Below are 144179 nucleotides of genomic sequence, written 5' to 3' on the forward strand. Positions count from 1 at the left end.
GTGAGATGTAATTTAGCTCTATGCTCTCACTTTCACTAGCGGTCAGGGTATATTCTTCATGATGCATTTGCTCTCTGCCCTCAGCGGCAGGAAAACATGTCAGGGAAACATCCATCCTGACTATGCCATATCATATGTGATCTGATGATATGATCTGCTCTGTTCAGGAAGCCTTGCAAGAAACTAAGTGGAATACTCTTAAATTGCAATTGCTAGTTTTATTCAGCATGTTAATTTGCTGCAGGAAAATTGAGGAATCCAAAAGCAAAGTACTAGTCCAAACGCCTTGGGAAGAATAGGCAGTATCCAATTTTTCACTGAAAAGTAGTTAAGAGCAGTTAGTCACTCATGTTCAGGCATAACGATAAGTAAAATGTTACAGACATCACAAACAGTCTACCATTGGAGTGCAGCAAAGGAATTCTTACTGCTTTTCTGTGCAACTTTAATGCTCCTTGAGCAAAATGTGTAAGTATAGGCAGTATAAAATATGGACCTCTTTTCAAAAAGCATGATTTTTATTGCTTTCTATAATGTGCCAGTTGTTTTTTACCAAGTTCTATATGTCAGAGAAGCTGCAAGTAATTACTAGTCAGTACAGGGAATGGAAGGGCAGTGCTGTAGTGAATTCTCAAGGCTGTTATGTTATACCAGTCACCAAATGCATGCAACAAGTGTGTAGTAGGCAACAGATGCTTGTTAGATAAGGGTTAGTGACTGTGTGTGCAAATTCTTTGGTCAGGTACAGTGGCAAAGTGAAAACCAGTATCTTAGACTAGCCACATGATAGATAGTAAATTGCCTGGGCTTCAGAGTTTGTTTCTTCTACCAACTTTCTGCATTAGTTTGCTCCCCACTTTCTCCTGCTGTATCAGATGAGTAACATGTTCTGTCAGAGTCCTGAGCTCAGTAAGGGAGTTTTAGTTCAACTGCAACACAAACTATGAACAGCACAAGTCTAATCTTACTGTGTGTAAAGGTGTTTTACATTGCCTATACACCAAAAGCTTAAAGGACATTTTGAATATGGGTTGTTTTCAGGTGAGCATTCACAGGAATCTAGTCTGGGTTAAAGTCCTCTTCACCATTCCAGATAAGAAGGGAAATACACTGATGGTCAACAAAGATTTCTGCATTTACTGCGAGTGATGTCATTACTCTTGAAAAGAACATGAACAATCCTTCTACTTCTATGGTGCAAAGAGTTTTTCTTTCTCATGCTCCATACAGCAACTATAAGCTGATCATAGATTACCTGCTTTGGAAGGAATTCTCCAAAAGCATTACATGATCTGGTGCTGAAGGTGCAGTGCTGACAGCAAAGAGTTTTACTTGTCTCAGACAATTTATACTTTAATTCTGGGTACATAGTCCGATCCTCAAGCCCCTTTTCTTCAGTTCCTGTGGAAGAGTCGAACAAATGCCTTTATTCTGCAAGAAAAAGGTATTATTCCTTGGCAGTACACTTGTGTGAGTTTCTACTCGGGACTAAGAATAGGACTGGTAGGAGTGACAACGAGCCTGTGCTAAACCCCGTTTAACCAGTAGATGGCAGAACTTAAATCTTTGTTTTGCTACTGAACCCGAAGTTCAATAAACATTGCTGCAATTCTGTGAGGACTCATTTAAAGAAAGACAATTGAGTAAACCAGTGCTAAGACCACAAGCAAATTATAATATATTTATTAAAATCTGCTGACCACAGAATTTCCTTTAGAGGATGCACAATCATCTGCTTTAAAGTGGGAGATGCAGTAGGCCCTCACTTAGTTGAATAGCCAGAATCCACTCTGGTATTTCTGAGAGGTCTTCTGAGAGCTGTCAAACTCTCTATTTTTAGACTTGTACTCCTGTTGCACATTAGCAATTTGAACAGCTTAAAACAGTCATGACTGACAATGAAAACTCAGCATGAACTCCTTCATGAGCCACCAAACATATTTTCCTGTACTCAGGACAAGCTGTAGGCCATAACCTGCAGGCTACCATCTCACCAGTTCTTCAACTCATTCACAGATGGCTTCCTGGAGTGAAACACTTTTACTGAGTGTTGAACTCATATGAATATATAAATTCATATGCTCTGTAGAGCATAGTATGTTAAATTATGTACCCTTAAGTGCTGCTTATGGGGACACAGCACACCAGAGTAAACCTCACCAGACCTTTTCATTATACTGCAGAGAGCCAGGAAAAGCAGGACACATGCAGACACTTCTTTTTGATGACAGCTCCAAAGCTCTGGGTCCTGTAGGTTGCCAGCTCAAGTTTATTGTCTCCCCATCAGCCCTATCCCAGCCCAGTTTGAGACTGATTGCAGCAATCCTGTGATTGCAGCAATCCTGTGATTGCTGCAATCTCAGTGATCAGCTGAGCCTTCATGGAAGATTACTACAACACTGAAGTCTACTGCTGTATGTTATGGCTTTATTTGCTGTAATAAGCTGAAAGCTGTCTCTTGGGAATTCAAAGTATTTGTAACTTCTTGATAGGATCAGAAAGAGTGAAATATGTTTAGAGACACAATAGTGAAGTCAGATAGGAATTGAACAGATATGATATGCTCCCTTGGCTTCTAGGACATTGGTGAAAAACCTCAAAGAACACTCCAGAAGGAATCTGATGTTAGACCAAGCTTCTTGTAAATGGATTTCAGTAAGACAGAAAGGCCAAAGGTCTGACACATAGTTCCTCATCTGCTGTGAAATAATTTCATGAAAAACCCTAAAAACACTAGGATGCACATGACTGCAATATGAAAGGCATTGTTACTCCTATTTGTATCCATCTTCACTGCAAGAACAGAAAATATATTTTTTTAATCCTGATTTAGCACAATGCGTGATTGTCCAAGAAAACTGTTGGACATCCTTGCAATCTGATCCTAAACCCAAGAACCCATTTCAGTTAACATCTTCCTTACAAACAATGGATCTAATATAGTTCTCACCTCCTGACAGTCTTGGGAGAAAGGCAAACCCACACATTTTCAGTCATCTGCTAAATAAGACACATTATTGTAAACTCGGCCCCACTGAGAAGAATGACAGCCTCAAATACTCAAATGCTGGAAAGACCAGCAATAACGTTCAGACAGCATTGCCATAAACCCTTGAATGAACAGCCTGTCTTCCAATCCCATTATGGCCTCTGTGTCCTTACACAGAACTAGTAGAGACTGAAGCAGTTCTGCCTCTTTTTCTGGGATATAAAATCTTCCCTTCTACCCATCATCTTCAGGGGCCTTCCCTCCCCACAGAACAGAAAATACAAACCCTGAAGATATTTACTGGGAAAAGTCAGAGCTGATGTACGGTTTTCCCATTTCTGTTGCTGACCTGCTGTTTTCACTAGTCTTTGCTTTTTGTCCAAGAGATTTTAGGTCAATCAGATTTTGCAGCAATTGCTTTGGTATCTAGGTATGAAGGATTTTATTCATGATTCAAAACTTAAACTTGCTGATACACATGGGCCTTGGAAGTCTGTTCTGTTAGAAACAACAACAAAATTTAAAGTTTTAGATATTATTTTTAAAGGAAATGACCCAGAGAGTCATTACAGGACTTAATCTCACAAAGAGATTTCAAGAACATACTTGAAATGCTGTTATTACTATTAATTAAACATATACAAAAATAAAACTTCTATCAAATAATGAAACATCTAAAGCTGTAAGGAAAGCACTAAGAGGTTTTAGAAATTCTCTGGGTTTTCCTACCATCAGAGTCATCTACTGTTTTGTGGTGTCATGTAGAAACATGGGCTTCCACCTTCAAGAGCCGAAAGCCAAACTACAGCCATAACTGTGTTCTGCCAAACTCAGTCTTAGGAACCTCTCTGGCCAAAGGTTTGAAAAAGATGTTATGAATTAATGTCCAGTTCCATGTTAACCATTTGTTAAAGCAAATCATATGTTGTAAAAACTAATACCATTCTAAAAGAAGAACTTAGTGCAAGTGAATTACTCCATGTGGTATTTATGCTGAACAGAAAACAGGCCAACATGGAAGTGATTTTGAGCAATAACTCAAAAGTACTGTATGTTGTAGATTGCAGGCTATTTACAGGTATCAGGTTTTACTACAGAGGGGCCCTAGAAGTCTTAACTGTTCCAGTGTAGCAGGTGTGCTAAAGCCAGGATTTCTGTATTTAGTTAAAAAAAAATCCTACTCAATGTATCTTTTTTGCTAGATTTTGGGGTCTTTCGCACTGATTTCTCCTGGTCTGACAGTTCCAGCTGGACAATGTGTGTAGGCAGGAGGATCTGTCAGCACATGTCAGTGTGGAGGTATCCAACCCACAAACAACCAAGTGAGACATCATGGGCATTTTCTATGTTTCATCCTTCTTTACAAGTAGAGCTAAGAACTTCTATTTTCATTCACCTGAGACTTGCTATCTGCAGCAAAGCCAGCAAGTAACTCAGTATGCTCTTAGCCTGAGCTTTCTTCAGGTAAAAACAAAACATTACTGGTCTTGTTTCACTCCACCTCTCAGTGGTTAGTGTGTCCTAGCCAGACAAGACCTTTCCAAGACTTGCAGAATATTTACACTCCTTCCATGCAACTCCTCTTTACTCTGTACACAATTATTTTCCTGGAATTAGATACTTTTTAGTTTACTTAATTGTTAAGGAAAGTTTCCTGTCTGACCATCCCGGAACCACTCTGGCAGGCACACTCAGACCACGTGAGCTGGAACAGAGGTCGTTTTACAATGGGTGGCTCTCCTGAGCTGATGGGTGCCCGGTTTGACTCCCTACTTACTTCACTCTCACCCAGTCAGACCAGGTTTCCTTACAGGCTGGACCCCAGGTTTCTCATGACAGAGTCTCAGACTCTTGGATTCTTACAATTGTTTAATCATGGTGCAGTGACAAAGTAACAGCTCAAACTGGTGTCTCCGAGGAGGGACCCTGAGCAAAGCAAACCCATGCCTTTTATACCCTCACAGCCTAAGTGTGTCAAAGTCGGGGGTCTTCCAGCTGAACCATTGGTTCCTGCTGTGTCTCTCAGTGACTGCTCACCTGGCTGGGCCACAGGGCCCTGTACCCTTTGTTGGGTCAACTTCTGTTGGTCTTACTTCTGGCTCCTGCTATCCAGAGCTCAACCTGCAAGAGCTCCCACGGCAGCTGCACCCTGACTACCAGCACTGAATGTATTCCTCAACATAATTCATGCCCAAACCATATACTGTTCTACCGGGAACCTGCTGGGCACTGATGAACTCTCCACAGCACTCAGCTTTGGGGGTGATGTAAATTATGTCCTCTAGGACGTCCTGTACTCTGATATTGTTCTTTAATATTGACGTCATGATATTGATCTTGACCAGCTTGTAAGCAACAGCTTGTTTCTGCCCACAGCCAGGCCAGTGAGCTCTCCCCCTGCCAAGAGAAACGACAGGAGTTCCCACTCATTGCACTGCCACGAGGATGAGGATGCAGTCCTGTGTGTCAAGTGGTGACCCGAGCGACACCTGTTTGTTTCCGGGCCCCGGCTTCACTGACAGCAGCTCTGGACTCCTCCGAAGCCTGAGCAAGCGCTCGGGCTGGGAGCACGTGGCGCACTTACGGCCGGCACAAGGCACACCACAGCCCACACCCCGCTGCCCATGTCACAGCGCCCCTCTCTCCGATGGCTCTGCCCACAGCAGATCTGGCCTTGACCTCGGTACCATCCTCCTACCCACCCCTCCATACGCACAGCGCTCCCTCTCCTCTTCCCCCACCCAGGGAAAGGGGCTGGTCCAGGAAAGCAGCGGCTCTCTGCGGGGCCAGGGCTGCGGGCAGGAAGGGGAAGCCCGCCCGCCCCGCGCCCCCGCCGCCCGGCTGGCTGGCTTGCTGGCTGGCCGTCCGCTTGCTTGTCCTCCCTCCCCCCGTTCCCGCCTCCCTCTCGGGCGGCTGGCGGCCATCCCGCCGCCGCTCGGCCTTGGAGCGTGGGGCGGAGCCCGCCCGCCACCGCCCCTTCCCTCTCCCTGTGCCCGGCGGCCCCTGACGGCGAGCGGCGGCGGCGGTCTGTGCTCCTCGCTCCCCGGTGAGTGCGAGTACCCGCCGCCCCGCTTCTCTCCCGCCCGGCGCCGGCGGCTCGGGTGCCTGGGAGCCGCTTCCCCGGCCGCGGCGTGCCCATTCCCGGTGGCCGCGGGGAAGGTGGCGGGGTGGAGGGGCGCCCCTCGGAGCAGACCCAGGACGGGTGCGGGCCCGGGCGGAGGGCGGGGACCGGCGGCTGGCGGGGCCCGGTGGCGCGACGGGCGACCCTGCCGTCTCCCGGCCCCGGCTGCCTCGGTTAGGGGCTGGAAAGGGCCGTTGGATGCTGCGGAGGGAAGGCGACTCTGGCGGAGCAGCCCTGGGGAGGCACCATCTCGTAGCAGCGGCGGCGGCGGCAGCAGCGGCGGGCTGTGCGGCCCCCGCCGCAGCTCCGGGCCCCGGCTGGCGAAATCGGGTCTCCAGCTCTCGGCTTGGGGCCGGCTCACAGCGGGTACAGGGGGCGGCTTTTGCAGAGCGGAGAAAGAGGAATGGATTTAGCTCGAGAAGACCGGGCGTGGAAGAGAAGTTAAGCTGCCCTGTCCTCATCTAGGTGAAGCTTTTAACATTAATTTTCCTCCTGGAACTACTCGAGCCTTGTCTATTGGTATTTCAGTAATATCTAAATAGTAGAGGATAGTGCAAGGTGTACATATAGCACACAGCAACTTCTCTGTGCTGCAAAAAAACGTCAGTAGATCTGCAACATAAGTGGGACAAAGAAAGGATGGAAGAAAAGAATTGGAAGGTGATGCCTATAAAGTGTCAGGTTTTAATAATTTTGGGTGACAAAATAATCTGTTTCACGTTCATGGCATAGATAGCAGGTGCAGGTGTTCTATAACAGTCGTGGAGGTTGTAGCACAGATGCAGATAATTGCCTTCTAATTTACCTTGATTTAGGACGGTGGCTGTGGAGATGCCCAGTTTCAGTATCTGGATCAGGTATATGTTTGGATTGGTCCCTGCTTATCTGCTTATGCTCAGCACGTTTCCATGTTTCATAATACCACCACAGTTCCCATTTATTTTTTAACTCGAAGTTGTACTTTGATATTTGGTTTCCAGCTCTAAAGCTAGTGAAGGTGGGGGGAGGGGGATAAAGAGGAAGACGAAGAGGTCTGGACTTCAGTATTTTTTAGTATCAGCAGGAAACTTGGTCTAAACCAGAGGATTCTCTCTCCAAACAACTGGAATTGAATTAATATCTCTGAGCACTCTGTGCTGTTGCTATTGTTCAGACTGGTTTTATCAATTCACAAAACTGAAGTAAAGGAAGACCACCCTAGAGAAATATTAACACTGGAATGTTTATTTAGTAATGCTTTGCTTAAAAGCAATTGTACTTCATCAGAATGTCCTAATAAACTTCTGGGGATTGTTACTGCTTCAAAGAAAGTAAGAGGAGTGTAATGGGCATAGAGTAGGAAGTGCAGCTGAGTCTTGTGCCTTCCAGGATCTATGGTGTGTGTGAAGAGTTATTAGGAAAATTATCAATACTTTACTCGCCTCAGACTTTATAGAGAAGATTCTTGGACGAGCTTTCCACATAAAAAGAAGTCTGATCACTTAGCAGTGCTTTACAGAGTATCTCTGTAGACTATCGCTGAATTGAAAAGACCATAGGGCTTTCTAAGTGCAGGTTTTTGTCATATCACGTTTGTAATTTAGCAGCTTTGTTTCTCTCTGGTTGTCTTTGGCCAGAGGATGAGACACTCCGACTTTGATACTATTTGGTGAAGTTTTTATAGTAATGGTGGAAGAGCCAAAACAACAAATGCAGAAAATTAGAAAAGAAATAATATTTGCACAGTAAGAAATGGAGCAAATCTCTTTCGTAGTGTTTTCCAGGATAGACTCTCACTGCAGAATTTTACCATGTAAGAGCTGGAACTTAGCTCCTTCCTTGGAGTAACAATCCACTTAAGCTAAGCAGAAAGATATGAACTGAAGAGTGGTCCCTTTGTGTCTTGAAATATAGAGACAGTAGAGAGGAGTCTTAATTTCCATTCTGCTCTGTTTGTGTGAAAAGGAGATAAATTTTTTTCAGGATTTTTGCCTTCAGTGCTGCCTTAGGGATTGGTTAATTCAGTAGATTTCCTCTAGGTATTTGGCACTTCTTTGTAAGAATTGGGATTTCTCACAGCTGTAGGATCAGAATTCCAGATGCTTGTGAAAGCAGGTGTTAGTTTCGGTTGTTTGGTGGGTTTTTTTGCCTACCCTTTCTGTGTGAAAGCTGTTATGAAAAAGTTGATTTAAAAATGTTTGGTAGAACTTGATTTGCCTCCCCAGGGAGCTTGGCCAGTAAACTCTGCTAACAGCTAGTTCAAGTTCATGAAATCGCATCAGACACACACTTGTTCTGCTTACAGACTGAAGCTGTGGGTGTTTGAAAGGTGGATTAATCTACATGAGTAGTTGAATAGCTGCTGAGATTATAGGTGGCAGTTATTGGTGTGAGAAAATTATCCTTATTTCAAGACTACAAATTCAGGATTTGTCTTGAAATGGTGTAAAAAGTTAGGATGTACCCCCCACAGTGTCAGATTATTTCACAACAGTAGTAATCCTCTCATGAGTTCTTCATTCTGAAAGGAATCCTTCTACCTACATATCTCTGGTAGCTCTGAAACAGTTCAGATTTCAAGTTGTAGAAAAGGAGTTTTAGAGGTGCAGAGAGAGAAGTTTATAGAGCTCGTATAATAGTAATGGCGTGAGTACAGAGCTGATTCACAATACTCTCATTTTGTTTGCCTTTCCCATGCACCTCTGCTGAGTTTCTTCAGCCTTCACAGGAGCCTTTTGAAACTAACAGACCAGTACCGAGATGTCTTTTAATCCTGCCTTCTGAAATTGAATGAAAATTTTAGACCAAATCTTTGTGCACACTCTCTGTATTCCACACTTCTTGCAGCACTTCCATGTTGGTTTTGGTTTTTTTCTAACACTGAAAGCTAGTTCTTTGTTAAAACTGGTCCAAGCTGCATATTTGTTAATGAACAGTCTAGGAATACAAGCATAGGGTAAAAAAGCAGCAAGTTTGTATAGAGGTAGGAAGTAGGTTAAAGTTCAGAGTTGCTCTTTCATGAGGTGGGAAAAAAATTTCAACACTTCATTTTTCAGTGTTTCATAGTCTCCAGATAAGCTTCCCTTTATTCTCAGGCATAACACTGCTCATTCTCCTGTAGCAAAAAAAGGAAAATTAGTCTCTACTTTTAACTGGGACACTCAGTGGTCAGTGTGCTGACAAAGCATTCCCTTAATGTTTACACCTGCTTAATTATGATCTGGATTTTCTTAAGACTAGATCGCATTTCAGAGGCCGTCCGAGAGCGCACAAGAGCGCACTCTGTATGTGTGCTTGCCGGGGTTACCAGAAGCTGGCGAAATCTATACGAGAGAAGTGTTTTGACAGTCCCTCCAAGCTGTAAGTGCACAATAACTGTGTTGAAGTGAGGGAGGAGGTAGCATTTGGCTTTCTGGAGGGATGACTTGAGGGAGTTTAGTATCTTCATCTTGGAACTGGGCATGCATCTAAACTTTCACCTCATTTGGAGCTGGAGTTACTTTAGGACCTAAATGTTTGATTTCACAAACTTGATCTCTGACCTAAACTTTCAGTTCCAATATGTGCAATACAGCATTGCTAACAAAGTGAAATGGTCAGAATACTTACGACAGTCTGTTAAATACAGAGATTATAGGAATATGCAATTAGTAGCCTATCCAGTGCATTGGTATTTTAGCACATTCTGGATCTGAATAAATAAGTATTTTAGCATTGCAGTCAAAGATTTCTGCCAGCAGGAGAAGGTAGGAAAATCTGCAATTTAAAGCTCTGTTTGTTCTAGTACAGTGTTCCTCTTGAGCATTAAAGTTGAAATGGGGTCCCTGAAACTTTGCCTAGACATTGTTTAAAAACCCCTCAATTTTGTATTACTACGTTTTTTCCAGTGTGGAATACTGGTGTAGTTTATACCATCAGAAGAGTTGCTCAGTCATCAAATTGTTAGTGGACTTCTCTTTAAGGATCTGTATGTAATGATGGACTTTTCTGTGTACTAAAGAAGCACAAAGATTCTTTCTCCAGTCTCTTTAACCCTAAAATCTCCTAGCTGTTAGCAGCAATGCAACAGTGTATGTTTGTTACATAGTGGCCTTATCTGCCACAGGTAGAGTAAGGGTTAAATAATAAGAGCTTCTTTAAATCAAAACAAGAAACCTGTGTTTATTGCAACAGTAATTGCACTCATCTGTTCTTTGTACATCCAAAAGTAATTATAGCATTTTATATTTTTATAAAACAAGACACTGCTTGTTCTACTTCTGGTGTTGAAGGCTGTCCAAATGCTGGGGGCATGTCTGGGCTTGAGGGGTTTTTTTTCTGGTTGGTTGGTTGGGTGGGTTTTTGCCATTTTTTGATGGGTAGGTGGGGTTTTTTGTTGTTGTGTTGCCATGTGTCTGTTCATCTCTATCTGTCCATCCATTTACCCAGGGTAACAAAAACATTTTTCTTAGGCAACTTGGATATTTAAACTAAAAAAATGTATTTTTTAGGATTTTCCTTCTAAACTGGCTTGAATTATGGATGGATTTACTTAGCAAATTTTAAACATCTGACTGATACTGAAGAGGTTGCCTTTCCATATCAAAAATGCAAACTTCTGTCAACGTGCTTAGCATGGGTATTCTCCTTCCTTGGTCTTCAGGCAAGGTAGGCATACACAGAACATGCTGCAATTCCAGTATGGTGGAAGTTCCTACCTGATGGACCTGCTTAGAGATCTTTATTCGTGGCTATGCCATCTATAACTTAGGTAAACTGGAAGCAGTCATCAACATTTCTAGTGAAGGCCCACTGCTGAGTAGAATGTGAAACCATGAGAAGAGCTGTGTAAGTTTTAGAGGCTCAGGGGAATTGAGCAATAGCCCATAATTAAAGAAGTGCTGTTCAGCTATATGTAACTGCTAGTAATGTCACGAAGTGCATGCTCAATATTGTGAAGAAAAATTTATAACTCAGTAGCCTGCCCCTCTGCTGCAGCTCCTGTTAGATTTTTTTAAATTGCTTGCTTTTGCCATTTGGAGGTGCTTGTTGCAAACTTGGCAGCTAAGTACAGGTACATACAATGGCAGTCATTTGAGTGGACGAAACCAAGGGAAGTAACTTGTGGGAGTAGGAGCAATAATTGCAATGGAAAGTGGTAAGATCAGATTCAGCATGGATGGAAAAAGTTGTATTTTTTGAAGAAAGACCATGAATGTTGCCTACGTCCTGCCTTATCACCAGGCAAGGACTTTTATCATGGTCCTGCCAGCTCACCTCTTATTTTCCTAGTTTTCAGTTGGAAGTTTCATCACAGAAACATACTTTGTCATGTTTCTTCACAAATTTTCTGCAAGTACCAGCAAGTCTGAGCCTTCCCCTTTTTCTTGATGACTGATAAAATAGCATCTTTGCTTTGCCTGAGTGTAATATTTTTTAGCATTTCTAGAGTCTGGTAAAATGTTAAAATTAAACTGCTTCTTTGCTGAGTGTGTGCTTCCCAGTGGTGGCCAAGAATTTACCCACATTTCAGGGAAAAGAACATTTACTACTTGAAATCTGTTTTAGTTAAGATACTATGTGTTTAGTTTTATGAAGAGATGTCTAAAATTAACCTCTCAACATTAATAATGTAGGCACCCTTTCATAATTGGAAAGACAGCAGCTAAGAAACGAAAGACAGAATAGAAAAAGCAATTGTGGAAACATGTTCCCTTTCTCCAAGTGGCATTAAATATATATCTGTACTAAAATGCTGAATAACCATGGCTGTTCTGTTCCTACTTTATGGCCTGAAGCTTAGACAGAAATTGTCTCATCCAGGGCCTTTTTTCCTTTCTGCAGGTCAAACAAAATAATCTGTGTCCTTGGTTTGTCCTCAGGTACTTCTTTAATAAATTTGATTATTACTAATCATGAGTCTTTTGTAAACATTTGTGTCATGTACTACAGAAAGAGCATGATTTACTATCAGCATGTATTTTAGTAGAAAGTATTCTGCATGCTACAGTTTTCTCTTTTTCTGGATGGTGAGAAATGAGTGGGATACTCTGATATCCCTAAAAAACCTCAAACCAATAAATAGTGTTGATAGTATGGATCTGTTTACAACCAATGAGTGTAAGTGCAGCTGTGCTATTTAAAAATAATCTCTTTTATTTGTGATGTGAAAGAGATTGCTGCTTTTAGTCTGACTAGCTCTATTCTATTTCACTGTCAACTCTAAAGAGAGTAGAATAGTATGTTATAAAGTGATGTCTAGAACAGTTTTCAGACTTTTTCTCAGGTATAGCAAGAAACTAAATATAGTTTTTCCTCTCTATCATCTTCGTGAGATAATTTCTGCAAATGAAAGATTATGAGATATATTATGATGTTTTCTCAATTCCATTAATTTCAATAAAATTTATTTGTTGTCGTTGTTCCAAGTTACTCAACTGCTTTTAAAGGGACCTGAAGTATATTCAAGGAGTCACTGTCAGTCAAGAATGTACTTTAAACTGAGCGAAGTCCTTTTCCAGTCAATGTTGTTGTGATGTGGCTAGTACTGTGTTTATGTTAGATACTCAGAAAAGTTATAACGGGTGAAGATTTGAAGGCATACGTGCAACATACGTTGAAGTCTCCTGTGAATGTTCTTTTTTTAAAGAAATAAAAGGTTTTAAGATTTTAAGTTACTTACTTAAATCCTTTTTGTGGAGATCCACATGAGACTTTAATATTCTTTGAATGTATCTGACTTAGTTGATTAACTAATAAGAGAAGGCAAGGAAAGAGGATGGACAGACACGTTTTTCCTTCTGTCCCCTTGGACTTGTGCATGTTTCTTATGTCGTGATCATCTAAAGGCATGGCCTTCAGGACACCACAGAGATCCCCACAGACACTATAGCCTGTAGGCATCTTTGCAGTGATCTTTTGGTGCTAGTTAACATCTGAGATCTCATGGTAAAAGCTGAGTTTGCTGGCACACTCAATATAGATGAAGTGAGGAATGTTGTTGTACTAAGATTTTGTTTGTTCAAAAGCTTTTTTAGAGCATCACAATGTAAAACTTGCGTTTCCAGAGAAATTTGAACTGTCCTGTGTCATATATAGGGCTACAAACAGCAAGAGACAGCTATTGTGGCCAAGGGTTCATTCTCTACTCTAAAGGGCAAGATGTTGCATTTGCAAAAAAACAGCTTTCTTTTTTTATATTTGGAAAGTTATGGCCTTGTCCAGATAAATTTGCCCTACCTGGTATTCATGGTTATAATCTTTCTGCACTTCTACTTCTCTGGGGGAGAGAGAAAAAGTAGAAATCAGACTTTCTGTGGTGAGCTGATGTGCAGTCTGGGTGAATTGAGGTGTATTCTAACAAGAGATTGAGTGTGGTGGCACAGCGATAAGCTACTGCATTGATCTAACAAGGGGAGTGGAAAGCAGTATTGATTGTTACAGAGTTCAGATTTAAAGATGATCAGCATAAGTGTCGGCCAACTTGTGGATGTTCTCAGAATTTTAATAGTAGACACTAAGGAGGGGCTAAAATAAAGCTATTGTTTGTCTGGTACACTTCATACAAGTCATGCAACCCTTTAAGAAGGTTCCAGTACCCTGAGATTAGCTCCCTTGGTCAGAGCGTGGTGCTAAAAATGCCAAGGTTGTGGGTTAGAGCCCCATATGGGCCATTCACTTGGACTTGGTGATCCTTGTGGGTCCCTTCCAACTCATAATATTCTCTGGGTCTGTGTCAGTAATAAGATGCTCCTTTTTAAATCCTATTCTGCATTTTTAGGTTTGAATAATCCACAATTTCTTACATAATCTCCACACAAACAGTTCTAAAGTTGTTGGGTTGATCAAGTGCTTGTTTTGGTATGTCTGAGCAGGTATTGATGTGGCCATGGTCAACGCGTGTGACCCTGCGTGCAGCACCAGTTCCAGGCAGACAGATGTCTGCTCCCCCGTGTTGCGTATTTACGTTTCAGTGCCTGCAAAACATGAATAAATATTCTGTGCTGCAATCACAAGTTAACCTGTGTCACGTTAATCAAAAAGTTAACCTGTATCTATCACAAGGATTACTTAAAAAATTTTGGTATACTCAGTGTGCAGAGCATTGCCCCCAGACATCTTTTTGGCAAATTACTGGTTTAGAGTTCTGTGCTGTGTTCACTCAGTTTATAATTTACTATGTGGAAATAGTAGTTGGTATGACTGAGGGCTTTCTTGGCTCTGTGAAATTTGCTATAGCAATGCTGCTAGTTCTTACTCTTTTCTAGAGATTTTACCTCTTTTCAGGTATTTCTGAATGGCTTCTAGGTTTGTAACAGAGTTCTTCGTATCAGTGTGACCAGGCAGATGTAAATAACTTGTGATTAGACCTTGGTCAGCCCACAGTTTGGCTTATTTGTGTAACTCACCGATGAGAGGAGACTAGTACTGAAGCATCTCATACTGTGAACTAAAAAACTTCTGTTCAGGGAAGAGGGTGATGTCTGGTAAAGTAATGTTAATATGTAGATAATGTGTCATAACATCTTGAATTGCTGCTGTGATTTGCCAAGACATGGACTTAGATGGAAAACATTCGAGCTGCAATTTATACTTGGATGAGAATATGTGAACTGAGTACAGTGGACGCATGGTCATATCAAATTAATGATCTGCTTTATCTGTCAGGGGATATCCGAATATTTTCTATGTACAGCTACTCTTAGACTTTCCCATGAGAAATGGTTATGCATAAAATAAAGTTCTCACAATGGAATGCAAAAAAGTGAATCTCAACAGGAGGGTAGCTGGCAAGAAGAGGAAGGAAGAAATTTGTTTTGATCATGCTCAGTCATAGAAGCACAGAGTTTGCTTAGGGGAGTATCTAGTAGTTCATGGTGTTTAAAGATGATTACACCTAAAACTTTAGGGGCTTGTGTACAGGATGAGTATGTGCAAAGATGGGAAGAGGAGTTTCAGAAAATAACTTATTGATGGGAATGTGAGAGGTGATACGTGTGTGTGCTTGCAGTCTGTTCATTTGCCAGCCTTCTATCTTCCCTGGGCATTCAGCTTTTTATCTAGAAATATCCATTTTTTTTTTCTTTGAAAGAATTCTGGACATTTTTCTGTCTTTTATGCTATTTTGCTGCTTTATACCCTGGACCTTCTTTTGTCACCATTTCTGCTATTTCCCCTTTGCTGTCTTCAATATACATGAACTTTAAATTTTGAAAATACTGGAGTACTTTAAAAATCCCCCATAAATGTATTCCACGTAGTAGTATTTCCTGAATGTTCAATGAAACTGGCAGGTGAGATAAATTGATGAATTCTTTGGCCTTTGTCTGTGTTTAACAAATACTGGACTTTGTGCATTCCTTTGCATTAGTTTCCAAGGCCTGTCATGTGTATCTCATGCTTTGTTGTGAGTTTTCTTGTTTGCAAAACTGGAGCAAGAGAAAATAATGTTACTTGAATGAAGACAGGAACAGTGCTCTGGGAAAACATTAACAGATCTGAAAATGAGGCCTGTGATTATCTCTCTTCTAAAGAAATTTTAATCGTGACTGGGAATGTTGCCAGGCACTGCAAGAGAATTGTTCTCACTGTTAAATTGTTAGCTTGATCCTTGGCATGTGTTGGCCTAAGCCAATTCTTCCATGAGAGATTTGGGCAGAGTTCAGGTCTTCAGTGTGGCCTAGGAAGTGTTCCTTAGGTAGTTTGCATACAGTTAACCTTTTCTGGAGATAGATACTTCTACAGTATGATTTTAATTTATTTTCTGTAGTGGAATTTATTAAGAGATGTTGGTATTCTGGAATTTAGGCCCCTCTCGCTAGCTGGCCTTGATATGGGGAATATCTCAGGGTCCCTTAACTTCTGTATGTGAACCCTAAAAGTCCTAGGTCCCAGAGGAATGCTTTATCCAGCAAACCATTACACCACAAAACCCAGTAAATCAATAAGCAACAACAAAAAAAGAAAATATCTCAAACTAAAATGGTGTTTCAAATAGAGCCTATGTAAATTTTCTTTTTGGTGGTGATCCTAACAAATCTTTCTGAAATTAGGAGGGTTCTTTTTGTCTCTGGTAGCATTTGTAATCTTAGTCTATAATACTTTCTGTCTCAAAACAATAGCGTTTTCTGGTTTGGATAATTGTTTTTAATTTTGAATGCAAATGTCTATCTGTTTAGCTTTAGATCAGTGCCACTTCTGCTGGTTTTGGTGGAATACAGTGAATTTTGTTCCTAATAGCTAGTATGGGGCCTGTGGTTTTGATTTGTGCTGGAAACAGGGTTGATAACACGGGGATATTTTCATTACTGCTGAGCAGGGCTTACACGGAGCCAAGGCTCCTCACCCACCCCACCAGTGAGGAGGCTTGGGGGTATGCAAGGAGCTGGGAGGAGGCGCAGCTGGGACAGCTGACCCAAGGGATATCCCACAGCATATGGCATTATGCTCAGCATATAGAGCTGTGAGGAGAAGGAAGAGGGAGGTGTTTAGAGTTATGGTGTTTGTATTCCCAAGTCACTGTGAGGCATGATGGGGCATTGCTGTCCTGGAGATGGCTGAACACCTGCCTACCCATGGAAGAGGTGGATGAATTCCTTGTTTTGCTTTGCTTGCAGGTCCAGGTTTAGCTTTAACTATCAAACCATCTCAACCCATGAGTTTTTTCAAATTTGCTGCTCTGATTGTCTTCCTGATCCCAGAGCACAATGGCTGTCTGAATCACAGAGGCACAAATGGCTGTCTAGAGACAGCATAAAGAAGAGAATAATGAAGACATTGAACTTCCTTACTGAGATTGTGTCCAGAGAAGGGCAGCCAAGATGGTGAAGTAGCTGGAGCACAGGTTCTGTGAGGAGTGGCTGAGGGAGCTGGGATTGTTTACCCTGGAGCCTCCTTTCAGAGGCTCAGGGGAGACGGTATCACTCTGTACAGCTCCCGGAAAGGAGGTTGTAGCCAGGTGGGGTCAGTCTCTTCTCCCAGGCAGCTCGCGACAGGATGAGGGGACATGTTCTCAAGCTGCACCAGGGGAGGTTTATATTTGATAGTAGGAAAAATTTATTCCAGTCACTGGAATAGGCTGCCCAGGGAAGTGATAGATGCATCATCAAAAGGTGTGTGGATGTGGCACTTGAGGACACGGTTTAGTGATGGATATGGTGGTGCTCAGTTAACATCTGGACTCGATGATCTTGGAGGTTGTTTCCGACTTTTAAGATTCTATGATTCTAAACCATGTGGTGTATCCATATTTTTCGCAATACTCTTGTGTTTCACAATACTCCTTCAGACCTTTTATCTCTGAGGATGTGTTACAATTAGATTTGTGGTGAAAAGGGAATTACTGGCAGTACCTTTTTCTCTGGTACAGGCCTTTGTGTGTGGGACAGATACATTGTAGACTGTGGGAACATGTACTTCGTATACAGGACAGATGTCATGAAAATATCTTTGATTTTTCTTTTGTTTTAGGGACACTAGGTGTCTTCAACAACCATGAGCAACCCTTTTGTACGGATTGTGGAGCCACTGGACCCGAAACAGCCTCTGAAGAAATTCTTTAATCTGGGCAAATTGGAAGATGTGAGATATGGTATGTTGACAACATAAGGGAAGAATTTTGTTAATATTGATGAACAGAACCTGAACAGACTTTGACACATTGGATGATACTTGATCTCTGGAGAGAACTGTGAATTCAAAAGAGGGATCTTGAAAATAAAATTTTAGCAAAATTTAATTCTTGAAATTTAAAGCTACAGAAATATTGGCAAGATCACAGTAGTATTTTCTCAGCATACTGTGCACACAGCAGTCTTATTTTTCCTGAGCGGGTGAGTAGAGCTAGGCAAAACCAAGAGCACAAATTTTCTTATAAACTGCTAAGCTATCTTGAAAGGCTGGAAAGGCTCTAACACTGATATATGTATGATTGAACCAATCAGAAATATTTTTCAGCTTTAAAAACAGTAGTGGCTAGAGAATTCTTTCTGAGGAGGCATTTTCCTAGTTCCTCTGACATTTCCCAAATCTTTCAGTGATACTGGTAAAAATCTTAGTGTCTGTGCCATTGACTTAGAAAGTGAGTATCTATAGCTTAGAATTGCCTATGGTGGGTGGTGTTGGTGTTTCAAAACGTAAACCAGTGTTTAAGGAGAATTGAGGGAACAAGAGGAGGAACATTCTCTCTGAATGTTGGTAGCGCGTATGAATGTTGGCAGCACATATCCCTTACAGGCTCTGATAAGTGAAAAGTCAATTAATGTCAGTCTTCGTGGGTGAAAAGCAGAGAAGAGTCTTGAGGAATAGACAAATACACATACGGTGTTACCAGTTGATCCATTCCAGGATTCCAAGAGTGATAACCTCCAGATTCTTTAAAGAAAAAAGGATGCCAATTCTCCCTATCCAGCATGAAAAGAGAGTAGCTTACCAGGGAAGGGCAGAAGATTCTAAAAAAACCCAAACCAACAGTAACAATTACCCCCAAAACCCCCAAACAATCAAAATCCCCCAGAACAAAACCCCCAACAACAACCAACCCAAATTGTTCTGAATTACTATGTCCTGAAAAATAGATGGGCTTTTTTTTTACAATACCACTAATGAGATCTCACTGTGATTAAGTGACTTATATGTCTTGAGGGGCAACCCTGTGTAGACAGTTGGAACAAACGTCTCAAAAAATTTTAAAATTTATATATTCTGACAGGCAATCAAACAACTGTTATTAAAATGGAGGAAGGACTGAGACATATTTGGGTTTTTTTCTTCACACCCATTGCTTGTAGTAGACCTGTCAGGACTGCTTCAATAGTATTTTGTGTCGTCTTCTTTAAATATTTCTAATTTGAAGTGAAAGAAGATTATTAGATGCACAGTCTGACTTTCATTCAGTTTCATTTTCAATCTCTTGAGATGAAGAGACTGCATAAGCCACTAAAGCTGTGTCTTCCAACATATTAGTAGAAAACTGTTTTTCTAGTACATTTGTATGTCTGTGTTCAGTGACAAGAGTGAGAGCAAACTGCAGAAAAACAAGGTGAGCACAGCATGTTTTCAGGGTAGCCTTGCTATGGAGGATGGGAAAGCTGTGGAAAAGTCCCTCAGCAAAGATGTCTACTGTGTCACAGGAGCTAAGATAATAAACCTGCTCAAAGGATCAAGTGGAACAGGTCAGTTAGCATTGGCTTCCTGGCAAAGCTGGAGGCTGGAAAAGGGGCTTTGATAATTTGGGATAAAGCCTTGTGAGAGTATGGGGGCAGCACTTGAGGACCTGTCTGCCCCAGGCATGGAACTCTGCGCTTGCTGACATATGCTCTAAGGTAAAAACTGAGTTTGTTTCTTGCCTCTTACCCATGCAGCTCGCCTGCCATTTTCCATTCGAATCCTCCTGGAAGCAGCAATCCGTAACTGCGATGAGTTCCTAGTGAAGAAAGGAGATGTTGAGAATATTCTCAACTGGAAAGTGATGCAACACAAGAGTGTTGAAGTGCCATTTAAGCCTGCAAGAGTTATTCTGCAAGACTTCACGTGAGTCTGATGCTCTCTAAAGCAAGGAAGAGGGGCTTTTGAGAGTGCAGCAATGCTCAGCTTGAGGTGGAGGGGTGAGCTAAGGGGAAGGATAGCAGTGATATATTAACAAAAGCCTTTTTCAACTTTTCTGGATGTCATGCTACAGGCAACACTTGAAGAGCCAAACACTCAGAATAAGAGCATTGAAAGAAACTCTTCTGGGATGGAGAAGGAAATATCTTCATAAAACTTCAAAACAGGGAAAGAAAATGTGATTGATAAATTGCATCCAAATTAGGAAGTTTGGGGTTTAGAAGTTATTCTTTGAAGGGGTGGTATTGTCTAGTCTCTCCTTTTTTTGTTGTTTGTTTGGTTTGGGTTTTTGTTTGGGTTTGTTTGGTTTTGGTTTTGTTCCCCAGGGGCTCTTGCTTTCAGTTTTTTTACCTATTTCAGTTCTCATTTATAACCCACATCATTACTTTGTCTTCTAAACCAGTATTAGTATAAATATATTCTTAAAGATTTCTCTGCTATTGAAAAAATGGACATATTTTTCCCAGAAATGCAAATTGAGATTCCTTCCTAATGGACTCTGAAAATTGGGCCTTGTTATTGCAGTGAGTCCTCAGGTGTCTGTAGTAATCATGTAATAGTTCCTGTTCCTGTGGAAAGTCAATCTTCAGGTGGAACAATAGCATCTAACTGTTTTAATACAGCATTTGTCTTGCAAGTCCACTCACTGTTCTTTTTATCTTTGTCCTGTGTCTTTATAAAACGTTTTAGTACATCCAGTGCTGCTACGTTGCCAGTTGATTTTCTTCCTCACCAGTAAAGTGTCTTAGCTGTCATGTCCTCTGTTTTGCATTTTCACAAAGGTTGTCCAAGTGCTAGAGACCCAGTACAGCTCTACTTTTAAAGACAATGGAAAAAATTGGCAAAACCTCGAATGAAAGAAGTACTGATTTCCTAGCTATTTTTCATCCACTGGCTGTTGTTAATGTTTTGAAAAACTGGAGCAGAGAGGCAGCTGAATTTTCAAGCTAACATTGTTCCTTCTCTTGCTGTTCTTCTTTCTTGCCCCCTACTTCTACTGAGTTTTAAAAATGTGTGTATAAGTCTGCAGAGCAACTGCATTCCTGAAAAATGAGCTCTTGGACAGGCCTTTTCAGAAGGGCAGCTTTGGCAACTTTCCAAAAGCCATACAACAATTACATTCAGATTGTTCTGGTTTAGAATTATTTAATTTTGTAGTTAGGATTATTCTGTAATTATCCTGAGTTGTTCTAAGGTGGTAGAAGGATATCGTATCCATTCCATATCAATTGCACATTCATAAGCAAACATTCATAAGCATGGCAAAATAACTCTTCTGCTACATTCCTCCTACCCCCCTGCCTCAAATTCCCCTTGGTAGCATAACATAGAATTTCCTATTTTTCTTGTAAAAAACTTATCCTGGGATATCAAACTGCTGCAAGCTGCTGAACATCAATTAATTGTGTCCATGTTAGATAATGTGGATCCTTTTTTCTGTTTGTTTTTGGTAAACATTCAGGATTTTCAAGGTAAAATTCAATAGGAACTACAAAGCCTTTTACTGCTTTTGTTGTTGCTCTTGGTTTCTGATATTTTTAAAAATTGATAGCTTCCTTATGGTCAGAGTTGAAAACAGAAACTCTTACTGCTTTGGGCTGCTCTTACAAAAATGTGGTTTTTTCAGTGGGTTGCTCACTGATGCCAGATCCCTATGAGCATATCAGAGAACTCTTTTTGTCTCAGCAGCCAGCAAAATCAGATAGGCAAGTAAGAGGGTTTTCCAAGCTAGTTGAAGATATCATGGTAGGACATACCTCAGAAGAAGCTGAGAATGTGTGTGCAGAGAAGTGTCAGAAGCTTTGTTAAAAAAATACAGAAATGTATATGATCTCTTAGATAAGTCAAGTATTGAAATGCCAGAAGTTCTGGTTACTACTCATTATTTGCTTGCATTGAAAGTGGAGGAGTGTAGTTTGCTTTGCATGTGACAGTAGCTGTCTGTTCTGCATCTCAGGATTGGGTTTTGGGGTTTCTTTCTCTTTTCCAAGTTGTTTCACCATGCCTATTTTGTTTCTGTTGTAGTGGGGTGCCTGCTGTGGTTGATTTTGCTGCAATGCGTGATGCTGTGAAGAGACTTGGTGGGGACCCTGAAAAAATCAATCCTATCTGTCCTGCTGATCTCGTGGTAGATCACTCCATCCAGGTTGATTTTAACAGGCAGTAAGAATTGAAAAACACTCTTTTGTTCTTAATGGTAGTAAGTAAACTGAATCCAGTTACTGATCATCAAGTCAGTTCTGCTGGTGATACTGTTAGCATTTGTACTACAACATCCCAGACATTAAGAAATTTTTAAGTTAGACTGTTGTATCAGCTGCGGTGAGTTAGAGGGAGAATTTTACTCTCTCTGGGGTGCATCTCTCAGCAGCACAAGCCTGGACTAAATGCTGATAGAAACAGACTCAATCCACGCTTGTGGTTATTGTACTTTTTTTTAATAATGCTTCATTACTATTAATTGCTCAGAAATAGCTTTTTTCCCACATACACTTTTTTGACCCATAGAGTTTTTGGAAAGGACAAATGAGAATATTTCCTTTCTTCCTCACTTCTCTAAGAATAGAGATGATCTACACTAGGCTCAGCTCTGAGGAACTGCTTTCTGCTTCAGTGCCTCCAAGCAGAAGAGCACAAGACACTGCTTGCTATGGCCCCTATGAGTCCAGGAAAAAAACATGAGGCTACTCAGTCCTCAGCGTGCTACAAAGACTCAATAGCTTTCACTAGACCCACAGTGAAATACAGGATCTCTGTATAGAGGTCCTTCTACCCTCTAAGATACATAAATACGGGCCTACTGAACTAGTCTTCCAAACAGATCCTGCAATGACATGTTTTATGGTGGTTTCCTTCTATATTCTAGAAGTTTTTTGGTCTGCAGTTACTAATAATTATTTTTTGTCACAGCCTTATTTTATTTCTATTAGGCTCGTGAACATATGTAAGAAAGTAGAGATTTTCTCTTGCATAGAGAACATTGGCCAGATCTATGCTTCAGTTCTTTCAGGTTCTGAAGACCTAAGTTAGGCACCTTATTGAGATGAAAAATTTGTTAACACTATCTACTTTGAAACACAGAGGCTTCAGGCAGCACTGTATCATAGCGACAGACTTTTTAACTGAAGTTGCGAGATAGTTGTGTTACAGTTTTCTTTACTGCCTTGCTGATTACTTCTGATTTAGGTGTTGGAAAAGTCACATTTCTGTAACATGCAGTGTTGCTTTCCTCAGGCTACAACTTTTAGGCCTGGCAAATGCAGATTAGTATTCACATTTGAAGCAGGTTTCGGGTATTATCTCTTAAGATTTCTTAAGTCAGTTTCATTGGTTGCCTATAGTGGTGTTAAAAAGGTGCAATGGATCAGCATTCACATTAGCTCAGAAATCTACTTTCCTTTCAACCTTTGGGTATATTTGACTAGATATAAAATTTAGGTGGATATTTTTAGTTCTGACAGCTGATTATTTTCACTTGCAGGTCAGACAGCTTACAAAAAAATCAGGACCTGGAATTTGAAAGGAACAAAGAAAGATTTGAATTCTTAAAGGTACTGAAAAAAAAATCTTACTTGCATGGAGAAACATTTGGTGAATGAAAGTTCTTCTGGTGTTCATGTTGAAAATTTTTTACTCTAATTCTTTTTGTTTCAGTGGGGCTCTCAAGCTTTTAAAAACTTGAGGATTATTCCACCAGGCTCTGGGATCATCCACCAAGTGAATCTGGAGTACTTGGCAAGAGTGGTGATGGATCAGGATGGCTACTACTATCCAGACAGTGTGGTGGGCACTGACTCGCACACCACCATGATAGATGGCTTGGGAGTGCTTGGCTGGGGTACGTACAGCAGCATGTCATGAGTAGTCTCTTGGCTCAGGGAGCTGTGTTTTGGGCTCTGATGAGTTGACCCGGGCTGGTGGGTTAACCTCCACCCTACCACTTGCTCACTCCTGCTAGCACAATGTGGGAAGAGAACTGGAAGTCCAAATGCAAGATTAAACTAATGGGTAGGGACAAAGACAATTTAAGTGAAGAGGGGTGAGTGTAAGGAAAGGAAATTAAAGAAGTGATGCAAAGACAGTCACCACCTCCCATCAGCACATCAAAGCCCAGCCAGTCCCTGGGCAGTGGCTACTTTGGAAAGCCCACCTCCCAGATTGATGCTGAGCATGATGTTTTATGGCATGGAATATCTTGTTGTTCAGCCCTGGTCAGCTGTCCCAGCTGTGCCCCTCCCAATGTTTTACCCACCCCAGTTTACTTGCTGAGGGGCAGGGTCAGAAAAAAAATGCACTGATACTGTGTAAGCACTGCTCAGCAATAGCTAAAACACTGGTGTGGTATCAGCACCAGTTTGGTCACAAATCTAAAACATGGCACTATAGAGGCTGCTATGAAGAAAAGTTATCTCCATGCCAGCTAGACACAGTTATGTAGCCTAACCCTGAAAGCAAGTAATGTGATAAGGTCTCTTACAGTTATATAAGGCTTTGTAACTAAGCTCCCCTTTCTGGTAACTGCCTCAGATGATTTCTGCTGCATGTGTTGTTGGTTTTGTTTGAGTTTTTTATATATTCTTTTCTATTCTGCATTGAAATCACAGGGAGGTAGATAAGGAAAATATTAAATAAAGGAAGGGAATTGAAGTATCATTGACCATCTAATAGTTCTTGTGTCACTTGGCTACTTTAAAAGTGTTGGGTCATCCAAAAAGTATTGCAAATACTAATCTATTAGGTGGAAGGTGCTGAAAATTAAATCTGAGTGAGTTAAATATGGCCAGAGAGGACATTCTGAAGAACAGGACTGTGATGTTCTAATACCAGTACTCTGCAGAATATTTGTTACAGGAATAAATATAAGTAATTTATTTTTCCTTGTAGTGGTGAACTGTGGTGCTTGAATTATTGAATAAATAAGTAACTATGGGGTGGAAGTATTTGCAGTAGCAAAGACTTCAGCTGAGGCTTTATTTTCCTGTGATATGGTGATAGGAGCACTATTGAAACAGCTGTTGTACAAATATGGAACACACTGTGTTTTTCAAAAATATTTTCTAGTTGTTCATGAATGTGCTTGTGAAGTTCTGAGCACCACATATGATAGGACTTTTTGTTTTTAATAATCCAGCTATACTACTGTAGCAATATTGGTTGATGGGGACTTTCTATCAGGGATGAAAGAGTTCTTGGCTTAGAATGCAAAGGTAAACAAGTTCAGTGTATCTAAAACATGACATCTTTGGGATTAGACACATCTCTTATTCTATATTTGGTTGCAGCATATGCATGGAGCCATCATTTAGATAAGTTGTAGTGCTAAAAGCTGCTTGGAAAAGTGTGACTCTTAGCTTCAGTTTTCCTCCAGAATTTGAAAAGTATGGCTGGACACAGTCTATAGCATATGTGCTCAAAATGCATACTCTTGGATCCAACATTTCTTTCCAGAGGCTGGTAATGCTGAACTTGGTTCATGACTGTCAGTGGTAGTCAGTCAGTTATATTGACTTACTTCACTTTTTAAAAATAGTTCAACACCCAGTGAAAGGAGCCACATGACTGGATCTGTCACAGCATTATCTTTTAAATTAACATAAGTATATAATTTTGAATAAAAGAGATTAGAAATTATTTTTCAGAACCATTATTAGATTAAGTGGGAAAAAGGATTGGAGTAGTGATTTGGCATTCATAAGTGACTATTACAGGCAGTTTGTTCTAGCTCAGTATTCATTAAGCTAAACAAAAGGTAGAAGGAGATTTCAAAGGAGAAGATAAACATACGAGGGACTTTTTACAGGCAGCAAGTTATAAAACTGCTTGATGGTTTGGCTGCTTAATGCCAAATTGCTAGATAATAAACATCACAGGTTTGTTAGATTGCATATGACTGTGACATCTTGATACATTACCTTAATAAATTAGCAATATTAAGTAGTAGCTGGAATTCTAATAGTGAAGGTGCTTATGCAAGGGTTCCCACCTACACATTCCCAAACCCTGTTGAAACGTAGTGGACATAAGGGAAGATATTTCTGTCTTAACAAGTAGCTTTTCTGTTAGCATTCTTTAGTAACGTTTCTTTCTTTCAAAATAACTTCTGAGTTTTCGTTTGGTGGCCAACAATCATGGTCTGCTTATATTTCACTCACAACACATCATGTTCAGTGCCTTGTCAGTGGTTCTTGGTTTAAGATATTAAATAAAACTTTCACATCTGTTATTGTGAAACCCAAGCATTCTTAGAGTAAGTTATTTAGATTCACCTAATACCCTGTCTAATAGCTTAGGAACAAGGATGAAAATAGGAAATAAAATTAAATTAAAAAGCCCAACCTTGCAGAAACAGTAGTAAGATGAGGAGTGCCTCTTAGCAGAAGACTCAGGCTGTCTGCTTTCTCTCCCCTTTCACACCCTAAATAGAGTACTCATCAGGCAGTTGACTTCATATGTTTGTCTCTGACACCTTCGTATCTTTCTAAATAGTTGCATTGTATCCTCCTGTTGCATGCAGGTGTGGGTGGCATTGAAGCAGAAGCAGTGATGTTGGGACAGCCGATCAGCATGGTACTTCCTGAGGTGGTTGGCTATAAGCTGGTAGGAAACCCTCAGCCACTGGTAACATCCACTGACATTGTGCTCACCATTACCAAGGTAAATTACCAAGATACGATATTTTTCCATTACTACCAAGAGCTAAACATATTCCGTAGGAGAGTGTCACTGTACTGACTGCTTGAGACAACCCTGTTTGGGCTTCCACATAGTAATTTTGGACTTTTTAGAAGCTTTATCACTCTCTGTGGATTGGAATCAGCTGATCAAGGACAATTTTCTAGGCCAATCTGTTTCCAAGAGGCCAAACAAAATATATGTTGAGATATTTTGGAATTTGGTAATGTTTTGGAGCAGCAGTGCTTTTCCTCTGCCTCAAAAATCCCCCGATGACTTGTTTTTGAAGTCCCCACTTAAAATAAGGCAATATAAATCCTGGAAACCAGACAGTAAGCATTTTAGTCTGATGTCTTCCATGTGCAGGTGTTTGACTCATGTCATATGTTCTTAATATGCTTACTCACTCTGTTCATTGTCACTGAATTAAGAGTATTACTGGGTCAGCATTAGTGTTGTTGGAAGTCAGAAATCTGGTACACAAGTTCATCATGGATGCTGTCTACAGAGAGACCTTCAAATGGGGAAAGCCAACATTTTTTTCATTATTTTATTCAGATATTGTGTGTGTTCAGTTTGACTGATGTACTTGTGCAGTTGGTTTTCCCTGTTTTCCCATCTTTGTGGGTTTGCTGGCTGAAGACTCCCTACACAGTTCTCCTCCTCTTAGAACATCATGTTGAAAAGAATACAGTTCTTGTAAGATAGTCTGGTTTAAATGAGAGGAAGAGCAAGTTTTAGAAGGAATACGTCCCTATGTTGTACCTTACTACTGAAACTTTACATCTGTGTCCTCATCTTCATTATTTAGTTTACTAAAAGCTTCCTGGTTTCAAATGGCTGTAGAAATCTTCACATAACAGACATGCTTACGTTTGACACATAACAATGACACAGGCACTGTATTTTTATAACAGCACCTTCGCCAAGTTGGAGTTGTGGGTAAATTTGTGGAGTTTTTTGGTTCTGGTGTCGCCCAGCTGTCAATTGCTGACCGAGCCACCATTGCCAATATGTGTCCAGAGTATGGAGCAACAGCTGCCTATTTCCCAGTGGATGATATTAGCATTGGATACCTGATACAAACTGGTGAGTGTAAGAAGAGACCACAAGTTAAGGGGTAATTGACAGAAGGACTCCAGGTCTATATGGCGTTAGTGGGATTGAATCAGGTGAAGCCACCTGAGCTTCAGTTTATTTTTTTATTGAGGCTGGTTTTTGCACTTAGGATTCATGTTTAGGAAGAGGTGAGTGTTAGACTTACAGAACCTAAATGCCTGCCCAAAATCTGGTCCTAGTTTGTCCAGATGACAGAAACAAGCCTAAGATTTTGTTCTGCAAAAGCCACTAAGTCTGCTCAATTGGTTTGTTTTTAGTGGATCTCTAATATTTGTCTTGAAAGAGTCTTGTAGTGCTGTTGACACTACATAGCCTGTTACACACTTTTTCTTGTTCTGTCAGGTGGTGGTTCCTCCGTTTAACTTGCATTTTGTTTTTGCTGTATCTGGCTTTCATTTTAGGCCGTGACAAAGAGAAGGTTATGTGCACAAAAAGGTATCTTGAGGCTGTGGGAATGCTAAGAGATTTCAAGAACTCCTCTCAGGATCCAGACTTCACACAGGTTAGAAACCACTCTGTCTTCTGGCTCCTTGCTTTATGCCCTGTCTTGTTTTATTGTGACAATTGTCTGTTTTTCACAGAAGAGATAATCAAGGGATTAAGAGATAGTCAAGGGATTTCTTATCCTTTGGTTTGGTCTGCACAGCTGTCTTATTTTAAGGCCCAGTGGAATGAATCAGCTGGCTCTTCAGGTGTGAAAACTTGGGTGTAGGTATAGATTGGCTCTCAATTGACCTCTAGCTGGTGGAGATTCTGCAGTTTGTTCCATGGAGCTTTGAGAAGTCCTGCCAGATTGAAGAGTGCTCTGAAGTGTAGCTATGGAGATAGCGTGGATGTTGTCTGTGTGAGACTTGTTTGCAGTTTTACACTTCTTCTGTTCAGCTGGTTATTTTACTGTGTGAATCAGGACCCTTAGAAGCCCTGTGTTGTAACCACAGAGCACACAACTAATTTTCTATGCAAGAAAATTAAGATCTTACTCTGTGTCCAGGGAACTCAAGAATATTCCTGGTTTTCTCTACTGAAAAATTTTATTTTGCAACTTGTGTTTGGGTTTGCATGATTATTCAAAAATCTTATAGGAAGTCTTTGGAAGGATGTAGCACATTATGAAAACAAAGTTGGAATGTGGGTGAGGAATAGATTAATAGTCTGCTTTGGTTTGTGTCAGTACCAGTATTTCTTCACATAATTTTTTAACCTGCCGCTAGCATGCGAAAAGACAAATTAAAAAATAATTTATACGCTTAGATGCTTTAGTCACATTTGGTTTTTCAATAAGTTTAGTACTTTTGATAGCCATACCTATGAGCTGGCAGTGTTTAAAACTAGAACTGCTCCTTTTCTTCTGATCTTCCCCTTCTCACGTGTCTTCAATAATTTCTGCAAATAAAGATGTGCAGACTTAGCATTGGTTCAACAGCAGAGGTAAGCATACCTGTGGCTTACCTGACTTCAACCTACCAGGCAGTGCCCAACCACTCTCTGTTTATCTTACTTGAACAGGTTGTTGAGTTGGATCTCCATACTGTTGTGCCTTGCTGCAGTGGACCAAAAAGACCTCAGGACAAAGTTGCTGTGTCAGATATGAAGAAGGACTTTGAGACTTGTCTGGGAGCCAAGGTAGGGACTGGGAACACTTGGGCAAATAAACTAATGCACGCCTCTTGAAGCTGTTTGGTGTTCATGAGCTACGTTCTGGGGTTGTGTGTTGTTTGTTTGCCTACTGAAAAATAGATGAGGGTATTAGACTGCAGTTTTGAATGTGACAGAAGCAATAGGTAGTTCAAAATTGCAGTGTTGCTTCTCTTGCATAAAACTGTTCAAATCCTATTGGAGTAGTATTTCTTTCTGATCTTAGGCCTAACATGGTTTTGACATACATTAGAGATTTCTGAACTTGCCACAAAGGGGGGTTGTTAATAGAGGGGCCAAAATACCTACTGCACTGAGTTCTGAGCTAACTACCCAGCTCTTCAGCTCTCCAAGCATTCCAAGGAGTTTATGCCCAAGTTATCCACAGCGTAGTTTTGCACTAAGAATTGAATCTATTTAGCAGAGCGGAACTGCGTGTGTCTCTGTGACACTGTGATGTTGGTGGTAGACAGGAAACAATGACTACATTCTGCATCATCCAGTCAACAGTGGTCATTGAAAGAAGAGCTAGATTTGTGTTTGAATGAATATTCCTGGATACTTTAGTTTTCTAAATCACTTTGAATCCTTATGTGATACAGTAACCATCCTTGTTAAATGCATTACAGAACTCTAGTGATGTAAATTGAGAAACCTAAACTCCAGCAGTTTCCAGTAGTTCTCAGTTTGTTACATTTTCCAAACTCCATTAGGTGATCTTGCTTTTCATGGCATGAACAGTGCTTTCTTGCTCTTTGGTTTTGTTTTTTTTTTTGAACTGTCAGACTTTTACCTCTCAAATCAGCTCCTGGTATACATTTAAGCTGTTTGGTAATCATGGCTTAAAAATCTTATATGTTAAGGCTAAAATTTCAGGACTAGATTGTGTACTAAGACTATGTGTGGTCAGGAATCTGGAACATACAGGAGTAGGAAGCATCTAAGCAGTCCGAAGGAGGATGTGTTCATGCAGGAAGAAAATACAAATACATTTTGCTGCAAAGGCTGCCTCTTTTACCAGTAAACAGAGAAGAGGATAAACTCCAGAAAAAATAATTTTTGTCCACCATTTTGGTTGACCTGAGATGCAAGCCTTCACCATCAGACCTAAAAGCACATGCATGGATGTGACTAAAAGATGCTTCTCATTGGTGAAAAAACAGCCTGATGTTCAGTCAAAATATTTGTTATCCACTCCTTTTGATTCTTATTTTCTCCTCCTACAGCAAGGATTCAAGGGATTCCAAATTGCACCAGACCGACACAACAGCATAGTCAAATTTAATTTTGAGGGCTGTGACTTCGAGCTTGCTCATGGTTCAGTCGTGATTGCGGCCATTACAAGCTGTACAAACACCAGTAATCCCTCAGTTATGTTGGGTGCAGGTAAGTTGTTTTGCCTAATGTGCAGTAGTTTATGGCTCTGGATGTGTGTCTTAAAGACACTAACAACACTGATGAAATTCAACACGTACAGTCCTGGTTTTGTCATTTGGAGTGCTAAAACTGAGCTTAGTTTCTGGGTAGCAGAAGGACTTCTGGAAGTGGTAGCTAGAAATGTAGGTTGACAAAAATGTGTCCTTCCTGCACTGTCTTCTCTACAGGGCAAGCTGGAACTTAATTAACCAACACTTTTGACACTTTTTCAAATGCACAGAAGCTGATATATAGAGCTAAGAAGAGGCTGTTGAAAGTCAAAGCCAGAAGAGGGACTGTGAAGAATGGTCTATTGGTGTAAGTCATAAGGTGCTCTTATCTGTCAGCAGAGTACAAAACACACATTTGGCTAGAGGTTGCCTTCTAAGGTTGTTACAAAGAGTCTGAGGGCATGTTAGGTGTAACTAGAGGAAGCAAATTGTGTTCTCAGGGATTGAGAGCTTTCAGAGCCTTTTCTTTTACATCTCAACTGCATCCAAGAAGAGGCCAGAGGTGGGCTTGGTATTCACCACTACAGAACATTCTGACTTGGTTGTGTAAAATTTCAGGTCAGGAGATTGTTCATTTTTAACATGACTAGTCTGGGCAGAAAATTTGTCATTCCTCATGTGTACTTCTGGCAACAAAATAGGAATGAAGAGTGTCACCTCAAAGGGTTCAGTCTGTACTGGACAAGTTTGGCCCACTTTCCCAGATGCTTGGCTACATGTTCACATATTTCTTTCTCTCTTCTGCAAACATATATACAGATGGTATCTGTCACTGCATCTGTAGGATCATCGCTGCATTAGGGCTTACTAGTCTGTCAGACTGTTCATGTGATGCAGACTTTATTCCTACAAAGGTCAGCAGGGATGTGCAATGGGCAATACAAAGGCCCTTGACCAGAGAGGATTATTTCCTGGTTAAAGTAATGTAATTTGTCTTTATTCCTGTGTGGTGCTGGGAAGCTTTTGGCTTGTCAACAGTCTCTGTCAACATTCACTTTGTGTTTGGCTTTTTGATGTGATATTTTCACCTGTTTTCAGACTAGGATCTGTCTTTAGGTGCTTTACAGTACCAGCAGTTCACCCCCCTCCCAGGCACAAAAAGTCTTTTAAATTCTGGCAGCAGTTTCAAAGTCCATCATAAACTAAGACAAAAGAGGGCAAAAGGGAAACAGAGGAGAGACCTGCTCGTTTTCTTACCACTTTGAGAGGAACGGAATTGAACAAGGTGTCCCAGTCCACTTGCCCTTAACAGGACAGCCAAGGCAGCATACCTCTTTCTCAGGTCCATTCTGCATAATCACAGAAATAGAGCTGTATTTCTTTCTTCCAAGGATCAAGAAGTAGGTTTTCTCCAGGCAGGCTCTCTTTGCCTTGTCTATTCCCTTAGTTCTAGCTGAGTGTGTATCCTCAGTTGTGTCACCTGTTCAGGACAGTTTCCTGAAGTGCTTGGCTTCCAGGCTAATGACATGCTTTTTTAACTCTCTCTGAGGCAGTAGGGATACTGATCTTTCAACCATCTTGGTTTAATAGCTCTATGAGTTTAAAATGTAGAATGCGCTGCAGATACAAATAAAGTTGGTTCTTTGAGTGCATTCACTACTATGTAATGCACAGCACCGTGAAGAATGTAATCCTAAGGATTTTAGTGTACGTGCTCAGATTTGGTGGCTACTCCCACCTTTGCTGCCGTTCTGTACAGCAGCACTTACGTTTTGACCTTGACAAGGAAGGAAAAGGTAATTGTCAGTCTCTGATAAATGTTTGTAAACAAATGTGTTGACAACCTCTGAGATACCCACAAGAAATGCGATAATTTGGCTTTCAGGATGAGGTTTCAAATGAAAATAAATAAACATACAGTGTTCCCAAATAAGTAACCAAGCTAAAAAATCCAGGATATGAACAGTTGTTTCAAACTACTTCAAACTATGTATCACACTAAGTGGGGGCTGTGTGTCTGTGGGGATAGTGGGTATGTGCTGTAGGAACCTTGACAGCCTAATCTGAGTTTATAAAGGTGTTGGATTAAGGTTGCTCAGAGGAATTGAAGTTCTGGCATTTCCTTGCCAGTTTTGAGAGTTTGACTTTGCTGTCTTTTCAGAAGTGATGTGAGCAGGAAGACTGAAGGAAACACTTTCAAACAGGCTGTCAAACTCTCAGTTCCTAGGATGATCATTTGTTCATGGTTTCATTTGCAAAAGTATCCAAGAGCTCCAGTTTCTGCAACTTCCTCTTCAGTAGCTACGGAGCCTCATCAATTTCAGGAATAGGACCGCTTCTTTAAATTCACGTGTAGGCCATTTCACACAACACTTAAAAGTGTCATGGTCCAGGTTGTGTCTAGCAGAGCTGCCAGACAGCTGGCAAACATAAAACAGTTTGATGACATCTTCCTGTCGGAGATCATGTTGGATCAAAGCACAGCTTATGTCTATTTTCTTACCTAAACGGATGTCGTGTGAGAGGGAAAACGCAGCATGGGAATGTGAAGTTTTGCGTAGTTTGCCTATCTGCTGCTTCTTTTACATTCACCCTGGGAAAGAACTGGGGAGGACTTGTTTTCTGAACATTCGTCTATGTGTGGACAATTAATTTCAAAGGAATGAATTCAGGATAAATGTGTGTGTCTAGTAACATGTTCCATTGAAACATCTCTATGCATATTACAAATCCAGGAGTAGTAAAACAGCACTCGTGCAACAAGCTGTGGATTGTGAGATAGCTTGTTTGTGGCAAGGGCCAGCGTTGGTGCTCTGATAGCTTTCTGCTTCTGGGGGTAGCAAGCGCTATGCTGGCAGTTGTTTCTTCTCTGGGTTACTAGACCATGGTAAGCGGGAACTTAACGGTTCTTCCTTGCATTTTTTGTGAGACATTTGTCTTAAAAATAGTGTTCTGAATTTTGAATGTCTGCTTGCTGCCCCAGTGAATGCATCTTATTGAAAGCATCTGCCATCAACTTTCTAGTGGAACAGAAATTGCAGTCTGGATCTACAGTTCAACAGAGCACTTAAGCTGGTTATTATGGAATCACTGCTGTTGGCTCACAATTTCATTGCTGCTGCCTTTTCTGTTCCCACTTATTTAATGGTACTTCTCTTAACATGCTTATCCACCAAACTGTCTTCACTTCCAGGAAAATCTGCAACCACCCTCTGTATTTTTCAGGATTGCTTGCTAAGAAAGCTGTTGAAGCTGGTTTGACAGTGAAGCCATATATTAAAACCAGCCTGTCCCCAGGAAGCGGGGTTGTCACTTACTATCTGAGGGAGAGTGGAGTTATGCGTTACCTTTCTCAACTAGGGTAGGAGTGCTTTTCTTGCTGTTGTCCTGTGGGTGCTTCAATAAAAGCATTGTCAACATGTGATGCAATAGAATAACTATTTCTCTGTACAGCTTAAAGATATTGCAGGTACCTTATGATATGATCCTGCATGAGTGAACACACTGCTGTTGTGTTGGCCGGCTTTATAACAATGATGAAGGCCTGCTGTAGCTTCTTGAGGACTTATGTTCTTAAGCATGAGAATGGGTTATTTTCAAGACTATCATTCTGAAATAGTCTAAATCACACTATATTGTGTTACCTAGTAAGAGGAACAACATTTCCCATTCTGTGTGCATAGACAGTCACTGCAATGGTAAAAATAGAGCATTCTCAAAAATGCTGTTTTCAGCACCATTTCATTTGTTAAAGCAATGCATCTCCTGAAAGTAACCATTGCCAACTGCTGAGTGGTTAGATGTCTTGCTTCAAGATAGCTTTTTGTTCACCATTATTTTTGTGCTTTGTATAGGTTTGATGTGGTGGGTTATGGCTGCATGACATGTATTGGCAATAGTGGACCCTTACCAGAGTCTGTTGTTGAGGCCATTACACAGGTATGCAGTTTTTCCTGTGCAGCTCATTTGTGTAAGCTGTTCTCTGCTGTGTGCTGTTCTGAGCTGTATTATACTGTGTGTTGACTCTACTCAGCTCTGTACAAAGTAAATTCAGTCTGTATTCTCTTTTCTGTGGGACATGTTTTGGGATTGTTTGGAAGGAGACAATTCTGTGACTGTCCAGTCATTGTTGTTGCAGTGTAGTGAGGCTCTGCAGACTTGCTGTGTGTGTGGATTCTGCAAGCACGTCACGTATCTTTGTCTCAAACTCTGTGTTACAGGGAGACCTCGTGGCAGTGGGTGTGTTGTCTGGCAATAGGAATTTTGAAGGGCGTGTCCATCCCAACACCCGTGCTAACTACCTGGCCTCCCCACCACTGGTGATAGCCTATGCAATTGCAGGGACCATCCGGATTGACTTTGAGAAAGAGCCTTTGGGTAAGACAGTGTCAGGATGCTTCTTTTCACAGCTTATAAACGAAACTGTTTGGAACTAAGCTCTTCAGAAACATTTGCCCTAGGGAAGTGTTTTAAAGTACTAAGCACCTCTGGGAGACAGAGTATGTAATTGTTAAGAGTCAGAGCAACAAGGAGTTACTATGATGGAGAAAGAATAATGCTCAGGTGTGGCTTCCCCCCGATTCCACTGGGTGGTATTTTTGGTTTTATACAGGTGATAGTCTTTCAAGAGCTAACCTGAGTTAGTAGCTTTTCCTTGTGCAGACAACTTTAAAACATCCTTTCCAGCATAAATGATTCTATGAATTATTCTGGAAGGCCATGGGAAGTCAGAAAAGAAGGATTATCAGGCATTATCAAGTCTGTGGCACACTTTTTTGTCAGATCCTTGTAGGAGAAATAAAGTGTCTTGTGAGTGTTACAAGGAACACATAGCTAGAGGACACAGTGGTAAACTTTTTTCTTCTTAATGAAAAATTTATGCAACAAATGTTACAATACCATTTTATACAGGAATAAATGCTTCGGGGAAGAAGATTTTCCTGAAAGATATCTGGCCAACAAGAAACGAGATTCAGGCTGTTGAGCGTCAATTTGTTATTCCTGGGATGTTCAAGGAGGTCTACCAAAAAATAGAGGTGAATTAATCCTCTTGGCAGTAGTTTGATTGATGTACTATGCTATTCTGAAGACATTAAATAAGATGGCCATGATAATGAAATGAACCTTTTTCATCCATGGGTGTTGCTCTTGTTCTCACAAATATTCAAATGAGGGTTTTTTTTAAAAATTATTTGGATAATTAATTCATTTTTACAGACAGTCATGTTTTGAAAATCGCTCTGTTTGATATTTTTAATGTAACATGTAGATGATGCGTTTTCAACAGCCATCCCCAGCTGATACTAGAAGGTAGAATATTCCAGCTTCACAAATGTCTGATTTTTTTTTCAGCTGACATAAAATTCATTTGCATTAACTAACAGGATTGACATCAGAAAAAAAAAACTTGTACCTGGTAATGTCTTCCTGCAAATCTTTCTCAAGTGTTGAAACAAAATGTTCTTATGGTTGATATGTTAGGGAAGCTTCTTAAAATTACTGAAAAATACACTAGAGAATTATAAAGTGTTACCTGTGTACATAATACAAGTTATTCTCAGAAAACAGGATGAATGTCTCTTCTTTTGTAATGAAGTGAGGATTTTCCTAAATCTTTTAATAGATAGAATCATTAAAAAACCCCCCTCAAACATAATGTATATTGTTATGTGCATTTTCCAAAGTGCTCTAAGAAATACGCAAGGCTTTTGCTGAAGTCAAATTTGTAATTTCACCTGGATTCTAAAGTAATTATGTTGCTTCTGAAGTCTTAGAAACCAGTGAAAGGATTCTGTGTGTTTTTCAGACAGTAAACAAATCTTGGAATGCCTTAGATGCTCCTTCAGATAAACTGTATACTTGGAATCCCAAGTCTACTTATATCAAGTCTCCTCCTTTCTTTGATGGTCTGGTACGTATGTTCTTTTTCTTTGAATCAAGTCAAAGTGTGCAGTGGTCTTGACTCATATTGAAGGTGAGGTAACGCCACTCCAAGGGGCCTGAGAGAATCCATAAAAGCCTGTTGAGGCCCTGGTTCTTAAATGTTAGAATTGCACTATTGTGTTCATTTTAATACAAAGACATGAGTGAATCTCAAAATTGTAAGGATTCCCTTTCACTTCCGGGCTCTCGAAAAGTCTCATTTTCCTTTTAAGTTGAAATACTTCTAAATAGTCACAAAGAAAGGGGAAAAAAAAAAAGAGTAGGAAATGAAACGCACAGTTCTGCCTGCTTGCATTTTGCAGCAAATAGTTCCATGTTTGGATTGCTAATTCAGTGCCATTTAAAAGTAAATGGAGATTTTAATGTATGCACAGGTATAGGAATCCTGGATTTTCATGCATGTGTCACACAGGAAGCCTTGGCTGGTTTTCTTGTCTCCTCTATTTTCTTCATGCATGAGCCTGCCGGCAGACAGCCGGGGCATCATGTTTGTTCAAGAACATAAACATTTTTAATAGGGTTGGGTTTTTTCTTTCTCCTAACTTGTATAAAAAGGGAGACTTTATTTTGCAATTTCCACTTTTTTGAGAAAGGTAAAGGAATTATTTTTCGTGTATTAATTGTTTTGTTTGTGTTTATGATGACTTAGACATTGGCTCTTCAGACCCCGAAAACAATAGAAGATGCTTATGTCCTATTGAGTTTTGGGGATTCTGTGACAACTGACCACATATCTCCAGCAGGGAACATCGCAAGAAATAGTCCTGCAGCCCGTTATTTGACCAGCAGAGGGTAAGCACTGCTTCTTGTTCTTGTCATGAAGTGGGAAGAGCAAACACACCGCAACTATTATACCGTGTTACATGCACACATACCTTCTGTCTGTTCACATACACTTGTATACCTTAACGGATGCCCGGACAACATATAAATTAAGAAAGAAAAACATTTCTCTTTCTGCTGCTTCGGCAGCTCTCACTATGTGTAAGAAGTAGAATCGAGTTCTGTACATGTGTTATCACTGTAGAGCTAAAGACCTTTTAATGGAAATAGGGGAAGAGGATGACTTACTGCAAAAACTAGCCTGTAAGTTTATTCATAAATAAAGGAATCAAGATTTGTCTCCGTATCAAAACAAAATGACCGTTTTCCTTAGTGCCAAAAATGGGTTTTATATTCATTTCTTCTAGCATGTGCAACTGGTTCCTAGAGCTAGGCTCTTAGGCACTACAGAACATCCAGAAGTTAAGGTTTCGGTGCAGCTGCGAAAACTGGCAAATCTATTGTGGTTGGAATCCAAACTCTTGTAAAATGTTAATTTTTTCTATAGCCAGTCTGTCAGTTTAGTACTTGGGGTTCAACTTAAGGCAAGACTGAATAGGTCAACTTACCAAGTTGATCTTTCAGTCTGCACAGCTAATATAATGCTTTTATTCTCTGATTCAGCACTTCTTACAACTTCAGTGATGTTTTGAGCAACAGCACTGACATAAAAAAAAGTCCTAACTCATTAGACTTAATAATTTTGGGAAAAAATGGATTAAAACACTGTGATATAATGAAAACCAACTGCTCTGGACTCTTTGACCGTCCTGCTATCAGTTAGTTGAAAATCTGAATAGTACTACATGCATTATAAAACAGATGATGTATGTCATACCTGCAGTTTAGATGTAGACCAATGCAAACAGTCTAATTTTCTTTCACATTCCAGTGTATTTTTTGTTTGCTGGTTAGACTGGAGTGTCCCCTCATTCTCATATTTCTGTTTGCAAGTGAACTTTTTTTTCTGTAGTTCTAACTTGCAGCAGAGGTTCTTGCTGCCTTTCAGCTATCTAGCACAGTGCTCTGCCTGTTTTCTAGATGCTATAGTAATATAAATAATAAGGAGGATTTGCAGGCACCAGCTATTAAGAAAAAAGTCACGTTGCATCTTCTGACAATATAAATTATATCCTTGCTTCACTGTCAGATACTGTTTTCTAGGGCAAGAGTTGAGAATACTATGGAAGCTGCTTTTTATGACCAAACCATAGCTATTTTTAAATTATTTCTCTTTTCTTTCAAAACGTCTGAAAAGTAGAAGTATTGGCTAACTGGATGCTCCTGTCAGGGTGGGAACTATGTACATACCTGCCTCATAAACACCGGTTTATTACTTTCTTTTTTTAGAGCACAGAATGCTTTTAGTCTAAAAGCAACACAGTTTCCTTTCTTCTTTCCCTTAATAGCTTGACTCCTCGAGAGTTCAATTCTTATGGCTCCCGCAGAGGGAATGATGCTGTCATGGCCAGAGGGACATTTGCAAACATTCGCTTGGTCAACAAGTTTATTGATAAACAAGGACCTCAGACTATCCATTTCCCTTCTGGGGAAATTGTAAGTACACATGCTGCTCTAAACTGTGGCTCACTGACAACAGACTGGATTAGTGCTGGCTTTCCTTCTTACAGCTTAGGTCATTTGCTTCAGTGCCTTTTAAATAAAGCTAATTGAGGGGACAGGAGCCGACTCAGGGAAGCAGTCACATGTACTTATGCAATGTGGTGCTTTCAGGCATATCTGTGGAGAGTGTAACTACTGTAAAAGCACCAGTGGAAGGTGCAGGTTTGTGTGGAGAGTGAGATCAGACTAGAAAGCTACAAAGTGCTGTATGGTCGATATCCTTTAAGAGCTATTTGGTGGAAGTTGTGGGCTTCAATTGTTTATGAGGGGACACTTTTTTTTCCTCCTTTCCCTGGAACTGTGCTTCCACTCGCAAAAAATTTACAAAGTGTTTGGCATTTTTATTCCAGCTGGACGTGTTTGATGCTGCAGAAAGATACAAGCAGGCTGGTCATCCTCTGATTGTGCTGGCTGGGAAGGAGTATGGTGCGGGAAGTTCCAGAGACTGGGCTGCTAAAGGACCATTCCTCTTGGTGAGTGGCTACAGTAAACTAGGAGGACAGTATTAAAAGTGCATTAATTTGTCAGTAAGACTAGCTTATGACCAACATCCCGGGTAGCTCATTCTCACTTTTGGTAGCAAGAGCTATTTTGAAATCTCAGCTGCCTCCAAGAACCACAGTAGTTGCCAAAGCTGTTTAATATTAATAGAGTCTTGACTGATCTTCATCTAGAAATCCACAAGGCTACACTAGAAAGGCCAGTTTCTTTCCTTCCACTTTCCACAACCCCATAAATCATAGTTTTGCTTGCAGCAGCATCCTTAAGCTCACTTAGCAAGAAAACTAGAAAGTGTAAGAGAATAATATCAGTGAAAATTAAATTTAACATGGCTTCACTAGGGGAGCCGAATAGAGATCCACATACAGTGAAATACCGGTTTCTTTCTTCGTCTGTCCAGTCTTACAGCACTGTTTACAGCAAGAACTCTGATTCAAGCTTTCTTGCCTTATTAGAAAACGTCTTATGAGAGCTGGTGTTTAAGTTTAGCTAGGCTTTTGGAGTTTTTTTCTGGCAACGAGTTTTTGTATTAACTGTATTAACATGTAAAATGTTCAAAATGAATTAAACTGCACGCTGGTGCTTATAGGAGGGCAACACCAAATTAGGGAGAGTTATGGAAATGACTAGTGGTGCCCTGCATTAGACATGTTAAAGTAGAATGCAGGATTCCTGAGAAAACGCATGTAACTTTTTTGAGTCAGGCTTGTTTTAAAAGAGGTGTGAAGGTTAACATACAGCCAAGTCATCCTGGACAGTTTGCTGTCAGACAGACCTGCTGACTCTACCAGTAGATGGTAAATGAAATGGAGGAGACCACAAATGAACCAATTTTCTTTTTATGAGTGCAGAAAGACTGTTCTGAACTATGAAATAACTCAACCTGTTGTGTATTTCCCAGGGTGTCAAGGCTGTACTTGCTGAAAGCTATGAAAGAATTCATCGAAGCAACCTGGTAGGAATGGGAGTGATTCCTCTGCAGTATTTACCTGGAGAGGATGCAGGAACTTTAGGACTCACTGGACGGGAGCGTTACACGATTATCATTCCTGAAAAACTAAAACCACAGATGAATGTCCAGATTAAGGTATGGGACACTTAAGAGCTGAATTTTCTGAATCACTGTAATTTTACTCAAAATTGTCTCTTCAAAACATACGCTGTCATGTGGAGTCAGATTCTCTCACGTAAAATAGGGGAAAGAATTGAGATGGAGAAGGAGATTAAAACAGTTATTCTAATAGGGATTAAACTGAAAGAGGGTAGAATTAGATTAGATACAAGGAGTAATTTGAGATGAGGCACTGGAACTACTGCCCAGGAAGTTGTGGATTCCTTCTCCCTGGAAGGGTTCAAGGTCAGGTTGGATAAGGCTTTGAGCAACCTTCTCTGGTGGAATGTTCCTTGTCCATGGTAGTGAGGGTTGGAACTAGGTGATCCCTAAGGTCCCTTCCAGCCCAAACCATTCTATGATTTTCTATGATTTACTATGATGGGATATAAAAGCAGGATGCTCAAATTGTTTCATTTAACATAAAGCAATCCTGTATTTTGGACCAGTCACTCAAAATCCACATAAATTTCTCAGTTATAAATGAAGCAGCCAATGCAATGAGACTCCATACTGTGTTTATGGTTTGTTTTAGACCTGTTTCCTCTTAAGCAGCTTCCTGTAGTCTAATGTGGATAGAAGTACTGGTGCCTGTTCACTTTAGCTTTCTATCACAATTTTTTAAGATGGCAAAATATCCTAGTAGTCCTTATTTTACTATGATGTCAAGTAACATGTGCAAGGTTCTGCTGCTTGAATGACTTTCTTTGACCCAACAGCTGGACACCGGGAAAACCTTTCATGCCATCATGAGATTTGACACTGATGTGGAGCTCACTTACTTCCACAATGGCGGCATTCTGAACTACATGATCCGGAAAATGGCATCCTAATAAAAAAAAAATTAGGCGAAAAGGTCCAGGTACAAGCCTGCTTCTCGTGAGCACAATAAAACTATAGTAATCATGCATTTCGAAGTGTGAACCATAAAGTGAACAATTTTTTTTCTGTGGATTTTATTAGAGGGCTTGTTTACAATGCTGAATTTTTCTGTGTATCAGGAAACTGGACACACCCATATAAACAGCATTTATTAACTGTTTTGTATGGCAGTTGACTTACCTTAGAATACAGTGCAAAAGTCATTAAAACACTGCTGGCATCTGTAGAACTGTGGCAGATCATGTGCTGATTTCATGTATTTGATCCACTTAGTTTGACTCTGAAGTTAAGTTCTATGCTCATATCAGTGATGTAGAAATTAACTGACAGTATAAAAAAATTTTATTCCTTCCTGATTACCTGACAGTGACTTGCTTTCTTATTCAGTTAAACAGAATCTGAATCTAATACTGAAATTATTTAGCTGTTTATTAATTTTAAAAAATGTGAACTCTGTTTAAAATCTAAGCCTTTGTGGAAAGGTGGACTTATTGGGGATATTTCTAATGGATAAAATAAAATTTATTTTTAAAAAGTTTGGTGGTTTCTGTCATTTTATCCTTAGTATCGGGATGTAGAACAAAACTTCGACTTAAACTCCTCTCATTGTCCCTGTAGGAACAGAATCATCCAAGTCTTGACTTTCCATGTTGTAATTCTAGTTTCTCTGACAAGTCTGCATGAGAGAATGAATACAAATACAGTCAGATACTGGCAGTCTTCTGTAACCTAACAGAATATTGGCATGATGTAATTCCCTCTGTTTTGTGACCTCAAGAAGACAATCTCCACAATTTCAAGATCCTTGTCAGCAATTTCTATGGCAGTTAGCAACCAGTAATTATATTAATGCACTCAATGAAGTCAGTGACTGCCCAATCAACAATGCCACGTGAATATATTTACAGGGATAAAAAAATCTACTCTTACTCAGGGATCAACAAGGTTATGGTACTAATTCTCGCTCTTAACTGTATTTACAGCAACTGCCACAACAATTAACATAGTGGAGAAATTCTTTCAAAGTAATCTCCTAATGTGTTTTTAGTGCAGTCAGGTCTGGCTGTTTCTGGATAAAAAACAACTATTAAAATAGTTATGAAAGAAGACACTTAAGGAGGGCACAGGGATTGCACTGTACCTGCTACAGGCTATTGCTTGATTACAACAGAGCTCCTCTAGTACATCCATGAGAGGCCCACCATGATGTTGCAGGGTCTGAAGTGTCTCTCATGAGGAGACGCTGAGAGAGCCAGGACTGTTTCGTCCAGTGACAGGAAGGCTCAGGAATATTTCTGCTGTTTCTGTACAAATATCTGAATGGAGGGCACAAAAGAATATGCAGCCAGGCTCTTCTCAGTGGTGCTTAATGACAGAGCAAGGAGCAGAGGGCACAAGCAATGTGAAACACAGGATGTTCCCTGTGAACAACAGGAAACACTTTTTGACTCTGAGGGACCAAGCACTGACTGGAGGAGATTGCCAAGAGAAGTCGTGGTGTCTCCATCCTTGGAGATGTTCACATGCTGTCTGGACATTTGGACATTGTTTTGGGCAATCCCTTGGGTCACAAGATGACCTCTGAGGTCCCTCCCAACCACAACTGTTCTGTGATTCTGTGAACAGTGACTTGTTAATATGGTAGTAATCTTAGTAAGAAATACGCAATTTCAGGCTCTTTATTTTTTTTTAAATCAGGTATTCTCAGAGGCCAAATAGAGTGCTGGTGTTCTTCCCCACCCTCCCATCTCCACTGTGCACTGAAGGAAAGGCTCCTTGTATCAAGCTGAATTCTTATTAGTGTGTTATCCCATCAACCTTTAATACTCATTTAGGCTGAATTGCAAAGTTGTTTTAGTCTGAAATCCTTGTATTTAAGGAATAGGAAAATAACAAAATTTCTCAAGTTCAACTTCCCAGTAGTTACTACTATAAACTGTGAAATTTAGGACTGATTATTTTTTATGCTGGGAGTCCCCATGTAGATGGTCCTTTCACAGAGCAATTTGATACTTAAGAACTGTGATTTTTCCATGTACTTTTAATCTGATAGTGCTGAACCAGCCATTTTCAAAAATATTTTGTTCTAGTATTTTTGGAGAGGAGGCATTATCTGAACATAAATCATCTTTATTCATTGTTCCGTGTTTCCTTTTAGGTAAAAACTAAGTACAGAGGAAGTTACTGTAGGACTGAGATTCAGCCTTCCTGTACAGTGCATACAGCTTTCACGGTAAAAGGCATGGATTGGGGTGGAACATGAAGCAGGACTTACAAAATTCTTTTGCTTTTAATGCCACACAACACTTTACAAGAACACCGCAAGCCTCACTGAGTAGGATTTAGGCAGTTTAAATTAATTTTTGAACTCATAAATTTAGGTTTGGTTTTTTTTGAACTCTTGGATTAGGTTTGGGGTTTGTTTTTTGTTTGATTGGTTTTTTTTAATTAGTTCGGGTGTTTTGGTAATGTAATTCTCGCACATACATACCCTACCACACTGTCAAATACACCAGGTGAACTGAAAATGCACTTGTTTTTTGCTCCAGAAATACTGAATACTAAACTCACTGAAGATGTGTAGAATCAGCAGGTGCTTTAAAGTGTAGCAGTACAACAGTGTTTCATAACTCTGTAGCAATTTCTGTTTCTCCCAGGGGAGTCTGCGATCTGGGTAAAGAGGATAGATTTGAACACAGTAATGCCTAGACTTTGTAAGAATGCTAGATCAGCTCTGACAGGAAGCTTACAGTATTCCCAGTGTCTTGAAAGATTTTAGGCGATAATCCATGAGACAGGGCATCCAGGTAAGTGCTAATCCCCATCAAAACTGAACCTCCACCCATGTTCCAGGGCACTGTTGTCCCCATTAGGGCTTGTTCAGTTAAGCAACACAGGAGGGTGCCCATTCTGCAACTTAAGCAACAGCAACTTGAACAAGGTGCAGTGATTTAAAAAAAAGTGCTACCATTTTAATCACAAGGATGAATCCCCAAGAGGGCTCTGCCCTATTGCATTTCTACTGTTGCAGAAGAATTTCCTATTAAAGATCGATTTAAGAGATGTAGTATCGTCCTTACAAAAAAGTTACTGGACATTCTTCTCTTAATTTTATATATCTATGTCTAGAACATTAAAAGTAACATTTTTAGACGTTTTAAAAGCAGCTAGAGTAATGCCTGAAGTGCTAGTAAGCCATGTTGGCTGCAAGGATGTGGAATCCAACAAGTTAGCAGTACCAAAGAAGATGCTGATTCGCATCTCAATTCTTGAAGGGCTTGCCTGTCACCTAAAGTTGGATGTTTAGTTAGTCATCCAACTTGATCTTATTTTTTTTCAGACCAGGTTCCTCATAGCCATAATGATTCAGATCTAGATGCCTAGGCACATATTTGTCCTTCTAGTGAAACCTGTGGTGAAATATTTCATTACATAGCAAATACTGGTTTCAGTGGCTTTACCAGCCTTTTATAATCTAGCCAGATGTGGGTGAGGGGCCTAGCATAAAGAACAACAGTTTTTATACACAAAAATTGATCATCTACTACTCCAGCATAGTGCAGTAGAACAATATATCCATTAAAATGTTGAGTTGAGGTCATTTTCTTCATCAAAATTCTTCAAAAAGAAATTAATACTTCTCCATTTCTGAAAATCCATTTGTGTCCCAGTTTCAACATTCTCTAGTACAAAGCTTTTGATTTTGATCACTGGTAGGTTATCGAATGTCTTGTACTTCACTGTAATCCCCCAATCATGCTGGCAGTCAGTATTTCGGCAATGCATCTTGCTTTTTTTCTCAAAACCATCAAACTGAACCAGTTTGCTGTGGGGCTTTGTTATATAACGCTCCTTGAATGCATCACCTAGGACAGTGTGATGAGATTCCTGAAACAAAACATGCCAGAAACACTTAATATTAGAAACAACATTCCTCATTTTTTCTTGTCATTCCCCTTTCCTTCTCAAATACATGTTCTCACTGTTAAGACACCTGCTGTCACCCAGGAGGCTCACCTTCCACTCCCTTTGGCTCATTGCTCTTTTTTTTCCCCCCATTCATTGAATACCAGGTACTAGAAGGACCCAGGCCTGGCCTTATCAAAACAAAAAAAATTTACCGTGTATCCCCAGTCACCAGCTTACACATATTCGAACTTACTAAGCTTTTTAAAAACTGTGTTTGCAGTATTTGAGCCTTGTCCAGGAAACTAAGAGAGTAATTCAGACAATGGACAACTTTGAGAGACTCCTGCTTCCCATGACAGGTGATGCAATTACTTTGGAGTGGTAGAAAAAATAACCCTAACAAGGTAAAGGAGGTACAGTTGTTGTTTATAACATATGCAATAAAAGATTAAAGAAATTACAGCCTTATTTGAAAGCATATTTACAATCTGAGCTTGAGTTTGAAAATAGTAGATCCTCCTGGAAATGCAATTTGTAGGGATTATTTTAAAAACTGTGAGGGGTTATTTGCAGAACACTAAGCAAAAACACTTACTGAAGAGTTTTCTGAACTCTTTGATCTATTTGCACAGGTATAGGTGATATATATATACAGGATATATGTACAGGAGCACAAAATAGAGTAAAAGTCAGAGGTGCTTTAGATAGCCCTTGTTTTTTGTCAAAGAAATGTAATCAAGTTTTCACAAAGCTGAGCTACTCCCAGCTTCTTGCAGAGGAGTAGTGAACACCATCCACATTCCAAAAACAGCTGGTAAAAACCAACAAAAATTTGGCAAGGTCCTGAAGGCAGACACGGTAATGCTCCGCTGTAGCCTGAAGCCCCTTATCACATTGCAACTGCACTTTTCAGAGCAGCACAAATAGAAGCAGCTTCAAAAGAACAAAAAGCAGAACTACAAAGGCTCAAAGGGCCCAGAAAAGCCTCTTCCATGATCACCACTTTCCATGTGTAAAGAGTACTGCCTTCTTTTGTCTACAGAGAAAATATTCATGTTCAGAAAGAGTACAATCAAAATGTCTCTATGATACATGGAACCAATGTGAACTACACCTACAGAATAGAAAATAAAATAATATCGAAGACCTGTAGGGCTCTTCTTGTGAAACCATGATTTACCTTGCTTTTCAAAACTCAAACTGACCCATAAGACAAGGAGTTAGTAAGCTGATCCCAGTACATAATTTTCAGTTGACAGAAACTGTGGGAGAAATCTCTCAACAGCAGAGAGACTTCCCATCTGATGCTAATCAGGAAAGTAAATATGCAGCAGTAACACTAGTAGGTTATATAGTTGAAGATCAGGTGGTTTTCCACAAAATTCATCAGAAGGGCTGCAGGAAAACGGAAGTGATTCCTACCGTATCACATATTTGCACACCTTGAACAACATAAACTAATATCATATTGTAGTACAGTAGTAGTCACAACTGTTCCCGTGGTTTTACTGATTTATTCAGAATTTCTATTCTCCTCCAGTTTGCACAAAATAGCCCACTTCCACACTAATAAGCAATGCAATTAGTTCAATAACGCTGATTTCCCTGGTGTTCATGGATGTAGGTTCCTGTACAGAAACATACCTTTATAACTCTGATGTCATCTGTACTGCAGGCATATGCTTTGCATTTTCCACATAAAAGATTTATTTTCCCTTCCACTACTTTATATTTTGTTTCATTCTTCCTGGAATCTCGTAGTTTCTTTTCCTTCATTTGCAGGTCACGTATCTTTAATAAATAAAAATCAAGATCATTATGAAATGAAATCCCAGTGTCAGCCTAAACATGACTTTGGATATGTAACATCTAGGAAACTATTACTTAAAGCACACAAAACAAAACACACCTTGTTCTGGCAACTCATACCAAGAAAGAACAGGGTACATTTGTCAATTTAGAATGCAGTGCTAGAATGAGACTACGTGATGGACAGCATTTATGCTGTTTGATCCTTCCTCCCCTCTAGCCCCCAGCAGTCCCTCTGGTCTTAAGGCTGGTAAGTCTGTGTGAAGACTTAAGACATGTGAGACTCTACAGCACAACTAATGCTGCTGCTCTGGGAATCTCAGGAATCTCATGGTACGGAAAGAGAGCTACAGAGACCACAGAAACTGCAGGCAGAGAAAGAAGCAACAAGGCACGGCCTGGAGCTGAGAACCAAATGCAGAAATGGAATCCTCTGAGAAGAAGCAGGAGCAACCACACCAAGCCTTGGAGGCGGGAGAAGAAATGTCACAAAGGCCAGGGGGCCTTGGGCATCCTCTGTTGCACAGTTCAGTCTCCAAAAGCTTGTCTGGAAACACAGGATGAGTCCATGGGGATGCGGAAGAACTGTGTACAAAGCTTTTTTATTAGTAGTGGCTTATTCCAGTCTTCCCTGAGCCCTGGGGAACACCACTGATACCAGCCACCAGCTGTATTTAACTCCAGTCACTCCCACTCTCTGGGCCTGGGCATCCAGCCATTTTTTTACCCAGCAAAAAGTGCGCCCATCCAAGCCATGAACAGCCAGTTTCTCCAGGAGAATGCTGTGAGAAATGGTGTCAAGGTCCTTACTGAAGTTCAGACAGACACCAACCACAGCCTTCCCCACACCCACTAAGCGGGTCACACAGTCACAGAAGAAAACCAAGCTGCTCAGGCAGGACCTACCTTTCATAAATGTATCCCAGGTGGGCCTGATCCCTGATTGTCCTGTATGTAATGTGTAACATCTGCATGTGATGCATAGCACCCAAGATGATATGCTCCATAACCTTCCCTGGCACTGAGGTCAGGCTGACAAGGCTGTAGTTCCCCAAATCCTCCTGGTCCTTCTTGTATTATCGGTGGTCACACTGACCAACCTCCAGTCACCTGGGATCTCCTTGATTATCCAGGACTGCTGATAAATACTGGGAAGTGGATTGATGAGCTCTCCCACCAGCTCCCTCACCACCTTGGGTGGATCCCATCTGCCCCCATAAACTTGTGTGTCTAAGTGGTGTAGCAGGTCACTAACCAGTTCCTTTTGGATTATAGGGGCTTCATCCTGATCCTTATCTCTGTCTTCCAGCTCAGGGGGCTGGATATCCTGAGTACAACTGGTCTTACTGAGGCAAACAAGGCATTAAGTACCTCAGTCTCTCCTCTTCATCTTTGTCGCTATGTTTCCCTCCATATCCAATAAAGAATGGGGATTTCTCCTTAGGCCTTGGTGGTTGGGCTTTGGCCCTCTTGATTTTCAGCTGCAAAACATCACGATATCTTTGTACACTCTGCCCAAGATGGCCTCCAACTCTCAAATCACCCGTAAGTCCTTCTCTTTTCATAAGCAACAGGTCATAAATTCTACCTCACAAAGTTTTTTGCAGTTACAGTACAGTTGACATTTGCAAACTATCAGTACACACCATCCCTTCTCTGCTGACCTAGCCTTTGTCAGAAATCAAGTACAATGAACACTTCCCTCAGCTTATCACTTGGCCCTATATAGAGCCCTAGTAGGTGAAGGCTGATATAGATTATGCCTTTGAAATTTGAGTATGAAAACTGCACAAATCACAAACCTTTCTTGCAAATGTTGTTTCATCCCAGTTCTGTAGCTTTTCAATAGCTGCATTCATCATTTCTTCCTTATAACTGTTTTGTTTTTCATTCTCAACCACTTCTCTTTTGCTTGTCACAAGGATGCACTTGCTGTCTCTTGCCCTTCCACGACCTATATAGCAACACATTTATGCTCTTTAGTTACTCTTAACAACACGTCCAAAAGTGACAGGTCTGCCATAATACTGTTAAGGGCCTTCTGTATGGCTGCTTTTCTTTGCAATGTCCAGATTCAGATAATGCTGCTTCTGAAGAACATTCTTCAATAACAAACCAGAACAAGATGCCCCCTTCCAGGTATCCTCATGGATATACCATATACCCTAGACAGTATTGTATTGCCTGCTTCTGTAGCCTCCCTGTGCTGACTTCAGGCATACTTTAAAATTCAATTTTTGTATAGCATCTTGCTGCCTTGTTGTTGTATTAAAAAAAACCCCCAAAGATAAAGGAGAAAAGTTCATCTCAGTCTTCCTTATTAGTTTTCATCCTGCTAATTGGTGTCTAAAAAAACCCAAAAACCCCATCTATCACAAAAACCTAAGGAATTAGAAATATAGTGCTGACAAGAACACAGACAAGAACAGCAAGTGCCTTCTCTTCTACCTATGTCTACTGCCTGCCTGTTTATTGAAGCTGTGACACCAGCAAACCAAAAACTACAGGGATCACATACCAGTTCAGAAGTAGTTCAGTTATAAAAAGTGTTCACATTTTCTTTCAAGCTCCTACTCCACAAAAATCATGATTGTATGTGGTTTAAAACTGACATAACCTTTTCTTTGCACCTTTAATGGCTTTTTAATAATAAACGCTATCCTTTCATCCATAAAAGTAAATTCTGGGCCAATTACTTCATTACAAGACACAGATAAGAAAGTCACAACACACAAACCCTGAAAGTAGAGTACAGTGTAAGTACAATGGAAACCACTTCCCATTAAATTATGATGTTAACTACTTGGGGAACAGGATAAAATATTGCAGATGCACCCTTAAAAGAGCAGGCAGTTTTATGCTGTTTAGGAACGTGAAACAGCAATCAGTATTTAGTTTGGCTCTTCATTCCCCTCTACTGGCTATACTGTACAGTCACCAAATTTAAGGCCAAAGTCTTGACAGACTTCTCTGGACAAGCCAAGAAGACAGAAACAGGGTGTCTTTTTTTTAGTCTTAAATATTAGGCATCTGCACATGCGAAGGCCTCATGTACCTGGGAGTTGCTGGGTTGGTAATAAACCACTGGGCAGGGGAAGGCCTTCAGAAGCCAAGGCAATACAAGAAATTCCATTGCAGCAGTCCTTTGTAAATTGTCACAGAACAATTTGTAATATTTCTGACAATAGCTCTTCTAGCCATAGTTCTGCTTGTATGTGTAACTGTCTACTTGAGACTGTCAGTCCTCAACAGCTCAATAACCTTGTGCAGCATGGCTAATTTGCCTGGCAAAAGAACAGTCAGACAAATCAAGGACTCGGCTCTGTGAACAGATTTATCATGTCCCATCATTCACTTGACTTAGCTCTAAGGCATAGAAGAACAACAGCAAAGCATGCACATATTACTACAGTATTTCCAATGTGCCTGTTAGTAGCATTTCATGTCCATTTCTAGTCATTTCTAGGCCAAAAAAGGTTTCTAAAGTAATAGCTCTGAAATTCCATACCTCTCACTTGGATCATTTTGGTGACATTACCGAAGTATTCATAGAGCACCACAAGGTTGCACTCAGCAATATCAATGCCTTCGTCAGCAACAGATGTAGCAATTAGCAGTCTGATATCCTTGTCATTTCTGAATGCATCCAGTACACCCTTCTGCATTGGCAGGGTCATACCTACAGTACCAAGAAACTGTGTCAGGAAAAAAACACTGAAGAGAAAGCTTTGAAAAGCAACTCTTTGAGCAAGATACCCATATTTGCTTTTGCTTAAGTGATTAGAAATTAGTAAATCCTTTTGATCTGGAAAACTACTTAAAGTTTGATATGCAGCTGGGTCTATACTATATCCACTGACCAGGGATTTCTGTTGATGTGTCACAGGAATTATCAACCTGGGAAACACCATTTTAGACACAACTCCCAGATGAGCTTTATTGGAGACACCCATGCAGCTTAGTTAAAACCCAAGCTAACTCTTAAGGCATAGGCAATTCATTTCAGTTGTAGCTTCCAGTCTATCTTAAAATGTCTTTGTGCCGTCAAACACAAAATAAGAGAGGGATCTACAAAAGGAGCAGCGACAACATGAGAATTAATCACAAAAAGCCATGATAGTGAAGTTTCTAAACTGCTTTTGAATTAGCAAGAGAGCCCTGCAGAGAAGTATCACTGACAGTATTACTGCTGCTTTAACCAAAGTTTCTGGACAGAAAAGGCAAGCATCTCCTTAGAATCCATTTAAGGTCTTCCAGATACGGAAGAATGCAAGAGCAAACTTGCATGACCTTCCTCTGTTTAGATGAACACAGGGAAAGCAGAACAGTTTTAGCAGCATAGCCACCACAGATTTAGCTTATGTTATATCTCAGTGCAAATCTGCATACCTGTTGTATGATCTTTACTTCCCTTACCCATCAACACATCTGGCTTTATGTGGCTAAGTAGAGGGTTTGCTTCTATCCACTTCTTCAAAGCCTGGAGAGCAAACCATGCAGTTAGATTCTCTGTGCAGATGAAATGCTAGTTTGAGAAAGGTAGATCCTTCCTATGCTTGCCTAGTCAATTAATACTTCCAAAAGAAGACCCAAAAGCAGAAAGCAAGGTGTAACTTGTGTGTCAGGACAGAATATTTTTTAATAGGTGAGAAAGCAAGGCTCACACGATACCAGATTACACCATGCTAGACTGATTTCCACTTTTCCAACTCCTGCAACTTAAGGGCTGGCTAGAGAGCAAGCAGCCTTTCACTGCTAAAAAGTTTGCGTTTTTCTCTTATAAACTAACAGGACACGGAATGCTACACCTCTGGGACCAGAGGAAAGTAGTTGCTATTTACAAACTGGACTTCCACTACACAGTGACAGCAGCACCTTCAAACTGCTTTTACAGAAGAACAAAATTCAGCCAAGCCACTGTTTTAAATCTAAAATGGAAAGCTGCCAGCAGATGCTTGGTGTTGTTAGTTTGGACTTTAGCCTGCTTTTAAGTTTTTCTGGTTTGCAATTCATCCAGCATATCTGGATGAAAAGGATAAAAAGGGGGGCTGGGTCGTTCAGCTGATAAATCTGTTTACAGTAGCCAGAGACAGCTGATATTTGCAGTAAATGTTTTAACCTATTCATGCTAATGATTAGCAGCACATTTACTTCAAGCATGAACCTTTTCTGGGAGCAAGGCATCATAAGGGAAAAACAGCATCATCCAGCCTAGATCCTCGATTGTAGGAAAGTTTGAAATAGGCCAGTGATAAGAGTCCTGAGAACATCTGCTGCACAAAGTTTTTCCTTTTTCTTGATTAAAAACAGGTGTTAGGGCACAGACCTTCTTTATGTCTATAGGAATCCTCTGAGAAATGTATAAATACCTCCTGATGTGCAGACAGTAATGGAGTAGAGCTGCTGATTTATAACACTGCTACCTTAAAGCCAAAACCCTTAAAACATGTCTTGTTAAAACTGACTTTAGGCCTAAAGTAAAAATTTGATGGCTTAATGATCAACTATGACATGTAGTTAGACATCACGTAGGACACCATAGCTGTATTGTAGTTTTCAGAAAAAGAAAACTCTACTCATCCTGCCTCAGAGCATAAGGGCTTAGGTAGACACAGTAAAATAAGTTAGAAAGATCAAATACATGGATATTTTTCTATTTCAGATCAATAATGGGAAGGGTAATAAGATGAGGCATTTTATTTTCCCACTTCCTGTTTCAGGAGCTTTAAAAACAAATGCCTTACAGCGACTAAAGCTCTTGTCTTGGCAAAGAGAATAGTGCGAGTCTGTGGATTATAGCGGTATGCTTCGTCCAGGATGCAAGCAAGCTCTTCCAGCTTTGGATTCTCATTTGACTCATCTTTTGAAAGGGCAGTCAGCTCTGGTTCCTTCTCTGACAGAAAAAAAAAAAAAGAGGTTTCTTGAAAAATTTACCTTTTTTAATGTAGAAAGCAGAATTCCTACACAAACCTACTTTCGAACACCATGCACATTCTCTTTAGCTTATTTTTCATTTTCTATTCCATTCTTTTGAATGTAAGCAGGGAAATCTGTTGGTTAAATGTAACAAAATCCCCAGAAAAAACAAAATTATGAGTATCTCACATTTTGTAGCAAACTGACATGAGAACTTCTGTGATATATTGTGCATCAAAAGGCAGCAACAAAACAAACTCAGTTCTTGTGCTGCTATTTCTTCCTAGAAAACAACTGACACTCAAGAGCATACAGCCCAGTGATTTAAAATTGCAGTCAACACTGAAATGCACCAGACCACAGGCTAGAATATAGCCCACTGCTAACTAAATCAGAAGTCAAAGAACAGTGCAACCTCTAACTTTCAATCAGAAGGGTACAAGGGACACCTGCTTCTCCCCAGAAGACTGGGATTCATGTGGGAGCACTGCAGCTCACTGAGCAGTGTATGTTGGCATACCTAATGCTATCAGCATCCATGATTGTAGACCATTCCCCTACTTATGGGGCACAGCCATAAGGACACTGTTGCCTTATCTCCAAGCCAGGCATGTAAGAACTTACTGCAGCATCTAGGTATTACTATTACTGTTATTAATTATTACTATTTTCTCAGCTTCTGCACTAGAAGCTTACAGTCCCAGAAGGTAAGTCCCCCCAACCTGCCCTAACACTACAGTTGCACCCATATACACACCAAATCTTCTGAAAAGTGCAGTTTCTGGAAAAACAACTGCACTTACTCGGAAGAAAACACCCGGACCATCCCATCATAAACTCTCTTCTCCCCTGCAACTGTCACAGGTACTGTGGGAAATACCTTGAAATTTGTCTGTCAGTTGCTTCTCTAACTCTGTATATGGTCCATTTTTTACATTTGTGAAAAATTCATTTAGGTAGGCTAAAGCATCTTCGATGCGGGCATCTTCACTGATAATGAGAGCGTCGTTGAATTTCTGCTTGGAAAGAGACATATGCATTAGGCATCATATTCCATGGGGTGGCATGAACACACTTAAATTTTATTTAGCTAGATTAAATGTTACAAACTCGTGGTGTTCTTTCATTTTCATGACAACACAAGCACTGCTAAGTCTCCTCTGCACTAATCTGTCCCTAGTGAGTATCATAGACACAACTCTTACACACCTTATGCTTTAGCCTGTGTCAGCTTGTTGTAGTCTTCAACATCCTCACTTAGTGGAGAGGCAAGCACAGATCTCTTCGCTGTCATGACCAGCGACGGGACTCATGTAAACATGAAGTTGTGTCAGGGGAGGGTTAGGTTGGATATCAGGAAAAGATTCTTCACCCAGAGGGTGGTTGGGCACTGGAACAGGCTCCCCAGGGAAGTGGTCACAGCACCAAGCCTGACAGAGTTCAAGAAGTGCTTGGACAACACTCCTGGGCTCATGGTGGGGATGTCCTGTACAGGGACAGGAGCTGGACTCAATGACCCCTGGGCATCCCTTCTAACTCTGCATATTCTACTATTCTAAATAGAACAGTTGGTTCAAAATCTGCTTCTAGGTGAACATACCTGTATCAGAAGGACCAGAATGACTAACTCTGTATGGAAGGAAAGGGGATACACACTTACCCGCAAGTGTTCAGTACAAATGAAAAGGTCTCTACAAATGTTGCTCTCCTTCTCCTTATCTTCCAGTTGCAGCAGTCTGCATTTCTTCTGAGTGAAAACTATCCAGTGTTCATATCTCTGTGTCCCAAAGTAATTCTTGTTGATTTGGGAGATGGTATCTAGTAAAGGAGGGAAAAAACATTTGTTCATCTTGAATAACAAATAAAAACCGTTACCTAGAGGGTAACACATTTCCCACTAATATTGGCTCTAAAAAGCCTATGCAAAATAACAGTTTTATAATACAATCACAGAACCATTGAGGCTGAAAGACACCTGTGGAGGTCTTTAGTTCAACCCTCTGCTCAAAGCACATCACCTAGAGCTGGTCACTCAGTTCAAATGTTCTTCCAAGGACAGAGTCTACAACTTCTTTGGGCAACCTGTTCCAGTGTTTGACCACCTTACAGCAAAAAAGTTCTTCCTGTTTAAGTATTTCTGTTTGTGCCCACTGCCTCTTGTCCAGCTCTGGGAACCACCTGTGAAGAGTCTGGCACTGTCTTCTTCACTCCCTGTGTTTCAATATATACCCAGATGCTAGCCTAAAATTAACCCAAGATAATTCAACTGAAGATCTGTGTACTTACATCTGCAGGGACTTCAGTAATAAAATTAGAGCTCACTTATCCTGTAAGAAGCCTACAGTATTCAGAAACTTGCATGTACACTTTTCCTTGCATTACCAGCTACTCAATAGTTTATATTCATTCATTAAATAGTCCAGAAGCATATTGTCCAAGGGCCTGTCCTTGAGGCAGAACTAGGCAGTACCTGTTTGCTGCATACATACTCTGCCTGAGTGCTTCACAGACTTCAGTAATCAGGGGGTCTACAGAAGGGAAGCCACTGTCATTCATGAAAGAGAAACTGTGATGCAAAATAAGCTTCAGAAGTGTTTGCTTAATGTAACATGCATTTTGAAAATCTGTGTTCTTTGATCGGGCTTCCTGGGTTTTGGGTTGTTTCATTGGGGTTTTTTTTTTGGTTGGGGGGGGGGTCTTAATTCTCCCTTCCTGTCCCAGAATACAGTTCACTCTTAAATATCTGGGAAGTCGAGGGCAGGGGGCAAATCTAGAACTGAGGTAAACAACTTCAAGGCACTGCAGTCAGTGTACAAAAACCAGTCTAAGCGCAGACAACATGCTTTAATCCAGAGCTGGAGAGACCAAGGCTGATCCTGAGCATATCCATCTATGGGTCTCTGCTTTGTATCCCCTTCCGCTCTCCAGTTTTTTATAAAAGCCACTTACTGGACACCACTTAGGAACTCTGAAAAAGCAGAAAAGATCGATTTATTTCTGAATGATTACAAACGTAATCTCACGATCATGAGACCCATTTTTTTTTCACAATCATGCGTCTCCTCTCTGCAAACATTCCCATCAGAGTAATCCTGAAGCTGGAACCCTACTGACAGTTGTTTCCTTTCTTGGGCAGCCATATGCTCTCTCCAGTGATATTCATGTTCCACAGATCCTACTCTGAAACATTATCTCAAATGCTTTTTAAAGAAAAATAATGGAGACCTGGTAAAAAGTGGAAATAGAAGCACCCAGAAGCATGAAGAGGACAGGGTGCTGACCAGAAAAGGTGGCCAGGGCACCCCTAGAAATAACTCCAAGTGCAACTCAGAGGCCAGAGAAAACACAAGAGGTGTCAGAGCAGCAAGTGAGAAAATTAACTTTTGTTGTAAGGAAAAAATTACAACATTCAGAGTAATAGCATAACTGTGACATTTCTTATTTTTCTAACAGAGACAGACTTGGGTGTGAAGCATTTGTTTAATGCATTTTAAGAAATGTTTAAATAAGAACATACAGGTATCTCTCATCAATGAAATCCAGCCCATTGCATTTTGAGTTGCAAGCCCTTTTGTTTCAGATTCTTTAAATTCAGAAGGATTTGACAGTGTCAAAAGCACACCGTTTTTAGTTGCATGTAACAGGCTGAAATTCAAGCAAAAATATTTATGATTGTCAAACTAATTACGTATTACAGGAAAATACTTGAATCTCTTATCTGTAATCTCTTACTTAGAAAATACTGGTTAAAGGCAACTAAAAATGAAGGAGAAAGGAAGTGAAAAAAGAGTGTCTGTTCTAGCAGCTATGATTCACACTGATTTAATCAAATACTGAACTGCAATACAGGCATATTACAGCATCTTACCCACTGAGTAAATCTTCCTCATCAACACCTGTGTCTCAGACATCAGACCTGAGATAATGTCTGCAAAGTGATTCTGAGCTCGCATTTTAACCCACCTGATATCTAGAGAAGAGAAATATAAGTCAGTGGCCTGAGTAAGCAAAATATTTTCTCGGGACGCACAGAACAAATTCTTGTTTAGAAGAATGCTACACATGGTGCTCCATGCAATCACAGTCAAGTTTATTGTTAATGAGCACTGCAGGTGCACAGAAAAAGCAGCCCCCAATCCTCACTGGCAGAACTGAATAAAAATCAGAGATGGTACATGAACAGCAGAGAAAATATGCCCATATGGGCATTGCCTTTCTGCAGGGCAACAAGAGATTGCAAGCCTAAACTTCTTTCAAGCTATCAGGAAGCAAAGCTCCAGCTTAGTTTTAAGCTTTTATCTTAATCTAAAAGAAGGTGAACTGGGTAGCTGCCATAATCATGGTGCTTTGCAACTCACAGGAAAATAAAAAAGAAGTGTGCTTACGTGTTTCTGGCTTGTTTCCAAACCTCTGCAGATCTTGTTTGCTCTCTCTGACAGTGGATATGGTCTGTATGTCAAGGTAGGAGCAGAGGGTACAGATGTGCTCTACAGTTTCATTCATGCTCTTGGCATTACCAACTCCAACAGAAGCAGTTAAACCTACAATCTAAGCACACACATGAACAGCAGTGGTTGCTCCTTTGTCACAAATGGAATAAAACCAGGAGACATTGTTACCAGTCAACAAATTGCCACCAACTTCAAAAACATGGAAACAAAACAAGCAGCAGAAGTAAACAAGAAGCAGGCTTCTTAAGAACCAAAACCAGTACGCACTCCTGCCCTTCCCAAGGCACTCAGAGTATTTAAACTTAAAATAAATTATCCAGCCGCTGAAATCCATAATGAGCTGTATTTGTCCGTGCTTATCATATAGAGGAAGAGCAAAGCCACACCCAGACCCATCCTTTGCGCTCATTCAGAGCTGTCTTCTCAGCTGGATGAAAACCTCATGCCAGCAGAGGCGGTGGCCCCATTTTATTGTCACAGAAAACAGCAACAGAGAGGTAAAAAGCAGATTACTAAATTACATGCTTTCTTCCCAGTTCAGCTCTTCCATTTGCTCTAAAGTACTGCAGTCTTTGTCATGCCTGATCAGTCTCTCTTGACAGCTGCAGGGAAGATGTAACATGGGAAAAAAGCCTGGAGGAGTCCAAGAATGAAAAAGTGTTGCAGATGCTACTGTTTCCATTTGCAGCTGTTGTTAAATGGGAGTTCGAACTGGATCAGCACAAAAGGCAAGACTTTAGCCTTTGCTGATTGCATTGCAAAACACTTTCCTCTAATGTTTCCACCAGTGACAGGCTGGGCCTTACCTGAGGCAGCTGGTTTCCTGAGGAGTCAAATTTTTGATCCAGGTATCTGGTCATCAACACATTGTAAGGGTGGTTGCCTGTAGTGTTGTGGCACTCATCAAATATCATCAGAGTGAAGATGGAGAGGGAGCTAAGGATCCCTTTCTCTATGCTATTCACAAGAATCTGGGGTGTTAGCACAATGATGTCACTGTCCTGTATAACATTTTCTACACAGATATTTGCAACTGTTTCACCACAAATTCCCTGAACAGAGTATCTGGAAAAAAGATGGAAAAAAACAGGATGTGAAAAAGGATGTCTTGCTGGGCAAAGAAAAACAGAAAACTGGGCTTTTCAGCAAGCTTGAAAGGCAGTTACTAAGCTACTAATGTCAAATAGTTGGAGCTGGCAGTTTGACCAAAAAAGCTGAGAAAAAAACCTGAGGGTGAATAACTGTATTTTCAACTCCCATTAACAAAAATGTATCATATTTGAGGAGTGATGAACTTGTACATTTAAGCTGCATTTGTCAGTTCACATGTAACATCCCTTTTGTGTATATGCCTTGCATCATTGGACTGTTTCTGTCCAGCAGCCTTCTTTTCTCAAAGCTATAAGGATAAATATGTGGATGTTCAGTAATCAGTTCCTTCAAAATCAGAAGGGGTTGTTAATGCCCCTCTAAGCAATTTGCAGTCCCATCTGAGAGGTGGACTATCATTTTCTGACTAGAGGTTGAAAAACAAAGAAGTTTGGGTCCTTCCATTTAGAAAAGAGATGCTCTGGGAATGGCAAGAGGAACCCCATTGCTACTGCCTGGAACTGCCTCATCTTTGGAAGCAGGGGTGAAAGGAGTCTCAAGAGAGAACACGCCTCACCCTTTTCCATAGACAAGTGCAGAAATACTTTCACCATTTCCATAGATGTGCAACAATTAGTGCTTAAACTCTCCAAAACCAGACTTCAGATTCTCCAAACAAAGTCTCCCATGGCAATGCCATTCTTGCAGCTACACATCATCCTGATGTTACTGTCAAACAGTCTTGCTCACCAGTAAACCCATTACATCTTGCTCTAGCCACAGCTGACCTAGAGGGTAGTTTATTTTCTGTGGAGAAAGCCACCAGGTAGAATTACACTTACCCACTTCTTTCAAAATGCTGCCTGAATACATTTTTCTGTTGCTCATACACTGGCACTTTGGTTGCAAGGAAGACCACTTTTGCCTTTCGTCCTGAAGGAACGTTTTGCAAATGATGCTCACAAATCAGAAGTGCCACAAAAGTTTTTCCAGATCCTTCAAACAAAAACCATGGAAGGTGAAGCACTAGTATGAAAGGGTGCATTTGTAAGCAGTAGCTTGTCTCCTCTGAATGCCTTGTAACAAAGGGGAGCTGACAATGGGGCTGTTACACTTCCAGACTTGAACACATTTGGAACAGATTTGAACACAAGCTTCTTGTTTACCTCAGGTGGGGAATCATCCCTTTCTCTCTCACAGTCTCAGTCTGTAAAGGCTGTTAAACAGTCACTGGGGATTAAAATCCATCTGCAGTTGTATTTGAATTCTTTGAAATCACTGAGTCTATTTCTCACTATTAGTCTGTGCTCTCACATCAAATCAGACTATGTATAGACACCAGGCCCTTTCAGCTTCCATCATTCCCTATGCAGCCTTACTCCTCTCACACTTGTTTGCCTTTGGCCCTCAGGCTTGCTGTGCAGGTTCCCAAGAGCTCTTCTGTGTCACTGCCTCTGTTATCCCACCTGCCTCTCCAGGGCCCAGGGAAAAATTAGGCTGTCTTGATGTTGTAGGCATTGCAGCAGAGCAGACAGAGGAGACTCAGGCTAACTCATCCTATTTTTCCTTCAACTTGCAAGACAAATTTCTTAAATATCTGCAAAGATTAGTGACTGACTTTAAGAGAAAATTCCACACTGAGGAGTGAGAAAGCAGAAGTCAGAACATGGAAATGAATGCTGAATGCACTGAATACAAGCACTGACGTGCCAAGAGACACGTCTTTTTTGCCAGCCTCTCTGCTGCCCATGGTCATTAACTGCAGGGTAGACCTGGATCTACTGCAAGGAAGACAGCTTTTAAATAAACGGCTGAAGAAGTCTGATGCAACCTTTACCATTCCCTATCCTTCACAGCCATCTGCACAAAGAGAATTTTTCCAAGAAATGTCTGTTTCCTTACCTGTGGGGGCACAAATCAATGTGTTTTTCCCATCAATGGCAGGCTGTGCAAGCTCAATCTGGTAGCTCCGAGCCTTCTTTGGTTCATTAACAGATGAAGACTCATAGACCCTTTCTACGATAAAACAGTGTTTCTGTGAAGAGCGTTGCAATAAAAATGCATAAAATATGCTGTGCCCCACATAGTTGTTACCCAAAATGATAAATGTGAAGAGTTCTTGCATTCTACACAGAACTTTCTCTGGCAGACAAGCCTTTTCACAGGACAGATACACCAAACAAGAATTTTGTGTAGGTTTGATGGCATACTTTTGTTACCCCTCAACTGTGATTCGTAAAATGAACTCATTTCAAGGTCTCGGCTGACAACTCTTACTTCAGCTGGTCTTTTTTCAACTCAGAAGGAAAACAAAGGGGATTAGTTTTCTCCAAATACATGCACAGGATTTATTTTAGCCTTCTGCTCTATAGACTTTTGACATTACTCTCTTAAACTGTGGTCTTGTCAGAGTGTTTAGACTTATGGAACAGGAACTGGAAACTACTGGTGGAGCAAAATTTGCCATGACAGTCACTGCACAGATCCCTTGCAGTCACATTCAGCTCTCTAAACTGGTTAATATCTGGTCATGTGTGAATTAATTAATCAGAGAAGAGGTGCATCAACAACAGGCTGGTGTTTGGGAACCCTTTTTGATAATGTGCTGACAGAACAACTTTTCACTAGAAATGTAATAAATGAGGGGCAACCCCTAACATTTGCAATGCCCAGCATGAGATCCTTTAAACATTAAATAAGAAGACAGCTAAATCAAGTCAGAGATTTGTACTAATTCCTCAGTACCTTCCTTTGTGGCACACTACATCTGTGTCCTTTGGGAATCTAAGGAAATGGAAAATACCAACCACAAACTGTTTTAATTTCTTAAGTCTTACCTGAAACTGAAGAGAGATTTTCACTGAGATTATCACATTCTGCTTCTTCAGAAAATGTCATAATGGTTTCAAAGTAATTCTCAGAGGCATCTGTTATTTCACCATCAACACCTTCGCCATTATCTATACAATTGGAAAAGAAGGCATGTTATCGATCCTTATGACTTTAAAACGTATTTGCTGTGATGACAAGGTGAAGAAGCTGGCTGCTGGAAGAAAAAGACTACATAAAATGATGCTGCATACAGGTTCCTTTTCAAGGAAGATGGATAGCACAGAGAACCGTGGGTTTAGAATAACCACATGCTCAATGCATGTGTACCTATCCCTTAAAAATCAAAGGAGACAATAGATTGGGAGGAAAGTTTATCCTCTGTGTTTAGTGACAAGAAGTCACTGTGTAACATGGACATTAACCACAAGCACAAAAAATACCTAGGAATTCAAAGAAGCTTTGTAAATTCAAGATTATGCTCTCCCTTTCTCCCCACCTTCTGAAAGGATCTAGAAATTGTAAGACTATCTCTGTCCTTTATCTTACACAATGATCAAAAGAGAAATTTTCCTTAACCTTATAATTAGTACTTTCTCAAAGAACCGTCCCTGGGCCTTGCATGAAGAGTCTCTTTGCAAACAGAACACGTGATCACAAAGCACTGCTTTTGGAGTGGGAGAAAGAGCACATTTGCACATCAGTCCAGCTCCAGAAAGCGCACAATATCTGCAGTAAATTCCCGCTACCAACTCTTCTTAACTGCCAGCAGCAAAATTCTTCCAATATTGACAATGTTTCCTCAGTAGGCTGACTTTGGCTTTGCTGAGCTGGATGTTAGAGGAAGCTGCCCCAAAAGACAGTGATGCCTTTAACTTAAAGAATGTAACTGTCAACCAAATAATATGTATAGCCACCAGCTAGATAAAATAGTATCTACATACATGTAGGTATTATTCTTATGTATTATTTTACCTATCTTTTAACAAATTTATTAATTATGTACACAACTTTATGCATATGTAATAATTAATTCTCCAGATATGAAATTACACCCTTTGACTGCAGTAATAAAAACATTTCAAAATAAGAAATATAGTTTAAGAAGCCACTTAAATACAGCTTATCTCTGTTGCTAACTAAAAAACCAATTCAAACAAGTACCTAGGGAGACAGCAAATGTAGATATGAAGATATACAGCCCAGTTTATCTAAAATATTTTTTTTAGTAGCAAAATAATGTATTCTGCTCTAAATTCTCCTATGTTGCAGGCTACTTATATAGGTATTTTTCAAGGAGGGAGAGGTAAATTCAAAAAGCAAAATCTTATGACAGACAATTCTGCACTTTTACAAAATATGAACATAATAACTTGGTAAGGGCTGCTGATCGATTTCTCAAAGAAAAAAGTACATGATTTTCTCTGTGGAGCATAGAAGCGTATCACTCTCTAGACTATAACATTACAAATCATATTTTTTCAGAAAATATTGCATCTATCACAACTCAAGCAACCAAAAAGACGGCAAAGTTGAATTACAGAAGAAGGGAAGGAAGAAGATAACTATGTACATATTACATATACAAGGCTAGTTTATGCCTTCAGAGCCTGCGCTGAAGTATCATTCCTAACCATTTGGGAGGAAAAATACTCAAAAAATAATTTACTCCTGTTTGTAGGATAGTACTTGTATTTCATTTTATACAAATGGCATTTAAAATAAATTTTGAAAAGGTTTTTATTTTTAGACAACAAAGTAGTCTGAGGGTATCCTTCTAAATTAGTCTGATTCTCCTGATAAAAAATTACTGTCTAGTACAAGAATGGGAAAAGAACATCATAAAAACAATTCACAGTTTACCTTCTGTTATATTCCACAGTTCACTTGCATTGTAATACCCTGCATTATCCAATGCCAGCTGAAGACTTTTGGGCCAGTTTTCCTTATCCGAGCGACAGAGGCATTCAATGAGTTTAGTTATCCCGGCTGCTTTGCTTCTGTATTCACTGATCTGCACACACCACAAACAGAAAATGCTGTGGGTTCTGAGTAATCAAACCCACTGTAGGGTTTGTAGTGGATTAGTAGGTGGATTTGTTATGTTTGCTGTTCAGTTGAACATCATTTCCTTCTCAATGAATGCATTTCCTTCTCAGTGAATAATAAGATTCAGCCATTTACCCACTACAGCTTCAATTCTCCCAGCGTAGTCACACACTTAACTTCGCTCGACTACAATAGGTAGGCTATCTGTTTGAGTATTTGAATATGGTCTGAAACATCACAGAGCTATTCTGCCAATTTCTGTCTGGCAAAGTCCTTGTAATAAACTGTATCTGCCACAAACCTCTGAGGCTTTTCATTTCAGAATAGGAAAAAAAAAATTATAAAAATTATGGCAGACCTGATATTTGGTCTGATGCAATAGCTTCCAAACATTACATATCTCCATAAAGAAACGTCACTTTAAAAACAAAACAGCTGCAACAGTCCTTCTCAGGAGTCACAAGGAGTGAGAACACCTATCAGACTCCTTCACAGAGCATTAATACTCATTATTAACCAGTCATAAACGATGAGTGCTTGGTAACATCACTTGTTATCAGTCATCAATAACAACACCAAGTTAGAAATGAGAAGCAGAACAACAGCTTCACATCCAAAGGCAGTGCAAATGCTGTCCACTTCTGTGACACAGCATTTAACTGATGACTTCAGACCTCAAGTTCCATTTCACACTATAGTGAACCCCTGCCGTTGGGTGCTGACCAAACTCAAAGTGCTACACAAAGTTTCTACAGTTAAGGTAACAGGGTATGTCAAATCCCATGACAAGCAACAATCAATTTAGGCAACATCTAAACATCAATTTCCCTACTTCAATCTGTATTTTTTTTGCGCATTACTGCAATGTGAATGCTTTGCACTGGAATAGACCCACAGAAAGGGGTCTATTTCAAAGGCATAGCAAGGCACCCTTTCACTGCGATGTGGCACCTTCCAGAGCCCCTGAGGTCTCCTCATGTGAGTCAGGACTCACAAAGACACACAGCTGAGCTCTGTCAACACCAAAACCACCCCATCCTGCCTCCCTACCTGCAACCTTTTTCCATGTCCCCTTACCCACTGGGCCACAGGGGTGAGAATGAGAAGTGCAGATGTCACAGACAGCACTGCTGTGGGATGCTGTAGCCACACAGCAAAACCTCTTCTAAAGAGAAGAAAGCAAAGTCCTTTCCCAGGGGACCATGGCCAGCCATCCTCCTCATCCAGCCACCTGTCACACAAGCACTGATTCATCCCACAAGTGAGGCAGCCAGCACTTCTCTGATGCAAAACTGGGCAAATACCAGCATTTTACCATACCTGCAGGATCTCATCACACTCCCTCTCTATCAGGCACGTGTTTATGTATGGCATGATTGCTACCGGATCAATTTCTAGCATTGTTGCTTCTATCCGCTTCAACAGCTGCCTGGGCAGCTCCAGTTTTTCCAGCTTGCTGAAGTCCCAGTTTTCGATTGCTTCTGCCAGTCCAGTGTAACCTTTCAGAAAAAGATACAAATTGTTACTGTGAATTCAATCTTTAGCTAGAATAAGTAGGAACAAGCTGAAAAAACATTTTCTCAGCATCACTGGAGAAATAAAAATTATTTTGTTATGTAAATGACAAAAATCTAGGTGAACTACATACAGTGTTTATCTAATAAGTGACTATTCTCCTTTATAGTACTATATGTATGTCTAATATGAAAAACTCTTTGCTAAAAGAGCAGTTGCACCTGCAAAAACAAAAAAGAGCCACACAATGTCACATGTCACATCACCCAAGCAATCATATCCACTCCTGTCTTTCAATCATACAGTTGTTGGAATTGCATTCTGTGATACTCTTCCACGGGATTCTCAGAGCAAAGGACACTACTCAGAAGCACAAGATGCTTTGGTGGCCTTTTCTTTTATTCACCAGCATTTTATCTTTTACTCTTGTCCTTGGCTCCACCCTCCTTCAAAAATCTCTACTGTGCTGGATTCAAGCCAGTCCCTGACTGAAAGCAGTACAGACACCTGCAACCTAGACAGTCATCAAATAGCTGAAAATCCTGTCCTGGAACAGACAGTGGCAGGGAGGTCTATTTTAAGGACATGTGTGATTTGCTGTGTAGGTTTCTGAAATGGAAGAAAGCAGATCAGGGTCCCAAAGGAACCTGTGGGCAAACAGAAAGAATTTGCCTAACTTCTTATTTCGTTTTAGAAGAGCAGAAGAGCAGTGTGGATACTTACCACCATAATGTCTTTAGTCCAATTATTACTAATTCCTGCATCTGCCAAAAAGAAGAGTAATCCTAAATTCTAATCTCCAGCCCAATTAACAAGTCCTTGGGATAGCACTTTGAATCAGCAGGGTAACTGTTTCAGGTTTTTGCTGAAGATACACCAAACTCAACACCATCAGGTTCAAAGGGGATAGCTCTGAAATTCAGTTGACAGGATTATTACAGACTGGTAAAAGGTTGCTCTGGACCTAGTACTTGCTTTAAGGGATAAGTGGGCTACATCCAAGTGATAAGAAATTTTTGTGATATTTGTTCACTGAGATAATTATTCATAATTAATGGTGACGAAATGGAAAAAGAGTACCTTATGGCATGAGATTGTGGGGTTCAAGGTATCCAATAAATCACCAACAAGAGTCTATGATACAATATACATGTATAGAAGAAAGCTGGCAGATGCTTTCTTCTATACATGTATATACCTTCACAATCTCTTCTGCTCCATTTTGTAAAGGAAATTGGGTAAGGAACTTACACATCAAGTAGTTATAGCTACTGTGGAACAATCATCTATATAAACTATTAACGACTACTTACTTCTTGAAACAGAAGACTTTCAGTGCCACTGAGTAATTTTTAAAAACTTTTTAAAAGTAATTTAAGACTCTGTTATTGAGTGAAGTTATCCCACACTACCAGTTAATCCCATGCACATCCTGAAACCCATTTGGCTTTCTCTTTCAGAGGTTTTAGCGTCCTTTCATTGCATTTGGTGAGAACAATGGCTGTCTTGTTTCTTCTCTAAAGGCTTTGAGACAGAGAAGTCTCCCATCAATGAGGCTTTCTCCAAACTTAGAATTGTTCCAGCTGCTTCACCTTCCAACAGGCTTATTTCCAGACTTTGTCACCTTGCCTTTTCCTACCGTATCTCACCTGGCGTGACAGGATCGGCAGCCGAAGCCCACGGCCGACGGAGCGACCCTGCCGGTCCCGGGAGCACCGGGCGGCTCTGCCCCGCTCCGGCTGAACGCGGGCGGCAGCGGCGGCTGCGCCAGCGCGGGGAGCAGCGGACAAACCCCGCCCGGGAGTGGGACCCACCTGCGGCAACCAGAGCATCCAGGAAGCCCCGCAGCCAGCCCTCCGCCTCCAGCAGCAGCACGGCATCCAGGAACAGCGCGGCGGCCGCCGTCACCCCCTTCTCCTCCTCCTTTCGGATTCTCTCCTTCACCTCTAGCAAGAAGCCAGCACAGGCAGTGAGGGGACCGGGAGGGGGCAGGGGCCGGGGTGGCGGGCGCGGGGGCAGCGCGGCTGCCGGCTCTCACCGTCGGACAGCCAGTCCGTCATGTTGCCGAGGATGTACACGGGGTTCAGGCTCCTCTCGATGTACCGCCTGTAGCACCGCAGGTTCCTCTTCTCCTCCGCCGTCATGGCGAGGCCGGCTGCGCACCGCCGGCGGCGGTCCCGATCCCGGCACTGCTCCTGGTCCTGGTCCCGGTCCCGATCCCTGTCCCGCCTGCGTGCGCGGAGCCCGCCCCAGTACGGGGAGAGCCGGTAGGAAGTGAGTGGGAGCCGCCTGCAAGCAGGGAGCGACGGGAAAAGGAAACTTCAGTCCAGCCGGAGAACGGAAACCGAAAGCGGTCCAGAAAGGTAAGGCTACTTCCTGCTTGCGTCCGTCCCTAGCAAAAGAAAAAGAGGACACCACCCCCCGCCCCCCCCGCCCCAACTGATCGTATGCGCATGCACACGGTTGGAAAGGCTGCAACCAGCATCTTCTGCGGCTGCCAGCGTGAGAAAAAGCACAGCGAAGAAATAGGAGTAAAACCATCGCCCTGCCTCCTCTTTCCTCTTGTCCTCAGAAAAACCTGAACAAGTTTTTATGAGCTGTATCCTGGCTTTTTTTTTTAAAGACAGAAGCACTTGTAAAAGCTTTTAGAAACTGGATCAGGCACGTGAACATCAAAGGAGAAGGCTTACCAAAGGGGCAGTCCTGTTGCAGAGCAGAAAGCACCCGCAGAAGTGATGCTAAACATGACAACTCCACGTGCAAACCTCTCTCTCATCGTATGCTGAGTGGATGTGCCATACTCAAACAGACGACTTATAGGTACTGGCCCAACACAAAGCCTTGCCAACACAAGACCAGTGAGTCATGGGCTTGTACTGGAAGGACAGGGGGTAGCGTGGGCAGAAGGAGGGGCATTGAGGAAGGCATTGACATTGCATTTTCTACTCCTTTTGATGAGCGGGAAAGACTCCACTACTAGAAAAAGTAGCAAAGTAGGTATGTTTTATTTATCGCTCCTCCAAAGTCATGCGTACCGACAGCTGCATTCAGTTTGGTATTTATCGGGTTACAAGTTCCATATTCATTAAGTTTCCCAATACACCTATACATATTCATTGCCTAGACCAGCCTAGCCTAGCTTCGTATTATAATGAACCCAACAGTCATTTACATCCACGTTGCACTTGCGCAGTGTCGTCTGGTGGTCGTGGGCAGGGGTCTCCGAAATGAAATGAGTCTTCCTCAGATGAAGTAAAGGGTCTTCCTCATCCTGAACTTTTCACCTTTCTTCCCTGCGCATGCTCTTTATGCCCCTGGGCTAAGTCCGAACTTCAAGACTGGTTTGAATTGGCTTTAGGTTAAAAACAGAATCTTTGGTCAAGATTCCTTCCCTTTATCAATAGTCTCATATCTTCTCGTCCTGCTTTGGTAGGCACAATAAGTGTTGGGCAAGCTGTATGCATTGCTTCTAACAAATCAATTCTTAGTAAATCGTTTAATCTCTGCTTCCCCATCCCCCTGGTTCACTTTCTAGTCCACCTTTACTCTCAAGTACTTATTTAATATCCTTCCTTTCCTTTCCTTCTTCTGTCCATTGAGTGAGGCTGCCCAGGGAAGTGGTGAAGTCACCATCCCTGAAGGTGTTAAGAAAAGACTGTATGTGGCACTTAGTGCCATGATGTGGTTAATGAGGTGGTCAGAGGTTGGACTCAGTCATCTCAAAGGTCCTTTCCAACCTAATTGGTTCTGTGATTCTGCAATTTCACAGTAAATAAGGAAAGTACTGTTCTTCTAAAAAGGTTATAAAGATCATTAGGGAGTTTTACAAAAGCCTTTGGTGTGGTTTGTTGTGTAAACCTGATTCCAGACAGCATGAGCCTGAGCAACATGTGGATTGCTGCAATAGAGTAGGCAAGGGGCAGCAGGACTTCCACAGGTAATTGTATTTTCATTCCGTAAGTCAAGAGGATATTAATATATCCCAATTTAAGAAACCAGGCATTTCAGAGGCCTTCTTTGCATCATTATGTAACAAAGCTGCTTGTGTATTGATGCCTCTGTTTAAGGACTAGATTTCCTCCAGGCACAGGAGTGGGGCTGCTGAGGGTGAGGGGATCTGCAGCAGGTAAGGTCCCCGAGGAAACCAGAGTGCTGTTTTCCCAGAGTGGCTCTTTGCTTGCATCCTACCTCACTTCCCAGGGATCCTCCATTCCTCACACTGTCCTTGACTGCAATGTGCACAGACTTCTGCTTCAGTTTTCTGTGCCAAATGCTGAATAAAGTAAAATACACAAGAGCAAGGGTTGCTTTAGCATTGAGACCCAAAGCAGCTCTTTGATGGTCCTGAGAGTGTAATATTATATGTAAGGTGATCAGTTAAGACCCAGTAACTATGAACATCAATACAGAATGAATTAGATTTGCTAAGTCCCTTGAGTTTTGTGTGGAAGACTTGAACTGACTGTATACTTGCCTGAGAAATGTGTTGATAAGTTATGCTGTATCTCCCTCTGTTGACCAAGACTTGATTCACACTTGAGTAAAAGTCAAGAGAATGGTGGCTTTCTGAGCATAGTTTTATTTCTACAGAAGGAACCTAAGGTGATCTTTAAAACTGCCCATTTCTGTAAGTTCCTCAATAATAATCCACTATTCACAGACTAAAAATTCAGAAAAAAAATTAAATGTAATGTTGGGGTTTTAGTTTAGTCCTAGTTTTTTTCCTGTTAAAGGAATTTTTTCCCATATGCATGTTGCTAGGGGACAAATGGCCGTACTTCAGAGAAGACAAAAGACCTGGCCACTCTTTTGTTTTCACCTGGGTGTGGGGTCAGTTCGCTCTCGGCTTCTCGGGGAGAGGAGCCTGGTTCTTTTTCGGCCGTTTTTTCTTTCTGCAGAGAAAGATCCCAGGACCCCCAGCCCACCTTCCCTGTCCCGCTGGAGGCCGGGCTGTGGCTGCCCTGCCCCGCCACTGATTGCAGCCTTCGCTGCGTTGTAGCCGTGCTCGCCCTGCCTGCCCAGACCTCCGGGGGGTTCCCCCTTTGGATACATCTCATCTGCCACCTGGGATTTGTGCTCATCCCTGCCGTTCCAGCCTGCTGTTCCCAAGAGTCCGGGATCGGCTGCCCAGGGGTTTGTGAAGCCTTTGTCCCATCCCTTCCCGGGATCCCAGGCCGCCATTGCCGCGTGCTCCCCGAGCTCGCTCCGGAGCGCCCCCTGCAGCCGCGGGGGAACCATCGCACCTGCCCTGCTCACCGGGAGCCGCCAGCGCCCCTGCCGGCTGCGAGCGGAACTGCACCCGAGGGGAAAGGGCCCGACAGCCGAGAAGGCTGGCACTGGGTTTGTGATTGTTCGCTGTTACTGCCATGGTTATTGCTGTTTGTTTGACTGGTTATATATGTGTATATATATATATATATATATATAGTAAAGAACTGTTATTCCTATTTCCCACATCTTTGCCTAAAGGCCCTTGATTTCAAAATTATTACTCGGAGGAAAAGGGGTTATATCTGCCACTTCAAGGGAGGCTTCTGCCTTCCTTAGCAGACACCTGTCTTTCAAAACCAAGACATGTAATTATTAAATTGTAATTAGTGTCTTGTGAAACCAGATGGTAGGTTCTGTTGTGGCAGGAGAAATGCATAAAGTTTTTGATAGAAAACAGCAGACAAGGAGGGATGCAATTCCTCATCCTTTCATTGCTGCAGAATGCATGCGTGTGCTTCAAAATAACATACGGTGCTGGGCTGGTTGCCTAACTGCAGTATCTACTGCCTCTCTTGCAAAATCCTCACAGGTGTCAGGCTCTAAGCCAAGGGTCTGAAACAACTTTTGAACAAACACTGCTGTTCTCATTCCTTGGTGAGTCCTCCATCTGATCCCATTGAACCTTCTCTTGGGTTAACCTGTAAGAGCAGCAAATGTCTTTTGAAAGTGATGTTTTGCATGACATTTTATGTTTCTTGGGAAAAAACACGATCTCTGTTTAAAATTCTTTTCTTCACCTTAAAATGTTCTTTCTCTTTTCTGAAGACTTTTATAGCCCATTCACAAAGGCAGGGGAAGACACTCTTCAGAGACCTTAGAAGACACTAAAATTGTGCTAGATCTTACTTTTGCTCTTTGCAAGGCAGAAGACAAGAAATAGAAAAAAATATTATTTAAATTACCTTTGCCTGTTCTATGCCAGGAACTTAGCACAGCTCATAAGTAGCTTTGTAACAGAGAAATGATCCTTGTGGCACTCGTTGTCTTAAGGAAAATCTTCAAGATACTGTCTACTTCAAATCTCCAAGATACTACTACAATTGAAGCAGGCTTGGATCTCCTCTAATGCTTTCAGCCTTCCCTTGTGAAATTAACTTCAGTTTTTATTCTAGAGTATTTTATCTCAAGCCCTTTGGGTCCTCATACAATGAGACAGAAACCACACCTGAACTCAAGAGCTGAACATACAAAGAAACAGAGGAAAGGGCAGAGGGGCTGACAACGGTTGTTAATGCTTTGTGTCTTAGGAAGCAGACCTGTTGAGTGCTGCCAGCAGGGCTGTTCATTTCTGCTCACTGATACACCTTGCCCATCTGGGAGCTAAATCTATTTTTCACAAGGCTTCTAAAGTGTCTTTGTCAACCATCATGTATGATATTTCAGTCCTGTTTTTTAACAGGCATTTGGTACTGCACAGTCCTCTCCTCCAAAATATTGCAGGAGCTGATGGTCCAAGGAAATTTTTTGAATGGAAAGCAGTGCAATAGAATGATAAGAGGCATTTATGACTGACAGCGTCTGAAGATGCCCAAATCTTCATTATCTTAATTATTTTAATGTCTAATTTTTCATTAGAAGGCTCTGGGAGATAAATCTCTGAAATTATCTTGTGCGTTCCCCACAGTATTCAGCACACTCATGTCTCATAGGTACCAAAAAGGAATTATGTTCCACTGATTAATGTGCATTGAAGTCTTTACCGGTTTGATTGGCCAGAAGGACTCCCTCCCATGTGAGGTAATGAATAGGGAGTAAGAATTATCAACCAAGTCAAACGTCATGGAATTTACCTGTGGCCTGAGAAAAAAATGTAAAAATAAATGTATAATGCCTGATTTGCAAAGGAGCAATGAAATAAAGCTTCATACAACACACTGGGTGGGATTTGTTGCTCACCTCGTCATTATCTGTCGTAGACTTTAGATAGAGAATGCCCTGTTCACTAATTTCTCAAAGACATCTATATGCACACAGTGGGACCTACGTCCCAGTCAGTATCTTTGAGGGGAAGGTCTGCTGAAGAAAAATAAATACCACTTCTGTCAGGTTCCACCTAGACAAAGAGTGTTAACAGGAACCACCCGTAACATTCTCATGTTATGGAATTATCTTTCTTAATGAGAATTTGAATTAGTGTAAAAACTGTGAAACATTTTCAGTCTAAGGACATAAGCCCATTTAGAAAGTTATCTATTTCCTCTTGCAGTGCAGACTGACAGACAGATGTCAAGAGGAACAGCCTGAACCCGTGTCCTGATGGGTGCTCAATTTGTTAAGTAAGTCCGGATATACACGGTGTCATATTTTCACGTCTCAGTCTGGTGTCCCTTTGGCACAGTCTGGCTGACCACACAGGTGCCTTTAGGCTAAGTTTCTTGCACATCAAGTGTTTCCATGATATTGAAGTCCACCTGCACCCATGCAAATACTTGGTACCTCCACACCACCAGTAGAGCAGGTGCTTAACTGATAAACACAGACTTCATGTGCACTGCAGTGCCACAGCCACTGGAGTCATGTACAACATGTCTTTGTTTGCACCGAACTGTTGTTCACATGATAATCCATTTGAAGTCAGGGGTAAAAGCTGCTGCTGTGGAATTTAGTGGGAGATCAACCTCTCAAGCACAGCAACACTCACACAGTAAGACTGTTCATATCAGTAAGTTTGTGTATCAACATAGCTGTGTCTGATTGATCCTCCTTTGGCTTCATCTTTGGGTGAATGAATGGATGAAAAATGCTTAAACCGAGCAAGCATACTAAATGTTTACTCAAACACCAAAGGTTCCAGAAAAATGTCTGTTATGATCCAGTTTTAAGGTTCTTAGAAATGCCTCTGCCCGAATTAAGGTGCAAACGAGACCATATGCCAGTGACAATAGTAAGAGTTTTATTGATAGTAAATATGAGAGAGAGAGAGAGAGAGAGGGAAAGAAAGAAAGAAAGAAGTAGAAAACAGGTGGGGGGGACAGAAAGAGTGACAGGGACAGAATAAGGAAAATATCACCATCTGTGGATCCCAAGATGTTCTGTTGATCCTCTCTGGCTGGTCTTCTTTGTGGTGAAGGTCCCCCCAGAAAGCATAGAATCTGATGGGTTTATATACCCTCGAGCCAGGTAGCAATGTCCTGGCATGTCCCCCTGGAGGTGAGGGGCAGTCTCTCACAGCAGACTCTGGGTCCGTTGCATCACGAGCAGTCCTGTGGGACCAAGCCTCTCATGGGAATGTCCAGTGGATGTGCCCTGTGGGGTTGGGGGTTCCACAGCGGGGCCGGTTTGTGTAATCAGAGGATGGGTGTTTATTGCCTCTCACCAGAGGTTGCACCATGCACCCAAAACCTCCTCCTCCCCCCTCGGTTGGGGGGAGTCTGTGTAAATCTGGCTTCTGTGAGCTGTGCTCTCCCCCCCACACACACCTCCCCCCCGCCCCAAACTCAGCCAGGGATGACTGAACACTGCATTTCCCTTTATCTAATCAACAGTTTGACTTTGAATTCAAAGTCCCAGTCTTCAGGGAGGTTTCTTTGGTTGTAGCGTCTTTATAATGAGCAAAACTTTTTATCAGTTTGAGGCATGAACTATTTTCAGTCTCCGACAACGTCCCAGTTCTAATTCCCCTGATGCAGCTTCTTTCTCTTTCCTTAGGTCCTATCGCTGGCCACCAGAGAGAGATCAACACTTCCCCTTCTGCAGTTCCCCCTTGAGGAAGGTGTAGACTGCGATAGTGTCATCCCTCAGCCTTCTCCTCTCCAAGGTGAGCAAACCAAGCTACCTCAGCCTCTCCTCCTAAGTCTTTTAATTCCTTAGCCAGTGGCCTAAGCACTGCATGACTCACATGGGTTTCACAAGTCCTTTAGCCCTGTTAATCCTCTCAGGCTATGTTTCCACTAATGCAACACCACTGACCTCAGTGGATGTATCCCTGACCTGCAATCTAGCAAGTAGAGAAGCAATCCCAAAATCCCTCGGCAATTGTTATAAAGACCAACAACTCTTGAAATTACCATAGAAAGGTAATTTATTTAACAAAGAATTTAATCAAGAACGGTACAAAAATAAAAGTATAAAATAAAATTAGGAAAAGCCCGGGTGCCAGGATCAAGAACTCTTTGACCGAACTGGCCAGGAGCCTCAGAGCAAGAACTCAATCAAAGCTGTGGTGGCTTTAGCTAGCCTAAAACCCAAGTTAGTTAATTATGCCTCTAAAGAGGTATGAGGAGCGAGAGCCACAGCTTTGGGTCTCTCCCAAGGCTAGCCCTAGAAGAGTCCAGACGACCCTCAGCTTGTGTAGAAGCCTTTTAAACCCTCTGGTCCCTCCCAGACACACCCACAGTCCACCCATAGTCCAGCCTTCCTGGCCTCAGGTAATTGGATAGAAAAATCATGACATCAGTTCTTTCATCCAGTGGCTCGCTTGCTGCCAGGGGCTGCTGAAAGAGTGAGGTAATCCATTCTTTTGGCGGGAAAAGCTCCTTATTGAAATGCATGGTTGGCATGGTTGCAGGTTACTCACTGTCAGAGGAAGACTCCGTTGCCTTTAATATGTTAACTTATGAGCTGCTGAGGGTCCTGGAAGGAGAGTCTTAAAAATGATTACCAACACACAACTCAATTTTTTTTAAACAGGAACATTTCATTTTGATATCATTATTAACAAATGTAACTTCTTAACTTGTAAAACACTAAATGACCCTTAAAAGGGTGTAAGCAACAAATGTGTAGTGGTAAACAGAAGGGGGTCAATTATGGATTAATAATAAGTTTTAACACAATAACAGTTTAAACAATTAACTCATGCAAAAGCCAAACCAACAACTTTATAAATGACAGCAATGACCAGCTCTGTGGTGTTCTACCCTGAGAGCATACATTGGTATCATCCAATAAACTCTCTCACTGTAAGTATAAAGGCGCATTTCTCATTAATTAACAATACCCAGCAGCTTCTTACATTTCCTGAATTCCACCATGATCCTACTGCCCAGTCACTAAAAGGTGGAACCAGAAGTGCCACAGCGTGAAGGCTAATTACTCAGTGAAGCGTCACTCTATTAAAACAAGGTATTTTGATTTTGTTGACATCAATCTGTAACTGCTAACCCACTTCTGCTTGCTAATGCATTTCAGAAGTAGCTAATCTTACTCACAGTGGACAGAAATCTGTCATATGCCATGGATTATGGGCTTAGAAACTAGGAAACCAATGGTACATGCTGGTCTCAGTGGCTTGTATATAGCTGGTTTTAACATATCTACTAGGCAAGGTCCTCCCCACAGAAAACAACTCAAGAAATCAGCTGTGAGTGTGGGAGATTTGAAAGACCTGTGAGGAAAGAGGAGGCAACAGCTCCCATGTTCCCTGCTCCTGTGGTGCAGGCACTGCTAGCCCGTGTCTTGCCAGGGGTGTGGGCCAGGAGCTCACCTGCAGCGTTTGGCAAAGGCACTCCCTGAGAACATGCCTGCCCACGGCGGCCAGACCTCTCTGTGCTGGGAACATGAATTAAGCAATGCAATAGATTTTCTTGTTTAAGGTATGATGTTATTCATACAGACACTGCTGAGTGAGTGTATATCCCATAGCAGTGAAGCAGGGGTCTTCTTCAAATGTAATACTTCTAATCACATGAAAAGCCCCCCAAAAACCCGGAGACCCTCGGAACTCATTGATGTCATTGCACAGAGCTCTTGATCAATCACACAATGACATAACTGTATATGGGAAAGTACCCCTGCACTCTGTAATACTAGAAGTACAAGAATTATAAATGTGCTGAGTGGACATCATTGATGTTTTAATGGAAAAGGAATTTAAGGAGTCAGTTTGTTACCCTTCTAAGAAAGCAATTCTAGAAGAAAACATTGAAATACAATAAATCTGACCGTTTTGACAAAGTTTGTGGTCATTTCTGATTTTCTGCAGAAATGTACAGCTAGGAATATTTCACTCACTACTTTGGTTTGTCCATGGCTCATAAGTGTGTTTTCATGGACTTGCACAGAAGCACCAAGGACATGCCAAGAGCTCAAAAGACACGAAATAAAGTTATTTTCAATTACCAAGGCTTAGAATTGCATTTCCCCAGAGTGTCAGGGAAATATATGGGGAAATTTTCAGCACAGCAGAGATCAACTTCACCAATATGCCAGTCCTTTCTTGCATCTCCCTTTGGTCCTGCCTTTTAACGATGAAATAGTTCACTCATTGTGAGCTATTTTAGCCCAGGTCTGACACTGATCGGTGTTCTTAACTAAAAATAGTCCTGAATTAGCGTTACCTCTGCTTTGCACAGTACTTTAGTACCCAGACTGTAGTCCCAGCCTTAGAGTTTACCTATTTAGCTGGAAAAGAGGGCAACAAGGAAACAGATACTTGGCAGGAAATATAAATGAATCCTGCTCTTGCATTCATGTCTTCTCCTTCCCTAAGGCAGCTGCCAGTCTTTATCAGTATACTGGTGACCAGCATAGTCACCTCCTCTGAGACATCAGAACCTTCTCTTCCCAAGTATACTATGAACAAATCTCATTGCTTTCTCAACCTTAATCTGACTCCACCTTCTAAAACCAAAATAAATTATCCAGATCCACTCTTTGTATCTTCCCAAAAATCTAACCCTAAAGCTCACTGTGTCCTTAACCTGAGAAATACAAACTGGTTGTATTTGCTAACATCAGCACTGAATGCTGCCAGGGGAAGCAGTGGCACAGCTTGACAGCACCCTCTCCTTGCAGCAGTTATTTCACCTTCCCTTGAGGTCCAGAACAATCATCTCATTCAAGTAGCCCTCATGGATGAAGTTTTCCTCCAGAGCACCAAGTGCAAGAGTGTATGAACACCAGGAGGGTTGAAATCAGATGGCACCAGCCCTGGCCTCAGCAGGGCTCACCATTTGACCACAAGCAGGTGGGGAATTAACAATACTCTCAAGCTCCTGGCACAGGCATGCAAATTGTGTGGTCCAGGTGACTGGGAAGGAGGGATGGAGTCCTCAGCACACCTGGCAGTGGCAGCCACACACAGGGGAGAAACTGAACCAAAACATACCCGACCCAACCACTGGCCACTGTTTTTCCTGGCTGCTGTTTTTCCTGGCTTTGCCTCCAAGGCTGTCACCCAGCCACACCACGGCCACCCGTGCCATCAGGGGAGGACACTGCAATTTACAACACATCTACAAAGAAACCTGAGAAGATGTGTCACGTGCTCTGTGTTGGTCATAGCAAGCCACTGTTCAGGACCTATCTTTAGTGCTTTAGTCTCTGTCACTCTCTTCCCATCAGTTCCTTCAGGGATGTGCAAGCAGCAGAGAGTTCCCAGATGAACGAGCCAGACTAGCAGCAAGGTGCTGAGCTGATCCAGCCTTGGGATGAGAGCTTGCAGGGTGCTGCAGGAGGAATTCAGTAAGGCTATCCCTCATTTAACCACACTGCAGTCTGCATGTCTTCTTGCAATTTCCACGGTGCCTGTTGAATTCCAAAAATACCCCAAAAACACCCAAAGCACTATGAAACAAAGGTGAAAAGCCCTTCATATCCAATTTTTCAGGCTGGATTTTTCTCTCACAAATGAAGTTTTGTATGGTTCTCTCAGGCAAGAATCAAGTCTTTAGTGCTTTAGATTCAGCACTGTGTGTAGAAAACATTTTATTAGAGAGACATTTCTGGACGTGCAGGTCTCAGTCTGGCAGAGACACATGCACACAAACACTGTGTTAGAACTGAAGGTAACTTGCATTAGCAGAGCTGCCCCTTACACATTTGATTGGGACCAGAACCACTAACATCTGTCCTGTCTTCTGGAATTACCGTTAACGTCCTCCAATTAACTGTCCTCCGGTTCTGTGTGGGTGTTTGGGGAAAACAGGAAAGGAAAAGCATGCATGTGCTTAAAATAGTTATTTTAAGGGACTAACAGAGAAAATAGCTCCACATGTCATTAACTAAGGACATAAATAGTGTGTGAGGATTTAAACATAGAGACACATGCACACGTAATACATCACATCATATCACATCATATCACTCCACTCTTTTCACCGTTTCTGAGATTTCAAAGCCGAGGCTAGGCTGTGTGGTTTTTTGGGAAGTGTAGGGGCACCATCTAGCGTTGTCATTTGGAAAAAGCACATTGTGTCCCAGCCTCTTAAACTTTCATCCCACCACAGTAGGACAGGACAGAGGTGATTGGAAATGCTGCCGAAATTGTAGCTACATCCTTCATCAGGATAAAATGCAAAGCGAGCAACGTGGATGAAAACAAATGAAGTATATCAGATCCCATCTTTCCAGGAAACGAGGTACAACGCTGTAACAATTTTAGTGCTCACCTTTCAGCAAATCAGACAGCTGCAAGGCGTGGGCAGCTTTGCTTTCTTAAGCTTTGCACTTACTGTCCCATCTGGTCACAATGAAGCATTTGTCTTAAGGATAAGAGTTTTCTCACTTCTCTTATCCAAAAGAAATGAAGTTTGTTTTCATAATTTCTGAAATTGAAGGGTTAGAGTGACATCTGAATGCATATTTCACAGCTAAATCTGACATGAGCGGTGTATTTCATATGTTCATTTTTTGGACAGAGCAACCAGCATTAGAGCAAGAGAGAGGGTTTTTTCCCGGCTTCAGTGCCTGTTTCAGCAGATAAGTCTGGCAATATCACTGCTGTCCACTACAGTGACCTGAGAGGGTGCCAGTGGAGAGGCAGCTCTGCAGCCCCATTTCTTCATCAGCACCGAGTGCTGAGAGTCTAAGTGACTCTGTTGGCAAGGGCAGTGAGACAAAGCAGAAGGCCTCCTGCTCCTGCGGCAGTTCTGGGTGGAGATAGCTTATTCCAGCATCTTTCCATAGCCTGGGAACATGCTGTGTAGTTAGATTTCTTAGGCATCTCTGTCCCAAGCAGTCCAAGCCCTCAGATTCCCTAGATATATACAATTAGTTCCTGTGTAATTCCACTAATACTTTAGCACAGAACTATAATCTTTGGGTTTTTTTCATGTAGAACTCAGTAGAATCAAATTTCAGAGGAAAACACTCATCAAATCTATGATTAAGTCCATTAAAATCTCACTTACTAAGGTTTACTTGGTCCATTATTCTCAAAATCTACAAAAACGTAGTTATATAATATTGGCTGGTTTAATTCCTAAATATGAGCATTTCTTTTCTGAAATTTAATTCAACACACTTCAAGCAGGCTGCAGTGAATTTCAGCCCTTATGAGGACACATTTTCGTCTAGAGTAAAAGCTGTTACCTTTTTTTCATTTTCAAATTCCTCATGTTTTAAAAAGTTAGGTGTGATTACAAGCACATGTGTTACTCAAGGGCAAACAGGGGAGGTTTTGCACATTCTCAGATGGACTGCAACCATCCCTATACTTCTGAAAAACTGAACAATAATGACTATGATCAATAGTGTATGAACACAGGTTTCTTGGCTTTTAACTTGATACCAAAATTCAATGAGATTAATCAAAAAGAGCCCAAGTTTGAAATTAGGAGGGAGTAAAAACACTACACTGCTAGACAGAGATGTGGTCAGTCCTACTCACATTAAATTTTGGTGGGAAACTAACTTCTTTCATCATGATTTCAGATTTGTTCTAAACACATGAGCAAATAAGTTTTACACCTAAAAGGAGTTCCTACCTCTAATGGACTGTAAAAGCACCAATACACTTATTAATTTAAATATTTAAATACTTGTTTACCCTCACTATAGCTAATACCTGTCTCAAATACAAGGTTCAACAGGTAAATGGAAATTCAGAGCTGCCAATGAGTGATTAGTAGTATGCAAGGTATGTTCTGGCAAAGTTTGTGTCTGTTTCTTTTTTTACCTAGCAGATACAGTGTCTTTAGGCAGTGATTGAAAGTCAGCATTTTCAACATAGTTGCTGCTGGAAAACAAGGTATCAATCACCCTCTACCTGTGAAAATACATTCTCTGAGTACCACATTTTTTTTACTACAGTTAAGGGAAGTGAATGTGTGCATTAAACATGGCACTTGTTTAACCAGCTTGGTGAGCCGTAGGAGGCAGGGCCAGCACACTGGATGCATGGATGGGAGACCTGTGACTCCTAGAACCCAGAGCAAACCTGGGCTGTTCTCCTGCTGGATTTCACAAGCAACACAAGCACAAATCCAGACTGTAGGCCGATGTCCTGTCTGGTTGAACGATCTATGTTATGGATTACTTTGTCATTAAAAAGGCTGATCACACAGACAGATCTCAAAGAGCACACACAGGCCTGTCTCTAATTCATTTTGCTTTAAGACATCTTCCTAGCTTTATTGTCTCTCCCCTACTTATTCTGCTAATAAAAAAAGAGTACAGTTATAAAACTACGGATTTACTTTCTTTTTCTGCCCAGTATTCCCTGTAGTATGGAAAACCCCCCAAATTTTAAGATACTTTTAATGTTATTTTAATAAAATGGTTTGTAAAATACACTTGTATTGCTCCCACTTCTAGTGTTTCAAGAATTCTATTTATGGCCACTCACCTCCTCAGGCATTTAAGCAAGATGAAGAATCTGGAGACATGAGACAGCATGTAAAACACTTTGATCCTTGTTTTTCTGCAGTAGGCTGGGAAATCCCCATGAATAATAAGGAAGGAAATCTAGGGGTTTCCCTGAAGATCAACAGGCTGCCTGAGCATCTTCTGAAGTACTTTGCAGCAGGAACACTAACAATTGAGCTGGGAATACCACAAGCAAGAGTGGTTTAGTGGATATGCTTAAGCTACACTTTTGCAGGAAATTAATAGTAACTAACACATAGCTCTTCAAGTAAGATGGTTCCTCTTTTCTTGCTTTGCACCACATCCAAGAAACAAGCATGACACAGAGAATACTTAAGTGTCTTTCAGTTTTGCATGTGACAAGCAAGTGGCTGGAACACAGCTGGACTAAACAGTTAAATAAACTATTTCTTCACTGGAAAAGAATTAGCACAGGGAGAAAAGTTATTTGCAAATTATGCACTAATTTACCAAAACTTGTCTAAGAAAAGAGCACAGGAAGATTTTTAAAACTTCACAACAGTTTGATTTTCAGCATGCATTCAATTTAGAAATGTTCTGCATTTATTATCCCTTTTCAAAACAAAACACTTTTAGGTTTGAAAATATTTTGGGCTTTTTTTGTAATTTGAAAATGGGACTTAATTTAAGAAGAATAGAAAAAAAGAAGAACCGGGTTAAGTAATCAGGAAATAAGGAATTGGTATTAGTAGGAATATGCAAAATATTTGGTTTTAGAAAGAAACCAAATAAATCTGGGGTAGTTCTTGGCTTGCTTTGCAGAAAATAGTTCTGTTTCAGTCAGACTTTATTTAATTTCTATTCCTCGTTCAATCAGCAGTTCTTCCCATTCAGTCAGCATGACAAAAGAGAATTAATCATCCAGCCCTAGCCGGAATAACTTTTCTAAATATGATTGAAATTATTTTGTCACACCCAAATGCAGGGATCCATATCCTGAAGAGGTGATAACTGATTTTGCTGTGTGTCCCTGACTTCAAGTGCCATGAGCGTGCCAGGAGTTCTGAACATACTTCAGGTGTCCACTGAAATGTCACACAGCCTCCACCACAAACATGTGCATCTGCATTTCAAACAAATGTTGTCTTTTGCCTTACTGAGCATTTAACTGAGGTTAAATGTTGCTGCGTAAGGGGAGGGAATTGTGTTGCCTCATGTTGCTGCCAGGCATACAGCACCTGCTTAGATCAGTAAGCACACCTACATGTTACAGACAAGCTGGCATTGAAAACAAGAACAGTTGAGAAAGCAAAGTATGGTATAATACAAAAGACTGTTTGTTATATGGCTATTTGAGGATTTGTGTGAGTAAATACTGACAACAGCAAAACCAATGCCATGGGTGAAAAAGAGTTCGATGTGTTTTACCCAGCTTCAACAACACTAAACAGAGGTCAAAGACAGAGGACACAACATTTCAGTCGTGAACAGAGGAATATTACAATACCTTCTTTTTCTAGTGCCTCCACCACTTAGATGAAGCTGCCTCAAAACAGTTCTAGTGGAAAATAAAGGGTACCTGGCTGGCCCATAATAACATGCACATGTGCAACAGCACATGTTCCAGTGTGGTTTGAGTGCAGCTTCTGAATCAGGATCCCCCAGTAAAGTAGATAGGCCTCATTTCTAGACTTAGGTGGAGTGTGAAACGCATGGAAAAGAGCCCACTTCTCAATCAGGTTGGTTTTGGGCAGCTCAGAACTGCAAACTCTGGTTTCTAATAACTTTCAGGTTAAAATGTACAAGAAACTGGCAGCCTGGGTTCTAGATGACCAGACATATCATGTAAGTGACCTCTAGCTCCCACTTTGGATGCCAAAATAATTCTTCTCAACCTATCACCAACTTTCAACTGCAAAGTCTTCCTTCTTTGCCTGGGGGAGTTGGTCACTGAAAATGAGGAGACAGTAAGGCAGAATCAGTAGCAACTTGAGGCCAAAGATATTCAAGAATAAAGAAGGTTTAATGTTCATTGAACATTTAAGTCAGGCTTTCTGGTTAACACTGCAAAACTTAGTGTTTCAGCACACAACAAAAAGGATGAAGTTTCACAGTTTTTAGATTAACACAAGAGAAAGCAGTCAATGGTTGTTAATCTAACGCACTGCAGGTAACTTTCCTGTATTTCATAATCTTATTTGTCATACTATGCTCCTAAAATGTCTTTAATGCATTATTTCTTTTATGTTATTTTCCCTTGAGTGTCTGTGTGTCTGAAGTTATCTTGAGGGAGGTGATCTGTATTTTACAAGTCTCTAGGCATTGTGGTCACTAACACCTAAATTAGTGACAAGATTTTAAACCTGCTAAAATATACTCAGTGATCTGTTGCACCAATTAACACAGCATTAATGGAAATACTATGTTATTGTGAGTCTTAGAATTTCATACATTATGGGGACATGTGCCAAATATTTTTGAACCGAGTGACTGATCTAACTAGAATAATTTTTATACACTTCAAGTCCTTCTCATAGATACCTTTCATACTTGTTTTTCACATGAACCATCTTCCACAAGAATTTACTGTCATTTACCAAGCAACCCACAATAAGGCACTTTCATAGTTACCGGAGTGTATAATAATTTCTCTGTGACCCGTTTGCTCTCTCACACAACCTTTCAGATCCTGCTTTACAGGGGATTTGCTCCATGATTTCAAGGCGTATACATCCATATGTGCAGAAGAAAGCTTGCCTTGATGATGTTGTTGGGCTTCCTCAATATGGAGGAATTCAGGGCTCAGAGCCTTGTTATCTTACACTATACACCGGGAATTTACAAAATAACCACAACAGACTCTGATTCATTTTTCTTTTGCTGAATTTCACATTCCTGTCACAGACACCTTAAAAGAACATTCTTAATCATAAAGCAAACTGATTTCCACTGAGACATCCAGGACGCAATAGGAAACTTAACTCTTTGCATTGCTTCACATTGACTGTGTTGACTTGGTTTTGCTCCTCACACTTTGTGATTGCACTTTGCTGAAAAGCCTTGCTTCCTTTCTGTACTTTTACAGAGTGCACATGGTGCTGTCTCTGCTCACCTTTCTGGGCATTGTGTGTCTCATGCCATACTTTACTGCAAGCTCTGCTCTTGTTCTGTCCAACGCACAAATGAGCAAGTTGGAGATGGCCTTTTACTGAGGAAGACTGGTGCTTTGGGAAAGCTGATGGAAAGCCTGGAGAAACAGTTCATTTGGAGGAAGGGAGGGATATGTTCTGCTGTGGAAACTGGTCAGACACCTCGGAAGAAGTGTGGGAAAAGACAAGGAAAGGATTTAATGAACTCTTGAATTTGGTATGTCTAGTAAAAAGAAAGATTTGAAGGTCATGATCCAAATCCAAGTCAGAGATATTCATGGCCCTGGCAGTAGAAAGACTTTCTCTGTTTAACAAAAATGCAAGGGCCTGGGAGGGGGCCTTAAAAGAGATATTTGGAGGACCATGACCAAAGATGGATTAAAGATTACTCTATGAATGAAGCTGAACGGCTATAAGAAGGAGTTCAGCAAAGGCTGAAATAATTTTTCATTGAAGTTTTGCTTTGGTTATTGACAGGAGCATCAGACATTCTTCTTGTAGGAGGCAATCACATACATAAATATATAAACCCTGTAGGAAATCTGCCTTCTTTGGGATTCCTTCAAAATTAGTTGGATTTTGGTGCTCCTACCTGCAGTTAATTTTTAAAAACATAAGAAATTTTGATTGCAGCAAAACTTGTCATCTGCAAGGCATGTTGAGAAAAGCACTTTTACTGGTAGGAGGAATCTCACTAGGAAGGAAATCCTCCAAAAGAATGTGTAGTGGTTTGGTTCAAAATATCTATTACCTCCTTTTTTTTTTTTTTCTGTGAGATAAGAATTAGGAGAAAGCAAAGCAGGCACAAAATTTAAAAGAATATAAAGAAGTTTATTAACAGACCTAAAAGAAAGAAAAAAAATTAGACTAAACCTTCAGAACACTTCTCTTACCCCCACCTTTCTCCCTTCTCCCACTGACAACGTAAAAAGACAACCCTTGAGATTTTCAGTCAGTTTACCATCTCTATAATAATCTTTCTTCAGTTCACTTAGGGAGAGGAGTCTCTCTTGCTCATGCTATGGAGACATCTCCACAAGAAACAGTTCTCTCATGGCTTCAATGTCACAGCCAGACAGCTACCCAGGATGGTTCTCTGCTCGCATGTGAGAGTCCCTTCCCTTGTCTTACAGCTTTCCCCACAACTGCTTTCAAGGGTTCAATCTTGAGCTAATGGGGTACCATTTTAAGGATGAGCTGTCCACAAGCAAAGGTTCTCTTCACCTATCTCTGGGAGCTTCTTCATCTCTAGGAACAGAGGTCTTCTTCTTCCCTGGGAACAAGGGTCTTCATTACTTTCATCTCTCTCTGTTCAATCTTATCATCAAATCACAGCTACTTCAACATTTGCTCATTTCAGCACAGGTACTTTTGCTCACAGCTGCAATTTGAACGCTCCACCCCCCCATGCTTTCATGAAATTACAACAGGTACTCTGATGTATCATAGCCCATCACCATAGCTTTACAACAGAATTTCAGCTTCTAGGTTTGAAGCTTCTTCCTCTTTCTCCTGTCTCAGGATTTCAGCTCTTCCTTCTTCACTGACTTTGGTGTCTTTATGGCGTTTTCTTCACGTGCCTTCACCTTTCCTTTTCCTCCGACTTGGGAGAGGATTGATGTCTGCAGGCGTCATCTGTTCTGGAGGGAGCTTACAGCCCTACAAGGGTTAATGTCACCCGGCCCCGCAGCTGGAATTCCCTTATCGCTGTTGGTCACCTGCTCTTTGCCGGGCAGCGGCCTGAGGTGAATTTCGGCCGCACTGGAGGGGTGAGGGCCGGCCTGGCCGAGCCGCGCCGCGGGGCCGCCCGCACGGAGCAGGGCCGCGGTGGAGCAGGGCCCCGTGGCTCCGGGGTGGCTGTGTCCCGGCCAGCCCGGCCCGCACTGAGGGGCTGCAGCTGAGATCTCAGCCAAGCCGTGACGCGGGCCCCCAGTTACCTGTCTGAAAGCCAGAAGCAAGAGAGCTTTCCCGGGCTTTGTTCGTTCTTAAATGTGGATCACAGAGGTGTGTCAAGCTTCTCAAGTGGCTTAACAAAGTTGCCAATATTCAAACTGGCCAACTGATTGGTTCTGTCAGGTCTAGAGGAAGCTGTAAGCACCTCTTTGCAAAAGAATCGCTTCCGTGGCTGATGGAGCGAGCCCTCCTTAACTAAAAACCCAAACTATGCTAAACCATGACAAAACGGGACAGAGTATGGTGTACATAAAAGTGACTATATTATAACTACCGTAAAATGTAGTGTATTGTCCTTCTAAACTCCTTCTAAACACAGGGTATCTCCAGAAGCTCTGCATCAGATGTCAATTGGTACAAACTTTCAATTGCTACCAATAAAACCCTAAATGGTGAGTTGCACCACTTTAATAGCAACACAAGGCTTGTGTAATCGTGCCATCCACTACAAACACCTTTTGTGTTTTAAGTTATCTTGCTTGTAAGGAAGGAGAAACCTTGGAGTCAAATCTCATTTGCCTAATTTCAGCAATACACCTGATGTCTGTAACTTGTGTTTTAAAGTTTTCCGCTAGGAGAAAACCTACAGAATGGAAGTATATCCTCCATGAATATTATTTCTGAGTGGAATAAGGAGTCATAAAAATGTCAGTCAGGTAGAGGTGTGGAAAAAAGGATCCCACCAACATACGTCAGCTGTTTGGGGGGTCCAGAGGTTGAGTAGTTCTCACTAATCTTTGAAACTGTCAACACCAAGGCCAGTTTTGATAAAACACCATGACTTATTGCAATATTTATTGAACCTTAATCAAACACACATGCAGACTCAAATCAGCACACAAACAGGTTTTCTAATTCTTCTGAGGTATTCTGGTATTTAATTTCCTACAATGAAACAAGTTCCATGTAGTGATGAAAACACCAGTTATGCTTCTCTCCTGACTTCACTCAATACTGGAAAGGGAATGTAAGAGAATACTTTATGCAAAATAGGAAGGGACTCGGTGGTTTGTGATTCAGAATTAATTGCATAGCAATAAGATATGACAAGATCAGACACAGTTGTTTATATCCATATCCAAGACCTTTATTTTCTAGGGCTGCTATTTAGCTTATAACTTCAAACTTCTCTAAAATCTACAACAGCTTGCAAATCACTTCATACCAAATTCCTCACCAGTATATGTGATGCAGGTGATTAACCTTGGCACAATATTTCCAAATAGTTTATAAGATTGCAAAAGTGAGTCTTATATGTTTGGAAGAAATATTTCCAAATAGTTTATAAGATTGCAAAAGTGAGTCTTATATGTTTGGAAGAAAAATTAACAGCTAAGCCACTGCAAATGTTGACATACATTTTGAGTACACCAGTCTCTGTGTGGGAAATCAGGTGTTGAGTTACATTTTCGAATGTTAATGAAGAAGACTAATAGAGCACGTGACCAGTTTTCTGTGTAGGTCTTGGGAGTTTTATGGAGAGCCCCTATCAAATTTAAGAATGCATCAATATCCTGTAAATAACTGTTCAGTCCCCTGTAATGGAATCCCAGTTACACAAGATCCTGGGTTAAACAGAGTTCATTTGCATTCTCCTGGGTAACACTTCATACAAATTTTTGCCTTTTTCCAGATCACCCGTCTTTTAAGTTTTGCTTCCCTAAATTGCTGGGTTCAGAATTAAACACAGCCCAAATGAAAATTAAAGGGTAGTCTGTCATTTTTACCTCATCTGAGAAGAATTTCACCAACTGTATCTAACTTTGTTATTACCAGTATTTTACTGGCTGCAACTCTCTTCTTCATGTAATTCTATTTAACCAAAGACTTTGGATGTCACCCAGATGTTCACATAAATTATATTACTCGAGACTGACCTCACTGATGTCCTGTAGCCATAAAAAGACTTAGCAGTCCTTTATAACCCTGAATCTCTAATCATATTTTCTAGAAGTGATGTGCATTCTTATTGCTATTGATAAAGTGGCTGTCAAGATAAAGGTCATGTGGAGAATAAGCTTCTTCGAAGGCACAAAACACAAAGAAAAGCAGTTACAACTTCAAACTACAACACACTTTACTACACTGGGCAGACTATTGATCTTATTCATACAGTAAGAGACTCCTACTTAAATAATATATTATAGTGGCCATTTAAATGCCATGGGCTTGGTTGCTTTTGTCACCTGTATAGGTGCAGTCCACAACCACTGCAACACTGCTGTGGTCATCAGCTTATTCACAGAGTTATTGTTGATGCTCGTGAGCCTGTGTGCCTGGGTAGGAGATGAGAGGTGGCATGCACACATTCTTCAGTGAAACAGCAACTCAACTGCTATTCATAAATGATCCTTTTAAATACAGAAAAGAATGCTAAGGACATCAGTTCAAGTTCAGCCTACAGACTCTGTAAATCGTTCTTCAAATATTATACGTCTTCCATGTGTTCCAGACACTTCCTAGAATTTGGATTTTCTCTAAATTATTATTAGAAGGCCTCCTGTGGGATTAAAGATCTTTGGAAAGGTTATGAGACCTTTATTTTTCTAAGTAAACTCACATACCACAGTTCTCCTACATGTTGTTCAGCTTCAGAAGCTTGCTGAACTAGTCAGCAATGATTAGTTCTATGGGATTATTTTATGCCTCTTTTTTTCCTCTTCCAGGAAAAGAAGAGTTTTCTCAAGGGTACTTCTGTTGCTTCAATGAGCCCCTCAGGCAAATACATCCCAAATATGTCAGTAAGAGCATTCTCTTAATGCTCTTTTGCAAAATAGTTTAGTAAAAATTTGGAGATCCCACAGAGTGGTAACTTCACTCTGGATGTAACAGGAGATTGAAAAAGACCTAAATTTTTAGTTCTTCATCCCATTTGAACACTTTGTTAATGTTTTCTGTCATAGCAATACAACACAATGACAGGATCCTGATTTTAGCAGAGTATAAAGACAAACAAAATTGCTGAGAACCATCTTGAGAAAGCATAACAAGATATCCACATCACTTTGGGGAAACATATTTGGTTTAGTCCATTGTGTGTCACTGGGGCACTAACAGAAGGTCATAACAATGGACACCTTTCCCATCAGATACTGGAGATAAGATGCACCTTGACAGCTACTGAAGAGTGCACACATCTGCACATTGCTTCAGGAATTAGACCAACACCCAGGATGATTCCCTTGTTTCAAGGAGTGTAATTTTCTAAATCTTAATTTCTTCAGCTCATAAGCAGAGCCCCCATTTATCAATCAGTAGCATTTCTGAAAAGTGATACATGTCTCTGAAGCCAAACTAGAGATCACACTCACAAGATCTCCACACACAACATTAAGCCAAGAGGAGAAATTAGGAAAAAAAAGCCATTAGTAGACATTTCCTATGAAATAACGAACTTCTTTATCATTTTATTTCCAAACTGCTACTTTTTCATAGTGTCTGATAATCACAGAGAACTTTTCTCCTCTCAGGATACACAAACCACAGGATTCCGATGACTCACACCAAAAGAGCTTTCAAACACATGGAGGACGGAAGGGCACGCTGTTTCTGCATTAAAGCTTCCTGCCAAAGCCCCAGACTAAGCATACATGAATATATTTGGACAAAGTTTTAGCAACAATGGTAAGTTCACCTCACTGTAACTGTTCCGGTGAGACAATCTTGTCCATTTTATGAACTGTCTGATTGCATCCTGTTTGACACTTCCTTTTTGACAATCACAGGTAAAGCAAAAATACTTGTGAAGCTGTTGTTTGCACAGAAAGGTGCAATATTGACTTTTTAATGCAAGGATATAATATCTCTCTTTACTGATGATCAGCAGAAAAGGTGATTGGGCTGAAATCTCAAGAGTTCTTTGGATGGGACCTGTAATGAATTATATCTTAAAATATTTTACTTTTATCTCAATAAGCTCCTTACTGATCAAGCTCTTGGTCTAACATCAACAGTATATTGAATATTAAAGTGAAGTTCTCTTTTCTTGGAACTCTAAAGATATATCCTTCAGCTGAGGCAGCACCTCTCCTCCAAAGGAGAAATATTCAGCCCAATCCTCTGTAGAGTATAGGAGTCCTTATAGGAAAACTTCAAAGGAAAGGGGTCTGAAAGGGGAGGCTAAATATACACAGGTTGAAAGTGCAGTCTGATGCTGCTGCTGTCAGTAAAGCTATCTGGCCTTTTCACAGAGCTTCTCTGGAGACATGCCAAGGCATTCACCTGCTGTTTAACACCTAGCTAACCCTGCAGGGGAAATAATGAAGCCTATTCAGCCATATGTTTCTCAAAGCAAAGGCTGAATAGTCCTAAATATCCTGTTTAGCTGAAGTTACGTAATTTCTCAGACCATGGCTTGGACTTCGATGCAAAAGAAAACGGAGCAGGTAAGTGTGAATGATTTGCAAAGCAATCAATTTCAGATTCTGACGAACACCAGGGGCCAGTGAAAGACCTGCATTCTCAAATTCATAAACTAGTTGATGTCCTTTGTGAGAGCAAATGCCTGCCGTGAAGGAAAAGTGTGAATGAGCCACAGAAAACTTTGAGCTGCTGAGTTGATCTCAGAAGTGCAAAGCAAGACCAATGCACTTACAGAGCACCTCAAGTTTTGCTACCTGAATTTCAGCCTCCGCAGTTGAAAGTGCAGAGCTTCCAGTAATTTGAAGTTAATTTGTGTATGCTATGGTCCCCAGATCCCAGGTACCAGCTCCTTACTGACTGCAGCTCCGTTACTGAGGACAGAGGTAGGTGCTAGAGCAACCAGATTGCACCTCTCATATTGATAGAATTACATAATAGGAATAGAGCATTTGGGAACCCAAGCAACAGGGGTTGGTGATTTGTGCAGTAGGATGATATGTATTTGTTGGCAACCTCTGTGTGACTGACAGGAAAACTGTGGAAATAGAATATGAGGATTGCAAGGGTACAATGAGGACAAGAAGCAGGAGGTCTTACACTTCAGGAGGATTATAACCATCTTTATCCACCCAATTCACCCATTATTCTTGACGTGTGGAAAGCAGGTAACAAGCAGTGGTGGCAAAAATGTCAAACATGATGTAAGTATCAAGTAAGTTTTCCTTGGGTCCACCCCAGGCAGGTATCCAATGCTCTTGTTAACCACTTGGATGATGGAAGAGTTGAAGATGTTTATTACACCGTCAGTGTTAGATGAGCTGCAAGGTTAGATGTGCTAGAAAGCAAGGTTAGAGTAGTTTTTGAACATTAAAGAAGAGGTCTGGAAACACTGGGTTCAGTTTTCAGTGGTGAAAAATGCAAAATTCTAGACAAAAAATGGCAGTCAAATAATACAAACGCAGGGTAGGAAGTGATGGGCAATTGTAGCTCTGCAGAAGGGCATCTGCAGGGATGTGGTTTTGAAACCAAAGAGGTCCCAGTGGCACATGTGATCAGGTGGCTAAGTTGAGACCTAGGAAGAAATTGCTTGTGCTCCACTGATATATCTTCAAATAATTTTTGTGCTCAGTTTTAGGCATCCTGACTTAAGAAGGGTGAAATATACATACAATTACATACATTACAACTGGAGATCCGTAAGAGAAGAAAGAGAATGAGGATGATCAGAAGGCTAGAAAATAAAGCTGATAAAGAAAAACAGAGAGATGTAGAGTAATCTGCTTGAGAGAGGATTAAAGGGAAGCTTGGAAAACAGTAGGAGTGACAAGTTATGGGAACCTGCTCTAAGGGACACGAAGATCAGACAGTTCTGGATGTCTCAGGTCACCCAGGGAATCTGGAAAGTCTCTCCACCAAAACTTCATTGTAAACATGGCCAACAAATAATCCTCACTAATAACTGTAATGGGGAAGAAGATGACCATGACTTGTGTCTGAACCTTCTAGATCTTCCAAAATATCACATGGGCACCACACAGTAGAGAAACAGTGTCAAAGTTTTTAATACTACTGGAAGGATTGAGGGGATTAAATAAACAAAAAGATGCAAGGGTATCTTAATTTGGTCAGTCTTGAAGGCCGTGTGTCTAGACCCTCATCCAAAATTAGGGCCTTAAAAAACCACCAAAAATCTATTTTAGTGAGAAGAGCTTAGTTTTAATGGAAATAAAATCAGAACAGTTCACTTTCTTAATTGGGAAAACTCTCAGCAACTAATTCAGACAGTCTGGAAATAGAAAGGTTGATACTAATTTCTTCCCCAGCCCACTATATCTCTGCAGGCTGATCCTCATGTCCATGGCCGGTTGCAGCCAATGCATTGACTTTTTGAGTAGCAGTGGACTTTTCCCAGTAGTCTCTAGTAAATTTGCCCTTTATTTCCAACCCTCTGATGTTTGGATGTCTGATCTCTCCCTAGGCAACAGTAGCCTAAGGTCCTTTTCTTTCTAGAGGGTCGAAGCCAACCTCTTCACTTTTTAAAGGAACATAATATATCACTGTAAGAATCCAAGCAACACAAACACCATCCATCACACCTTCATGGTGGAAAGAATGCCAAATTAAGATGATGGTAAACAAGAACAAAGAATTTCTACAGTGTAAGGCCAAAAGGAATCACTCCTGGCATCTGGATAGCCTCTTAAATAACACAGATCACCAAATTTCTCTGAAATATTTTTTGTCTGACAAAAGCACTTTTCTCTTTTAAATACCTAAATTCCAAATTAAAACTTTCAGCTGAAAAACCTGTCTCATTTTTTGAAATTTTTGTTTCAATGGTTAGTTAGCCTTGCTGCTGAAAATCTGCAATTTATTTCCAATCTTCACTTGTTGTTCTCTGGTTCCTGTGATATTTTCATCTGCCGGGCTTAAGAGACAAAGACGTGCTCACTCTGTGAGTCCTGACACTCTGGGACCAGATCATCTCCTAACTTCCTCTTTGGTAAGCCAACTATTTTGAGATGCCTAGTGTGGCACGTATTTTTGAACTCATTACTCATCCCTGTGGCTCTGCCATGAACCCTTTGTACTTTACCAAAATCTGTAACAGCACTGCAGAAATAGTTGCACTGGTGGCATATATTAAATAAGGGGGAAAAAAAGAAAGCTTCATTTCAACTTAATACTTCCCAATACATTTCTTAGGCTGTTTTGCTACTGGCATTACAGGAGGAACTTGCTTACACACCACCCATAAATATCTTGTCACTGGTTCCTATTTAGTCTCTGTTGCCTACTTTCTCACCCTGAGCTAACATACACTGTTGCACTTATCTAAATATTTAGATCTGATTGCAAAATCCACAATGCAATCTCCTCACAGTTCAGCAACTCTCCAATATTTGTCTTATGAAGGATTTAGAGTCTAGCCATTTTATTTATCCTTTTCTTAAGTAACTGGCAAAGTGTCAAATGTGTTAGATTTAAGCTTAACGGAATGGAAATGGGAAAAGCATTTCAATACTTGCTTCACAATGTATAAAACTATGATAACTTTCAATTTGCATGTTTCTGAATTTTCATCTTTTGTTTCTGGCAAGTTTTTGTGTTTGCAGATCTCTTCATGTATACCTCTATATACAAGGAGATAGCCCAAAATATTTTGATTGATCCTTTTGACAGAAATAATAAGGGTTTTTTGTCAAAGTCACACTTCAAAACAGGGCCCATATTGGTAGGATTTTGCAAGTGTTTTCTTTTGGTAGTGTCAAAACTTTCTAGTGACATTTTAATAAAGGAGACTGATTTTTCAGTTCAAGCAGTTTTCAATGCTTATTTAGGATAAGTTTAGAAAACTTAAAACAGCTTAAAGCAGAATAAAAATATTTTAATCTCAGAAAGGCTTCAAGATTCATTAAAAAGCCAATCAATCAAAGGAGCTTGCAAAATGTTTATTCCTGCAGGGTATTTCAAACTTTGGATTTTTTCTTGATTTCATTCTTCTTTGAAACAGACTATAGTTGTCAGATTTCCTAGGACACAAAAAATACTGTGCCCAGCCAACACTTATATTTGAACCTCAGGCAGTTTTCAAAGTGCTGTGGGCAGGTCACAAGGACAACAAGCCCCCAGATACTGCAAAACAGGAAGGAATTGTAAAACATGGCAGCAAAACAATGACTCATGCGGATGCCAAGCATTTGGGATGGTGTGATTCACAGGCCTTATCGTGCCTGCTTGCAGAACAGCACCGTCTCACCAGGGCAGAGGAGCTCAGCCAGCTGAGCACTTCCAGTTGCAAACAGGACACATCCGCTAGCAGCAATTGTGAGTAACTCTCACAAAAGGAAAGCTCCATTGAGTGTGCAGTGCTTAGCCCTGTGAAACCTGCACCTCCACTCCCACCCTGTCTCCCTGGGGAGCCTTTCTGGCACCTTGCAGAGACACTGTCCCACAGATCAGTTCTGCTCTCTCAACACCAGGTGGTATGAAGATCCCACTGGATCCTTTTCCTCTTTCTTGCCTGAAGGATGCCTGTACAGCCCTTAACTAGCTCACCTAAACCAAAGTAAACTTGACAGATATTTTTTTCATCCACAGGCCCATCAGTCTTTCCCTTTCACATCTGCAGCCAGCGTTTTGCATGGATGAACAAGAAAGCCAAGGGGCATGGTCTAGATGGGAAAATCTGAACTGCTCCCATCATTGTGTGTACTTTCTGTTATCTCCAGAATAACTGACGGGGCTTTTTTAAATTTAGTTTTGCCTTTCTTATTTCAGGCTCCCTTTTCCACACCACAGAGACACCACAATCATTTCTAAGTCTTCCCACATATTCTCCCTTTCATCAAAACAGGAGATCTGGGTTCCTTCCTGTTCCTCCTTGAGTTTTTCAGCACAGACATCAGGTCCCCAGAGCAAAAGACAATCATTGCCAAGGAGCAGTGAGGCAGAGGGGGTTTGGTAAGACAATTCCTAGAGCAGAGCACATCTTCATAGGGTTTGCAGAGCTCAGTGCTGGGTGTGGAGTACATGCTGTTATCAGCAAGGGGCAGGGAAAACAGTGGTCTTTTACAGACCATGTTACCAAGTTCAGTGCTGATGAGGAAGTGTGTGGGTGTCAAGGGATAGCAAAAAGTTCCTCTTTTCACAGTTGGTCAATCCCACCAGCCTCATGAGACGTAACTGCCCCATTGATTTCATATTTACCACAGAATACCTACTTGGTGCAATACTGCTCAGTGCCAACACTTCTCCTTCAAAGTTCTTCTCATCAGACCCCAAATACTTCATCTGAAAATTTTAAGTCCACAACACACCTAGGTAGCCATACCTGCTAATTTTTTTTTTTTTTTTTTTTTTTTTTTTTTTTTTTGAGTGGAAATACGATTTCTTGTGTTTGCCACTGTCTTCAAACTGCTTCCTTCTCCTTCTTTCATGTTCCTGTGCCCGCAGAAATCTGTGACAATGTATTATCTGTGACACATTAGTATTGTCACCTGCTGGAAGTAATTTCAAAAAATTATGCAACTGGCAGCTCCATGAACTATTGCACCAGATACAAGCAACAGGCCTAGAGACCCTCTTCTGAGACCCTCCCCTGTGTATCGCTGCAAATTGTTTGTCTTCTGATGCATACTTTTTCAGCTCAAAGAAAAAAGTAATCCTGAAGTAAATAACTAAAGCTCACTGTCAGACCATACACATCTCTACATATGCAAATAATTGCTAAAAGTTAACAATATTTGCGAAGTCTAAAAAGAACCATCTTTCACATAATTATATCTTTCAAGCATCTTTAGAGACTGTCTTCTTCTTTTCTTCCTGTAAACGCTTTGCATTAATCCAAATGTTTAGATGTTGGCAATGACTGAAACTTCCCCAAATGTGAAGCTTTTCTTTAGGAAGACAAAATTACTGATTCAGATAAATTTTGGAACAATAGATTAGGTCAAGACTCAGACCACACTTGCAAAACTGACTTTCTAAATCTTCTGGTGGAACAAGAAAATAATGCAATAAGAGGTATTAAAGTAAAATTAAGGAAATATCTATAAAAACAATGCATTTCCATTACGTTAAGTTTGGCTGATCATCTGACTCCCTTTTCCATGAATAGATGGGCCCATGGGTGTGGTAAGTGATCACTTCCAAGGAAACAGCCCATGCATTTCAGAACACAGGTAGTTTCAGAAGCATTACAGATTAATTTGGGGCCTACTCCTTGCCTCTCACTGTAAGACTCAAAGAATGACCTTAATTCAGGCACAAAGGAAACCAAGGACAAATGCCAAAAAACATCCTGTTAATTCACATAGGTTGTAGTTAGAGATGGGTCTAGCTTCTTGAGGCCTTTTTTTGATTTTACAAATACAAATACACCTCAGAGCAATAAATATTGGAATATGTTGGTTGTTTTGACAGCAAAACAAAAGCAAAAGTCAGCAAAATTTATTAAAAAGCATTATCCCTGAAATTTCCAGATGAAAACAAACATCTGTCTTTCTTGGCAATTTGTGCTGAGACTTATTCTCATTATGTAAGTATATTAAATTGTTAACTATTTGTAACCACTGTGTGGCCTCTAGAAAACACAGGTATAAGAAGCCCTTGGGGATTAATAGGTGCTTAGATTGGCACAAAACCAGTACAACAGCATCAGGATCTCTACTAATCTGTATCAGATTCACTTCTGGACTGCACAGTATTTTACGCTATCTCACTTGCTCTTCTGATCAGACAAGGTATCTTCAAGCAATATTTTTAAACTTGACCATGTCTAGGATGTAGCATGGTAGCCTCTGACTCAAACTGCATTTTCCTTACAAAATCAAGATTTACCAGTAGTTGAGGATGAATGGGCTCACTGAGAAAGGATTTTTGTAAAAAACAAGCATAAAGAATCCCAGTCTGGTAATTGGCTCATCATACTCTGCATCAGGCTTTCCACAACCCCTAGACTCCTGACTAGACCTAACTTCTCCCTCAGTATTTGCACTCTGTATGAAAATCTGCCTCACCTTCTTCTAATCAATTCTCTCATCAATCTCCATCACTGCTTTGAAACTATAGTGTCTCATCCCACCATGGAGAGGGGCAGGAGATGGAGATGTGGTGGGAGCTGTTTATCCAGGCATAGTTTCCAATATCTGTGTGCCTGTTGCTGGTACAGTGATGGGTGTGCTGCCCTGTGGCCAAGAGACACAGACCTTCCCCTTAGCATCCACTTCACACTGCACCTGAGATTTTGTAGATTGAGCTTTGTTGAATTTGCAAGGTTAGCCTGCCTGAAATGATCTCTCAGAAATCAGTTTTCTGTTTAAGACCCTGGAGTAAATGACAGTCATTATAATTAGTAACCACAATAACCGCTTCCCTGACTAACCATCCACAGAAAAATGTATATGTCAAACACCTGCCTGTTTCTAGCTGCTGAAATAGATGGAGTGCTCTTCCTTACCACTGTGGATTCTCAGAAGAGTTGTTCATTGTACTACTACACAATGGGTGTGTCATCTCAAACATCTGTGTTTGGGGAGAAAAAGGCATATGTTGAGCTGAGTTCAGCTCTCTTCTGCCAACTGGCTTTTCTGGGATGAAACTCAGAGTTGAATATAGATCTGGATAGGCACAAAGAAAATCAAGAACAAGTCAAGACATGTCAGCAATACACAGAATTTCTGTGACTGGAACACTTGTGTGACCAGGCAGCGAGTACAGCAGCTCTCTAGCTAGCTCTCACACTGAATAGAAAGTATGCCCTATTCAAATTTAATTCATTCAGACAAATGCATTGTTGCACTCAGTGTATCTCATGGGTGTAGTTTTTATTACATTAGGAAACAATATTGTACATGCTTTTTTCCTCTTCCTATGTTTTGGATTTACAACCTATTTTGGATTTAAAGAGGGTCCTGGGATTTTTCTTCCTGTTACTCACTATAATTAAATAGTGTTTATGTACTTCTGAGTGGAAAGCTTTCAAAATTATTTTTTCCTATCATTATCAATCATTAGTTTTTTTGTTTTTTTTTCTTTCATGACTCAGTCCTTTCTTTGCAAACATCTTGTTGCTCCTTCCTAGCTTGCATGATAGGCTAAACTTTCACACCAAAACTTTTGGCACTCACTCTTTATAGCTTGTTTTTTTTATTTTCCCTGTGCAAATGCCTTTTCCTTGGCCCAAAAAGTCAGTTCTGTCAGCCTGTAGATTCTACCCATAAGCACCTCTGACCTCTGACTTAGTCTCTGTTCCAGGCAGAAATTTTGTTTCCTATTTCATCTTCTCAAATGTCTGATATACTTCTCAACTGTTGTTAGTATAATTACCCCCTTCCATATCATATATTATATCTCTGGTTTATTTTGGTCTGAATATATAAGCCATTGCTTCCTTTGTCCTCTTTTCATTTAGTCCATTGACCTCCATCCCCTCTCAGCTGTTGGGGCCTAAAGTCTTAATCTGAGTACTGTTAATAAAGAGTAAATACAAACAGCTCAGGTTATTTGACTCTCAAACTCAAGCCTGCATGCATTTTGCTTAGGTGTTGTTAGACCCTATTAATTTTGAAAAAGGCCCATGTGATGAAAAGTGTAGGCAACCTCAGCAGTACAGAATTTTTGCTTAGATCATTCAGTCATTAAATATTTAAATTTCCTGATTTGTATGATCTTTTTCTCCTGTTTTAAAAAAGAATGTAAGACTGGGGATCATGATCCATGGAGTCTTCTTGCTTAAGTTCAGTGACCAGCATGAAAACATTGTTTAGTTACTAGGTAGGGGAAACATTTTTAACAGAAGAACACAAATTATTTGGCTGTTTATACTCATTCACAGAACTCTAAGTTCAACAGATGGGGAAGGGGCTTCCTTGAGATTTCAGACAACAGGACCCCAGTGAAAAGTATGATGTCAGAACAGAATCTTCAGTCCTTCCTAAAAGACCATGTGCCCAGAGACAGAATCAAGAAAACCCCAATCTTTCAGAAAGCAATAAAAGCTTTCTGAAGTCAGAGGTGGACAAAAACTCTTTATATATCATAAAGAAAAATATGTAGCAAAATTATCTAAAAATAAATGTTTTGTAAGCTAAATCACAGGATACCACTAAAAATCCCCAAACTATTCTCATTTCCCTTTTTACTGCCTGTTTGTAGGATCATTCCTTTACAATTTTTGAGGGCTTAGCAGATCTTTTGAATATATTGAATTTCCTCTCTCCCCCTGACTCTTTTTTTCCACTGAAACCTCTGGATACTTGTCTCTCAATAATGATACAAACGGATGTAGCCACCCACAGCCTTGCGGTCAGTCCTTCAGAGTCATTCTTGTCTTTTATGAATGCCTACATGTTATGAACCCTTTCCAATCCCATTTCCTAATTGACTGCAATGCCTGATTAGAGGGGCACTGCTAATATTAGCCAAGGAGAAATTATGAACATGCAAGCAGGAGAAAAACTGCAGTTGATACTAAAAATCAGAAGTTGCAATGTTGATAGCTGAAGTGCTAACAGGAGAACAAAAAGTTTTCCCTACGGATTTTCTATATGCAAATGTTTGTCTTATTTGGCCTTACATATCTCAGCTTCACATTGCTTAGGTTGGGTCACCTACCACTGGAAGATTTCATTAGTTCATCTAGTGGTAATGAAAATCCAATCTATTAATTAGTGATTAAAAATGTACTCTGTCCCACCAACACATATGGGAGCAGCAAGCTAAGCTTTTAGTGGCTTTGAGAGAGAGGCCCATCCACTTGAAACGAGTAAGTTCATAAAACTTGATAAATGAGTCATGGTCACTCGTTACATGCAGATTAATTTTGTACTTACTTCATTAATTGAAGACCATAAAGAGCTAGAAATGGCTTGGGGAAATGCATAGAGGCTGTCCTCCCAAACCACATAGTCCTTGGTCAAGGCCAAATATGGGCAGGCTGTGGTAGCATATGCTGATGTGATACCAGCGTGCTGCATAAATGCTGCTGCTGACACTGGGGTGATACTTCAAAAAGTAGAGGTGAGAGTGCCAGGTACTGTTTGCTGCCTCACTGAGCCACCAGTCACTCTTCACCTCAACATGATCTTGGCCTAGGCTCGTGCTATCAGAGTGGCAGAGTGCACACGCTCTCACCTCCAGAAGTTGCGCTTGAAAATTCCCAAATCTCTACAAAACAGAGGTCTCAGTTGCAGAGATTAAAGCTGAAAGCCTTGTGCATTTAGATAAAACAAGAATATCGAGTCAGTAAGTTTCTTACTATACAATGTTCACCTCAGAGTTCCCCAGACCACATCATGGATCCTCCTTTTGAACAAACAGGCTCTGCTTCAGCCCCTCAAGCCTCTGCCAGGTGAAACATAGCAAAAGGAAGACTCAAATGTCCTGCACTTCCCAGTTCACCAAGATCTGAACAAACTGGGTGCTTTGTAAGACATGAATACCTTTCATGAGCATATACAAAGACAGCTATTGTGGAAATTCCCCTATTTCTTGCCAGGAATTGCTGTGATCACACCACAGGCATTGCAAGTCTAGAGGATGAAATGTGTGCTAAAGTACTGTGGAAAATCCATGCCCTCTTACCCAAAGGCAGGATGATACTTAGCTGGCAGAGGGAAGGGTCAGGGCTGTGGCTGAAGGGTAGGTGTCTCTGCAGAAGCAGCAGCAGTAGGTATCTCTGCAGCATCCTCAAAAGACTGTCTATTCTAGATAAACAGACTTTACTGGAGTAAGGATGTTCTTAATGTTGAGAAAGCTGAGGAACAGCTTATGTGTTGTTCATGGGAAGTCATAAAAGCAAGTGGGAGAGTATTTGAACCAGGCACTTACAAAGGTACAGATGAAGCAGAGCTGGCAGGAATTCAGGTTGTGCATGGTTGATGCATAACCCCTGACTGCATGGTAATCATATTATTTGTGTTACAAAACCACATAGCAGTCATGGTTGGCATTAACTCACCATTGCTCTGGGTGTTAATACATATTGCCTGGATACTATGAAAGGAGATGATAGTACTGTTAATATATTCTTGTTGATGATCAAACACTTGCAAAAACCAAAGGGAACACAAGAAGTGTTTATTCAAATAAACTGCATAGTTTCACGTGTGCCATTCCTAACATTGGTAAGTTTCTATTTAAGACACTCAGAGGAGGAATTTCCTTTTTCTGTGTGAGAGTACCACAGCCAAAATAAAGGTCTGCAGATGCAGTATGAATTCAGATTTAGATGGCTCGCATCTACACTTTATGTGTAATCATTTCAGCAGAATGTCTCTACATACCTAGGACATTTCAAAGTATTATAAATAGTGTAACTGTAATATTAATTATTCTTTGCATGTAAATAATAAAAGTCTTAATTTGAGACAGTTTTCTATATGTTTTATTACATGCTGTGCAGTGTACTAGCACTGAAATCAGAAAAGATAACAGAAGTGAAATAGAGGCATTTATAAATTTTTTCCCACATGCCATGTGGCAAAGTTAATGCCATGTTTTGGTTATGTTTTCTGAAGTATCCTACTTCTTCATCTCCTTCTGCAGTGTTGATGTGCCAGTAGCATTCTGTATGAATGGCTTTGTCCTTAACTTCCATTATTTTGCTTTGATTTTATAGAAGGAAAGGGAATAGCCACCTTAAAGACTGTGGTTGTACAGGTGCACAGAACATCGATACTTACAGGTCATCAATTTTGTACCATTTCTCAGACCTGAAACACCTGAGGTGATAAAGACTCAGCATACTTTAAAAAGCTAAGAGGGGGTGTCCTGTTACGCAAGAACTAGTACTACTTTTATTTTGAACCTTTCTAATTTGTTCCTCATACCTTTAAAAATTATCTTCTCTCTCTGGCACTCTGAAATCCAATAATCTCTTTCTATTCAAACAACTTGAAATTCCAGGTTATTCATACACGCTGCGGCTTAGCTTCTGGATAATTTCAAATCGCTTGAACAATTAATTCCTCCAAGTACTCCAGATTAACTCCAACTTTCTGAAAAAGAACTCTTACTTCTAGAAGGGTTTCTTGTTTTTTGGGTTTTGGTGGGGTTTTTTTGGTTTGGGTTTTTTGTGGGTTTTTTTGGGTTTTTTTGTTCTTTTTTTTTTTGGTTGGTTGATTGGTTTTGGTTTTTTAAGTTAAAAGATACATCTATAAGAGAAGGGATACTCAGTTTGAAATGTGTTATCTTCTGCTTCCCCGCTGACAGACAGGGGTTTAACCACAGTTACTCATACTGTTACCTCCTGTGACTCTCCCCACTCTGGCCTGGAAAGAACTGCTGCAAACATGCTCCAACATGCCTTTCAACAGACCAAATCATCAACCTGAGCCGGTGGGAACATTGCACCTCCTCCAGCAGCAGCCTCCCTTTCCCAGGCACTCTTCCACACAACCCAAGCCCCACCCTAGCGCAGCAGAAGTCTTAGCTCTGGAGAGACCACTGCATTCCACAACCCCAGTGTGCTTCAAGAGGTGACAGCTGGGATTTCTCCCAATTAGAGGGTGCTGCCACCGCTCTTGGAGAAACCATAATGAGACCAAAGATGCAGCTTGCTTCCATGGGCAGTCATAGGAGGCTTAAAATTGGTCATTTGGAAAGAGTTGGCCTTCCCAAGAATGAATTGTCTTGGCTCTCCTGATCAGCTTTTAGTTTATGTAAAACAGGGCAATTCTCCAGAAGTAAAGCAGTGAGGTCTTAGAAAAAACTCAGGATCTGCAAGATGTTTTGAGTCACTTTTCTGGTTGCTTACTGCTGCTCTGTGTTTGTGCCTTTTTGTGCACTTACCAAGTAAATACCTCCTTTTTAAACTGGAAATCTCAAGAGATAAATAGTTTCTGTCTCCAAATCAAGTTTCCAACATAGAATACAAATTCCCAAACCTAGTTAGGACAAAAGGTCCTAAAAGTAAGAAAAACATTTAAAAGCAAAAATTTTGAAATTCAAAGTGTCATAATGAGTTTTGGTTTCATTTTGACCATAGACTTACTCTCAGTAGTAATCAATATCTAAATGATTGACCATAGACTTAATTCTAAATGATCTTTGAATTAAAATTATTTCAGAAATAAAAGTTAGAATTTTTTAAATTGTCAATTAAAAAGAAAATTAAATAATATTGACAGGAAAAATTTTCTTATAAATAATCTTTTCATATTGAAAGCTTTGATTAGAATATAGCTTTTTAGAAAGGATTATTCTCCTCAAAAAACATCAATCAGATCAATTTACCAATAAAATTAGACTTGAGAAAATGCACAGCGTAGACACTTTCACACTTCATAAGCAGTTTGAGTCTCCTTCTGACACAAATCTTTACTCTTGATGAAGAACTGGGACTTTTTCTTTATAGTGACTCAAAATAACACCCTCTGCTGTGGTCAAATAGGGACAACAGTATCTAACCATTTTGATCTCAATATTGGTGTCACTTACTCGAGCGTATTTTAAAAATCCCTTATTGAGGGAGTGGTGAGGAGAAAGAGAGATAGAAATGCTGGCTGTGGAAGTTCTCAGGATGAAAGTCTGAAGAATTTCCATGGGGTTTTGTTGTGAGGAAAACACATCTGAGCAGCACACTGTCAGTGGAATATATATATAGACCTATATTCCAGGACATGCCTGTCTTTAGTGTTGTTTTATATAAAACCAGGGAAATAGTCTTTAAAACTCTTATCTGCTTGTTTCTTGGTTATACTTATACATTCCTCTGTCACTAAGGACATATCACACAATTCACAATTAATCAGATGGAGAAAGATTAGGTAAACATTTCTATTTATTACAATAACCTTGAATTGCACTGAACTTTATGACAGATTAAATAATAAAAGGCACTGACCTTTGTCCTTTAACTCATCAAATTAGAGACTGCTTTTAAACCTATAACCAGTGCTTCCTGGAGAAATTTCTTTTTACCTCTGCACACCAGCAGGGCTGCCAAGCACTAGCTATCGGACCTCGCCCTGCGCTGCCAGCAGCACTGGTGCCTTGCAGGAATGCAGACTGTGGATAGGTAGTGGGGAAGTGTCAGGGGCTGACATTCTCAACCCCACTGCTGAGGACAAGCCAGAGCATTTGGGGATACATCTACTGGAGCAGGGCACACAAGGGAGTTTCAGTGAGAGAAGGGAAATTCCCAGTGTCAGGTCATCTGGCACTGAGCGTTGTTATCCATCGCTGGCCTCGTCCCAGGGTGTCGCTGCCCCGTGAGCTTTTTGCTCACACCACAAGCAGGCTGCTGGGAGCAAGCTGCTCACAGGGTGCACAGGGAGGGTGGAGAGAGCTGCGGCTACACAGCACATAGGGGGTCAGAGTGGTTATGGGGCCAGCTGGCCACGTAACATAAGATCATGACGTGTTTGGGTTTTTTACAGAAGCCAGAGAACTTCTTTACTTTGTCATGTGGTACAGAGTGGTAGAGGGCAAGGACACTGGGGAACTTTGCTGTTTATTTTGAAGGTGTGTATTAGGTTTTCCACAGCTGAGAGACATGCAGCTTAGTTTCTGTGGCCCCTTGGTTCTTGGTTTTTCTGTCTTTGAGTAAGCAGGAGAGGAGAGAGGAAGTCTAGGAATCATTCTCCCCTTCAGCTGTTTGATTTATAAAACTTCAGTTCCTGGTCCTCAAAGAGAGACTTGGTCAGGTCAAGCAGAGGCACACTGCCATCTACCCACACAGACTTCAATTGGTAGTTTTGGGTTTGGTTGGTTGGTTTTTTTTTTTGCATACACAGCAGTAACTGTTTTTATAGCCAGAGGAAAGAAAAGAGAAAGCAAACGGGCTGAGTAAAAGTTTATAAGATAGTGTCAAAAGACTTTTAAAAATTCAAATCCCAAAAATTCCACTCCCTTATTTTTAAGATTAAACAATTCATGTAAGTTACAGTAGCTCGTTTTTAACCATTAAAATGAAGCAGTACAATCAACTCTCCATAATACACATTGAAAGTCCTCTGCTCGATAACTGTAGAAGCACTGAAACTCCTGATAAACAAGTACCTGCTTTCAATGAGTCTTGAGTTCAGGCTCACTAGGAAGTAAAATTTCCCCTTACACAGGATGAAATAAGGAAATCATCAGTTACCTTAGCAACCCTTTAAAAAAAGCATGTGCACCTATCCAAAGGGCAACTAATCTAATTATAAATTACTGTAAAGGTTACGTGAACGACAGTAGCAAGAGGAAGCCACAATTCATTATTTTAGTCTATGGGAAACAGTATGGGAAACATTGTGCTCCTGCACAGGCTGTTCCACCGCCGTGCTCTGCAGACCATCTGCCAAGGGCTCCTACTTAACTCCCAGGACTGACCAAAATGCATCTACTGAAAAATCTGTCCTATGCTCACTGGGAGTCCAACGCTTTACCTCTCCTGGTTCACAAATTTTCTCACACCAGGGAGACTGGAGCCCAAAGCAGGCATTTTCTTGTTCAGTCCTGTATATTGCTCCTGGCACAAAATTTTCAAGAACACTCAAGCATTGTTCAGGGCTGCCTACCCCTAAAATCACCATCTGGCTTTTAAACATCCACATAGGTGATAGGCAGTGATATGTACTAATACCACAGCTACCATTTAATAGCACTTAACTTACAGGGTGGTCCTAACTAGCACTTTGTGACAGGTTGGGCATGTCGGACCAAGGAAAGTGTCCTGCCCACCAGCACTTTTCTGAAAACACCATGCGCTCCTCCTGAGCAATTTTACCCTCAATTTACCCCAAAGTCAGTGTGCGCTCTTTGGAGGTTGTGTGTCTTGGAGCAGAAGAGGTCTCACCACAAACTCCAGCTTTCATCTTTGCTACAAGTTTTACCAGAAAGATGAAGGCTTCACAAATGCCACTGTCCAAGTGGCGGAGAGCAGACATGGTGAAACAGTGGGGTTGATGGGAAAGAGAAAGAATGCCAGGTTTCATGGATAAATTCTCTGGCACAAGAAGTGATCTGTACCCTTTGGCAGGAACACAGTTTTAAAAAGCTGAAGCAGAAATTCATCTCATTGTTTTTAAGCATGATCCGTACTTAAGAGGAAGAAACACAGGAATTTACAGGTTGCATCTTCCTTAAACTGCTTCCTGTACTCATAAATTAATGCAAAAAATCCTTCCCTTGCCAGATTGTTTAAACCAGCAAAAAGTCACTGTGAAATGAGCTGTATATCTTCACTCAGTTTTTCAACCTGATATTCCTGAAAAATCATGAACACAAATTGTGACCCTAACAGAGGGGTGGTGGGCTTGAATGATGGCTTAGGTTTTATTTACAATGCCATGACCTTCTGTTTTTCTGGGACGGCATGGGTTGTGTGAACCACCCTTAATTTCGAAGGTGACAAAAGAGCCTGCCATTTCCTAAAGTGAACAGCAGCTGTGACCACCCCTCAACCTTGGGACCTCCACAGGGATCTCTATGCTGCTGAGCAGGGGGAGCATCCCAGCCACATCCCAGTGGGATGCTGGATGTACTCACCAGCCTCCACACACCCTGCTGTCCTCTAGAAGGAAATCCCAGAGGCTAAGAGTGACAATGCCTTTCCCATATTTAAATGCCTCCAGCTGTGTGCTGGCTGTGGGTTTCCTATTTTGAGTGTCACTTGAAATCTGTCCATGTATTGTCTTGGCACATATAACACAGACTGCCAGATTCGCTTCAGGAGATTGTGTTTGGGCTCAGGCTGGGAAAAAATTTTCTGGGAAATCATTGGAATCCTGCCAGGTCTGCTGTATTGCATAAGTATAGCCACGTGCAGCATTTGGTTATGTGGCGGTTTGGGCAAATTTGGAAAATATATCCCGAGACAGGTTAGAAGCTGTGAGAACATCTGTTGAAACGGAGAGATGACTTTCCATTTCCTTCACCTGGAAGTGAAATGTTTTCACCTGAGCAAAATGAAGGCTTGTGTGGTAGAGGTAGAACTTTGTGCTGATGTAGTAGAATTTTACATTGGTTTTCACAAGTGCTCACGGACAACAAGACATCATCCCATAAAATGCACTTCTGAGGAATGAAACTAAACAAGGCATAAAGGTAGTATGTTCATCTGTCTCCAGAAAAAGGCGGAAGCATGTGTTGGTAAGAGCCTAAAAAAGAAACCTGGACTGTGAAGGATCCGGTGATTCTCAGTTTCAGTGGCTTGGGAACTACTTCTTTCATTCATGTCCCACTCCTGGAAGGCAATTTTGACACTTCCACTTTGGGTTTCTGTAGCACCACAAAGACCATGCTGTTCCAAAAGCAGCCTCCCAAATGTCAGTGAAAGAGAGAGTGACAAACTCCTTGTGCAGCACAGGCAAGGATACCCCTGCCATTACTCCTGATCTCAGGATCATCCAAGTCATTAAAGGAAACTTTAGACTTTTCTGGCACCATCTGAACAAAGAGCTGCAAATAGTTTCTGTGAGCAGAGTATCAGCCTTGCTTCACCAAGATATTTATTATGCAACATAAAAAATGGGAAACGGAGGTGGGGGGAGTTGCAAGGTCACACAGGAAACGTGCAGCCCAGCTGGAAATAAAAACATTGGTCTCCTGACTACTGTGACCAACAAGCTCTTTCCTTTCTGCAACAACAAAGGCTACACTGAAAAATGTCTTTCGTTTCTCTGACAGGACAAGAGCATTTTATATGCAGAAACTTAAATGATTTATCATTGTTAACCTCATCATCATCATCATCATCACTATTCTGTTCTTTTAAGAAAGCTGTTCAGAAAGTGCTCAAAAGTGGAAAATTTTAGTTCTACATCATTTTCTCCCTGCCTTAAACTTCTGTGCAAATCAGTTGTTGGAGGTATTTTTCAGTATTTTTTGGTTGTACTTCAAACAGCCAGATCTCTATTCCTTTCAACTTGTTTTAATCCCATGCTCTGATCTCTCAATGTTAGCAGTAATTTAACTGATGGCCAGCAGGAGGGGAAACAGACCAATGTGTGATTCTCCACAAACAAAATACAGATAAAATGGTTTATGTGGAAAGATGGTATTAATGGGAGCCTGAGGTGGAATCACTCTTGCCAGCAGTTTTGCGTCAGACAGCTGTTTGAGCTTCAGGGGACTGCTGGTATGTCCACCATTCCTTCAAAGCACAGCGTGACCTGGTCTGCTCTGTGTGGCTGTCAGACCTGTTAGGCTGCACACACATCCTCCCCATGACCTCTCTGGGTTTGCAAAGTGCATGTTAAGGAGCAAATGCATAAAAGAGTCACCGCACCTCAAGACACAAGTTTTATTTTTCCTCTTCTTAAACCGACTTGGAGGTGCTATAATGCCTCAGGTAGCATGCCATAACTCCTGATTCCCTTCTGCCCAAGTAGTGTGAGATAAAAGGATCTGGGGGAGGAAAGCTGCAGGAAACTGCATGTTTTCAAGTGCAAAAAAGTCCCTTCGGAGCTGAAAGACTTGGGACTTTCACTGAGATTGGCACCCTTGGTTTTGCGTAGGTCGCTCTGATTCAACCATCAATGCCAGTGGTTGTACAATGTGCTACTGTACAGGAGCATATACAGCAAATTCCTTTAAAAGGGTGTGGACAGGCAACAGAGATGGAGGTTGCTTGTTTGTCTTGTTAGGCCTACAGAAGCTAGGGCCAAGTAAAACCCTGCAGAGGCACAGAGATCCCTCACCTTTTCCAGCATCTGCCAAGCATGGCTGAGATGGGAAAACCTGACAGCCTGTGAGGTGAGGGTGAGAGACCCCATCCAGAGGGAACTGGCAGTGAGTAAACAGCACCCCTGCTCTCATTCAAGATCCTTCCAAAACCTCAAATGTACACGATGCAGTGCATTCTTTAGCAGAAACAAGACCTTTTTCATCTGTGACAACAATGTCAGGTCAGCATGAATTGCTCTTAAAAATAGGTGTTACTTTTAGGGTTACCAGTTTCCTTCAGTGTAGGGTTGGAGGGGTTTTTTTGAGTTGTTTCACATTGGGTTAGCTTTCTGTAGCAAGAAAAAAAATTTAATAGGACAAGGAGATATATCATAGTAAAATCAGTCTGGAGAGTCCAGCACAGGCCATAGAAGTACACCCTGAAGCTGCTATACAAAATCAAAGTAAGAACATGCACTGGGATGAAAAGTCAGATATTCACTTGTGAACCTAGCAAATGAAACATGTATTTTGAGTAGTAATAAAGAAGATGGGATGCTGAGATGTGAGAATAAATGTGGACTGGTGTTCCCAATACCTTGTCTGACTCACTGACATTCTCTTCAAACCAGAGTATTTGCTGAAGAAGTGTATTTATACTAAAATAATATTGAGAGTGATGTGACATTTCACACTATGTAGTAATATGCAGCATTAAGCCAATAAATTACTTTTAAAGACAAGAATAATGGAACAACGTCATGTGAAAGGAAGTGAGAAAAAGCATACGCCCTGATCCACATCTAAAGGCTTTTCTGCAAGACAGACTTGGACTTGCATGTTTACCAGTATGCTTCTCATGTCTCAGGTTCTGGTTCTGCTTCTGTGCATAGCAGTGCTGCTGAGCCATTGCTGAGCATCTCAGTGACCGTAACACAAAGTGCCAATCCTTAAACTACAGTCCCTTTGATATAAGCACCCTGAAAGTCTCAACTCTTTTGCCGTACCACACATATTCATAGCAGAAAACGTGGCGTGCAGCCATTATGACTCAAAAACAAGGAGGAAATGATAAATTAGTGTAACTTTTAATATACACTAATGGTCACAGCCATCACACAGGCAGATCTAGTTTCAGATTTATCTCCAGGATACAGTCAACAGTCCTTTCCCTTTGCCATGAGAAGGGATAAAGCACAGCTGAAACCTGCTTAATTGCCAGTGGCACCTGGGTTGACAGAGCCACAGAAGAGGTCACCTCTCTGTGGACTGTAGCAATAACAACTCTTGACTTACTTTTCCTTTGTGCTACTCTCAGCATCATAACCACCTAAAAATTTTTCCTTCCCCTTGCAAGGAAAGCAGGAATAATGTCAGTCTGTCTTGGCTGTGGGCATTTTCCCAAAGCCTGTTCTCTTATCCTGTCCTCTCTGCTCCCTCTTGAGCCTAAGCAAAGCAGAATGAAGCTTCATGAAGCTTCATCAGCCTCAGTTATATTACTTTGCTACCATAGAGACCTCACCTGAGGTGTCTAAAAGGGAGTGGTTCAGTCTTCTTATGAAGATGAGTTTCAGACAATCTCTAAACATTGATAAGGAAATTGTTCATTGTTCCTTCTTCTCTAGCTGGAGTATACTCAGCATGTGGTTTGAAACACTTATTGGAGAAACGTTGATGGAATTCAGCACAAAGTATTTTTTTTCCTTATGAAGTCTGTTTGGCATTTTCCATTTGTCTAGGCAGGTGAATCTGCTTTTCTTAACAGGAGTAACTTATCTTAAAAGCAAAAGTCCAGCATCACTATAAGTAGATAAAATGTGTACCTTCATCTGTCTACCTGGCTGCATTGTCAGAGTACTTTGATTCCCTAGGTGTCTGTGAGGCACAGATCTTAGGGCAGCACTCCTGTTAGCTCAAGAGAAAAACACCCTTTTAGCAAAAGGCATTATTTCAACAGCAAAGCTAATTTCTGTACCTGTAAATTTAATCAAATTCATTTGGTCTGATATATTTAAAACAGTTCTGCCAAAATATTTGTTCAAATGTATTCTTATCAGTTAGAATTGCACAAAAGAATTCATTTTCCTCTAAATTTGTTCTCCAAAGAAGTTGAGTTGCTTTAGCTAAAGTAATTCACCATTAAAAAGTAATCACAGGATAATTTAGATTGGAAGACTTTATAGGCAGTCTGCCCCAACTCCCACTTTGAAACAGCTCCAGTTAGATCACATGGTGCCAGGACTTTGTTCATTTAAGGACTACCCTGGACTTTGTTCCAAAGTTGTTAACAACATCATGTTACTGAAGTTTTTCTTCATACCTAATGGGGTTTTCCCACATTCCAGCATATGCCTGTTACCTCTTAACCTGTGCCGTGCATCCCTGAGCAGAACCTGTATATTCCCATCAGGCAGTAACCACAGCCTGGTCTCCCCTTTCCCTCTTCTTCATAGGCTGAATGAGCTCATTGATCTCCACTTCCTGCATGTGCCCTGTGTTACAGCCATCACAGGGGACCTTCCGCTCGACTCCCTCCTGTATGTCAGCATTTGTTCTCTGCTGTGAGCCCAGGATAGCATACCAGGAGTAGTCTCACCACTGCTGAGAACCTGTGAAGGATCCCTTCCCCTTGCTGGTGCAATGTTTTGCTGCATGGGTGCACTTCTGCCTCCTTGCCGAATTGTGTCCCACCAGGATCCCAGGAAATTTTCTGCAGAGGTGGTTCCAGCTGGTTGGCACCAGCCTGTCCCACTGCAGGGCTTTGTCCATTCAGTGGACCACAGTGGTGTTTGTTCAACAAAACCTGTGAAGTTCCCATCAGCCAGTTTCTCCAGCCTGTCCTGTTTGAACAGCAGCCCAACCTTTCAGCACATTATGGCAAAACCCCACATTTGGCGTCATCTGAAAATACACCAAGAGTGCTGCAGTCCAACCCATCATCCAGGTCATTAATGAACGCAACAATCTGTACTGGTCCCACTGCTAGTCCTTGAAACATACCACTTCTAACTGGGCCTCATGCTGACACCACCACCCTTTGAACCTGGCAGTCCAACCAGTTTTCCATGCATTTCATGGTGTATATACCCTGTATCTCACTGGTTTGGCTACAAGGAGTCTATGGGAGACCATGCCAAAGGCCTTGCTTAAATGTAGAACTTCCTTCCCCCTTACACCACTGCAGAAAGCAATCAAGTTGGTTGAGCACCATTTGTCTCTGGTCCATCTGTCTGACTGGCTGTTTCTATCACCTTTCAAGAAACTGAGCTGTGGCTGAGCAGCGTCTCCCTGCATCCTCCACCTTGCCCATCTTGAAAATCTGTCTAACATTTGCCTTTGTGTCGTCATCATCAGGAATCTAAGTAATCTAAGATGGCAGAGATGATGTTGGTAGAGATGAAGATGGTAGAGAACACACTTGTAATGACACTGGCCAGCTCCTTCCTTTCTTGGTGCATCCCAGCTGGTCACATGGACCTGTGTGATTTTAATTGCTTCATGCTTTGCTCACATGAGTTGTGCTAATACACTCCAGGGGGTGCCTGGCCTGACAACAAACCTTTAGGGTGAAAAGTGAGCCTAATCCTCCTGGGGGGAATAACCCTGGGTGGATGATTCATTCTGAAATTGTTATTCTTTGGCCAAGTAACTGATTAACAAGCTCTTCTAACGGGAGCTAAGCACCCATTCTAACAGGGCTAAGCACCCATGTACAAGTGAGACCTTTTTTCTTTTGGAGATTGTTGAAACTTGAGATTTGCAGGAATTTAATTAATGTAAGGCCTGTTGAAATCAGTATGTTGGTAAGAATGTGATCTGTGTATGCACTATTGGATTTATCACTTCATCTAGCAAATTCCTGTGAAAGAAATTATGAGCTTGGCTTGTGAAATCTTTTTTTTTTTTTTTTTTTTTTAGTAAGTTTGTAGGAAAGCATCTTACTTAGCCTAGAAATGATAATTGCATTCTCCATAATGGAGAATAATTTCTTTAGAGATGTTTTCTATTTTAGAGCCCTGAAGTTTGAAAGAATAGCAGCGGCAAAATCTTAATGTATTGGCACATGTTGTTCCCAAATACTTGTGCTGGGAGCAAATGGGTCCTGCAAGCACACATGCCTACATGCAAAGTGCAACAGATCAATAAAAAGGTGTATGAGTCACACCTAAATAATTGTCTGTCCTTTAAATCAGCTAAAGGCCATCTCAAGTGGAACACTAAAAATTCATGCAGTTTTCTGCCTTCTTTAATGTTATCAAGATGAGATTTTAAACACTTTGTTCTAATTTTAGCATATGATGTGCTATGGAGAGGATTGATGTCTTGCTTATCCCAGACAACAAAACAGATTAAAAGGATTTTTCTTATTGCAAATGCTTGATACATTCCTGAAATTTCTCCCCTTCTTACCACAGTGTTTTATTTTGCAATTGAGAAATATGAAAAGAATGCTCATAAAGCCATTGTTTGTCAATCAGGAAGCCAATGGATCTTATTAAACTTCTATAAAAGGTATCCTAAATTCTAAAGATAGAAGACTAACAAATAAACATTGCCATTGGCTTACAAGGTTAGCAAAACAGATCAAATACTGCCAGTAGTTTTAAACTAAAGGGGAATAATTTCAATGGATCAATGTAAAAAAAACAACAAAAAACAAACAAACAAACAAAAAAATTGATAATACACCTTTCATTTGGAAAAGAGGACTTTTTTTTTTGTCATAAAACTAGCTTGCTGTAAGATGCAGCTGAGTTCTGTTGAGATACGGATACATTTCTGTTCTCATATCACCAAAGACCAATGCCATCTGGTTTGTTTACCTTCAGACTATCCACCAAAACAAGGATCCACCCTGATCTCACATCTCTTAGATGTAGGAAATAAGAAGTGCTGAAGCTTACAAGACTATCTGAAGCAAAGTGCAAAACTGAGTGGTATTGTTGTAATTCCTGAAACACTGCTTTAAATTATCTTTCCTAGTACACGGCAGTGGCAACACACTCCAGGAAGGAGGCTAGCTTTAAAATGAATGTGAACACTGAATGTCTCTGACAAAGCGAGGCTTAATCTGTGTTTTAAAACACCTTCCTGTATATAAACCTATCTGATTGAAATCTTTTTCTCACAGATGGGAGACACAAATTGCTGGTAAACTCAGTGCAGAGTCAACATCCAAAAGCTCATGAACTATTGACTCACTCTGCCCTACCTCTCTTCTTAGCCTTAATCAAACAGTTTTATTGTCCTATCTGAAACTATTTAAATCATCGAGGTTAAATCACACTGAATTAGTGCCCCATACACTTAGGTATAAAGCTTGTGGTAGGACTTGGATCATCCCTGTGGGCCCCTTCCAAATCAAGTTATTCTTTGGTCTCTAGACAACACAGTTGTTTTCACTAAGGTATCCTGCAGATCAAACCTACATGCAGGTGTCTCTATCTCATGTGAGAGCAGGCAAAATCCAGCTCTGCAGAACAAGGGTGGGTATTTAACAGCCACATTCACTATGTCACTCTTGAAATCATGAGCTCCCTTTGATAAGGGTGGGCTAGAATGGCACCATAGGGAAAATTTCCTAAATTTTCAGGACGTAAGTTTACTCTGCCTTCTTGTACTCAGCTGTTTACTGTCTTCAAAGATGCACATTCATCACAAAACAAACTTTTAGACAGCTTGATTCATAGTTGCAATCCTGTTAACATGTTTCTGCATATAGATGAAAGAATCTATCTTGACTCATCCATCTCCTGGTTCAGTTTCACAGGAATTAACCTTAAAAATACTTTGCTTCCCATAGGTCAACTTTAGTCTGTAAAGTAATTGCCAAAACAGTAAATACTGGACTCCATAATAGATCCTTTTCTAAACAGTAAGTTTAGATATGAAGAAGAACTTCAGGCTCTGAGGAAAATGTTAGGGAATTACTGCCTATCTCACCTTTATACATGCTGCACTTAACAGGGAATTATTTGACCCTGTTGTCTCCTCTATGCTAACAAAGTGTAATGAAACATTTACATGGTCTTAATAACGGAACTTAGCAAGAATGTGTAAGAATTAAGAAGCCCTGAGACATTAATGATTTTTTAAAGGACGCATACAAAAAATTGTGGGTTACATCTTAAAATAGGATGAAAAAATTTTGTTTCAAATTTTTATAGTTGGTCTTAAACCAGAAGACATTTTCATGAACCAAAACTCGAGGATTGGGGAGAGGATGGAGGGGAGGAAGAGATGAGCTGAGATCTTCAAAACAAAGCTGCTAAATACTGTATTACAAAGAGAAAGATACACGTTATTTCAGGCTACATTCTTTCTATAGGATATCAGTCCTACAGAAAACTTAAATCTTTATTAGATTCTAAAGCAGTGGGATGCACACACCAGTGCTGCCGTGACACTGCATTAAGAGTAACAGTGCGACTTGCAATGCTTTTTTTGCTAGACTCAGAGTTATTGCTGTGATGGGAAAAAATTATTTATTCTTTTAAAACTTTAACTAGTCACTCTGCAGCCTCTATAATACTCCATTCAGGAAACAAGAGAGAATACACTTATTTAAAATTAAGTATGTAAATTTTACTGCCAAAAGTGGTTAATTAATCTGGACAAAATTCTCTCATAGCTTTGCTACAGTGCTCGGGTTTTTTATGAGATTCTAATTCTCTACTCTGAGTCACCTCACAATTTTCTTGGAGTACAGGATAATTATGGTGTTATATATTAATCTGAATGCTTAAAAAAGATGTCACCTTAAGAATTTTTGTAACAGGCTTGGCTATTGAAAACTTCTGATACTCAGGTGTTCCTATTCTGCTCCCACACGTAAGGCATGTTTTAACTAGAATATCAGGTGTTATGAGAATAACTTTAACACATTTAAGTCCAGTACATTCTGTCTTTCTGAAGGTAGTCATCACATTGCAGGACACAGGCTAAAAGTGAGGACAAACAAGCTTTTGCCTACGCAGCAGTCCCTGAATTGTCAACATGCAGCATGCAGTGAAGCATTGCCTTCTCTCTCACACTGTCCTGCAGTCAGAATACCAGTGCCCTCCCTCCTCATGTCAACACTTACACCTATTGTGAACACATCCAGTTCAGTTTTCAGCTGCCTCCTCCTTTTGTTGTTTTCCCTAATCCTTAGCATCTTAATGAATCTCCGCAATTCCTCCTTGAGTGTGGGTAAGGCTTGTTCTATCTATCTCCATGAAGAAAATCTGTTCGTCTTTTAGCTAGCTTCTTGTTCGCTAGCTGAAGCAAGGGGTTTCCTGGGACTTTGGCTTCTTCTTCTTCTCTTCTGGACTGTTCAGCAACACCAGAACATCACTGGGAGGTCTTGCACCCTGGCCTAGGGGGTTCAAGCTGCACCCCAGCTCCAGAGAGAGCAGAGCCATCACCTACAAAGAACTCTGAAACTACCCAGGTTTTCTTCACAGTGAGAGGTTTTATTATTTAACATTATTCATTCTTTTTTTTTGGTGCCTGCATGCTCCATGCTTGTTAAATAAATAATGTTTTTTCTCACTTTCCTCCAAGGAATTCTTTTGTCCCAAACCTGGTGGGGGAGGGGCTGCTGAAACCTGCTTTCTATCAGAGGATATTTGTAGATGCTGGAAGAGCTGGCAGAGAAATTTTCCCATTTTTACAGCTGCTTGTGAAAGTCTCCTTTCTCATGCAAGCTAGCTGAAAACAGCGTAGAGGTTTTTGTAAACCAAGACTTTACCTCACAGGTGCAAACTGGTTATGCACAGTCTTGTTTGCCACACTGAGAAAAATATTTTGAAATGGGTGTTGTAGCGTTCAGCCAATCACTCTGGGAGGTGGATGGTCAAGCACCCAATAATGTTATACCACTCTTGCGAACAAAGCTATATAAACGAGTCTGTAATTAGTTAAATAACCCCATTTATCCTGGACTTGGATTCTGTGTAATTTTTCTCGCTGTCCCTGCAGACAGCAGCAACAGGTGTTTCCTCCAATTCGTCTCAAACCAGGATGCTGTTTTAGTATTTTGTTCCATCTGATACCTGGAGAAAGGTGGTAAAAAAACTTCAGCCACTTAAGTGACAATATCTCTGGAAAACACCCTGACTTCTCTATTGAGTGTTAACACAAGGTATTTTAGACAGCAGAAATGCACCCACCCATCTTCAGAGGACCAGCAAGAGAAATTCGGACTTAATTATTGACAAATATATAGTAATCTTCTCTCTGAGATTAGGCAGAGCGTGCAACTGAGGAACAAGTGCAGTCCCCAGCTATGCATTGCTCCCCCGTGTTCTTACTAACTTCAGCCAGCTTCAGGTATTCAATTTAAGTAGCACTCATGCTGGTAAGAGCTAGACTCTGTTACTGCTCTTCGTTGGCTTAGCTGTCAAATAGCTCAGCTTTGGAGAAGGTAATCATTGGACACAGTGAGTCTCAGAGACTCTGTGCTTATTAGGAGGGAAAATGATGTCACATAGTGAAGCAATATATGAACATAGTTCTGTCCTGAACAGCTTCAGAAGAGGCAAAATCCTGCTTTGGCTCTTCCTGCTTCCAGCCTTATATGGGACACCCATGGAACCTGTTGCTCTGATCACACCAGAAAAGGATAATAATGCTAAATAAGAAAACCTCTCCCTGTGGAAGGAAAATTTCAGAGTCCTCCGTAGGTAGCCTCTCTCCCCACCTTGAAGCCGGGTCATGGTGGGCCCACCTCCAGGGCCAAGGCCTCAGTGGAAAGTCCTCCGAATGTATTCTGATGATAGAACAGTCCAGCAGAGAAAAGGGTAAAAAAATGAAGTCCCAGGAAAACAAAATTTCAACTCTCCGTCTCTGTCCGGAGAAAAAGAAAGCTGAAAGCTGGCTGGAAAGCAAGCAGGGCGCTTCCTCCCGCTCCTCTTGCCAACAGAATGCAGAGAGGAGTCTGTATCTCTGTGTCCTTTAAACATGAAAACAAACTGCAGACTGCTTTGAAAGTTTTTCCTCTCTCCCCTCTCAGGTTAAGTTTAAAGGCATGGAAAGGCACAAAATTAATTTCTGGGCATAGAACAGTGATATGGGATACATATCATAAAGTCACCCCAAGACTTATGTATAAACTATTTTTCTTAAATAAGGATAGACTTCAAGTGTTTACATCTTAACATTAATTGTTCTAGTGCTGGACAAATGAGTCTATTTTAACAGCTTTACTGCAGACAGTGAGGCAGCTGCCTGCCTGGTTAAGACACAACAGGGCAGGTTTCCCAACACTGTTTCTGGTAGAATATGCCCAGAAGTATTTCAGGAAATTCTAAAAGGAGGTGTGCAGTCTGTGTGTGGGTGAGAGACTGACAGTTCTCATTAGGTCATGGGATATACCCAAGAACATCTGATGCCTGAATAAATTTGGAGTGACTAGAAGACTTGTAAAAAAAGGAAAATATGACAGGTTATAACGAGTTATCTCCTATTCATCTCTTCTTTTTTTTTCATGTTTGAAACATAGAGACTTATAATCCCATTATGTATGTTCCAAATAAAATTCCAAGCCATAATGTAGTAAATGTGTGATTTAGAGACAAACCTCTTTACTTCCCTAATATTCTTCTCTTTTTAAATTTTTCTAAAATTTAAAAGAATGGAAGAACACAGCATCTTTTTCTTTACCACTTTCTGAGAAGTTACCCTCCAAACTGGATGCATGTGTGTAGAAATACTGGTATATATTTTTTTATGATTTCACTGTATCATCAAATACAGTAACGTAAATTTAAGAATAATTCAGCAAGCTAGAATCAGTTAACATTTATGTCAACTTTCTTTTTGCATTATGTAAATTTAGAAAAAGATGTGGAGGCATTTTCTTCCTCTTTCAAATAGACACTGCCTCTCTGGGAAAACATAATTTGAGACTGGAACACTGTGCGGGGAGAAGGCATCTGTTACAGTCAATGCAGCCTGTTCAAGTGGTCTGCTTTCCATAAAGGATATGTGAAAAAGTTGCCCACATAGGCTTCTCCATTTCAGGTCCTTCTGTGTTGTCATTCATCACTGTGGATAAAAGGGAAAATAACCCCAGGCATGCCATTAACTGTGTGTGTGCAGGCAGGGCAGTGCTGAAGAAGGGTAGTGGCAACTGTGCCAATTTTGCTGGCAGTGAATGACTCAAAGAAATCTGTATCTACATAATCTATATAATCTATATAATCTGTACTCGATATAATAATCTTTTTAGACCTTGTACTAATGGCCAGAACATTGCCCTGGTCACAAGGCTAAGCAGGACAGATTTTATCACAAGGTTGTTTCATTGTATGATAAAAGTTCTGCCTTTCAAAGACGAAATAACATCCAGTTAGTTCTGCAGTATGTGTGCTGGTTAAAAGGTCAAGATGTGGTTGACTACAGAGGTTGAAGGGTGTGATTCAGACCAAAGCGTACCAAGAGCTTGCAAACCGAGGTGGCATTCATGCTGCCTCATATTTTTGCTTGGAAACAGGTTTACTTTTGTCTTCCCACTGACGTATATGTATGCAATTACTTCACTTCCATAGACACACAACTTGTTGTCATCTTTTTGTGTGGCCACTTAGAAGCAACCTTCTAAATCTATGGCTGATAGCATCCTGGGAGAGGGGGCCCAACTACTAAACCACTAAGATCATTCATACTATAGATGTAGGATTTGTAATTGGACAGTCAGAGCTAACACATAAAATTCTTTTAATTATACTTCAAATGAACTATGGTTTAAAGCAAACAAAGTGTTGGGTAGAATGTGTATATAGCTGTATTTTTTACTTGTTCTAATGGGGTAATGGTAAATGCACTTTTGTGCTGGTTTCTACTGGGGTAGAGTTAACTTTCTTCACAGTGTCATGTATGGGGCTGTGTTTTGGGTTTGTGCTGCACACAGGGTTGATAATATAGAGATATTTTAGTTATTGCTGAGCAGGGCTTACACAGAGCCAAGGCCTTTTCTGCTTTTCATACTGCCAGGCTGGTGAGGAGGTTGGGGGTACATGGGAGGCTGGGAGGAGACACAACCAGGGCAGGTGACCCAAACTGGCCAGAGGTATATTCCAGACCATTTGACATCCTGCTCAGTGTTTCAAGCTGGGCGCAAGAAGGAGGAAGGAGGGGACGTTTGGAGTGATGGCATTTGTCTTCCCAAGTCACTGTGAGGTGTGAGGGGACCCTGCTCTCCTGGAGATGCAAAACACCTGCCTGCCCTTGGGAAATGGTGAATGAGTTCTTTATTTTTCTTTGCTTGAGCATGTGGCTTTTGCATTCCCTATGCAACTGAATTGATCTCAACCTGTGAGTTTTCCAGCTTTTACCCTTACAGATCTCTCCCTGATCCTGCTGGTGGGGCAGGGGAAAAGAATGGCTGTGTGTGGTGCTTGGTTGCTGGCTGGAGTGAAACCATATCAACTTGAAAATCCTTGTCTTCTGGTCCCACCTTCCAGTTTTAAACCCTTTCACCACTTGTTGCCTAGTTAACAGTAGATTGGGAGCAGTCAACTGGAGAAAGCCAGGTCACAGAAACCTCCTGCTGAAATTCATATACCACCTCTTCCTTCAGGCAAGAGACAAGAACAATGCATCCCAATGAGCAAGAAATCAGGCAAAGGAGGCAAGAAACCACCGTGGATGAATAAAGAACTCCTGTCCTTACTCAAGTGTAAACAGGAATGCACAGGCGATAGAAGCAGGGTCAGGCCCCTTGGAAAGAACACAGAGAGGTTTTCAGAGTAAGCAGAAATAAGATGAGGAAGGCCAAGGCCTTATATCTGGCCAGGGACGTCAAGGAGAACAAGAAGGCCTTCTTTAAATACATCAGTAACAAAAGGAAAACTAGGGAGAGCGTGGGCTTGTTACTATATGGAAGAGGGACCCTGGTAACAGAGGACACAGAGAAGTCAGAGTTACTGAACACCTCCTTTACATTGGTCTTCACTACGACCAGGCATCAGGAATCTCTGACCCAGGAGACCATAGTAAAGGAATGTTGAAAGGAAGACTTTCCCTTAGTCAACGAGGACTGGGTAAGAGAACGTGTAAGCAAATCTAACATCCACAGGTCCATGGAATGCACCTCAAGTGCTGGCACCCCATTCTGTAGGTTATCCCTATCCACATGGATGACAAGAAGATGATCAGGAGTAGTCAGCATGGATTAAATAAAGGTGAATCATGCTTTCTCGATCTGATTGTCTTTTGCAATGAAACAACTACCTGAGTGGATGAGGGGAGAGCAGTGGATATGGTCTACCTTGACTTTAGCAAGGCTTTTGACATCTTTCACAGCATCCTCATAGACAAACGAAGTGTGGACTGGATGAGTGGATAATTAGAACTGGCTTCATGAGGGTCACAATCTGTGGCACAGGGTCAAGCTGGAGGCCTGTCACTGGTATTGTCCCCCAGGGTTCCATACTCAGCCCAGCATTGTTTGCCTTACCCACCAATGACTTGGGTAGAGGGAAGATGCCTCTTCAGCAAGTTCACTGATGACCCAAAGCTGGGAGGAGTGGCCAATACCCCAGAGGGCTCTGAGCCCTTCAGAGGGACCTCGACAGGCTGGAGAGATGGGCAGAGAAAAACTGTCTGAAATTCAACAAAGGCACATACAGGCAGGCACCAACACAGGTTGGGGTGACCTGCTGGGAAGCAGCTCTGTGGAGAAGGACCTTGGGGTGCTGGTGTACCACAAGCTGTCCATGAGCCAGCAGTGTGCCCTGGGAGCCAATGGAATCCTGGGATGCATTGGGAAAAGCATCACCAGCAGGTCAAGGGAGGTCCTTGCTCAGTCCTGGCGAGGCTGCATTTGGAGTTCTGTGTCAATTCTGGGCTCCCCACTTCAAGATAGACAAGGAGGTACTGGAGCAGGTCCATTGGAGGGTAAGAAAGATGATTAAGGGACCAGAGCATCTTTCTTATGAGGAGCGGCTGGGCAAGCTGGGCCTGCTCAGACTCAAGAAGAGACAACTGAGAGGGGACCTCATCAATGTCTGTACGTATCTGAAGGGAGAGTGCCAAGAGGATGGAGCTAGGTAATGAGCAAGGACAAGAGGCAACAAGCAGACACTGATGTGCAGAAGTTCCACATCAACATGAGCAAGAATTTCTTTACTGTGCAGATGACCTCACACTGGAACAGATTGTCCAGAGAGGGCCTGGAGTCTCCCTCACTTGAGATATTCAAGAACTATCTGGATGCAATCCTATGCCAAGTGCTCTGGAATGACCCTGCTTGAGCAGGGAGGTTGGACCAGATGACCCTTCCAATTTTACTCTTTCTGTGGTTCTGTGATTCTGCAAAGATAAGCCACTCCTTTAGGTCTAAACTGGGTTCCTTCTTCTTCACAAAAAGCCCTTTAGTATTTGGGGGAGGGGAAATTAAATTGTAAAATTTTGACACAGGATAAAAAACGCTTTCCTCAAGACACGTTATCAGAGTCTGCCTGACTTGTTACTTAACTTTTGTCAGTACTGAAGGTATCTAGGCTTCTCTGACCTGACAGACTTAAAAGAAATTACATGTCTAAACAGACAACAAATAGCGTTGTGACTGAAGAAAACAAAGAAAAGTCTCATTTGCAGCACCTTGTATTAAATACACTTTCATCAGAATTGAGTTTATGGGATGAATTTGTACCACTTGGTGTTTTCAGTTCAGAGGAGTCCTAACGTGTAGCTTTTCATACAGCTTTACCCTCAGACAGCACTAATGACAGGAGTCTGACAGCCCCTTGAGTCACTCTAGTGCTCTTTCGCACCGTCAAGTCACATCTTTAATATGTGCTCTCTGTTGATTCATGCCCACAGGATGGGCATGTGAGACACCTGCACATCTCTGGAAGAAACCAGACTTCCAGCTTTATGCACAAAGCCCAACTGAGTAGCCTCTGAAGCTATTCCCTTGAAACATCTCCACTGGTCAAGAAGTGCTACTGCTGCTTCCTGTTCCCAGTAACCAGTTTCTATATCTCTTGGATCAGAATGAATTCTCTTTCCAGAGGAATCCAGTCAGTGCTACCACTTACATAGAGTTTACAAAATCTGTTTTCACTGGGAGAGAGTCTCCAAGAGCAGCCGCATCCAGAACACAGTATCACAGTGAGCAGGAGAAGACCCCACTCCTCCAGGTAGTGCTTAATGTCCTGGTCAGAAATCCTGTCCTCCTGCCTGTCATCCATGTTTAATTAACTCCTGTTTGTGGGATGGGAATCCTCTCAGAGTAACACCTCTTGCAAACCACCTCATATAATGGCCCAGAACCAAGTCACATTCTAGACACTTCCCAAAAATTTCAAGTTCATAGAATTTTGTAGATGGTGGATTTTGTTAAAGATCACTACCAACTTAGAGGACTGTAACTGGTTCTTGAATCTGGTGGAACAGGTACATGAAACAACTGAAAGGCTCTTTCTGATTGCATGCCATAGGAATTTTCCATCAGGTACTGAGCCACTGTATAAGGAAAGGAAGTATTATAGACAGCAGCAGCAGCTAGAACAGCTGGCTGTCTGGTTAATCGCTTTTGTTCATGCCCCTTTCAGGAATGAGCAGGAAGTAAACACGCTCTGTGTTCAGACTCATCATTTATTAGAGATTAAAGATAAAATAATCTAATCTTCCATTAATGCCAAACGTGCCTAAAAACTATGCTTTTGCACACCCCAGAGCCAGAAGAGCAGGCCACACTTTTACCATTAAAGGGTCATTCATTCAGGAATAGGCTGCATAATTTAAGGAAAAAGACTAACTGGTGCCTCACTCAGCGCATCCTATTATTTTAATCGGAATGTTTTCCCTCCCAGCAATTCTGCCCTGAAAGGTAGTGAGCTGACTCATGCTGTCTGCCCAGACAGGGACACAATGCTATCAAGCAGTGGGTGGAGAGGAGAGAATTAAAAACTATGTGTTTCCCAGTATTGGTATTGTACATAGTTCAAGGAAAAACACCTAGTAACAAACTTAACTAACAGCTTGCCTGGACCAAATGCAATTCTCAAACATTGTCCTCCGATGCCAAGGGGTAGAACTGTAAATCTGGACTCCATTCAAATACATAAAATATCTCCTTCCTAGTGGCTGAGCAAACAACCCTTTCTGTTTATTCACCAACTAACACAGATGGCTGGAAGGGGTTGCTGCAGGCAAGTGAAAGACCTGGGCTACGGTATACAAAATCCACAGCTGAATTTTGTAACCAAGACCCTTCCTATTCCTCAGTGAAAAATACCCCAGATTTTAGCTCCATTAGTGATCTTGCACTTTGTGCTGAAAGCAGCTCTTTAGTTCAGCTAGCTTATCCTTGAAAAGCTAGTCATAAAACTGTACCCAGCACAATAACAATGGAATTTACCAGAAATCACATGTGTACATTCAAAGGTATAAGCAAACACAAAATAAATGTTTGTTCTTTACGTCGTATTTGTCCAAGTTGCTCCTTCTCCTTACACAGTTTGCAGAATTCTTATCTGTTCTGTCTGGAGCAGCTTCATTGCTAAGAACATCTTCTAAGATGAATAGTAATGAACATCTTTGGCTATAAAACTAATGAGAAAATATTTTTAAAACTAAAACCACTTCTTTTACATTTGCCTGAAATTAAAAAAAAAAAAAAAAAAGAGATAAACAACAGAACGCATTTTCAAGGAGTAAAGATGCATGGACACCATTGCACACCAATCCCACATGCCTTAGGTGTCTTCTAACCATTAGTTCATCTCTGTTCTAAATGCAGTTACGACATCTAAAACATGATATGGCAGCTAAGACAAAAAAAATGTCTGCGAGGTGTCACTCCATCAACAAATATGAGAGCTCCATCCACACATGGTAACTCTACTCGTGGACAAACACAGAAGTTAATGCGATGGCAACTCTCTGTTTCATTTATTGCTACTACTCTATGATCTGTATCCACCTTCACTGAGGACAAGGAAGGTGGGAGTACTTTTTTCTTCATGTATGCCTCCTGTCTGGTAAATACAGTTGCATTAAGTTGCCATAGATGCTATAAAATTGTACAACTTTGTAAAAATTGTGGGAATTATCTGCCATGGCCACACACATAACCACAATGCCAAATACACTCTAGCTGTTATTTCTTTTTTCTCTAATTGTGACTCCTACAGATAATCAGGTTAACAGGATTAAAATTGTTTAGTCACCAGAGGAAAATATTCTCTAGTCCACACACAGCAAACACAAGTTCTTTGGGATATTTAAATCATTTTAGATATTCAATACTTCAACAGGAGACACAAGGTTTGTAAAAGAAACAAACTACCATCTTGCAAAATATGAGCTTTGATTTTTAAGGAAATGGTTGGGGGAGGGGCATTTTGGGGAGGAAGAGAGAAAGCAAGGAAACTCGAAATGTTCTTACCTAGCTTCAAAATGACCCAGTTAGGAGTACAAGAGCTTTATGCTGTTTTCTGCTCACACATCTCCTTCCCCAAGCCTTTGAGATCTATCACTTAATTAATTAGAGCAGCCCTTAAGAAGCAGTAACATGCAAAAGTCCCTCGCGAAAGACATTGCAATTTACAATCAAGCATGCTCTTGCTGGGGGATAAAGGAAAGATTTCAAGAGAAGATCAGCTTGGTTTGTTAAGTATTTTGGCAAGTTTTCTGCATCTGTTTTCCATTAGAGCCTTGCCACTGAGCTGTAAGAAAAAAATGATCAGACATCCACTCCCTTTTTGCTCTGTGACCAGGGAAGTCTACTTACAGAAAGAAGGAGAACCAGTTTTTGGAAAGCTGAATCACTTCACCTGTGCATGTGGGAGTAAGGCTAAGGTACAAAGTTATCTCAGGCTGCACGCAAAATGGCAAAAAATAAACCTTGTAAGTCACTATATGTGTCTTCTAGGTGAATGGAAATTAAAAGGTAGTGGGGAAAAATGCTTTAAAATGAGTGACAGGCAGAAGTGGTCAGGCTTAGGTAGGGTTACTTACTGTAAAGCCCCCATGACTTCCCATATTTCCCATATTTAGAGAAAATATGTTAGAAAGTACAGTAAGAAAAAGCTTGACGTCTGGTGAAGACACAGTTAGTGGAAAAAGTCAAAGGCTCACTGTCATAGGTTAGCAAGCACAGTCCCGGAAGGGATGTCCTTGCTAAGGGGTGCTTACAGCTTCCTCTGGGACATGATAGAACCTATCAGCTGGCCAGTTTGAATATGGACAATTCTCTAAGCCACTTAAAGTTGTGACCGCCTCTGTGATCCACACTTAAGAATAGACAAACTCTCCCTCCAAGCTCTCTCTCGTTTCCGGCGCTGGGACAGGTGGCTGCGGGCCCCGTGTGGGGGCCAGCGGGCCCGGCCCCTGCTCAGGCCAGGCCGGGCTGGGCCACGGCTCCAGAATGACCCCCCCAGCAGGGCTGTGGGCAGCCAGAGCGGCTCGGAACCCCCCCGCCCCCCCACTGCAGCCAAGATTTCAGCAAAAGTGGCACCGCTGTCCGGCAGAGGCCAGGTGAGCCACAGTGATAAGACACACAGCTGCAAGGCCGAGGTGAGATTAACCCTTTTACTGCTGTGAAGAGCTGAAAACATGAGGGAAGAGAAAGAGGATATGCTTAAAGCTGAAATTCTGTTGTGAAGCTATGATATATCAGAGTATCCTGTTGTAATTTCATGAAGATATGGGGGGTGGAGTGTTCAATTCGTGAGCAAAAGCACCTGCGCTGATCTAGGCAGATGCTGACGCAGCTGTAATTTCATGAGAAGTTTGAACAGGGAGAGATGGAAGTGATGAGGACTTTTGCTCCAAATGGGAAAGGAGAAAACCTCAGTTCCTAGAGATGCTCCCAGAGATAGTCCTAGAGATGAAGATGAGGGAGACCCTTTGCTCCCAGGGAAGGAGGAGGGCCTCTGTTCTTAGAGATGAAATGCTCCCAGAGATGGGTGAAGAGAACTTTTGTTTCTGAACGGCTCAACCTTAAAATTGTACCCCAAAAACTTCAAGAGTGGACCCTCGAAAGCAGTTGCAGGAAAAGCTGCAAGTCGGGGGAAGGGACTCACATGCGAGCACAGAGACCTCTTCCTAAATGGACTGAACGATATTTGGAAGTGGGTGGCTGTCTCGTTGTGATAATGTTTTCATAGCATGAACAAGAAGAGACTTCTCTTTCTAAATGGACTGAACAAGGTTATTATGGAAGTGGTAAACAGACTGAACATCTTTTTACATTGTCAGTGGGAGAAGGGAGGAAGGTGGGGGGAGGAGGAGAGTTCTGAAGGTATGGTGTAATTTTTTTTCCTTCTTTTAGGTCTGTTAATAAACTTCTTTATATTCTTTCAAGTTTGGTGCCTGTTTTGTGTTTCTCCTAATTCTTATCTCACAGAAGATAAACAGTAATGAGTATTTTTGACCAAACTACTACACTAAATTGGTGTTTCCGCCCAGTTACAAACCAAACCCGTGACACTCACCTAGCTAGATAACGCCTTGGTGTGGTTATTTTTAAGTTATAGTAGTAGTGCATCTTCCACTACTTTGCACTCTACTATTGTTTTTCATGACATAAGCCTGTATAAGCTGAAACTTTTCATAATTACTTTCTAACCTCCCTCACTCAAGAAGTCTTTCCAACAGCTCACATCAGTTCTCTCTCTTGCTCAGTTGTCCTAAACTTCAGTGTAAAAAAAAACCAAACCCAACCCAAAAACCAAACCACTTGAAAACCTTCTTAGGAATGTAAGTACATTCATTCTATTGAACTCAAAATCTCCCTGTGGTATAAACTGTCTTTTTGGACCTGAATTGTGCAGCACTTTGCATTGTCACAGTCTAATATGTCGCTAATGGTCCTAAATATGATAATTAAAATGTAACTAGTGCATGATAACTTAAATGGAAAATTTTCACTTCATTTAACAACATATGAAGATAACAATGTACAAAGTACAACAGTAATAATGTCCCACCAATTTTTTTTGTATGTGCATAATTAAGAAAACTTGCAAAAATGGGATAGTAACATTTGGACTTTCAAAAGCACATAAAAACCCATCCAATTTTGTGTACAGAACAAATGGGAAGTGAATTATTTATTTTTAAACTGTAGCTATTTTTAATTCCAAATTATTTTCATGAAATCATAGAATAGTCAGGGTTGGAAGGAACCTCTGGAATTAATTTATGTCACTGCTTGAAGCAGGTCCAGTTAGATCAGGCTGCTCAGAGATTTGTCAAGTCACATTTTAGTTTGTCCGGGGTCAGTGACTTCAAACACTCTCTTGGCCCTTTTTCAGTGCCTAATCTCTCATATGGCTTTTCCTAATATCCAATGGGATTTCCCATGTTTCAGGTCATGTTCAGTGCATGTCATCCTGTTGGTGTTCACCACTGGCAAGTTTTTGGGTCCATTTTCTCTGTTCCCTTACACAAGTCATTTGTAGACAGGAAAAAGTTCTCTCCATCCTCTCCTCTTGCCCAGGCTGAACCAGCCCAGTGACCCCCACCTGCCCTTGAATGCCCTGTGCTCCAAACCTGACCCTCACAGTGACCCTTCTCTGGACTTACCCAGCAAGAAATTCTTTACCGTGAGGGTGATGAGGCACTGGAACAGGTTGCCCAGAGAAGCTGTGGATGTTCCATGTCTGGAAGTGTGTTGGGGTCCCTCCCCCGCCGTGTAGCCCTGGGAGAGGAGCCCTGAGGGGACAGACACGGGGCTTCCCTGCCCCTGCTCAGCCTCGTTCCCATTGGTTGGTTTGTGTTCCCTGCGCGGGCAGAAGGACCCTTGGTCCTGTGACTGGAACAGTTCCTTGGCAGAGCTCCGGCCATGCGGCTGGAGAAATAAACATCTCTCTGAAACATCTAGCAAGAATCTGTCTGTCCATATATATTTCCTTTCCACGGGACTCCTGGTTTGATATATGCGTGTTGCAGTATCCCCACTGCAACAAATGGTGGAGATTTGTGAGCAGAACGATCCCCGATCCCTAAGCGACTGATTTGTGTGAGTAAACCCTGGAAACTTTGGATTCCTCTTCTTGGTTTTGCTTTGCTATTCCATATCTAAACTATGGAGAAACCGTGGGAAGACTCTTGGCTCTCCGAGCCGCATATGGACATTTATCTTAAACTTAAAATGATTCTTGAACAACGATTTGTAAATTTTAGCTTGATTCAAGCTCAGAAAGAACTGAAACACTTCCTGGCATGGTTGTTTAAGAACTTTTTCTATGTTTCTTGGGATTTAATTCTTACCAAGGGCTTTTGGAAAACCGTTTGGACACAGTTAATACTGGAGTCAAAATATATGCCGATGGAAGAATATTTTCGTGAATATTATTTAGTTACTGAGACTGTTGAGCAGTGTCAGCTGTGTCCTGGCGAAGGGAAGTCTGGCGCAGGGACTGTGCGGCCCAGGCCACGTGCACCGAGCGCTCTGCGAGCAGCAGCGAGGCAGTTCCCGCGCGCGGGCGGAGCCACGCGAGCCGCAGTGTCGGTGGCGGAGCGAGGAGCGGCGGGACCCGGCGGTGCCTGCCCGGCCGCGTGCAGCGTGTGGTGGAGCGAGCCCCGTGAACGCCCGACCGAGAGGGGAGGCGCGCGGGCGGCGGCTGGCGGCAATGGCGGTGGAACGGAGCCGCGCCCAGCCGAGACGCGCGCTGGAGCAGGGCATGGGAGAGTCATCGCTCGGGGGCCTGGCCGAGACGTGGGTGCAGCGCCCGGCATTGGCAGCGAAGCTGCGACCAGAGGAGGCGACGCACGGAGAACTGAGCGGCGCGGCCTGGCCCGGCCCGCGCAGCCCCGAACGCGACCCCGGGAAGAGCGCGCAGGCACCAGCAGCCCCGACAATTCCAACACGGGAGCGACCGAAGGAGAGAGCAAAGACGCAGCGAGACAAAAAACAGCAGCCACTCGGAAAAAGATCATAGTAACTAAGACCTTAGGGATAGTAAAATGGTATAATGTTAAGCAAAATTATGGTTTTATAACAAGGTGTGACAACCAGCAAGACATATTCGTGCATAGAACTGCTATTAAAAAGAATAACCCTGAAAAATGCATCCCAAGCTTGGGAGATGGAGAGGTGGTGGAATTTAATATTGTACTAGGGAGAAAAGGGTTACAAGCATCGCAGGTCACTGGGCCTGATGGTGTTTCTGTAAAAGGCAGTATATATGCAAAAAATCGTAGTCATGTTAGACAGTATCTCCATTGTAAGCCCCCCCTACAGTTTCCCTTTCCTAATCCCACCTTTCCCTTTTACCCTATGTCCTATTACCCCCAGTGTATTCCCAATCCGTTTTTTCATCCATGGTTTCCCTCACAAAACCATGCTTTTGCCAATTGTTTCCCCAAAAATCCCTTTCTAATGCCGAGTGGGGGATGAAAAGGGGGAGGGAAGAAGTTAAACCCTCTCCTGCCTCAGTTTCCCCACAAAGCATGCTCAGAGAGTCCTGTCTCCCTTCTGTCAGCCCTAAGATGTTCCAGAGAATCTGTTTGGACATTTAAAGACTCAGGAGGGTGGCTTGTTTTGTTTTGAAACTGTTCTTGTTATGTTTATCCAGTTGTTTTCATTCTCCTTTTATTAAAATAAAACGGGTGAGATGTTGGGGTCCCTCCCCTGCCGTGTAGCCCTGGGAGAGGGGCCCTGAGGGCACAGACACGGGGCTTCCCTGTCCCTGCTCAGCCTCGTTCCCATTGGTTGGTTTGTGTTCCCTGCGCGGGCAGAAGGACCCTTGGTCCCGTGACTGGAACAGTTCCTCGGCAGAGCCCCGGCCATGCGGCTGGAGAAATAAACATCTCTGAAACATCTAGCAAGAATCTGTCTGTCCATATATATTTCTTTTCCACGGGACTCCTGGTTTGATATATGCGTGTTGCAGTATCCCCACTGCAACAGAAGTGTTCAAAACCTGGCTGGCTGGAGCTCTGAGGAACCTGGTCTAGAAGGGGGTGTCCCTGCCCATGTCATGGGGGTTGGAACTAGACCATCTTTAAAGTCCCCTCCAACCCAAACCGTTCTATGATTCAGGTTCATGTACGCAGCAGTCCTTGTGCATTGGTTGCCCCACCCAGCCTGGTATTATTACCATATTTTCAAGACCGCCATTTGCCTCATCACCTGTGTGAGAAATGAGACAACTCTTACAAAAATTAAAACAATTTATTTAAAGCAGAAAAATTGAAAAATTACAAGAATTAGAAAAATATAAAAATTTGGGATCCTATGGCTCGTGTGTTGGTATGCCCCAGGAGCACAGGGATTTGATATCTTCAGGCTGAGACAGCACTGGACCTCTGGTGGAAAAACCTGCAGCGCTGGGCTGACTTTTAGCTAATCCAAAACTCAAGAAAAAAATTACTAAAGGCTCCTTAATAGGAGTAAGGCTTTAACACCCAGCACTAGCACCCACCGCAGCTAATCTGCAGAGGACTGCGCTGCTCTGAGGCTTGTTTCGTTGTTTTATAGCGCCTTTGCTCCACCCCAGTCCACCCACAGCCTGCCCACAGCCCACCCACAGCACACCCCTTTGGTCCAAAGTGACTGATGCTGTCCCTTTGACAGATCATCTCTGTCTACCTATAGCTCGTCGTTGTCAGGGGGTAGTATCAGCTGAAGTAAGGGTGGTAACATGCCCTCATTAAGATTCAGGTTGGCGATGGGGCTAAAAATAGCTGTTGGCTGTTAGAAACTGGGGTTTTGGAGTTGGTCCTGGGTCTAAGGTGCAAAGTAGAAACCCTTAAAAAAAAATATTAAAATACATCTAATACATCTTAAAACATTTGTAAAAGTAGACAATGAACATGGAAGAAACAGCTCTTACAGTGTACAAGTGGTTTAAAGTTTGAAAAGGGATTTTTAACTGGGGAAACTTTTAACTGGGGGATTTTAACTGGGACTGGTGCAAATAAACTGCTTTGAACAAGTGAAAACACTAATAATAGAACTTGATTTTTGTACCTGGGCTGATGGGTTAATTTTAACATTCAATTAAAAAAATTATTTAACTCAAACTTAACTAATTAAAGCACTTAACATGCAAAGACCAAGCTAATTAGGGATTTCATGTATGACAACCTGCATTGTCAAGAGACACATTGATCAAAGCTGTGACACTTCCTCCTTGCCTGTATCCCAGATTTTTGTTTAGTTGTTGCAGGCTTGGGAATGAATAGTCTGTCTGCTGCTGACACGGAGCACAAGGTTTCAGCCTCCCACATTCCAAGGCTCTACAAAATGATCTGTGTCCCCCCATGTCCTCACTTCTCCCCATACTCTGTGGCTTGGGCTTTTGCCTCTGCAGGATATCTGAAAAAGCCTTGTGGAGATTCTGTTCTTCCTTCCTAATGCTACACAGTCTGCTCATCTCCTCTGATGCTCTTGAAATGACTTCTTCAAACATGGAATCTATGACTGAGATTCACAAGAGACACATTTGCCTCATCACCTTTACACATGAACCTGAGCCAGCAGACTCAAGAAAATATTAGTATCATTTGGCAGTTTGTCCTTGTCCAGGTGTGAGCATTTTAATACCTTCATGTGGCCTCAAAAGCCCACATGTGACACACAATCTTGTGAGTGCCTTCTGGAGATGAGTCTCTCTGAATCCACACCAAGTGCCATGTGTCTCAGCAGGAATTTCAAATACAGATTAAAGTTCACACCACAAATATTTCTAAGCTTCTGCCTTGAAGTTCATGTGAAGACAACAGTATTATGCTCTCTACAAGATGCTTGAGGTTTTTGCTGAGTGCAAATTCCCTCAAGAGATGCTTCAGTACAATTAAGCTTCTCATCTTAGACAAAAAGCAATAAATGATGTGTAAAATAACCCATCATAGGTGTAAACCAAATTACTTTTTTTATGCCCTTCTGAAATCCAAACATCTCCTTGCTACAGGGATGGCTGTAACTTACTGTTTGGACATTAATAATCAGGCTGTGTTTGCCTGACTCTGAGGAACTCAAACAAAATGGCTGTTCCTACACACCCTGGCAGAGTTACTGGCAGAGTTACCCACTGTGGCTCTGTGGATGGGCACTAGCCATTCAGATAGGTGAGTGTAAGGGCTACTCCTAAACATCATGCCTGCATGCAGAAATGATCCCTGTCCAGTCTGTAGCTTAGGGGCAGGGGAAAGGGTTCAAACAGTCAACAAGAGATTATTCAATGCAAAAAACCCAAAGCTCACAGTTCAAGCTCCTTCGTGTGCTCCCTCAGCCTGCAGTCTGCCGACACAGAGAAAGTAACTCTGATTCAGTTTATGGAACCAAGATATATTTTATCAGATAATAACCCAGATAGGCATTTTAATTCCAGTGCTTATCTTTATGACAGGTATACTGACTGACTGCAATAAATTTTAAATATTTAGATGAAGGAAGGTCCTAAGAGTGGTTACTATATGGAATACCATGCTCTTCAGAACCCGAAAACCTGAAGGCCCAGCTATATCTCCCCAAAATATGAACAAGATATTTTTAAAGAATAATCCCTCTCCTTACAGTTTCATTTGGAGTGAAGCAGAAAGAGAAAATTTGTTCATCTGTTGTCACTGAGTACCAGTTTCCAGAACCGTTGTTCACTGAGAGTTTGTAGGTCTGGGCCCAGTCTCTGCCCATCTGTCTCTGACCAGGAGACAAACCAAACTTCCCCATGCCTCAAGAGAAGGCTGCAAACAGTGGTGATCATCTGCATCATCTCCTGCCAAAGTACACAGAAAAACAGTGACCTACACTCCTCTCAAAAGAGTTAACATTTCCTCTTCTGTCCCATAACAAGTAACCAAGGCAAATATCTAATCTGAACATTTGCCACTCGTCTCTAGCCATCAGATGATCTGCTTTGCACAGCCATTTTCACTCTGGCTCTCTGTGACTGTAAAGATCTAAATTTCTCCCCCCTGAACAAAGAGAAGCTGACCGAGATGGCAGCTATGATCAGATCCGTGATGAATGAGACTAGGATGGTGCAGGCCTGGGCTGGGAGGAAAGCTTGGGGAAGGGTGACCTGAAATGATCACGGATTTATGCAGAGAACAACGTGCTTGGCTTTGTAGAACCTGCTCACATGCTGACTATTCATAGGACACTGAGTGAAGGTGTTCAAAGGGCAGTTCAGGACACAGTTGCTTTCACAGCCGTTGGGTCAGGGCTAATCACCTTCTCTATTCAGAAGAGTAGTATTGCATTCTTTTTTTTTCCCTTCTGTGATAATATTAAGAGTCAGGGTGATAAATTGTGTGGTTTCTGTGGGCTGTGTTATAAAGTTGAAGAGTTAAAATTAATGGGCTTAAGGAGGTGATTTGAAAATGCCATGTGAACAACCTGTTAGATTTTCACTCCCCACCCATAGTCACCTGCTTTTACAAACAGGCTGCCAGTGGTAACAGGCTACTTCATATTTCAAAAGGGTATGTCATTAAAAACAACAAGAAAATCCTTCCTTGATCAGTTAACTGCAATTTCCATTATTTATTCACTGCCAAAACGGAGTAATGACTCATCTCCTGTGTCAAGAGCCAACAACTTATTATAGTAGTGAATTTCTCCCAGCACTGACACAGGGAGAATTTGGGACAACTTAAGTTAAACTCCTCCAGAAACATGGTTAAAACCAAATTTTTAAGATTTTGTCTCTTATCCTTGACACAAAAGGGATATTGTCACTTCCCCAGACTTGCAGGAGCAATGAAAAAATAGAACTTCTATGAAGGGGAGGGTAGGAGGAAAGGTAAAATTCTCTTCTAATAACTTCAAGTGTAGTAAGTCAGCTTCAGGTTTCCCTGGGTAGGCTTCTTAGTGAGACAATCTTCTGCTCAAAAAAATAACCTGTACAGGCATTTCTGAGCAACCATTTCTATGCTTACTTTCCCAATACTAGGTCTTCTGTAAGAAGTTTGTCCAGTGACAATGAAACTGAGATTTCAATATTAAGCCAAAGCCATCCCTCATTTTCATTAAATTTAACAATTTCCAACCCCTGATATCAAGGTGTGAGAGGATGGAGAAATACAGTTAAAAGGCTACCTTACCTATGCTAACAAGTCTTCAGAGATTTGTATCCTCACCTAAAAGGTAAATAAATAGCTATATTTTATGTGCTCAGTCAAGCACTTTAGTGTTATATGAATATGAAACAGAAGATATAATTTTGTCTTTGTGAAAGTTTGAAAAACACTAAGAAAGCAAGTTGAAAACAACAGGAAAATGGCGTTAAGAAATAAATCAGTATTTCAAGAGAACCCCCAATATAACAGAAGCAAATTTCTGCCTTACTGTAAAGAATTCCTTCGTTCACCCAAGCAGCAGAACTGTGACTATGCCCCTAATTTTTGGGAGTCTGAACTATGCTGCAGATTTACTTGATGCCTTCTGACATCTTCCTCTGTATATCCTACCTCATAGGAAAAGGCAAGGGGCAGGCAGGGGCTGTCAGGTTTTTTCAGGCACTTGCTGATGAGTTAGCTAGAGCTCTCTTTTCATCTTTTATTCAATATTGGTGAAAAACTAAGTGAAAATTCTGTGGTGGGAAAGGAGTTTGCTCTTATTCCATGCTTGCAAAACCCCAGGCTTCTGAACATGGGAGATTTTGGCTCGTTAACTTCAGACATGCTACTCAAGGCTGGATAATTTAAACCTCACCTCAAGTCAGATGCTGAGTTACCTAATTCTCCAGCATCTGGTCCTTAGAGTGAAATCCAAAAGGCCAGCAACAGTAAGAAAATGTCCCTGCCTGTCAAACCAGAGGAGTGAATACTCAAGGAAGGAGGTACAACAAAACCAGCTGCTGTGCAGGAAACCACCTGTAGCTTGGTAAACACTGTAGAGAAAGGTGTGATTGCAATCTCTCCTCTCTCAAAAGCTCCTTTCAGGTTCCCAGCTGCAACTTGAAGACACAGAGCCCGGGGTCTTCCTTTGCAGATGAGTACTGGTCTTCAAAAAGAACTGACCCAAGAAGAAGTGGTCCCTGCAGTGAGCCTTCAGGCAAGGTTCTCTAGCGCTGATCCAGCTTTCCTTATGCCACACAAACCGATTGTGGTAAAGCTAAGACTTTACTTGAGGTATTCAGCCCTCCTTTCCCTTTCAACAGGATGCTGACACAGCTGCCTGCAGAGATTAACTGAAATATCCCAAAACTATGCATTAAACAGCACCAATTGATAGGAGTTTTTGTCTCCGTTCTCCTTCCTTGGCCACTCAAACCCATTGGTTTTGTGGTAGAAATTAGGTTAAACTTTAACTGGTGTTCCAGCAGCTCTTACTGACATTGCAGCAGTATTGCCCTGAGCTTCCTGCACTTGGAGGAAGTTCTTCCCATCCTCAACAGAGACTCAGTATTTAATGAGGGGGATAATGTAGTTGCAAAAAACAGAGGTGAACATTCATATTTAGGAGCAGCAGGACTTCCCCATATACCATTTCCAGGCCACAGAAGTAAGTATGTGATTTATGCGCAGGCAGAATGATTAGACTGGATGGCAACTACTTGTGATGCTACACTAGGAAAATTACAGGATATGAACCTTTTTCTGTGGGCTTATTTTTTTCTTAGTAGGTACAACCTTAGTAGGTTGGTCCACCAGCTCCTGGAAACATCAGCTTACCCTTTTTAGCCATGCTCAAATTTTTTAGACCTGATAAAGCTATAAAATTCTCAGATAGGTTTTTGTTCAGTCTTTGTTCTTCTAAACACTTGCCTAAACACACCCACATATTGTTTTTATTACCATTACCATTACACTTTTTAGTGTTACCCACACTTAATAGAATGGAGTGGGATCTTGCCAGTAATAGCAAACTTTACATGTTTTTCTTAGCATTTCTGCCAAATGTGCGTAGAAGTCTGTCTGAGAGATGTCCAACAAATGCTGGTGGTCTAGAACCACAATTTCTCAAACAATATGGAAAGAAATCTACTCTGGAATACCTTTGATATTAGCAAATAAAGTATTTGTTCACTGGGATGAAATAATAGACACTCTTCAAATCATGAACACAAACTTTCTGAAGAGTAAACAAAGATATCTGCTACTCTGTGCAGTGGGACCACATGAGTATCCCAAAATCTGGTAACACCTTCTAAGTCTAGTCTGCAATGGTACCTCTATTTTTGTCTCTGTGATGAAATGAGTATGTTGTCTGCAGGAGAAGGATTCCTATGGCTAATGCAGTTGGCACTGTATGCATCCCCAACTTCCTGATGCTGCAAGCAACACCACCCGGAAGCACTCCTGCCTCTGCAGGTGAGTTTTCAGGGGTATCACACCACAGTGGTAGGAAGGAGTGGGCTGTGTCTCTGTTCCATACATCCTGCCTACTCAAGAGGTGACCTTCCTGGCTATTCTCTGACCACACAAAGTTCACCAGGAAGTTGCCAACAGCAGTAATGGTAGGGTTTGCTTTCACTAAATTCATAGCTCTTTTTGAAAACAGCCCGCTTTGGGTTTGTTTAGGATTTTTTTGTCTTTGCTGCCTTCCTTGTAAATAAAGGTTCTAATACCATTGCTAAATCTGAAAAGCAAACATTTTCACACATTTTTCACACATGATCTACTCATAACTGCTTCTTTCACATTGAGGTTCAACAGCCTTGCAGAGAAAATTCCCAAAGGAATAAAATCTTTACTGTATGCTTCCAAATGGCTCTTTTTCCACCTTTCAAATTCTGGTGGGTTTTTTATTAGTGCAGAACAGCTTTATAAATTCAGTGGGTGTGAACTCCATGCAGATTTCATTACAACTCACCTTAAGCTCCATTAGGGAAAGAATCTTCTCAAGTAGTCTGTATTGGCACACGGAACAAAGCTGGGTACAGAGACTTATTTCCAGAGATTGCAACATCCCTGATTGCCTTCTGATACCCGCGTAGCTGCCTGTGACACACCTGTGCCCTGGAGCAGTAACCGTCCTGGGGAGCTGTGGGGATGCACCTCTGCCAAGAGCCCGTTCAGACTTATCTCCAGAATGACTGGGTAGAGTCACTCAGACCTTGTCAAAGTTCAAGTCTGTGTGAAAGTTTGAGAGAGCTGAGTGAGCCAGGAGGTTATGTGCAGACTGGAAAAGGAGATGGTTGTTATAAAACAGCCATCACGGGGTTAACGGCACAGGCCAGCAATGTTTTTTGGGATAATGCCATGCTCTAACCTCCTTTCCTTCCTGTTCATTCAGTGGAAGTCTTCTTGCACACTATTAGAATGCAACAGAAATAAAAATAGCCTGTTCCCTGAAATTCTGTGGACAGGCTTCAGCTGGACGGTGTTGGTTTTTAGGGGTAGAGCAGGAGAAAGATTTTTCTGAGAAATCCCTTTGCAAGTCTTCCTACCTCAAGAAAAGGCAGCTGCCTGGCTATCTGGACTAAAGTCAGGGTGATCTATGCTCACAGCCTGAACGCTTTACCAGCCCCTGCAAGAGACTCAGTTTCTCTCACTTGCACACCAGTCCCTGACAGCAGTCCACCAGAGAAACACCACCATTACATGTAAAGCTATGATCCTATTCAGATCACAGAACAGACACCAGTAACATTATTTGGGATGTTTCTCACCTTTAGCCATCTAAAAATCAGGAAATAAGACTACAACAGCTGTTTTGAGTTCCTCTGCATTCAGAGACAGTCACTTTCAGGAAGTAATTGTTCCCATTTGTCTCGAACACTCATTTTAGGGTGATTCTAATTTTTGCTAAGATTCGATTAATGAGCTTCCCAGTAACTGTCAATTTGCACATGTAAGTCTCACTCAATTTAAAATAGCTATTTGAGGACTTGCTAAGAATTAGACACATAACACTCATAAAGCTAAAATCACAATAAAATGATGGTGTCAATTCTTACTACTAATAAAAATATATCTGAAATATATTTTTATTTCAGCATATGAATATTTAAGCTGTAGAGCCTAAATCTCACAAGAAGTTTGTCAGACCTGTTAGCAGGGGTTAGAGCTCTACGTTACTTCTGCAAATATTACAGCAGTTGCAATCTAACTCTGGAAATCTCTGTCCAGTCCTGATATCTATGCTGCAGAGCAAATTCTTGAAAAAAAAAATAAAAAAAAGCCACAAGAACAATTCCTAATCATGAAGATTTTTCCTTTTAATAAGAGATAAATGAGAAATCTCACCGACAACCACAATGAAAGCTTATAGAGTGATTTGGTCCCAGCCTGTCAGTAGCTACATTTGGGGCACATTTCCGATACTATCTGCTTGTTTCTTTCAATCAAACAAGTAAAGAGACGTGATGCCATTTAATGGCTGGAAGTCAAACTGAACAGAATCAAGCCTATAATAATATGTTTAGTTTTTAAAATGAGGATGACTGGGTACTAAGATAAGGATTGGTTTTCTGCCAGTGAAAGTTTTCTTATAAATAAAACTGATTCTTCCACAGACACACTGAGGCACTACTGTGGGGTTAATATAGAAATTACTAAGCAAGTTTGATAGTCCATGCTATTTGGAGATGGTAGTCAGTTACCCACTTTTCTCCCCAGATGCACAATAGTCTCTTTGCCTTAATCCTTAAGGCTTTCTGCAGGAGTTCTTCATGCATCTCAAAAGATGGAAAGTAAGAGAAAGGAACATGGGGGAGGTCTTACAGAATATTTGATACACTGATAGGTAACCAATGAATGAGTAATTCTCAAATTGTTTTGCAGCAGAAAACAATAGGGTGCTTGAAGCAAACCACAACAAAAAGATGCTCTACCTGTTTGATGTGACCCTATTTGATATTTGCAATCATTATGATATGGCAGTATCTAATTTTTTTGCCTACTAGTAAAATCTGTGGTGAACACAAGAGCAGATCCTCAGAAACAACAAAAAATTTAGTTGGCATCTCAAGAGCTATGGCAGCCATCACTAAAAGGTAAGCAAGAAATCTTTCTAGACTTCAAACCACAGAGGAGATACAAAAATTTACTTTTTACCCATTTTCTCTGAACTTACGGTTTTCCTATCAGCAAAAGAATTGAGAACCTGATCCGGGCTGTCCAAAAGAGGAGCATGCCAGGTGCATCGTTCCTACCATTACACTTCATATTGAAAGAGGGCTGTGGTGCTTCAGGCGTGAACACCACCACATGGGTCACCAGTCAAAAAAAAGATATTCCTGCCCCAATCCAAGGAGAGCACAGCTGGTAAAGGTTCCTCAAACAACACACACTTATTTGGATTAGAAAATCTGCAAGTGGCAGTAACTGAAGTAACAGTCAAGAAAAACAAGTGAAGGTTTATTAGTGGACTCTTCCCAGTGCTCTCAAGATTCCCTGATAAGGGGAGAGGCTTAGCTATAATGAGTCTGCTGGCAGGAACAGCACATATTTCCTCCATCCAAGTGATTGGAGGATCAGACTCGCATGATCTCTTGTCTGCTGACTCACCAGAGGGCAGCAGCTTTTCAGATGCGATGTTAGCCCATAAACACGAAAGACGTTCCTCTTGCTGTCCCAGTCTGACTATCCCTCTTTGTACTGTACCCTGATGTCAGCAGTCCATTTTTGCATGCTTGACTGGAAAGCTAAACATCACAATGTTTTGGAGTAATGGCAAGTCAGGTCGTGTACCTGATGCATGGTTAATCCATATTTCAGTCTCTCAGTTTTGAAAACAGTAATTTGGAAACACTCTCATGCAATTAATTTGCAATGTGTAACTCATCTAGGATGATCTGCTGCCTCATACAGACAGACTTTTTGGTTAATCTATGGCAAATTGAAAAGATTTTTTGAGAGATTCTCTACTTTAGCAGTTAGATATATTGCCAGCAGGACACTACTTCTTCCCCACAGTTTTCTACTCTTAACTGAAGGATGGAGAAAATTACATTTATCCTCTTATTAAGACAGGCAAAAACTTTATCTTTCAGGTGCATCCCCTGGCAAGTCCTCTGTATGTCTTCAGTGATGAGTTGGCAGCTCCCTTCATTACTAGCTTCACTCTCCTTCCAATACTCTCATTTCCACAATCAAAATCCTGTTTCTATGCTGGTAGGGAGGGTGGGAGACTTTCTGGGAGGCTCTGTGTTACATGTGCCATATGGCAGCACAAAGCACAAGAAGCAGGAAAGCCTCATAGCATTTGCATTTCTGCTGTTGCTGCCTAACTTCTGGGTGGCCTGCTGTAATACCAATGGCTCAGAACTTCCAGCACAGGCTTGGTGGTGTAATTTTTTACTAAGCTGGAGATAAGTTAACTGCTGGCATTGAAGGGTCCATTTCCATTTTTGCTCTATGGGAATGGCACCACAGCAGGGTCTGCAACTTTCCACCAGTGATGCAGAGAAAATGCTTTAAACATCTGTCTCAAGGGAAGTTCACTGAGGGAGTGCACAGGACATACATCCCCTGAGTGTCCATCAAGATTTTTCAGAAATATAAGATGCAATATAGCTAGAGAAAAACAAAACACAGTGGTAGTTGTTTTAAAAACCTCTGTCTAGTCCAGTGCTGCTGGGAAGGTGAGAGGAACTGAACAAACATTATGGGAATGCAAATTGTTATCAAAAAATCCCTGTCAAGAGACTTTGAGAATTTGTTGAGTAGCAGGGAAGTGTGCCATACGTGCGCAGGAGCAAAATTGGTTAATATTGGCATGTTCAAAGCACAAACTCCTCTCCATGCACCCTTTGCACTTGAGACTGAACCTCTCAAAGATCCCTGAGTGTCTGATGTGGAAGCACTAACTCAGAACAAAAATTGTGATTTCTGTATAAGAGAGGGGACTTCCACCGTTCACCAACAAACACTACTTAGAGTTCAATTACTTGGCTCTTAAACATGTGTTTTGGGTGCTATTTGAGCTGGAGCAGTAATCTCAGATAAGATCATAAGCAGACACTGTACACATACACACTGCCAAGAGAAGACAGGCCCTGGCCTACGTCATTAATTTTCTAAATAGACTAGAAGAAGGATAGGAAAGGAGGGGCAGGTAGAGGTGAAAATTCTCAACCAAGGTTTTACTGCAGCAGATACAAAGCAGGTCACAGCATCCCCATGGCCATCTTGTATCTCTGCCATTGTTTTTGTGGTTGGTGCTCACCAGCTTTTCCTTCCCCACAGGCTCAACTCTCTGAGCTGTGGATGTTATTTCTGGAGCAACATGAAAGATGATAGTACAGAGTGAGAAGCACTGGTGGGGAAGGGATGCAGGTCCTCCTGCATGTCTGGTACCACACCAGAGGGGAAAGGGTTCCTTCTTACCCATGAGCCCCCACAATCTGGTAATAGGTGGAAATTCAGCCTTCAAGAGCAAGGGCTCAAATCCTACTTACTTTATAGAAATACTGGTATCCAGTAAACCATGCATGTGCCTTGTACAGTTCATCAGGGCAGATACACATTTCTTTAGCTGCTATATCAAATCACCTGGCAGGTTTTGGGCTTTTTTCTCTTCAACTGAGATCTCATTTGGTTCAAGTCTTTCTAAATTATCTTAATTAAATTAGTAAAATAATTTTCTCTCTCCCCGTTTTTCTATGTGCAAGCAGGGTTTTTTTAAATTTTGGGAGGTGAGGATAATAAGGATAGCAAAGATTATTTCTTTGGATTTATGAGAAGGGTACACATCTAACATAGATTGCATGGAAACACGTTTTTGCCTAAAGTGTTGATTTTTGTTTCCCCAAGATCCTAGACAAGGAATTAATAGTGATGTAGTCAAACAAGCATTTAACCCCCTAAACTGTGTAGATTTTCTGACAGCTTTAACAAAATTCGTCCTCCCAGCAGTCCCTGTCAAGCACTACAATACTGCTCGGCCTCAGAAAGGGTGGCACAGATGGTTTAACAAAATTTATATACAAGAAGGCTGAGGGGAGCAAACAGGAAAGAGGTACATTAGTTATTCATACAAGGTGCAGCCCTGCAAATTGATTCTTAGTGCAGGAGAAAGATGCTCCTGCAGGGCTTACAGCAACCAAAGGGCACCCTGCAGCACCAGCAGGGCCATAGCCAAATCAAGGGGCAGGTAGAAGGCAGAACATGGGAGCAAAGAACAGCTGCTGCAAGCTGCTACCACCCATTTGGAGGGCAGCACTTTACTTTCCCCAACTCTTATTTTGGAATGTGATTCCTCTCTGTGGTGGAGTAACAGCACTGCAGGCTTTCACTTTGTAGAACATCAAACAGTCCCACTCCACAAGTTCATCCCAATGATTATTTCATTACTTTCTGCTGTGGCTTCTGGGTGACTCTGAGGAAGGCGTTGCCTTGCTGAGCATGTCTGGCCTTCTAAGAAATAGGAAGAATGTTGAAACTCCCACCCACCCTACAACCACAGTTCCTTTAAGAGATTACAATTTTATCACCAATTACTAAAATTGAGCATTTGCAAGCCTGCAGCTGTGTTTTTGTTGCTGGGCTTAAAACTGCAGCCCCCAGAGCCACCAGGAGTTCAGGCCCAGTGGTGATGCCCCAGGTTTCCTCAGAGACCATCCTCCTGCTCCTCCCAAGACACCTCCAGGAAGCCCATTCTTGCTCACTCTCCCCCTCCCACTGCAGCAGCACCCCAAATCTCTGCAAGATGGGGACAGCTTGTGCTCCCCAGTGGCTTTGTTGCCGCTTGCACCCTTCTCATGTCGGGTAAGTCAAAGCACTGGCCCCTCCACTTCCCAGTTTCCTGATACAAGCCTGATAAAGAATGTAAGCAGCCATGAAAACCATCAGAGGGAACTTACTTTGCCAGTTTTTTCCTATCATTTGCATGGCAGCTCTCCATTAAAGCTTGAAAAGAAATGTCCTTTGCAGCTTAGCAAAAAAAATCTATGCAACCATGTTGATAAAAAACAATTATATAGCAACAAAAACCCCCTAAGCTTCAAGGAGCCCTTTTGCAGAAGTAACTTCCGTTATGTAGGGTTAGGTTTCTATGACTAATACTGACTTTTAGAGACTTGAAAGATTCCTAGAGGAAAAATGGTAACTCAGATCATGTAGCATTAGAGTAGTTGGCAGCTACTGGCAATAAAAAAAATACAGCGGCAAGTGTTTACTTTTTAATAGATAAGCAAGAGTCTTGTGTCTTCCTGGAGCCTGACTGGAATTCAGATACTGTTTGACTTTTTCTCTCCTACAGCACACATTTGGACTTATAATGCTTTCGAAACCTTGAGCAAATAAAATACTGTAAGTTCAACATTACATGAGTCAAACATACCCATTACCATGACTCCAAAAGAACTGCTCAGACAAACTTAGATCTGTAATAAAATATTTTAATGAGGAATTCAGAGCAGCTGGTGTTTATTACAGCTCATTTTCCTAATAATACACCTGCCACCTCTATGAAGATTTCTGAAGATAACACCACTCCTATCCATTCCTGCAGCTTCTTTTTGTTGGTGGGTAATTGGGTTTTTTCCCCACTGGAGAAGCCCAGAGCATTTGACATCTGTTCATTATTTACCCAGTGCAATGCACTTGGCAAGCACAGCCAGTTCTGCTCATTTAATCATATGAGTAAACCAAGGCACAGAGAGCCAGAGCCTCACTGCCAGTGCTAATGGCTTACATGGCACCATGAAAATTTACACCAGGTAATGACATATCCAAGGGTGTTAGACTGGTTGCCAGGGCTATGAAATAAGCCAGGGCAGAGTCGATAGCAGAGGGAGACATTGGAGCTCTGGTCACCTCTGCTGACGGCACAGCACCTGCAGATTGGACCACTGACAGTCCTGGAAAAAAACATTTTGTAGGAAGGGAGTTTGTTGTCAGGAGTCTCGAAGACCTTTTCTTATGTGAAAATTTAAAAAAAACCCCACTGGTCCACATAAATATTTGAGACATATTTAATATGTTTAATATATTTGACTATTCGAGACATATTTAATAAAAATATATATCAAAAATTCAAATACAAAAATGCAATATTTATTCTCAAAATTATAATCACTCATACCCTCTAAATTCAGTTTTCTGTGAGCAAAAAGAAACAATGATACTTAAATTCAAGGATTTCGACTTCCAAAATTTTTAATACCTCA

The 144179-nt window shown here is 41.3% G+C and overlaps 2 protein-coding genes and 1 long non-coding RNA gene across 5 annotated transcripts in view; 1 reads left to right on the forward strand and 2 right to left on the reverse strand.

The window, feature by feature from the left end:
* The first annotated feature begins 5924 nt into the window (after positions 1–5924).
* On the forward strand, positions 5925–41884 carry ACO1 (aconitase 1). Of its 2 annotated transcripts, none has more exons than XM_032095425.1 (21): positions 5925–6035; positions 17538–17658; positions 19430–19598; positions 21699–21836; positions 23155–23224; positions 23328–23511; positions 26188–26327; positions 27263–27434; positions 27866–27966; positions 28971–29087; positions 30326–30485; positions 33692–33827; positions 34321–34405; positions 34687–34843; positions 35378–35502; positions 36273–36377; positions 37059–37201; positions 38641–38788; positions 39205–39327; positions 40257–40442; positions 41186–41884. In XM_032095425.1, exons 2-21 carry the CDS (start codon positions 17562–17564, stop codon positions 41297–41299), a joined length of 2670 nt encoding a protein of 889 aa, XP_031951316.1. In that variant the 5' UTR covers positions 5925–6035; positions 17538–17561; the 3' UTR covers positions 41300–41884. The 2 variants fall into 2 exon arrangements, with proteins under 2 accessions (XP_031951316.1, XP_031951317.1); XM_032095426.1 differs by lacking the exon at positions 5925–6035 and adding an exon at positions 6483–6575.
* On the reverse strand, positions 41854–67249 carry DDX58 (DExD/H-box helicase 58). 2 transcript variants are annotated; one of them, XM_032095423.1, is made up of 18 exons: positions 66954–67242; positions 66730–66861; positions 64721–64899; positions 63215–63365; positions 61360–61482; positions 60425–60538; positions 59365–59518; positions 58240–58498; positions 57368–57530; positions 56851–56952; positions 54643–54800; positions 53863–53998; positions 52811–52959; positions 51456–51546; positions 50575–50745; positions 48869–49020; positions 46902–47048; positions 41854–45236 (listed from the first exon to the last, which is right to left on the reverse strand). In XM_032095423.1, exons 1-18 carry the CDS (start codon positions 67057–67059, stop codon positions 44928–44930), a joined length of 2796 nt encoding a protein of 931 aa, XP_031951314.1. In that variant the 5' UTR covers positions 67060–67242; the 3' UTR covers positions 41854–44927. The 2 variants fall into 2 exon arrangements, with proteins under 2 accessions (XP_031951314.1, XP_031951315.1); XM_032095424.1 differs by lacking the exons at positions 41854–45236; positions 46902–47048 and adding an exon at positions 47055–48547 and having other exon boundaries at positions 66954–67249.
* Positions 67250–126580: 59331 nt separating this feature from the next.
* Positions 126581–144179, reverse strand: part of LOC116438522 — a 22823-nt gene continuing 5224 nt past the window's right edge. Inside the window, exons 2-3 of the long non-coding RNA XR_004237791.1 lie at positions 139123–139129; positions 126581–126657 (exon numbers count right to left, since the gene is read on the reverse strand). This is a non-coding gene — a long non-coding RNA (uncharacterized LOC116438522). The remainder of the gene's footprint in view (positions 126658–139122; positions 139130–144179) is intronic.

Source organism: Corvus moneduloides, chromosome Z (assembly GCF_009650955.1).
Source record: "Corvus moneduloides isolate bCorMon1 chromosome Z, bCorMon1.pri, whole genome shotgun sequence".
NCBI classification, from domain to species: Eukaryota; Metazoa; Chordata; class Aves; order Passeriformes; family Corvidae; genus Corvus; species Corvus moneduloides.

Coding starts and splice junctions, on each gene's coding strand:
- DDX58 (XM_032095423.1), bottom strand. CDS start 67,059: ATGACGGCGGAGGAGAAGAGGAACCTGCGGTGCTACAGGCGGTACATC. Junction 64,900..66,729: donor GGATGCTCTGGTTGCCGCAG/GTGGGTCCCACT, acceptor TTTTTCTGAAAG/GTTACACTGGACTGGCAGAA. Junction 50,746..51,455: donor AAGTAAAGATCATACAACAG/GTATGCAGATTT, acceptor TTGGTACTGTAG/GTATGACCCTGCCAATGCAG.
- ACO1 (XM_032095425.1), top strand. CDS start 17,562: ATGAGCAACCCTTTTGTACGGATTGTGGAGCCACTGGACCCGAAACAG. Junction 17,659..19,429: donor ATTGGAAGATGTGAGATATG/GTATGTTGACAA, acceptor TTACCCATGCAG/CTCGCCTGCCATTTTCCATT. Junction 19,599..21,698: donor GTTATTCTGCAAGACTTCAC/GTGAGTCTGATG, acceptor TTTCTGTTGTAG/TGGGGTGCCTGCTGTGGTTG.